Genomic DNA, 101,647 nt, shown 5'->3' on the forward strand with positions numbered 1-101,647 from the left:
AAGTAGTTGCAAAAAAAAGGGTACATAAAAATAAAGTTTGGGGGTTAAACATTCAAAAGATTGTAAAATGGGTTTTGGGTGCAAAAAGGGCATGGGTCCCTAATTAGTGGAGGTAATCATTTGATCAACCTATGAAATCATTGAACTAAGCTTGATGATCATAGTTCAGCTGAACTACGGTAATCTGGGGTGCGATCTTTAACTCCACACACACACTGAAGGGCAACCTTATTAGTAAATTTCTGACATCTGAGTGTTATTGGCAAGAAGTGTTAGACCTGAAAATCAAAGGAAAATTAAGAGGCAACTTCTGTATAACTTCTATCCAACTGCATGACAAATCTAGGTTATTGTCTTTTCTTTTCTTTTAATCTCTTAGTGTTGTCTTTTGCTTTTTAGTTTCTTGATTTTCCTTTTATCACTCAAGGTCGAGCAATATCTTAAGTTTGAAGGTGTGATAACCTCTACAAAATAGAGTTAATTATAGTGCTTTTATGCTTGTATATGCTTTATCTAAGAGTGATTCTCTTATTTTTAGTAAAAGTTCTTAGTTAATTGTAGTTTAAAGAGTCTCAATGTTTGTCTAGTAAAGTTCTTTTATGTTGTTTTTGTATATTTTCTTTAAATTAATGGATGAAGTTGATCAACCATAATTTTCTTGGCACTGTAGGAGAAGAGTTATATTGGATAAAGAAATGGCATAAGTTGTGGAAGAGGAACAGAAAACAAATCTTCTCAGTTTGCTGCAGAGATGCTGCAGCAATGCGACAACATAATCTTTCCAGATTGGGTGATCCAAAGCACACGTGGCATTATCAAATGAAATCCCCCCAAAAAAAAGGCCAGCTGATTGGACATTCCCTTTATCATCAGCTGAAAGACCTCAATAGGCTTATAATTGTAATTTCACCTTGTGTACTTTGATCATTGAACTTAATTTGTAGGATGACAAAGGGATGTCTTGAATTCATGTGAGATACATAATACAGGGTTTTGGCAGGAAATATGAGCAGCAACTATTTAACCGACTCCTAGTTGGCATCATGGAGAGTCCGAACTTGGCTGGTCCTAGACTGCAGTTTGGTATGAAGAATCATGGCTTTAACAGCTTCCACATGACCCCAAACCAAATTTGCAATTTGCATGGACATGCTTATATGGCTTCAGACCAATATCCACACCATGTGGCATTCATTTATTGAAGAGATTTGCCCAAAAGGATATTCATTGAAGGGATGATCTCACATGTATCATCCCCCATCAGACAAGCAATAATTTCCATACACTTTCCAGTATTCAAATCCAAACTAAAGTAAATAAGGACCTCCCAAAGAAATAGCATGAAAAATTTATATGCCAAATGCCAATTATGTAATTACTGATTGCAATTCCAAGTGATGTGCAAACTGGATCAAAATACCCAATTGAACTTGTATAGACCTAAGCAGGTCTACCCCTTTCAAAGCATCTCAATGTGTGAACCAGAAAAACAACTTCATCTCCTTCCGTAGCACATGCCCACAATACATGACAGCAAGGTTAATGGTAAATTTGTACTAAACCAGAACACAGAAGACCGTATTTGGTAGGTAACAAGGCACAATCTGGTAAAAAATTACTAAGTTTTACTTGTTTAAATACATTAAAAGTATTAAGGGACTCTAGCAATCAGGTAATCAACCAGAATTTTCAATGGGTCACTTGGTAGTTAAATAAGAAAATGGACAAGTGAAGAATTAGTATTTATTTAAGTAAAACTAATTATAGGATATACATGACATGGTGTAATCATGGAAAGTAGACATAATTGGGTTGAAACGTACCTATGCATGAAGTTGTCTTCAACCTCACAACAACCAAAAAACCAGTGGGAAACCTGGACTGGTTCAAGGTGAGAAACCTCACCCAGATCAGGTTGGACAGGCATCAAGAACCCAGCACTGGGAGCAAAGAACCATTGAAGCAGTATAAGATGAGATTACCATTGTGAGAAAACCAAGCAGCCAGTTGGAAAACCATGATGCAACAAAAGGCACCGGCTCAAGATCTACCCAGAAGCAAGACGACCAGGAGCAGATAAAAGGTGCATTGTCTGTGTACCCTTCAGTCTTCAACAAGAAAACGCCAGGAGCATCAATGAGATGGTATTAGAACATAAAACACCAGATGAAGTGCTAAATGTATCACTGTCAAAACCTGGTAAAGAAGGCAGTGGTCTAGACTTTCATAGAGGTGGAAAACCACAACAGAAAAGGCAAAAACTTCAGAAATAACCAATAACAACATCAAACCAAATGATTAAATAGAAGTCAGCTGCAGAACTTCTGCCCGGCATCAACGGTAGGACATTTAGAAACCAGTAGATTACTAACTTATGGTTTGAATCAAAATAGATTCTTTACATGATATTGTGTGAAACGACGCAGACACAAACCCAGATATGAATTTCAGGAGCAGAAAAAGCAAATGAAACTAACAGCTGGTCTAATCGTTATAGCAGACCTTTCTTTTTCTAAGACAAGCAGAGACCATCTCTGCACAGATTTGCATTTTTTCCTCATTTTGCAGCCTTCATCGCTCTGGTACCATCTGCCAACACCAAAGAAACAAAACAAACCAGAATCTAGTGATGAAGAAGAGGAGAAGACAAGAAAGCATAGTTGTCAAAGCATATTCTATTTTTTAGTTTCTCATCTAATGGTATATATGCAGTTCATACGTCTGGCAACATGGGATCAAATGTAAACACCATAAAGTGCTTTTGCAAAATCTAAAGGCCACAGCTCAAAAGCATCTATGCTCAAAACTAGACCTGTAAACGGATCTTCAGCTCGGATACACCAGTATCCGAATCCAAATTCGATTAGCGAAACCGCTATCTGAATCTGGCAGAAATTTAGACAAGGCATCCAAATTTGAATCCGGAACTTTATCGGATATCCGATAATAATCCGATCCGATAAACTATTTGATTATTAATCGGTGATTGTCATTTTTTTATTTCCAATTACCGGTTTCTGAATCCAATTATCAGCCCTTTTTTAGAGAAAAGTGTTTAATACTTTATTCTAACCGGATAATTTTCAATTTTCAATTATCCGGTTACCGACAACCGGTTTCCAAATCCGATTATCATCCCTTTTTAGATAAAAAAATGTTGAATACTTTACTCTATCCAGATATTATCTGATCTGATAAGCAAGTATCCAAATCCGAATCTGGTTGCTTAGCAGACGGATACGGATATTTTCCGGTAAGAAAATTCCGGATACGCCGGATACGGATACAAATGCAAATTTGGAGGCGGCAGATTTCGGCTATCCATTTACAGGTTTACTCAAAACCTCCTCGACGCTCTATGCCTCAGCAAGGAAACAAGAACACCATCTTCCATGAGCAAAATCTAACCACTTCTGTCTTCAGGAACTATACTCTGACTGCTAAGCTGTGGCAAAGCTTCCTCTGACTGTTCTAGCTCTGGATGGTAATTAGTCCTTGGCCACCGCCTTCTCTGTTCTTTTTTCTTTCTTTTTTTTTTGGTTTGGGGGGGGGGATCAACAATGCCACCATTGCTGCTGCTGCTTTTTCTACCTTTTCTTTGTCCCATTCAAAATGCTCCCATGCTCCTGCAGCCCCTGCTGCTTCAGCATCCTTTTCTTACTATTCTCTATCTCTCTAAAGCATGTTGACAAACCAGAGAGCTGCGATTTCTCTTCCCTATTTTGTCATTTTGCTTCTTCTTCTTCTCCCCCCCCCCCCAACAACAATGCTGCTGCTACACGTCCCTGACAACGTCTTGTTGTGATGTAATCCAAGATTGAAAGTCATCAACTAGGAGCCAATAGGAAAAAATTTTAATGAACGAGCAGGTCTGGACAAGCCTAAATAGGGTTTTGGGCCAAATGAGGGTTAGGGTTTGATGATTGGGATACCTCAAGTGAAGGATGGTGAAGATCAGAGAAGATCTGAATGCTGAACTTGAAGTTTCAGCAAAACTAGGGTTTGGTTTCTGAATATTGAAAAAAGGTACAATGTGAAGAATTAGGGTTTTGAATTGAAGTTATAGCCTAGTGTTCGAGTCCATTACTAGTTGGGCCGGGCAAAATTTATCCAAAAATTTTACAGAAAGTGACGGTTTATGAGATTAGAACATTGGGGATTTATGGGAAGACCTGAACTGAAGGGACGCTGCGGTTTTGATGATGGACTAGGGCACCAATGTGCATCGAATTTTGGCAGTGATGTGTGGATGCTTGAATCAAGTATGGAAGATATCTTATTTCTAAATGTGAAGCAATTGAGGATTTATAGAATTAAAATATTCATGATGGAATTGGAAAGAGATCTGTGGAGGGTTAAAAGAAGAATGGAGGCTGGAGACTGTCTAATACTTACAGGAAAAACATGAATTCATTTGCAGCAGCTTGTTGCTTGAACAATTTGAAGAAAGCTCAATGTAGACAAAAACTTGAAAATGGGAACTTCAATTGAACCTCCTGGGGTTCCCACTGTCAGGGAACTGATTATACACACTGATCCCAATGGAAGTTTGATCACACTAAACCAACTCTCACAGTGGAGAACATAGGCAGCAGAAGCAGCTTGCAGTGTAAAATTTGAAAATCTAAAGGAACACCACTGTACGTCTGTACCCCCCCCCCCCCCAAAAAAAAAAAAAAAAAGAAGGGTAATCTACTACTTCCAAAATAGGGCATCCAGTCTTGGAGTTGGGTTCCTAGGCTGAATCTAAGAAGAAAGAACAAAACACACATGCTTCAAAAATCATTCAGGTGGGATTGCATAAAGCAAGTCATGTTTCTCACTGATCAGTCACATGACCACTTAAACTAATTAAAAGACAACTTAAATTGAATCACATTCAATTAAAACATGAGATAAAATTAAGTACGGGAATACTAACACCACCACCACTACTACTGGCAAGACACTTGGGCTATTTCTTGTCTTGTGGATATAAGTCTTCAAATCGGCATATCACCCTTTCCCTAACTCCTTGCTCACGTCTCCATATTTCCGACTTCCTGCTCATGACGTGACTACCGTCCTCTTATTCTCTGATTTATTCCCATCTCACCCCCTTTTCCATGCCTGCCCACTTATTCATCTTGACTACTCTACTTGTTTCTTTTATCCTTTGTGAGTTTAGTCCCTTGCAGTTGCTTATCCTTGTATTTTTCTTTTTTCATTGGGTAACGAACTTCATATGCACACTCATAACTCATGTTGCCGATGCTTCTTCTACTTTTTGTTATATGTATATATATTTTTTTAATTTTTGTATAACACTAGAATGTTGCTTCTTGGATTATGATGGCTGATGATGGCATGATGCCTACACCCTGCCACCTTTTCTTACATAGGACCAAGAGAACTACCAAATAGGAGAATGCTGAATTAATTATTTATGCTAATTGGATGGCATAACGTCTTCTTTTTTCTGTTCTCCCTTAACATTTTAATTCATATAGGTAATTCAGTATTCAATTATTTGATTTATTTATGATGGTTCTGAATTTTGATGTATACTGTATGTATTTGTCTATTTGATGACTTAATAGTCCATTTATCTGTTTTAGTACTTTAATTACGTTAATGAATTTTTATGGATCATGTATGCATTTTTATTCCGGATGACTTGAGGTGGCTTAATGTTAGTTTTGATGATACAAGGTATGATATGTTTATATTAGAAAAGAAGAGTGGGGGTATCGATACTTGACTACCTCGATGCAAGGCGGGTGCCTCACTGCCTAAGCACCTTTGACAACCCTCCACCACATTGGATCGACTTGCCACCTTAACAACTATGGGATAAGAGAGATGGACAATGGATAGATTGTTCTATCATACCAGCAGTATATATTCATTCCAAAGCCAAAAATAGACACGATAAGAATAAAATCGTACCTAGCAGATCCTTGAGTGTGATTACCTTTAACAACTAGTTCCTAATACTGAATGGTAAATAGTATCTCACAGAATCTAATCATTTGATCACCTTGGGATATATAGAAATTGTCTCCCCATCCAGATCATATTCAACCAGGTTTGGAGTACATACAAGTTGTGGATTTTCACTTCAGCAATTTTAAAATGTAGTGCATCTTCCTCTCCATCTTTCTTATCTTTGAGCTCATTCTTAACTTTCTACTTTACCATCGGTTGTGACCCTTCATCTTCTTCACCATTGATCCTCTTCTAAGTGTTATTTTAGGTCTTGAAGGAACAAACCCTCTCCCCCCTGAACGTAAGCAAGCATTGGAGACTTGGAGTACCAACAGCTAGGAGAAGGCTACATAGATGATTATTCAACTAGGAAAGATTTTAGATGACACGGTAGCTATTAAAATCACAAGTCAAAAAAGTAAATTAATTTGACTAGGAAAATCAGTATTCAGTTGGAAACAACACCACAGTAACTTGCACAGGTATAATGATCAGAAACCAACATCAGAACAATAGCAAGTAGTCAATTAAATACTAATAACAGAACAGAAATAGGTAATGAACAAATTTAGGTATCAATCCACTATCCAAATCAAGTTTCGAGAGTGACATCAAAGAATATCTAGTCAGGAAATAGTATTAGATTCCACATGGAGCAGAGCAGAGCTGGAACAACTATATAATTTGAAACCAACAAGTTTGAATACACCGAAATTTCAAATTGAGTTTATCAATTCAAGAGAGGGAAGTATGCTGAAATTTAAAAAGAAGTTTGTCAATTGAGAGGGGAATGTATGCTGAAAATCTGAGCATAAACTTACTTGCTGTAACAGTGGAGAAAAGCTAATGTGGCACTGACATTAGGAGTACCTCCGCTATCAACTGTTTCTGTGATGTTGGCAGTGGATATGGCTCCAATTTTGAATCTTGAAGAAAAGAAAAATGGTAACATATATTAGTGATGTTTCTGTGATGTGGGTTATCCCTGCCAGGACGTGTGGCACCTGCACCAGGCCAGGCATATGAAAGTAAGGGCAGAAAAATCAACAGGGGTGGCGTTTTCTTGTATTTCACTGATGGTTATCGTCCCAAACCCCCCCCCCCAACCCCAAAAAAAAAAGTTTACAGGGCAAGCTCCGTGCAATCTGCCAGGATCTTGTTCCCTATATGTTAACTCTAACTTCTTCTACATCCTCATCTATCAACAGAACAGACTCATGTGAACAGCTTCAAGACCAGGCCCAGCCTTGGTCAGGGCCAGTCCTGCCCAAACAAATTAAAAGGTTTCCACTCCTTTGCTAAAAACAAGGGACTACAGTCCAGTGTCTGGGTTTCTCCAGTTGAAACTTTGCTAGTCTTATACTAACAATAAACAAGGAAAAGGATGCAGCAGTCTATTGTTAAGACAGATAAGGCATTTCTGGCACTCTTATCTTTCACAATCAGGAATCCCAATCTTTTTTTTTTTTTTTTTTTTTTTTGTTGGGGGGGGGGGGCAGTATAGCATGAATTAGTCATTTACTTCTCTAGCATTCTTGCTAACCTGGCTTTGACAGGTGGCAAACTGCTGGACTCAGACTTGGCACTTGAACATTAAAGAGTGGTCCTAGCAAACCTATGAGTGAATTTGGGCCCACTAGGTCCCACGTGGAAGATATGGCATACTTAATGTTCAGATGGAAGGTACTTCTGGTATCTTACCTCTTTGCACACAATAATCAAATTTAGGTCTACAATATTCTGATCTAATACATTTTCATACAATACCTAATGATCAACAGTCACTGATTACAGTTAGCATAATAATCAATTTGAACCGCAGGCAGTTTTCTGTGAGGACCAGCAACACTCCATCATAACCCATATAGTGATATACAGCTCTAACAGTTTTCTCCCCAATTACGTGTGAGAGAATTACCCAATTGTATTTTATCAATTACCAAGAAAATAAGAAAATGACAGAACAGTGTTTGTAGAGGGACTAAGTATATTACATTGTAACCCCTGTAATTAATCAGAAAATACTATATGAAAAGGATGGGTGAGAGATAAGAGTACAGTAAAAAAGAACAAATGGAAGTCTTCAAGAATATAGTAAAAAAGAACGAATGGAAGTCTTCAAGAACAATAAATAAGCCAAATTTAGAAGGAGGCTCAAAACATCCAAAAAATGCCCCTGAAACAGTAAGAAGCTATTCCACAATACAATAACAAGTGAAGAATACATGAAATAAATGATGTATTAACTTCAGGAGAGTCAAATTTGAAAAGGCCATGCTAATAATAAATTTCGCGCAAACTAACCAGAGCCAGACTGCAAGAAGGAATATAATATAAAATTAACAGAAGAAAAGCATTTGTAGAATTAACAATGAATTATTTATGGAAATATGGAAAATATGTGTAAATACCTGAGGCTTTTCAATTGAAACACGAGGATGGTGTTTTATGCAATGAATTTGCAAGCGAGATCAACTGCAAAAACTAATTCAGAAAAATTTACAGGACAAAATGCATATCTTTCCCAAGAAAAGATAAAAATAAAGGCTACTTCATCAGTAGTTGAACTTCGCTTTCAATATTGTCATTCATGTACCAACTACATCAAGTCACAAATGCATTGCAACCATCATAATGAAACAGACAGTTCAGGCACAGATATATACTTGTTTGCCATAAATTTTACTCTGTAATGTTGTTTTTTGCTGCAAGTCTCCATGCAGCCAAAGAATAACTATCCCAGCATAAAAATATATGCGGTGAGAAATTTTGCCGGTGCCACTATTTGTGACCTAGTGAGTAAGCTTGTCTTTGCCACCACTATCCACCATCTTTAGTGGGAGCGCAACATGAGAAGATGGACTTCCAAATCCCGATCCCGTGATATGATTTGGAATGCCATCTATTTTGATGTTTCTTCGAGGCTTGGTTCTCTTTCCCACTCCCCTATTGTTGACTCTCCAAGAAATAGGCTGATTTTTAGTTCTTGGAGTCTCTCATCTCCCCTCCAGTCCCCGCCTTGACTGGACTCCCCATCCCCCTCTTTCCTCTTTGTATATGTTCTCTTGTTTGCCTTTAGTAATTTGATTTTTTAGTCACCCAAAAAAAAATATTTGCAGAGGTTAAATAATTTTAGGAACATGTTAACATATATCAAGATCAATACTAAATTTTTGGACAAGCCAAGATCATCTCCGGTAAATGATCCAAAACTTCAGCTAAAAAGAGAGAAGACACAAAGGAGGAAGAGAGAGAGAGAGAGAGAGAGAATGAACAAGTTGATAATGCAACATTAGGAGAAAGGCTAGTTAAGGTTACCATTACCCATGAATATCTTCCTCTTACCAAGCTGGAAAGTAAAACCATCTTGTACGACTAAGAATTCACTACCTCATATTTAAATAGTGCATTCACCCATTAACCCATTTGTCATCGTATCTACAGGAAGTAGGAGATCATTAAAGGATGCTAAAACTTCGAGTTCTTTGATCACATGAAGCATACAAGAACCACTGGACCCATTCATAATTCAAATGTGTACTTTCTCCCACAAAGACAACCATCAATTCTTGATCTTGAAATGGATAATCAGCTGCCTTTCTTTTTTAGGCTTTATGGGTGTAAGTTTCTCAGACCCCATGGTGTGAATTGTGAAAGTCAATTGCTTGTACAGAAAAAGTTTACCTTACTAATAGTTACCCAAATTTATGCATGCTGCAAGGAACTTGAATCAAGTCCGGGCTTCTTCTACTCATACATATAGTTTTCAATGACTAAAAAAAAACTAAATGCTTGAGGATACAAAGAAAATGGTGTCAGGGCGAACCAGAACACATCATAAACAATACATGATAACAGTTGAACCAAGTGTTACATTATACAGATCCTAACCTATGAAAATGAAAATGAAAATGAAGATGAAATCAAAGGAAAATTTAGCAGATAATGTTCCTAACATGATTAAAAGAGAAGAACAAAGCAGAAAGAAATCGACATGTGAGCATTTGAAAAGCCCATAGCTGAGAAATTAGTAGGACAGCAGATTTTCTACAGAACAGACACTTAAACATCCAGAGCCGTGAATTCTCTTTTATTTATGACTTAGTGAGTGCACAGCAAAGTCCTGCTCTAAAATTGCAAGGTATCAAGAAAAGAAGAAAAAAAATCATTAAAAAAAAAGTCAGTAAACCATACTGGACAATGCACAAACAATTCTTAGTTTTAATATGTTCCCGATAAAAAATATCACCAGAGCAACGCATAAACATGAATCATCGTAAGGTAGAAAAATGGTCTGTAAACCATACTGGACAATGTGTGTACAATTCTTAGTTTTCATATGTTCCCAGTAAAAATATCACCAGAGCAACGCATAAACATGAATCATCGTAAGGCAGATAGAGTGCACTTTCCCTTTTTCCTTTTTTTCCCCTACTTTTCCTTTCTTTCTTAGTTTTTTTTTTTTTTTCCTTTTATTTTAGTCAGGTAGAATACATCTGTGTCAAATAATTGTTGGGGAAACTGAATCCCAGACACCTTTTCATATTCCTTTCTATAACAAAAGCTAGGTTCATTGTTAAGGTTTTACAAATATTCATGACCCAGATCTTTTTTGCCTGAGTAACAACAAAAACGAGTTCTTCCAGAGCATACGTAATAACTCAGCACAGTTCTTTCCATGTGATTGAATATTCAGGTATGGTATTTTCATATCATACATCCAACAGAACAGAGTAAAAAAAACTTCATGGAATTCAAGACCCATAACATAGAACAGTACAGACATGTTTACATTACAGTTGGTAAATAACACATGAACATAAAAGCAACTAATTCAAAACATTTGGGTTCTCAGTATAATCACATCGGGATACTCATATTAAAAAAAATTAGATCACCTAAAACATTTCGGGATTATAAGGTCTAGTTAAAATTGAGACTTCCAATCAATTCTCAGTTTTGATAATACATACACCGCATAACTGCCATCCTTACATGATCCGATTTTACCTTTACCATTCTACATAACAATATTCCTGCAAAACTGGTTTTAATTTTCTCTTCATTTGCTGTAAATTACAGAAAGCTCAAGATCTGCAGCGATGGCAGAAGATAACCAACACAAATGCCAAAGATACAACATTGCAACCAAGCAGGGATAAATTCTTTTGAGATACCCTTCTGAGTGGCTGCTGTCAAATGTATTCCCCATTGAGCATGGCCCTGCAGCAGGAGAACAAGGACTCCTCCAGTACCCAGTTCATTTTGGAAGGGTCAGAACTTTATCACAGGGAGCAAATCTGGTTCAACATCATAACAGCGCAGACAATGTATTGAAGGTGTCTGTCAAATTGTTAAACCCTTTGAACCAGTAAGGCTAACCCAGCCACAGCTTTAGAGAAACCAAAGTTTTCCTTGGATGTTTTATTCTTCAACAGAATGCATACAAATTTTCTCCAGGAGCAATGGCCAATCTTCTCCAAGTTGCTGTGGTTTTAGCTCCATTGCAACTTTGAAATCAAGTAAAGATATTGGATAACAGCTTCTCTGTTCCTGGGTGCCTTCCAGAGGCCCACTGCTACTTTGCATCTGTGACTGATTACCAGGCCAGATGCCATTGATGACTTTACCAACAGGTTGTTTCTTGTGAAAAGACTGCACTGATGGCTCATGTCCAGATCGTGCTCCGGCTAGATCAATGCAAGACCTGATCAATCGCTTCAGATATGCATCCAACCCATTACTTAGCAAATTAGCTGAGTCTGTTGAAATGCCTTCAAGGCCCTGTGTTCCTGCAATCAGCTCCATACGTTTCCTCAATGTATCTGTATCAGATAATCCACCACTGTCATAACAACTAGCAAAACTACTGCTTGGCATTGGCAAAGCCCTGCGGGCCCCGCCTACACTAGCAGGGCAAAATGGAATCCCAAGCGGAGCCGTAAGTGGAAATCTAGCAGAGCTGGATATGTTAGCTGGCTCCACCTCTTCCCCATCTTCAACAGCAACTACTTCAAGCTGGCTTTTGCTATGTACAGAAAACAGATCATCCTGTGATCTCTTTATTCTTGGTTTTTTAGTAGGACGCTGAAGCAAAACCTCCCGCTCATTGTCAGGCTGCTCTGCAAGGCCTTGGTGATGATGGAAAGGCCTCTGGAAATCACATGGATACGAATCCCCATTTTCCATGATAACCTTGATACTTTCCTCTGTACTAGTAGGTTGTTGTGAAGGAAACTCCACCTTCCCATTTGGTCCAAGAAGGCCTGACCGATCTTTAAGCTTCCGTTCGCGGATGCCAGGTGTGCCCTTTCGGAGCAAATTTGCTGGAACATCCCCATTTGACCAAATAACCGGAGTTGGAGACTGAGTTGGAGTTGGTGGGGGCCCACTTTGCTTATAACCGTCTTCTCTTGTAGGAGATCTCTTGCCAGATGTTACAGCAGACTTCCGGACTTCCTTCTCGTTAACTGAAGGTGGGACCTTCGAATGACAAGCATTCTTCAGCAACGAACGTATCAACTGGTTGTGGAGAGGGAGATTTTCCCTCCCAAGAGTTCGAGAACATAGTTTATCAAACTCGGCCTTGCTTAACTTAAGACTAAATAGACCATCCAAATAATGGAAGTAAAGCTTTGACCTCTCTGGGCCAAGCTTCTTCACTATCTGTGCCTTCAAGTCAGCAAGATTGATCCGTGAGTGCTGCTGTGAAGGTGGCATTCTCAAAACATAGAGTCCATATAAAACTTCCAAAATCACCAATTGTCCTTATTGAATCACAAAAACGTCAAACCCCAATTATTACCAGTTGAATTAGGGTTTGCTCCCCTTCCAAGAGCAACTTCTGTATACACTTGAACCTGGATTTAATTCCACCACGTGCAGAACAGACAATGCAGCCACGAATCTCATCTTCAATGCCAGTAACCCTAGAAAACAGAAAACAAAGCCTTCAAGTAGAGATCTCAGTGACTTTCGAACTTAACTCAATCCGACCACACCGCTGAAAACTGGAAATTTTCAAATTCCGATCCGTTAAAATAAAAACCCTAACTTGCAATCACCAAAAACCCCGCTTAAAAAAATTACACGTTAAAAACTCCCTCCCATTTTCAACCGCGACTTGCAGCAAAAATAAACCACGGAAGAACACCTCCCTGTAAGTCGAGAAAACCCTCATTCCATCGTAATTCAAAAAGTAAACAGTACCCAAATTTTCTCTCTACTCTGAGATCACGAAGCTCAACAGAACGTAATACTTGAAGAATTTGAGTTGGAAGTAAGTTCGAGCATCAGACCGTAAGTTCAATTTTTTTGCAGAAAAAAAAATAATAATAAACAATACAGAGGACCAAAGGAAAGATTTTTAAGCTTCGAAGAGATGGAAGTAATTGAGATTATAAGAAATCATATCCGACCTTTTCGAGCTTCTTCTGTAAGTGAAATAGATTGAGATTCAGGGTTCGCATCTACATAGACTTCCTTTGATTCCTCGTATGTTCCTTCGATTGCTCTTTATTCGATTTCGCTCCCGAGCTTCCTTTTCTCTGTCTCTCTCTCTCTCTTCTTCCTGCTTTAAATTTTTCCTTTTATTTTTTTCTCTCCCTCTCAAGCTGTAGATATATTTCTCGCGCTCTTCTCAGAATTAGATTGCACCCTCGATCGCTGCAAGTATTCTCTCTCTCTCTTTCGTTTTTCTTCCCTTTCTCTCTCTTCGCTCTACGAGTCTTTCTTTTCTTTTATTTTTTTCAAATATTTTATTCGTTTCTTCGACACTCTATATGTAATTCCTTTTGGGTCGACCATGTGGTCGAACAGAACAGGTCAGACCGGAGGAGCAATCATATACAATAACTTGATTGGCTAACACCGTCTTGTTTTTGTGTGCTCTCTTCTGTTCTATACTTCTATTGCATGCTTCCATCAAACATTGAATCGTTAGTGTTCGGTCCAGCCGGTCAGGAGCGACGGTCCGGTTCATAGCTGGTTTTGAACCATTATTTAGACAATATATTAGTTGTGGATAAATTGCAATATTATTTTCGCCTTCTGGTAAAATATTACTTGTTCATATGCTTGTTTTTTTGAACACTCTCTCTTGTGTACACAAGCTTCTATTTTTGGAGGCCAAAGGAAAACAGAAGACATAAATCTCTGGGGCTGGGTTTGGACTCTGTAGAACTAAAAGAAGACGAACTCCATTAATTTAGAGTTTTGGATATTTTGAAATTCAAAGCTATCTCTGCTAAAATGTGAACATTTCCATTATGCCTGACATGATAACATTGCCCATTGAAGTAGGGGGATTATTATTGAACCAATTGAAGAAGTGGCATCAACAATGGCAGTCATTAACGTTGTCCATGGATTGAATCGATTATCTTTCCTTCTTGAGTTTGACGGTCACACAATATTTCAACGTGGGTTAATTAAGGGCATGTTTGGTAATGGGCCATTGGCATTAGAACGCCAATTTTGATAAAATTGATCATTCTTTCCTTTTTAGAAAGATAACCGGTCCAATTTTTTGTCTAAAATGGCTTTTCGCAAAATAGCTTGGACTTGTTTTCTCGTTTTCAAAGACAAAAAACATGTCAAAATTACATCAAAAAAGACATTCAACTTCATTCAAATACAACTTTTAATTATTTTCTACCTTTCAATTTTTTATATATTTTTTCCATCACCTCAAGGCTCATGTGTTCTCAGATATTTTACTAAACTAAACCATCAAAATTGTGCTGAGACAAGATGCACCTTACTAAACTTTTTAAAACAGGAATGTGAAAATATTTCAAATTATTCTAATTAGCATTATTTCCATATAGACCAACAATAAAGAGAAAAAGTCAAACTCAAGTAAATTAGTAAAATAATTGGATAAGATTGCAAAGTTTCATCTAATCATATGGTATAAAACGTAAGGAAACTTTACGTCTAGATTAAATAAAATATCTCATCCAAAATTTGTCAAGGTAAGGTCCATATACAGCAAAATTCATTATGTGTATAACCCTTCACTTTAAGCATTTGCTTTCTATCATGGAAATTTTAACTGGGCTGAAACTTTGCATATGGAAATGGATCTAAACATTTACCCATCCATTTTAAGCTTCTAAAATGGTGAGATTTTTCTTCTTTCTTTCTTAATTTGTATTATATTAATTTATGTAATGAAATACTAATCCCCAATGATCAATTTTGTTGAGACTCGATTCATGACAAAATAACCCATACCTTTAGATTATAAGTACTGAATGCTCGTAAAAAACCTACTATTAAATTTGGTAGAATTAAATCTAAATCGTCAATCATAAGCAGTTAATATTTAAATGTCAATACTTGGCCCTTTTTTTTTTTTTTAATATAATTTTTAAAGTTAAAGATAATGGGTCAAAAGGTCATTGTAGCCCCTTTTAATGTTGAACCATAGCTCTACCCCTGATTGCATACTTGAATATCTTCCACAGGAAAGAAAATTATTCGAATTTTAAACATGGCATTGGCCACCTCTGGGTCAAAGTTGGTCTCAATCAACTCTTTCTTTCAACACTTAGCCTCCCCATTGATTAGCTCATCTGAATCAACTGAAAAAAGAGGGAGTGATCTACTGAATGCCCTTAGTAACTTTGTGCTTGCACCCCTTGAGGCATTTGATAGACAAGTAGCAACTTTATTGTTTTAATTGATCTAACTAAGACAATTGTGATTACCATTGCTTCTCTTGAGTGAAAGATCCAATTGAAGTTGTTCTTAGACAAACAATTAATTTTAGATTATATACTATAAGCCCTCTAGTTTTCATTTTTAGAACAGCTAAGAACTGGAGATTGGTGGCTCTCTTCCAGAGTTTCAGTTAAGAACTCTATGTCGCTTCTAAACCATACACAGTGAGTGAAGGGGCATTCAAAAAAGACATGATTTGCTGTCTCCAGAGGGCAATCACACCTTCTACATCACTAATCCTTCCCAAGTAGCTGCCCCCTCTACAAGTACTTTCTACATGAAGTTTTTAATTGTTGGGAGTGTCCTACAACTCAAGATATTCCTCCACACCCTCTTAGGTATATCATGCCAAGCATGTCTTTTTGAAGAAGTTGCATCACTTGCTGCCATGGCCTCTATTTGATTCTCCAACAAATGATAGATAGACTTAGTCGTAAATTTGCCATTTGCAGCTCCATCCCATTCTAGGTTACCCTCTCTAGGATACAAGGCCAACTTTGTCTTCTTGATTGTAACAGCATCGGAGGGCAGAAATACCATTCAGCAAATTGCTCATTCTTGTTTCTATAAAGTCCAAGTTTGGTTAGTAGATTGCTATCATAAATTAGGCCCAAAAGGACTATGATTCAGCCCACACTCTATCCTAATAAGGCCCTATTATGTGGTATGAGTTTTTAAATCCCAAACCTCCATCTTCCTTAGACTCACATACCTATAAGATTCTATAAGGGGTTGTTTGTTTACATGAGTCTGGAGATTTCAAATATTTGGAGTCATAATTTATAAAATTAAATGTTTGGTTGTGGAATGAAATCAATGAATTCATTCTAAAAAACTATTTGATTGACGTGATTTTTGTGAATGTGCAAATGTATAGCTTATTTCAGGATTTCACCCCTTACCCATAAATCTACAGATTCACATTTTTAGTGCAAAAAGGTGAATCTCTAGATTTCATGAATCTAGAAATTCTTATAACCAAATGGGTATAATTCTCAGATTCATGAATCAAATCTCTGGATTCATGTAATCAAACAGCCCTAAGATAACTAAAGCAAATAACTTCTTATATAGTAAGCACGCGTTACGTTGCATGTTTTTGCATGCATGAATTACATGAAGTCACAAAGTTGGGAAGTAGAACATCAATTAAGTCCAAGACCGCCTTAATGAATTGGGCCTTAACTTTTGACCAAAAAAAGAAAAAATGATGGCCTTGACAAAGGATCGATCCTTCAACTGCTATAGTTTTCGAAATAATCTCTCATTTCACGAGATTGCGGCTGTACTTTTCAATACATTGACTACATTGAGTTGGTGCGGACTCCCTCATAAATGTGTGATGGATGAGTGTGAAGCGAGCACAATCTTGAAATTGTAGCCTAATTTTAAACCTAACTCTACAGGGTAGATAGGCCTAGATTAATAATTTAACATTAACCTTAGTCCATGACCTTGACTCCAACACTAACCAGTGACCACAAAACAATGAAACAATGATTTCGGTACATTGATGGCCTAAATTTACCAAAATATCCTTAAGATGGTAGTTTCAAGCGACTCAAGCTGGACTGGCCCAAATCAAGCACTCGACTCCTGGCTAAGAAATCGGATTTCTGATATCAGGACCGATACGTACCGTCATGATCAGCGACCGATCCGTTACGAGATTATAAACCTCGCCACGTAAAAGCGCTCACTTTTCGATCATGGTCCATCCGTACGTAGAGCATTCGCCCGATTAAAAATTTTGAGGGTTGATGGATTTAAACTCCCTCTGCGGCCATCGTTCTGCGCGGGGAGCCGGGGACTAGTGATTCTCAGTCAGGGTTTGAGTTAGTGCTAGGGTTTCACCTGAAAATATTGTCTTTCCCGGCACAGAGATATGGAGAGCGACATGGACGAATCTTCGATGAAGAAGATATCCAGGAAAAGACCAGTTCCAGGGGAATCTGTCCGCAAGGTTCGTTGATCCTTTCTCGTGTAAAAGCTTATGAATTCAAACAAAAACCTAATTTCTGACGGATTGAAACATTAATTTTGTTTGTAAGCAATTATACTGGAATTCACGTGGCCGCTCGTTCATTGATGTACATAAATCACATAATTTCTGACGGAGTGAAGTCAAATTTACCTTAGGAGTGGTTTTCAATTCAGAAACCTCACTTAGTAAGAGCTTATGTTAAACCCTAAATATATGAATTTTCTCTCTTTGCCCGGCCTACTAAAGGGTAATTTCAACGAATGGCTCTCTCATTGTTCTGTAAGCAACGCATAATTGGCCTGTTTCCCCTCAATTGTCATTTTCGTGGATGATTTTACGGTAACAATCGAAGGTGGCATCAAACTTTACTATGTACAAAAGCACCTGGGGATTTCATAGCAGTTTAGAACTTTCATCCGGTGGCCTTTAAGTCTTCCAAGTGTTTTGCTAATGGTTGGCTCTCACTTAATGTCTGTTATATATTTGGAGTTTTGGATGACAACAAAAAGCGGCAGCACACCCAAGGGATTCACCTTGGCTAGAATCTTGATTTGGGTTCAATGCGTTTGACATTAGTCATTTTGTGTACCTGCTTTTAGATTAGAACTCAATACTAAAGCAGAAAGCTATTCAGGTTTTTAAAATTTATCTATTGTTTGTTAAATTTTTGAGTTTATCTTTTATTCATAGATGTGCTGCTTGATCAGTAATGCCTGTTACTTGCTAATTTTGGCTTCCATATTTAACTAGTGGGCAAGCCTTGGCACAATGGTTTAAGTTGTGCTATTGAAAACTATTGGTTGCAGGTTCCAAACTTGGAAACAGCCTCTCCTGCTAAGTAGAAGGCTGCATAGGTTTGCTCCTTCAGACACTGTACTATCAGGATCCTTGTGCACTGGGATACTCTTTTTTATTTATCGAGGAACTAGACTTCTTACTAGACCAAGCACTTCTCTTGTACTGTTTTGTTTTCCAGCGTATGATTAAGATTTTGAATCAATTTGCTTATAGTCAGTAACATGTTTCTGCGTTTGAGTGTTCTTAAGTGTTGACACTTTGTTGCTTGGATTAATCTGGTCATCTTTATCTGTTGCTATTCTTATCTTCTGTTTTCAGTTCTCTTTTTCTCTACAATGTCATATCCTCTTTTCTGAAACTGTGATGTATGTCCTACAGCATGTGGAACTATTCAAGGGACGCCCCTTTTCAGCAAAAGGAGGAGAAGTTGTAAGGATTCATTTCCTCTTGTATGGATAAACTTGACGTAGTTTGTCTTTTTTTTTTCTTTTTCGGGGGGGGGAAGTGGTTATAAATCACGCAAAAATTTTCTTTTACCTTCAATGTACCATATACAGGGTCAAATGGAACCTTTGTATTAATTCTTCTCTTCCTGATCTAGTGGGGCCCATGTTGATGGTACCATTTGTTGCTCTGCCATTGGTGTGGCGTGGGTGGTTAACCCTCATGCTGATGGGACAGGAACCCTCTCTCATAAATTAATGATTCTATTTACCTTATCAGTTGTTTCATCTAACATTACCAATTTCATAGTTGGAGGGTTGGAACCGTTGAATAGGAATCCTTTTATAATAGGTGAAATGTACTGGGCCTAATACATCTTTTCATTAGAGGTTTTACCCAGGATTTTTTTTTGTTTTGAAAGAAGTCTTTTTCTCCACTTGTTTGATGTGGCAACATTTGCCCCCTTTTTGTGGTTGTCTTGTACCGTCTAGTCTGGCTGAATTTTCCATGACAGAAAGGATGGAGTTCCAGAAAGAACCAAAATCTCAAATAGTTTCTTTTTATACATTGAGCTGTCAAAGATTTTGCTCAGTTTTATTATCATGAAATGGAAAGGCTTCAATTCTATTATTCTTGTTAGACGTGATACAGTTAATGGTTTGTAGATTTCTAGTATTTGAAAGTAGCAAAGTCAGTGAACTTCTCTTATTTTTTTTCTCCCACCTGGTTTTTACCTTGGTTTCATTATCATGCTATAATCTCTAGGAAGTAAAGTAAGTTTCAATTTTATCTTTCATGGTTATCTCCCTTCCCATCGATGATTGTAATTTTGCTTCTTGTTTTGTAGAACTTTATGCAAGAGGAAGATACGCGGTTGGAGAGTACACGAGCTAGATGTACATTCTCTCAGATTATTCTTTAGTCTCTACTTTATAAAATCATTTCAATTTTGGTTCTTTTTGATACTTAAAATTAGCTTATTTTTCCTACCAGTGACAAATGTCCTCAAAAGACATGAAGAGCTGAAGGAGCGTCTCTCTAGGTATGCTTTTCCCTGTGATATTTTCTAAAACTCATCTTTGACTTTGTGGCTTTGCAACAAAATATTTCTTTTTGAAAATTGTTGATACTTTGTTGGGGAATTCTGGTTACCCTAAGAGTGGTCTATTTTACTTCAATATCAACTATTGGCCATAATGTTCCAATTAGATAATAGATTTATTATGTGCTTCTGTGCAAGATGAATAAAGGTTAGTTTACATCTTACATTGTGATGTGTCTGCAGTGGGTTTATAGTCACCTTTTTCACCATTTTTCTGTAGCCAAATCCTAGACATTCTTTTGGTTCTCTGTTTTCATGGCCATTGATTTCTTTGGTGTTGGCGGATATTACAAGATCTCTTCCCTGGTCTGTGGGGCTCTTTGGAAGGAGTTGTCAAAGAACTTGATAACAATTCCCATGAGGTACATTGTTTATATTGGATGTAGGCCTTTGATGGTGGACTGTCCTCAATACTTGAAGAATTTAGAGTTCTGCTGTAGAGAAATGAGGATTTTAAAGTGAATGAGTGGCAAAACTAGGAAGGTTAACATAAAGAATGATCATCTTAGAGCTGTTTTGGAATAACTTTAATAAATGATAAGCTACGAGAAAGTCGTTTGAGGTGGTACGATTTTGTTCAGCTGAGGCCTTTCGATGCCCCCGTATGGAGGAGCGATCCAATTCAGATTGAAGGAACTAAAAGAGGCAGGGGCAGACTAATGTAACCCTAGTTTTTGGGTTAAATATTCAGGAACTAGAATGGAACTAACGCACAATGGCACAATTAGGGTTTCTAGGGTGTTTTGGCTAGGGCAGAACAGGGGTTTAAGCTTGCTGGTTTGTTTTGCAGAACAGACTGTCTTCTATTGTGGTTCCTTCAACTAGAAGAGTGTCTAATTGATAAAACTCAATAAAATTCAGGTTTCTGGAAAATTCTGAAATTTTTGCAATTTCAAGGAAGAAGATGAAGTGCAGTTTTTTCAGAAGTTAGGGAAATTGGGCTTTATTTTCAGAATTAAGGGTAGGGATGGGTTCCTTATGCTTATGTGATCCTAGAGGGGCTGAAAAGGGGCTGAAAGGGGCTGGGGTTGAGGGTTTCCTAAATGGGTAGGATAAGGTATCGTTGGGAAGGGGAAGAGAGAGGGAGAGGCTACGGTGGTTAGGGTTTGGGTGGGGAATGGCTGGAGATGCAGGGGAAGGGTGGAAAGGTTACTAAATTTACTTGTGAGTGGGGAAACTTGCTGGAGTTTTAAAGTGGAGGCTTGAAGAAGATAATGGAATCTCAGAACTGAAAACAAGATCACTCTAACCAGCCACTGGGTACCCAAGGGGGATCGCATGACTATAGCAAGTCAATTCTTCAACTCAGTTTAATTCAATGCTCAAAATTGAAGAATTACATGAAAGACTAGGCTATTTATAGCCTTCACAAACCTTCCTAGACTCAACTAATGAATCCCTACGAAATTGGAATCCAAATACTTACTAAAATAGGACTTGATTAAAAATAGAACTACTTTAAGATAAGGTTCCTTAAATTAGGGAGCCCTTATCCTAACCAACTAACTACTCCTACTAACAAGCAAATACCCAAATTAACTCGACAACTAAGACTCCAAAATTGAAAATAAAACAAAGTTAATTTTCTTAACTAAAGTGGACTCGGTTGACCTAATATGGGCTCGATCCAGGGGTAGGAAAATGACCATTCTACCTCTGGACAGATTCGGCTCCCCCTGGATGGGCTTGGGCCTTCTTTGGGGGCTGATTAGGCCTGGTTACATCACAGACCTAAAATAACCTTACAAGAAGTGAAAAAAATACTATGGTCTTGAGTAGATCTGATCAGAAGGCAAGGACCTATATAGCTGACCCAATTTAGTTGTGATAAAACTTGTCTTTTTGCTGTGACTTCTCACCTCAAAATAAATGCTTGACAATTATCGAGAACCTAAAATTGTACTGACGCGATTGGGGGAAGGAGTGTCCACTGCCTACAAATAGGGAAGGATGCTTACCCACACAAATGTTCATCTTATGTGTATCTGCCAGAAAAAAATTAAAAAAGAAGTATGTATTAGTAACCAATTACAAATTTCACCAAAAATCAATCTCTTAACCATCCAGAGTTTGATTTTGCATTTGAGTTTATTTTAATATGTGCTAAAACCATAACCATGCAAGTGTCAGTTTTCATCTGTGTTGGTTATACAGTAGAACAATAGATGTTTTCTGTTCGAATGAAGAGGTTTTACAAGGCTTCCAATGGGAAATTTATAATAATTTCTGCAGGGATTCTGACAAGATGATTTTTGACCGGTTACACAAAGAATTTGAAGCTGCGCGAGCTGCCCAAACTGAAGGTAACTTCAATGTTTATATTGGTGCTTGGAATTTGTTGACTGTAGATGTGGTGCTTCAAATATATATGTTTTTGCACTTTCTCTTTCTTATTGTTTCAATATCTGTTTTGGATTTTTTCTTCCTAACTGAGCTCCCTTCCCTCTCACCCTCCTCTCTCTGTTCATTGTCTTCCTAATTCCATGAAGATCTTACCTTATCTAATTGGCCTTGTTTAGTTCTTCCTAAAATCTAAAGTCTCTCTCTCTCTCTCTCTCTCTCTCTCTCTTTTGGGTTAATTCTTCCGCCGGGGTGTGTGTGTGTGTGTGGGTGGGTGGGTCGGTGGGATGGCATTTATAGTCTTTCTTTCTAGTGGATCCTGTTTTTGTAACTTTGTTTCATGGTGCCTGCTGCCCAAGTCATGGTAGGTTTAACTAGTAACTCTTTAACCATGATAGATCACAGTTGACAAATATTCGAACGCTGCTTGGGTGTCATCTAGACATCGATTGTACGACTATCTGAATGTATTGTAGGGAAGGCTCATGAGTTTTCTTGTTCTCCCTAACCTGTTTCCCCAACTATAATAAATATATAATAATTTAAAAATCATCGTACAGTTCTGCAAAATGCTTAGACCTTGAACTGTATGAGGAGAATGGAAACAACAAAACACAGAGTAGGAATGAGGAGGATATAAAGACCCTTGAAGGATAAAATAACTATAAATTCAATTGGCTAAGATTAAATGTTGGTTTTTGGAAAGAGTTGATGTAACAAAATGGTTGATTGAAGGGTGGGGGACCATATGTCAACTTTATGGTGAGTTGGCTGTTTTTTGGCCTGTTTAATGGGTTTATTACTAGATAAAGATAGTTTTATTTAGTTTGCTTGAATTTATAAAATTAGAGATTGGAGAATATTCGTGTTATTTTGTTAATCTTGGAATTAGGCTTCCGGCTAACTTGAGGGTTGAAATGAGAAGCAAAAGTCTAATGTTAAGTTACTTGCCCAAAAAAAATAATAAAAGAGGAGAAAGATTTACAATTGTGAAGTTTATTTTCCTTGTATATTTTTCTTTTTACGGAAAATTAAAAAAAAGAAGAAAATGTTAAGATTCCATCATTGCACTGCTCCAGCTATGTTTTATTCAATGGCAGATTTATGTCTTTTCTGTTTTCTTAGATGTTTTTTTTGTGGTTGGTGTCTTTATTTGTTTTTTATGTAGCTTTTACTAAATCATTGCGTTGCTAAATAAGAACTTATTTCGCAGAGGTATGTTTGGATGGTGAACAATGGAATGATGGGTTACTAGCTACAATTAGAGAGCGGGTATAACACTCTACATTAACTTATAATTAATTTCTTCAATTTTTTAGCTAAACATAGAGGAGTATGATAGTTGATATAACATGTTTTGGGTGATTCTATTTTTAGTTTGAATTATAGCAATTAGTACCTAAGCTTGATGGTTTTGTTTCTTCATAAAATTAGGATTCATATAATTAATTATCTTTTATTGCATAATCATGTTATCTGGTAGTAAATCTGGTGTGTATCAGGTTCATATGGAGGCAGACAGAAAGGCAATGCCAGGGGAAACTAGCATGTTATTAGATCCTCACTTTCATGGGAAAACTACGTATAGAGTTGGAACTAAGGTATTGACTTGTCTTAAGTGTGAACTTCTATTTATTTTGGGTTGATGACTTTTTGTATTATTTAAAAGCTGTAGTCAATAAAAGTTAAACCTTATAATCTGCCTTTAAAGATTTAAATGGTGAAAATGTATGGGGATGGTTTATGCTCTTGGAGTTTGACTTATCATTTTCCTTGCTTCTTGACTAGTTTCTCGGGTTTAGCAAAATGACATGGCCAATAATCTAGCAAAGCAAGGGTTATGGACTTGAATCAACCTCAATTGTGATTCAGACTCATGACTTCTTACTAGTAGGTTAATGAAAGACCCTTTGATCCATGGCGTTCCCAGTTCATCTATCGGGTCTGATTAGAAGGGCTTAATGACTGGAGGAATGTGAAGGTGAGGAATGATAGCTGGAAGGAGTAGATGAAGGAAGGCTAGAAGTGAAGAATGCCATGCTGGAAGAATGAATGCGAATGCTTTGATATGTTCTATTGAAATGATTTCAGAAGTCCAGGCTTAGGCAGCTTCTGGGAGCTAGCTTGTTTCCACCTCTAAAGGTATTTCATACTATCAAGAACGTTGTCATTGAGAGAGGCCAGGGGGCATTAGATTCCTGGACTGATACCATGGACAAAGTATTATTCAAGTACTTTATATTGTACTTCAGTGAGGGGTGAGATCCTAGTCTGCCTGCCTTCCTTGCCCCAGCTCTGTTTTCATAACGATGTTGGTTCAGACTATTAGGAGTCAATACGCCTAGCTTCAAACTTGAGAATGTCTCTCCTGACATGTTTCTGAAAATCAAACATCATCTGGACTCGTATCTTTAGACCAGTTTTTCAGATATTGTGACCTATCATGTTTTGGTTAGAGTTAAGGTTGTGATAAACAAAACAGTGAAAGTTTTAACATGGACCTGGTTCTGCCATTTTGGATCCATAATATCTGATTTGGAGAATGGTGCAAGTTTCCTTTTTTTTTTTTCATCTTTTATTAAATTTTTTGGAGCTGGTTCTTGTATGTGTGGGAAGACATGGTTGGATCAGAGGACCATAGTTGTCATGGCACCTTAACCAACCAAGGTGTTAAGGAGGGTTCAAATAGAAGGTGAGATCAAGTAGGTGAGCAAGGCACCCATGTCGACCAAAGCACCTGGGCGCCAAGGTGCCACCTTAACAACTGTCAGTGACTATCATTTTAATGTAAATTAAGTATGCCAACCAGGGTGCTGAAACCTTAATATGGTCTCTATGTGCCCTCCAAAGTAATGAATAACTCAATAAATAAAGATGAGGGGCAGTTTCATCTATGTTCTGTTTGGAAGGGAAAATTTATATGGGAGTGAAGCGACTGGATGCTTTCAACCCCCCCCTCCTGCCCACCCACAAAAAAAAAAAAAAAAAAAAAAAAAAGAAAAAAAAAAAAAAAGAAAAAGAAAAAAAGAGAAAAGAAAAAGAAAGAAGGAAAAGAAAAGAAAAGCAATTGGATGCTTGAGAGCTGGGACAAATCTATATAGTAGGTGGTTGAGGACTCATGTTGGGCTGTTAAATTGAGAATATATGGTGGAATTTCTGCTGTTATGGTTCTTGTTGATTTGTAAAGTGATCTTAATCTGATGCAGCATTCATGAAGGCTTCATAGCTGAATGTGATTTGTAGCTCCATATGAGACTGGGTCCAGCCAGTTTAGGGAGTGCATCTGGGATTCATGAGGGGAATGTTTTATAGTTCTATAGTTTTATTGCAATGATACTGGCCCCAGTCATGTAGGGCAAGAAGTCTCTGTTATAGTTGCAAGTTTTTCATTCCTATAAATTCAAGTCGGCCAACTTTGGCCACCTTCTATTGTTTTTGTTGTTGATAGTATTTCATTGTATGGCTACCTTCTTGTTTAGTAACGTCGTCTTATTTCAATATAGGTACTTATGGCTGTTGCACCTTGTTTGGGCAGGTAATCTGTTGTTTGGAAGGTGCAAGGATTGGCATACAGTATGAGACATTTTTTGCTGGTAAGGTTTCAAAGGTGGTTAAGGGATCCTTTAGTTGGTGCTGCATTTGGCCACACAAAAAAAAGAAAAAAAAAAAAAAGGGGGAAAGAAAGAAGTATAAGAAGTTGGTGCTGAATCAGAATTTTCAGAAAATATTTTTTATATTCTTTTGATGATGAAAGTGATTAGTTTTGCATTAGCTATCTGTAGATTCTAATTTTAGATTGATATTAGCTGTCAAGAATCCAACCCGTATTGGTACTCTCTTTTTTCCCCCCCAATATATATCATACTATCATACTACTTTATAAAAGGAAAACTTGAAACAGTTGTGGTATGTATTTTGGTTGACCATAATACCCCCTTGAATAGACATGTCACTTGTTCACAAAACCCAATTATTATTATTATCATACTACTTTATCAAAGTCAAAATACAATCTAGTGATGGCAAATCTTTTAGAAGACCAAAATACCCTCCCACTAAAACAACTTATCCCTTCAAATGAAATACACCTGTTCACAACAATGCACACCGAAGAGCCTTACCAAAGTGCCCTTCAAAACCTAAGGAGACACAACTACTGCCTACGAATATTTGCACCCTTACCTGACGAACCCAAAACCCAAATGGCACCCTCAATAGAGTACCCAGGTAGATTTGAACGGAGGGAAACGAGTCAAGGGAATCTCCATCTTTCCAGAATGCATCAGATTACGGTTTGAATTTTGATGCCTTCTTCAAATGGATATTGCCGTTGTCCAAACTTAGTGACCCATCAGTTCGAGCGGAGGCCATTAGAACATCATTGTTTGAACAGCGTAAAGAGAAGACAATACGGATGGAGGGTTTGTGAGTGGATGCAGTGAAGTGTTTTAACTGGGAAATTGAACCTGTTACAAGGGCTGACAGTCTTTCAGTTTTTCCCCTCGAATATTCTTTCTAATAAGTACTTTCTCTCCTTTCTCACTTATCTTCTCCTCTCCTTTGTAATTCTGTTTTCTGAAAAGTTGGAAACAACGACCAGATCTCATTAAATAGCTTCCTGGTTTCCGTGAACTAACAGTTATCAGTTCTACCAAAAAACAATAGTCGTCTGAGTTCAGCAAGAGGTACAAGTCTTTTAGTTGCAGAGCTGTCCAGACCCTTCAGTGATGTATATGATGATCTGATTAGCAGTGTTAATGGTTCCTGTTCCTTTTGTTCGCGTCCGTCTAACCACAAGCAGTACAGTCGTACCAGGAAAGGTTTGCGGGAATATGTGGCAGGGTTGAAGTTGACCTTGGTTGAATTGAAGGCAAAAGTTGGATTCATCATCTTTGCATTATGAAGGTATTAGTTATTGAGTCAGACAAATGCTATAGGGAAGAGGGGGCTGATGTCATATTGGAATACTCTGCTTCAAACGAGTGGTCAATTGCCATTAGGAGACATGGTTCCTTGACACACTGCCATAAAGCACAAAATATGATGCCGCCCAAAACAACAAATTGTTTTAGCCATGCCATCATATGGGGAGGAGGTAATGGTTGGAAGGTAGAGTTTTTAAGAGAGCAAAAAGTGGTTATCTTTAAGCAGCTTCAGAAGGCATGCTGTGGTACATAAAATGAGATATCCTCAAAACAAATAATCCATGAGCTTGAATTACATGTAAGTACCAGAAAATGGGGAGAACAACTCTTGTGCGCGGCCTGAGAGATGCATCACAATGAAAGAGGATGAAGTAGCAAGAGTATGGTGGGGGGACAACAGCCAATTATGACATCCAGATACCAGCTTGATGATGAGGAACTCTTAAAGCGATCTTAATGATGAGTTTAGTGGTGAAGACTAAGGATGAATTTGAATGTATCTCAATAGATAATTTGAGAAAATTATAGATGTGTTTGTGAAAATGGTGTATTGCAGTCCCAATGATATTGCTGATGAACATAAAGATGCCAGTACTTGCTTAAGTCTGGAAAGAAAGAAATGGTGGTAGCTATTTATAAATGCTAGGCAAAAGCTGAAACAGAAACAGTCAGCACTTTATAAGGTTTTCCAGGTAAAGTCAGCATTCAATGGTCTACCTGATCTTACTTGGTGATGTTTACTTGTGGCACAAAAGTTTTTGTTGATCTTCAATGTTTGTTGATTTCCATGTTTTACAGTTTTTATGCAATATACTTTGGTTCCATGGTGTAAAGAATTAATATAAAAAAAAAAAAAAAAAAAAAAAAAAAAAAGAAAGAAGAAGAAGAAGAAGAAGAAATTGTAGCCCATTTAGCCTTGATTTCATAAATACTTTTTTCCCCTTCTTGTCACTTGGGAACCCTTTGGTTGCTAACACTTACAAAAAGGGTTATGGCCGAGTAAGATGCAGATATATTCTTACCTGAATTCACATCTCATTCTAGAGGTCAACATGATCTGTCTAATTCATGATTGTGATTTATCATGTGATTCTGGAAGAGATCTTATTCTCACCATAGTAGTTTATTAGGATTGTGTCAAGATTATATCAAGGGAAATAGAGGGATACGGGATCAGTTCCATAGATTGTGTCAATATTATATTGTATTAAGGGAAAGACGGCAATATGAGATCAATTCTGTACAAGGAAAGATATCTCATTCTCACCTACATGAAAAGTAGTTTGCTAGGATCATTGTCCATTTGAAAGTGCAACAGATGGGTAGGCGTGTGTGTGCGGTAGGAGTTGGGTTTGATGCAGTATCACCTGATTAGTTTGACCAACATGCTAGACTTTGGAAGCCCAAACCCTACAAGAACCAGTCCGATGGTTTCTGGTCCAACAAGATGAAGTTATAAAGCAGAAGAGAGTGAAAAATGGGACGGTAGGGCATGTTGGATTTTGTTTATGTATGGAGGAACTACTTTCTAGATTTTGAAGCTGTTGTGTGACCATGGTTGATCTTATCAACTATTTCTGGCTTTCTTTAGGGCCTGTTTGGTTACATTAATCCAGGGATTTCAAATCTTTGGATTCATGAATGTGAGATTTATACTCATTTGGTTGTGAAAATCCCTGGATTCATGTAATCTAGAGATTCATCTTTTTACACTAAAAACGTGAATCTGTAGATTTTTGGGTATGAGGTGATCACCTCTACTATAAAAGTGCTAAACATTTGCGCATTCACAAAATCTCGTTGAACTAGATTTGAAATCTCTAGATATTTTATGAATTATGACTCCATAGATTTGAAATCTCTAGATATTTGAAATCTTTAGACTCATGTAACCAAACAAGCCCTTAACTGATTTTAGCAAAAAATTTATTATTATTATTATTTTAATTTAAGGGAGAAGTTTGTTTCGAGGTTCATGCCTATTATAGCTTTGGACATTTGAGTGCCGATTTATCAATATATTACTTGGATTGTACATCTTATTTATTATCATATCATACTACTATTATAAAAGCATGAACCCAAAGGATGTGGTTACATTGTCGTTTATTTAAATAGCCTTATTTATTTAATCAAATAGACCTTTAAATCAATAATAAATGATGTCCAAAATTGAGATTTTCATGCATAAGTCACTAATAATGGTTATATTTTTCCCTAAAAAAATACCCTTTGACTTATGTTATTTGATAATTAACTAATATTAAGTATAATTCACATATTTATTATTTAAATATGTAGAATTCAAACGGCATCTAAAACTGTAATCAAATCACACTACGTGATTGTTCACCTTCCCAAATAAAACCATCCTGACTTCCTCTAAAGAGACTGCATACAATATAACTGTAAATAAAGAATTTAGATTTAAGTCCAAATAATTTGATAGATTTTTTATTGATAAGCCTCTTCCTCTTCTTTGTTTTTCTGGGAGATTGTAACTTTTTTCCTTTGTACCATGGAAGTAGTTTTTCTGGGAGATTGTAACTTTTTTTCCTTTTTACCATTGGACTTCCTTCCCAGTCAAAGGATTTTGCAGTTGTCTTCAAAATTTTCATAGAGTTTCGCATAAATTGTCGATAAAGTTTGGCATGTCCCCTAAAATTCTGGTGAATCAAACCCAAATTAGACCATCTCCAACACTTGCCAAGACCTTGTTTTTGGATTTCAGAACTCTTGAAATTCTTGAATCTTACTTCAAATCAGTTAATCTTATATTGAAGAACCATCTCCAACGGTTGCTGAGACCTTGGTTTTGGATGTCAGAACTCTTGAAATTCTTGAATCTTACTTCAAATCAGTTAATCCAAGATTCCTTTACTAACTGGCCTTTTTTCGGGGGAAGAAATGTGGTGTGTTTCGAATTTTGCAAAAGGTGTAGAATGCATGGCAGCTCAGTGTTTCTGAAATGGTGTTTGGTTCCAGGCCTTGAAAACTGTGCTCCGCAGTGACACCATTACGTGCATTTGCACATGCATTTTTACTAGTACATATATAAATGTATAACCAACACCCCCCAATATCGAAAAAGCTTCCCATAAAAAACTGCTAGGTTAAGGTTGCGTAGGGAAATTGCCCCTCCAGACTTTGAGTGGAAGCCTTTGGTGCTGTTTTGGCCTTGTAATGGAGTGTGCAAGTATATTAATTCCCCCTTCTCTTTCTTATTGATCTTTTCTCCCTTTCTTGTAATTTGTCCTACTGTCTCTCTTGTCCTCTTCATTTTCCTTCAGTCCTTTGTCTTACTGCTATGTTCTCTCCTATTATTTCTTTGTCATCTGTACCCATTGCAGGCGCCTGGTCAGCAACATTCCAGCAAGCATCAAAATATGAAGTTCAGTCTTAAACTTGTCCTGTCTTGCGGCTTAGTTATCCATATAGATAATCCTTATTGGAATTTGAGCTTTTGGCCGGTAAGAAAATTATTTTGAATGGTCAACCTGGACAAATGATGTCTTGTGAGGCATGTTCCCGAATGTGATGCTTCATCTATCTGTGCTTCCCATGAATTATCCACATATAAACTGCTTTACAGATAAACTTGTCTGGCTTGCTTGGTAATTGAATGAATTTTGGTCAGAAGCCGATAATTATCCAATTGAAATTCTAGATTTTCTGCCTTGCAACCATACATTTCCTTTTGAACAACTTTCCTTGTTTTCATAATTCTATTTTCCTTAATTCCTGGACCCTATAGCCTTCAATATTCATTTTTAAAACCTTCCTCACCAAACAACCTTGTTGATGGAGTTAATAAGTAGGCACTTGGGTTGGGCTTAGAAGAAAGTGTTTTATATTTCTTCAAAATAATTGTCATAGTTTTGCACAGTGAAATACTTATTGTTATTAATGATGCTCTTCTCTATGATAAACTTTTTTTTTTAACTAACAATTAATGAACAGAAGTTTTATTAAATAGAGGGAGGAGTGCAATGCCAAAATTATCATATCCACCCGAGTCTTCCCACGCTTCATCTAGCAAGATGATATATCATGTCACTTGTGGATCTTGGCTTCCATTGGAATGATCCATTGAATTGAGATGCAAGTACTTCTTCTGTTTTCATGATATTGAAAACACCTCATGATGTATCCTCAGATGAACTGATCCAAGATATAACAGTTCCAAGATATAACAGTTGTCAAGTCATCTCCACCCAAACATTAGTAAAACGTTCTCATTGCAAAAAGTCCAAAATCATGGTAAGAGATAGCAGTTACTACTCTTGTAGAATGTCTTCTTGCTTGGCCCAATTGTATTCTTTATATTGGTCCCAAAGTAGACCTTTTTAAGTCCTCCAAAAGACCAGGGTCTCACAAGGAACTACCATCAATGTTAAGCTTTTCAGCTACAATGGTTTGGAGCATCCTTCTTACTGCTTGCTCATTTTTACCAGATTTCTTTGTCAAGCAAAAGAAGTTTCATATTGAAAATAATAGGAGCTTGCAATTACTAGTTCCGTATTTTTCTAACATGTTCTCTCTGCTGTGCTTCTGCTTGTTTCTCAGGTGATATTGTTTAGGTTCCTAAGATTGCAGTTAATTGTCCACTGTGCCATAAAGTGGTCAATCCTAACACAGTGGAAGACTCTATAAATTGTCCTATCGTTTATCCTTCATAAGATGGGTCAAGGGATGATCTATCTGTGCAAAAACTGGATAACTTTCCAATTACTTATTTATTTATTTTTTTTTTGCAGGAGAACCGTGTGAGTTATACCATTGTGTGCTTGAAAGCAAGTCTTTTCTTGAAAAAATGACTGTCATTGAACACACAGTTCCTTTCTTCTTACCAATACGAGAAGCAGAAAATGATCTTCTTTCTTCGAATGCAATGGTAGGGTTGGTTGCTCAGATTTATCGTAGTGCTACTTCCCCATCCCCGGCAAAATTTTCTGTTTCCAAAAGATTTTTCATATGGATCTTGGTGACGTTCCTTAAAACCTTATTCAGCTGATCCTAAATGAGTTGCTTTCAGAAATTCATTGATTACGTTGGAGACCTTTTGCAGGCTTATGTGGACAGACGTCAACAGGTATACTGGTATTCTTTCTTTAACTAGCTTTCAGCAAGATTTCTGTTCTTTGTGATTGTTGATCTGAATGTCAGTGAATAGAATTTCTAGGGCATGTAAAGTCCTGGGGGGTTTTGTGGGGGTGGGGGTGGGTGGGAGGGGGATTTTGCTTGGCATCCTTATCTAGGATATCATTTATATAAACTCAATGTGTTTAAATTATGTCTGATATATGATGATAATTTAGATATGTATCAAGCTAGGTCATGTGTTGCAAATTGCTTGCTTGTGGGAAAATCCTGCAGTCACTGTTTAGAATTCCTCATTGCATCTTTGTTGATTGTCTTGTTGTATCTTTGCCTAGACAAGTCCTCTATTATATCATGCTTCTATGGACTTTTGTCTTTGGAAGCTCATGTAACAGATTTTTATCTTTTTGCATTCTTTTTTAATATATATTGAGGTTGGGTTTTTTTTTTTTGGTGGGGGGAGGGAGGAGCTGGTTGTGGTCTCTTTACAGCAAGGTTTGAGAGTTTGGTTTCAATCTTGGGATTTATGTCAGGTTTTAACCAAAATTCAACCAAAACTTGCATGTTTCAATTGTGTTTAGTTTGTTCATTTGACGTCCAATTTTGGCTTGAAACTTCAAGGAAACCCTGATTATGCATCTCAAGATATGCTAAAACCTTTACATAAAAACACAAAATGAAATTGGTAGTTTGATTTGGTATACTAGATGTCACTGTTAGCTTGCACAAAGTTTCTTTTTGTGTGCGAGTGGAACAGCTGGTCCTTTTAGCTTATTATGAAAAAAGCTCTACAAGAACTTAAAGATAGCCCAGTGAGTCCTAATTTAACTGGTTCCAATTGGGACGAAATTAACTTGTTTGACTACTTAGACAGTAAGGGAAGAATACGTTTTGTGTCTTTGTGATTAGATTGCATAATAGAACACCTATGATTAGAATTATTTTCTTAGACTAGTTATATGGTCTCAAGGAGGTCTTAAGCATGATTCAGATTAGGGGTCGCAATCTCAACTTGACCTCCCAATCCGACAATGTAATCTGTAACAACCGAGTCCGAATTTTTTTTGCCTTTTCTGTGCTGGTTGATTTCATGTGTATACCAAGGAGTTCACTAAAAAACCAAGCACGGAGTTCTACTATTACTGCTGCACAGCAACCTCTTGGGCTGTATTTGGGATTTCTTTTGCAGATGTAGGTCTTCAAACTGGCATTATTATATGTGTGACCTATGTACATATTACGCCCCTGGCACGGGGTAAATCCCTGTTTGGGTGATTTCCCTGCCTTTTCCTAACGCAGTTTATTATTTCAATGATTTTACTTAGGTGTTACTTGTGCTTATATCCCAGTTTTGTATGTTCTTTCGGCTGGCTAAAATTGCTGTAACATGTTCATAATTGTTGTTTAATGTCATGTAGGTTTGCCTTATCAAGGAGTTGTATGGAAATCAGATTAAGGACCTATACCATAGCCTTTCTTATCACATAATTGAATTTTTACTGGATCATAATGATTGGTAAGTGCTGTCCCTGTCACTTAATTTTCTTGTATCTGGAGTTTCATTTAGTTTTGTTAATTTGATTATGCTTGGTGTTGTACAAAGATGAAAATGATGGTCTTGTCATATTTAGCCATACTATAGATGGGATGCCAGTATTGAGGATGCTTATTCGAAGTGCATGGGTGACCTTCAGATATGTGTTTTATATGCTTTTTAATCTATAATGTCTTGCCTACATTTGAGATAAAAGAATTTTTAAGTGAAAGGAGTGGTTGATGCAGTTTTGCATAGACATTGGATGTTTTTTAGAGCTTAAGTTTGTAGTTTTCTTTTTGCTATTGTTTAATTCTGTTCAGAGTCGTAGTATGGTTCTAGATGTAGTGTTAGTTGTAGAGTCCCAAAAAGAGTTGAACTCTATTCAGTTTCAGATTAGGAATATTATCCCTCCCTCCCCTCTCTTTTTTAAAATGGCGTCTACTCCTGTGATCCTATTGTTGGAGATAGATTTGAATTTAGAAATTTAATGGGAGTTTGTCTAATGCCGTCTGGAGTTCTGTATATATCTTTCTCCTCTGATTTCCCTAATTCTTCTTCTGTTCTTACTTCAACCCCATCCAGAGCTTTGTGTATATCTTTCTTCTCTGATTCCCTTAATTTTTCTTCTGTTCTTACTTCATCCCCGTCTGCTGCTTCCCTTGTTCATGTTTTTATAATTTTTGGATGGGTTTTCTTAAATCCTAGACCTTAAATTAGCTCAAGTTGGGCTGGTGCTATTTGAGATGTTATAATTAGCCTTGATCTCATGTAAGACTACATCAAAGTGGTATCACAGTAATGGTAGAACCTACCCTAGCAGAGTTCCAGTAGATATTCTAGCTCAAGTTGCCACTAAGCAGACGTTTGCTAAAATTCATACTGATACTTGAGAGGGTAGAGGTATAAGCTAGAACCCAAGGTATTACGGATTAGTTGATTACAAACCCTGGATCAATCTAATGCTACTAGGGACAGTAACTTCCCCCTTGACCAGTGTTGATATTGGGTTGCTCGCAGATTCATGTTCCTCCCAAGAATGGGAAGTGGGAGGGCAGGAATGGATATAACAGACATAAGGATGCCCTGGATGAGAGGGATAACAGAGTCAAAAAAAGAGCTTGTAACAGATCTACAACTACATAGTTTTTGGAGTACATGAGACTACTTCACTGGAGGTCCTAGCACCCGCAGCACGAAGTAGGAGACATCTAACACTAGATTTCAAAATTTTGGATGGTATACATGAACCCCAGGTATTTTTTTGTTTGATTTCTGCTTTAGATGATTGCTTTGACTGGTATGGTTTACCTGATCATAGAAAGATGAGACTGTTTTGTATGAAGCTGGTTGGGACAGCCATAGAATGGTAGAGAACAATTGAGAGAGATGAGTTACCATGGTAACGCACCAAATATGTGGAGTGAGATGAAATAGGACCCAAGTAAAAAAAATGCTTACCCAAGCATTTTAGAGCTCAATTGAATGAGAAATACTTACCTAGGCAGTTTAAAATCCATAATGATCAAAGGCCCAACATGTATAATACCTGACTCTAGGCTTATTGCTAATAAAAGCAGCGCAGTCTGGTGACATATCTGCATAACTATACCTTGGAATAGTACAGGTAGTGGTCCCCCTCTGGGTCGACGCACAGCATAGGGGTCCTTACTCTTGTCTTTGCAACTTGACTGTTGCTTGCTGTAAGACCTGCGGCAGTGCCCATGTGCCCACATCTTGCTGTGAACTGGAGTCTACTATGTGAAGATTCATATTTTGTTATCCTCGCTATCGGTACTTGATACTCAATCCCCTAATGTTTTGTCCGTCATGAATTTGGCACCTGTATTAAGGAACATCTCATCTGTATTAAGGATTCTTGATGCCTATGTGGGCCTTCCTACTGGGCACAGTAGTTCTTGGGGATTGTGCCCTTATCTACCTTTCTTCTTGTAAAACAAACTCATGGGCCCAATTTGAGTTGGGACCTGTCTCTCGAAAATCAATAGAATAGCTTCAAGTTTCTTTTTCACTGTTTTTTCTGTTGTACCCACAAGTGTTTACATGAGAAAGATCAGGTCATTCTGCATGGATCCAACCTGATTTGTTGATCCAAGGATAACAATTAATTAGAAATTTTAAAAAGGGGGAATAAGTCTATTGGTTCAATACCTTGGTAGTTGGGAACTTATGCTTTATAGAAGTAGAAAGTATCAGATATTTTATTTTCCTGGTATACATTTTGCTTTTTATATAATAGAGTGAATGAAAATTTTTTGCTACACTTAAATGTATTGTACTGCAAATCATAATTTCCTTGAACATGGACCTAAGTGAGTTATTTCCTCCTCTCAACCTATTTTTTTTCTCCAAATACAATCTTCTGGTTGGTGGATTCCTAAGTGAATATCTTCTTCCTCTTCTGTTTTTGCTTTCACATTTCCTATTTCTTTTATGGAAGTTCTTTAAGCTGTGGTGAACAGCCTTTTTACCGTTTTTTTGTTCCACTTCATTCTCGCCCAAACACTGTTCTAACCGTCCTCTGTCAATTATTATGTTTGTCATTTCATTAACAACCAAATCTGTAAAGGTTAATCTTCCATATGCTGTTTTTTAATCTTCCACGGCTGAAATGAGTTCTTTCTTTCATCAGTCCCCAGTATCAGATGGTACTTGAATCTTAATTCCTCGTTTGTTGATATAAAATTAGTGGCCTCAGAAAATATACTTTATGAATGTGAAAGTACATCAAAGGTCTTTGGCTTAGTGATAGTTGCTTTACTTGAGCAGATTCTTGTAAGCAACTTTTGTATCTGCCAGCCATTCATGCCACAAGCTGAAAGTCGACATGTTGCCATACTTTGTATGTGTGTACTTGTTATGAGACCCTCAATTCTTTTGCAGAAAAAGGATAGGCATCTCTACTATTAGTGTTGATATCCTTGTAACACTCACTACTTGTTATATCTTAAAAGCATTTGTTTCCTTGTGCAGTAGGGTGACAGTCAGTGTTAGATATGCAGACCTTGTCGCTGTACTCCCAACTCGAGTCAGAGTCTTAGCATGGCCTGTTCATTCATCTAAAAAGATTTCGACAGTAGAAACGATGACATCAATACCAGCACAACAATCACCACCAACGCAAACACCGATGAACAGAAAAGGAATTGGAATGCCTGGATCTCAGTCTGGCCCAGCTCGGTTATCTTATGCCGAGGATGCATTGCGAACTATGAGCTTACCAGAAGGTTCTAATTTTATTTATTTTTTTAATTTATTTTGAATCTGAAAATTTCAGGCTAGAGGAGTGTGAATGACACCTTTGTAGGTGTATTGAACTTGCCACCTTTTTTGTTGCCCTTTTTTCTTATACCTAAAAGTTCTTTTAGGGGTACAAAAGGATTTTCAAAAATAATTTGCAAGTGACATGTCATTTTATCACTAGCAAAAGGTGTCATTTCTATGCACATTTGTGAGTATGCATGTGAAATGACACTAGTATTTTTGCTTGGAAAATTGTGTGTGATTACATGCTTAAAAGGGGGAGGGGGGGGGAAGTAAAAGGTTTTAAATCATACGACACTTCATGGGGTATCTAAGAAATTTCATTTAAGATATTATGTCTAGAGTAGAATGTCAACAGCATTTTGGTGGACTAACAATCAGGTTGGGGGACACTATATACTGTATCTGTACCATTTTAAATCATCATGAGCATTCAACCATCAGAATCTTATTCGACTGTCAGAATGGCTTTCTAAAAAGATTTGCTCATGTGATCTGTGTGACTTGTACATTCCACATTGTATTGAATTCATTGCATGTTTGGTTCTTCTAGTTGAAATGTGTATATTACAAATAACTTTCATTATCTTTTTATAGATGTTCTGGTAACACATCTTTGGGTTGCTTGCTCCCTATCCCAACTTGCAGCATATGCTGAGATTGTGTTGAACCTTCCCCAAGCTGTTCAACAAATATTTCCAAATACTGGATCCACGTAGAGTGGTGTTTGTGGAAGATTTGAATCCTATACATGTCACCAATGAAAGGAGCGCTGGAGTTTTCAGGTTTTAATTGGAAGAATCTTACATGGTAACCACCTTTGAAAACCTGAGCTTTCAATGGGAATATACATCCTGAAAGTTCTGTTGGATATCTCGCTTTCCTCTCCATTTTTCTCCCCCTACTTTTATTTTGTTAGTGTGCTTGGAATGTTGCCTTTACCTTCATCCCTGCAGATTAGCTGTAGAAGTTTGTAGAGCACTTAAAAGAATAGGAGAGCAGGGGCAGTTGAAGAAGATTTTTCAGGGTTATTTTCCGTAGCCCTATTGTTAGTTAACAATATATGTGATGTGATTCAATGGGCATACAAGTGAAGTATCTCGGTTAAAGTTTCTGATTTCTCAGATCTTGCAGTATAATGTAGTGTTGTAATTTCTTTTTGTTATTATTCCCCCCCCCCATTTTGAGGGGAGTGGGCTGTGGGTGGTTTAGAGTTCGCACTATCACTTGACTCATTCCTCTGAACTTTTTAGGAATCGAAATTTTTAATATGCAGAGTATAGGTGCTTGCAGTCGATCCTGTTGCCTAACACGTTAGGCCACTGCAAGTGAGACTAACTTATACGAGCAAAATTGGGTGAGATGACTGAAATGGTTGGATGATTTTAGTTTGGGTGCATGTGATGATGTGTGAGTCAATGGTATTCTTAATCTTCCCTTTTTGTTTTGGAGTTGATAGCTTTATATTAAGGGTGGAGACTATTACATATGTTACAGGAAGTGTTGAAACGGTGACCTCTTCACTAAGAGGTGCCGGTTATTATTATCTGAGCAACGGCCCATAGGCTCGAGGGATAAGGTTTAAACAGATCTCGTTGGTCTTATTACCTTTACATAAGAGGCTGATATTACTGTGTCAGCAGTACATAAAATTTAAGATCCTCTTAAATACAGGCTGAGACAATTATCAAAAGAGCCTTCCAAACTAAGGGAGGAGGGGAAGTCCTTGCACCGATTGCATAGTATTTGTGAACCCAACCACAGCAAATGAGTTTCAGGGTCGCAAACAACCAATCCTGTATTGTCTTTCCCAATGAGTACAGAGATAAGGAAAAGATAAATGAAAAAAGATATTTATGATCACCATGATCAGCGCATACAAGAATTCATTTCAGACAACAATCCTTATCGCCCGCTGCAAAGTTGTAATGATTAGGGTTTATGATTGGAATTGAGGTTTTGTGATGATAATGTTTAGAGTAATTGTAGTTGTCAGAATTTCTTTGAATCAGTCATTTTATAGAGCCCATGTAGTGTATTGTGATGCGGCTTTCCCTTGCCCTTGTATTGGTTTCATGAGGTGTTAACAGCTTTTCCTGGCTTTGTCCTCATGTCGAATGAAAATCCAAAGTTTCTTCCAATGGGGGGGGGGGGGAGAAAAAAGAAAGAAAAGAGGAAAAAGGGGGGGGGGGAAAAAAAAAAAAAAAAAAAAAAAGGGAAAAAAAGGGGATGGGGGGGGTTGTTTTTATAGAATTTAAAATTATTCTAAAATAAACTTGTAGTTGTCCAAGAAATATGCTTTGATTAACTCGTTCATACTTCATATTACAGTGTTTGGTGGAGAGAGATACGTGGGCCTTATTTTACCTAATCAATGGAGGTATCTGCACGCCCACCGATTTCTAACGAATTTGAATATAAGAATGATTCAGTTGCCATCATCCATTGCACTCGCTCATCCATCTTTCTATCTTTCTGACTTCTTAAAGAAACATTGCTAGACAACTTGGCCCGATGTGCAAATCTTATGCTTGTTCATTTTCATTTTCATTTTCTAACCCAAATGGGTTTTATGTGCAAAGTCAGTTTCTTATTATTGGGTTAAGACCCCCAAAGTTGAAAAAGAAAGAGGAATTGGGAAGAGAAAGACATTCAAGCCCTTGTCTACTGATTTGGTCTATCATGATCGCTTTTTTACATTGGGCATGGTTTTCAGATCTTCTTTCATATCTAAGGGTGTAAATGGATAATCGAAATTTGCTCTCGAATTAGCGTTGGTATCCGTTTTGCAGTATTTGAATCCGTTCAATTTACTAATAGGATGCAGATATGGTAATGCTCATTTCCTACGATTATTATCCGTCTAATTAAATTATCTAATTAACCTGATCCTTAAAAATAAAATGGTAAAGCTGTCAACAGGTAGTCAAAAACTCGTATTCATGTTTATTTATAAGAATTTACTTAAGAAATAACTATTCGATTATCATCTGACCGATAGCATCCGTTCGAAAACCGATAGGATATTATCCGAATTAACCCGTCGAATATAATAGAATACGAATATGATATTATTATTATTCGATGTGAATCCAATCCTTTTACACCCCTATAATCATACTTTCCCAAATAACGCGATAACATTAAAAAAAAAAAAAGGGGTTTATAATTAATGATCTCAACACATCTTCATCAATTCAGTAAACAGCTCAGTTTTCACAAATTGTTTGATTAAATTGTTCTTCACCTAACACGTTTGTACGCAATATAATAACATAGATCAAATACTATAAAATTCCACATTTCCGCCTCTCGCTACCTTAACCCATTTCTTTGAACATTTTTCTTATCTGTCATAGACAGTTGACCGTATTATCAAACATTCTTTATGACATGCAGGCAAAACCAATCTCCCATGTCTTCAATTTTTACAGGTATATATAAACAGAAAAACGAAGGCATACATAAGCAGCAACAGCATTAACAAAAGTCATGGGTCATAGAAATTCCTTTCTTCTATCATTGCTGCTTGTCTCTCTGCTATTAAACTCAGCTTCTGCTGAGCTTCAGCGTAATTTCTACCAAAACATCTGCCCCAATGTAGAAAAATATGTTCGTAGTGCTGTCGAAAAGAAGTTCAATGAAACCTTTGTGACAGCCCCTGGCACTCTCAGACTCTTCTTCCATGATTGTTTTGTTCGGGTTTGTGGTTTCTTTCCAACTTTTTTCCAATTTTTACTTTCTAGTGGTGACAAAAGAAACTGATGATACAGACATTGGTGCACGGCAGGGGTGTGATGCTTCTGTGCTTCTGGCCTCGTCGAGTAACAATGCAGAGAAGGATAGCTCCCTTGGTCAAACTCTTGCTGGAGATGGTTTTGACACCGTAATCAAAGCCAAAGCTGCAGTTGATAATGATTCTACCTGCAAGAATAAGGTCTCCTGTGCTGATATTTTGGCCTTGGCCACTAGAGATGTGATAGTGCTGGTATAACAATCTCTCTCTCTCTCACCCCAACAAAGACCAACTTAACAAACATATTTATCATTTCATAAAATAATTTTGATCCTCTCAAGGTCATAGGAAGAGAAAATTCTTTATGTTCAGTGCTTCAGAATTTGTATCCAACATAACTGAATTAATGGTTTTCTGTTTTTGATATAGACAGGTGGGCCTTCATTCCCAGTTGAGTTGGGTAGACGTGATGGCACAGTGTCCACCAAAAGCAGTGTGCACAAGAATATTCCTTTGCCAACTTTCAATTTAGATAATCTCACTTCCATATTCACTGCAAAAGGTCTATCACCGACAGATCTGGTAGCTTTATCAGGTGAAACACTAAACTGGGCATCTATTCTTTTTCTTTTCTATCTTTATGTGACAACTGCAATATTTTCATAGGGAAATAATTTATTCTTTCGAAAATCAACTAATCTCTTAATCTTTATATTGAAACAGTCAGAATCAATCAGACATGACTTGTTGAGCTAGGATTATATCATTTTATCCTCCCACTCGTATAGGTGGTGACTGATTCTCAAGGGCCGGCCATAAAGAATTTTAGGCTAGGTGGGTTCATGGCTGGCAGCCTTGAGACTTTTTCATAGGGGTTTATATGGGTAGTTTGATGAAGACTGAAGAGCAAGGACCATGACCCTGCATGTGTGTGAGGCCATGTATTCAGATGAATTTTGAGGGTTATGGGTGAGTTTGAATAATCTCCATTAGGGGAAACATAGGTGCTCCCCTGACACGTCTCTACCATATAATAGAGGTGGAGCTAATCTCTGAGTACTAACAAAATAAATCAGAGGTAAGACTTCATGTGGTCCGACCATTATTGTGTAATGGAGAAGTATTAAAGGAACACATATCTCTCCAGAGGTGATCCAAACTCCTCGTGGATGGCTGCTTCACTTTGCTTACAAAGAACTTTATTTTTGATAAACAACTTGAACATGGTTTTGGTTTAATTTTATAGTAAGTGTTCTTTCTTGACAAATCATTGAGAGGTGGCTGCATGTATCCTTGTTCTCGTTATGGTTGTAGTCAATCTTGCCAATCCACAGTCATTTTTACATAACTTTAGGTTAAGTTCCACACCCCTGACAAAGAAGCACATCTGCTTCACCATTTCACTCTATTTAAGGCAATGGTCTGAGCCTTTCTACTGCATGTAATGTTACAGGAGCACACACAATTGGGTTCTCTCACTGTGCCAGGTTTTCTAAACGGCTCTATGGATTCAGCAAAACAAGCTCGGTCGACCCAACTCTGAATTCTACATATGCAAAACAACTCCAGCAGGAATGCCCAAAAAATGGTAGACTCAAGGGTTGCTGTCAACATGGACCCAAACACACCTCGAGTTTTTGACAACACTTACTTCAAGAACCTCCAGCAAGGAATGGGGTTGTTCACCTCTGATGAGGTCTTGTTCACTGATTCAAGAACAAAAAAATTTGTGAATCTATTCGCATCGAATGCTACTGCTTTCCAGCAGGCTTTCATTGCTGCCATCACAAATCTTGGAAGGGTTGGGGTGAAGACAGGATCAAAAGGTGAAATTCGACATGATTGCACTGCTGTGAACTAGAGGAGAGGCTATTAGTGTAGTTTTAATCTCTTTTATCAGTTCATCTTTAGGAAGAGTTCCTTTGGTCACATATAGATGTAATTGTACATCAGAAAATAGTATAATGCATTGATTATCTTTTCTGATAATACGAATAAAAACAGCCTATTTCTCCCTCCCTTTCCACTTTAATATTGAAGATTTTATTTCCTACTTTCTGTTTTTGCGAAAATATAATAAAAGAGTCAACGAATGGAGAGGGAGAGTTGTCGCTTTTGTAGGCTGTTAAAGGTCACATTTGTGAATCATGTTTTCATCGCCATCTTATTAATGGGAGGAAAAAAAAAAAAAAACATTTCTCTCCCTTGCAATTTTAATGAACAAAATCAATATTACAGATAATCAAATAAAATAAATTATAAAAACACAAACCAAATTTCAATTTGCAAAACCAAAAAATTCATTTACAAAATTATTATTGCTTAATTACTAATTGAACTTTCCTCCTTAAGAAATTACTATTGTTCCCTCACATTTGATGGTGTTAAGAGGCTGTTAAAAATTGATGGGTAATGTCAATTTTGCCCTTCATCAAAATTACTGATGGTCATTTATACTTCACTTAGTTACTTTTTTTAAAATTACTAAGCAGGGTTAGGAAATGTCAGTCCTACTTCATTTAGAAAACTTTAATTTCTTTGATACCATTGTTTTCTTGCTTGCAAAAGGACCCTCAAACGTAAGTTTCTTTATAACTCTAGACTCCCATGTGATCAACTCTTTATCACTCTTTCAATCGAGAGAAGAATAGCTTCTTTAAGTTCAATCAAAGGGGCTCCTAAGAGTGTCTAGATCACGTGTTTTTATTTTCAATGAGAAAAAAGATGCATTTAACAATGAAATTAATGATGAGTCAACATGTCTAGTAGGTGTCTAAGCACCAATAACACATTAAACCTTACTTGTGTCTAATATAAATATATGTCGACATTCGTCCGAATATAATGGGATGCGGATATGGGATTACCACTATCCAATCCGAATCCAGTCCGTTTACACCCCTAGTCTATAGTGGTAGCAGTGAAACCAAACCTATTATTTTGGAATCTCGGTAGGTGTAGAAAATGGGTGTTGTCTGGGCCGAACTAGAAGGAGGTGAGAGCGGAGAGAGAATATGTTTCACAAAAATCCGATATTTTAAAGGATACAAATATATATAGAAAATAAAAGTACATTAGAATACAATGGTCTTTTTAACTACATCACTAACTATTCTAATTGAATTGGACCTACATGCTTTTAAAAAAATAAAGTGAGCTATTAGTGTTTAAAGGCCATATAAATTGAATGAAGAAGAAAAACGAAATTCCAATCATCCTCCTCTTCTAAATCAACAATGCCCAGCATTCTCTTCTGTATCTCCACATTAGAAATTTCAACCACACTCTGCCGTTTCACTACACTCTATCAAGCCTTATGACCAAACCCAAATATGATCCATTTCTCTGTTGGCAGATCTGAGCATAGTGCATCGTGAACCTGGAAATGTCTATTCCTAGTCTCTGAGTGTTGCATGGATGGATATACAGCTCTGCAAGCATGTTGCATATATGACCCACAAAAAATTGAGAGTCAAGCAAGATACTAAAGTCGATACTGTATACTCTTTCTGCTGGTGTAACACTGATACGATTGTAATATAATGCAGAAGCCTCTCCATTAATACTCCTAAGCATTCATTCTCAAATACTTTTATATGTAACTATGAAATCCCTTTTCTAGGTTGTGAAAGGTCACAAGATTTATGAATATTTTTTCATAACCATCTTGTCAATGGGAGTTAAATTTAATGAATAAAATCAATATTGCAAACAATTAAACAAAATAAATTATAAAAGAAGCACAACAAATTTCAATTTCAAAAACCCTCTGGAGGTCATAGAATAAGTAAAATTTTCCACAACGGGATACAAAGAATCTTTCGTCTATTTAGCAATAGAGGGTGGATGTAGCGCATAGTGAGGGTAGCTTTTTATTTGCTGAGGCACTAAATCTAATAAAGTATTGAATTTGAGCCTCCATCCTCTGCACCTTACACTCTCCCTCTCATCCCTTGGGCTTATGGACCCCCAATCCATGTGACTCGTTTGACAATAACATAGTGCCGTGCCTTATATAGTTAAACCTCTACCAACTTTTGGACCACCCTTTGCTAGTTGTTTTGTTCTTTTTCTTTTCTTTTTTTGTTTTTTTTTGTTTTTGGGTGTTTTTATAATTTTCACACACGTTTTATTGAATATAAAAATGAATCACCCAAAAAGAAAGATTATCCACCCATCTTGGCTCTCAAAGTTAGCAGTTGAACATAATTGACCTAATAATGTTAATAATAAATTAGGGTTTAAAAAGGGAAAGAAGACATTTTGGGATATCTTAGTTCTGGCAGCTTCTCTAAGGTTCATTGTTTTCTTCATACGCTAATAAAAATTTCTGGGTGAAATGAAGTTCTTGACTCTACTAAAAGCACAATCACATCTTCATGACTAGTTTGGTTTTGCATATGTTGAGCAGTCTCATTCGCTGCCCACAGAGAATACTGACCCTATAATTGTTGTTCCTCTGACTTCATTGCGTCTGAGATTATTTCTCCACTAGCATCTCCTCCTCACTAAGTCCAATGATTTTATTAGTGTTAGTGCGGCTATAATTTATTGGTACGCAATGTAGTAACATGTAGTTGGTAATAGAAAAATATGAATAATAAACAATCAACCAAACAAGATATTAAAAAAATTCAAATTCCAACATCTTCAATCATCCCCAGCATATATCCTTCTGTGCTCTGACTACTGGATATGTTTTTCTCATTTGTCCCTTATCATTCAAGATTCTTGACAGATACGTAAGATAACTACTACCCAACTTCCATTTCATCATCTTTATTTAATGTATAAATCACTTCAAACTTCACTACTGCAGAAGCAGAAGAAGTAGATTGTAACGGTAGCTAGCTAGAAAACCTTCATGGAGCATAAGAGTTTGTTTCTTCTAGCCTTTCTTCTGCTGGCTCTACTACTGAACCCAGCAACTGCTCAGCTTCAGAGAAATTTCTACAGGAATACCTGCCCCAATGTTGAACAGTATGTTCGTAGTGCAGTCCAGCAGAAGTTACAGCAGACCTTTGTGACAGCACCTGGCACTCTCAGACTCTTCTTCCATGATTGTTTCGTCCAGGTTAGTGGGCTTTAAGATATACCCAATCTTAAGATGTTTATATAACTATTGTTTTAGTTTTGATGGTGATGATTGTAAAGAACTGATGTCCTTGCATTTGTGGTGAGTTTTAGGGTTGTGATGCTTCTGTACTTCTTTCTTCACCTAATAACAATGCCGAGAAAGATCACCCAGATGATATCTCACTTGCTGGCGACGGTTTTGACACAGTGATCAAAGCCAAGGCTGCTGTTGATAGGGATCCAAGATGCAGGAATAAGGTCTCTTGTGCTGACATACTGGCCTTGGCCACCAGAGACGTGATAGCTTTGGTATGGAAAATGCCTCATTTTCATTATTAAAAGTTCTTTATAGCTTTTGATGTGTCAAATAATTTCTAATTACTTTTAGCTTTTCCTAATTGTGTCATGCATGATACATAAGTCAATTTTAAATCATTTTTACAAGTGACAATTTAAAAAAAAATTGAATACAGACAGGAGGCCCATCTTACCCAGTTGAATTGGGTAGACGTGATGGAAGAGTCTCCACCATGAGCAATGTTCAGAACCATCTTCCTCATCCAACTTTCAATCTAAACCAATTGAATTCCATGTTTGCCTCCAATGGTCTCACAATGACAGACATGATTGCGCTATCAGGTACATTTCTTTTGAGAAAATTTTCACCCCACATTCTTAGATTCATGACACGTATTTAATCTAAAATCAAAATTCGGTTTTAACAGGAACACATACCATTGGATTCTCTCACTGCGGCAAATTTTCTAACCGGATCTACGGATTCAGTAATACCCGTCAAGTAGACCCAACACTGAATCCAAATTATGCTCAACAACTAAAACAGATGTGCCCAAGAAATGTAGACCCACGAATCGCCATTAACATGGATCCTACAACCCCTCGGACCTTTGACAATGCCTACTTCAAGAACCTCCAGCGAGGAATGGGGTTGTTTACCTCTGATCAAGTGTTGTTCTCAGATCCAAGGTCAAGAAACATTGTGAATTTCTTTGCTTCCAACAACACAGTTTTCCAACAATTTTTTGTTAATGCCATCACCAAGCTCGGAAGGGTTGGTGTCAAGACTGGAAGACAGGGCGAAATAAGGCGTGTTTGCAGTGCTGTGAATTAGGTCCAGACAGGTTTGTTAACCATGGCAAGCTACTGTATATTTTATAACTCTAAAAGAGTTTCTTTCTGGGCTCTATTCTTTAATTGAAGGGTTTGTTTCCAAAATTCAGTAATAAAATATTCTGGGCATGGTTCCTTTATTCATTTATTCTAATGTTTTCTGATTTTCTGGTGGCAAGCCTAGTGCCCATTTCATATAGAATAATGAGCATGGGCCTGAATGACATGCATATGGGCTTCTTAAGAGTATTTTGGTCCATGGGTATGGCCCAGGAATATTAATCTCAAACTCAACTGATGACACAATTCTGATCATGGTATTTTTACCGAAAGAAATTCTGATCATGGTATTTACAGAAACAGTAGAAATAAAGCTAAAATTTTTGAATAAACTAAGATTTTCTGATGAGCAGCAATTTGTATGACTAGGTTAAAGTTGAAACTAACTACTGCAGATATTAATGGCCAATTCTGTCAAAAACCCAACGAGGGAAACACGGGTTTGCATCCTCTATAGATGCGTAGAGGTTTGTGTTCCTTTTATATCTCTTTACTATAAAATTGAGGTGGGATCTACATACAGTACATTAAGAATCTCACATCTGATTCATTTTGTCAGTACTCAGAAGTGAATCATACTCTTATTATATTGTTAAAAAGTATCAAGAGAGCACGCACCTTTACTATATAGATACAGAATCTAGAATCGAAAAACATTGCAGTGTAGGCAGGGCTGGACCCACTTTTCACTAGCTCCCCCAAAAAAAACCAAGAAAAAGCTTGATTGGATAATGCGATTTTGATGACTCTGACTTGCCCCAATCCACGAATTCCCTGTTTCTGTCGGATACACTTTCTGATGCTCTTTTCAACTCTCTCCAACAGAAAACTCCACATACAAAGTGTTCTTGATTACCACTTCAGCAGAATCATCCACTTTAGACCCAAAAGTCTGCTTGGTGCATCCACTAGAGTCATCAAAAAAATTTCCATGGTGGGTTTCTGTTTTTGAATAGTAAAATCTAACTCCTAACATGTATTGAGATGATCTGATTAGATATTGTTTAAGAATTAATGATATATTAATTATTACACTAGCTAACTAATCAAACTATTTTATTAAGCTGATAATAATGTTCTTTCCAGATCAAGCATTCCCAATTCACCTCGATCAAACTTAGTATTTTCATAATATGAAGAAATATATTTATTTGACTTGCTCAAGTCTTCTAGGAAGAGAGAGAATCTATTATAAGTAAGTTATTGACTGATTAAAAGCTTCTTTTTCTCATACAGATAGATTAGATGCAGAAAGCAATGTGGGAAAGAAGATATCATTGTAAAATAGAAACTCGAAGTACTAAAAGCTTTACTTGGATCAATAAGATAAGCTATTAGGTCTTTGATGGTGAAGGGGGGCCCCGGCCTTCCCTGTTCATATATATGGAGATTCCTTTGGTCTTTCTAATCCCAACCTTGTCACCTTTTCTTTTCTTTTCTTTTCTTTTCTTTAAGGGTTCTCCAAGTCTCACCGAATCTGATGCATTGAATGTGGAAACTGAACTGGAAGCAACACCAACACCAGAAGATTATATATCTTTTTCTTCTTTAATTAAAAATCAAGAAAAAGGATATTCTCTTCTCCTCTTCTTCTTCTTCTTCTTCTTCTTCTTCTTCTAGTGTTGTTCTTTATAATCAATTCTCTCTTATCAAGATAAAACCCAGATCGATCAAAACTCATCTCAACAAACCCACCAACATCACTTCATGGAAAGACAGTATAGTTGGGTACCAGTCATTAATCAATCCTTGTATGTTATGTGTTTAATGAAGCCCGGTTTTGAATGGGCACTAGCTAGATTGAACTCGTCCCATCAATTTTGAAGTTTTAGCACACTGATCAAGTAAGTACTTGACATTATAATTCTTCTTTTGAACAGAAGATCATTGTTGTATCACCATTCTATCCTTTTCCAATCAAAAAGCAACTCAATCTATCTCTTCCACCTGGGGGATGTGCTGACCACACATTTTGCTTTCATAATTAGAAAAGTGTTTGGTAAGGGACAATCTAAGATATTTGAGAATGGAGAAAATGACAAACTTATATACACTAATAAGGTTTTGGCACCTGGGATTTGGGGTCACCACACATGAACAGGTTAGACTATGGACTATGGTGCTGTAGATAAGAGACCCCAATGTAGCAGACAAGTCCAAAGATATATTTTGGCAGATGATGATGACCTCAATTCAGAGAGGTTTCGTAATCCTCTGAATTTAAAACTTTGAATTATGTCTGCTAAGCTATGGTTTTGGTTTGTTATTTCTAGATTATATAAGTTAAATGAAAGTGACTACTGACTAGTATCTCGTTCTAATTGTTAGTTAGAACATCAAACTCAGAAACCACTAGAGCTTATCTAAGCTAAGCCCAGAGAGGAATTTCAGAGTGAATCTGTCACAAAAGATAAAAACAATAAAGAAAGAATTTTAATGGTTTTCCAAAATATGCCCATGGGTCCCACACCTACACTTTTATCAGCAAAGGTTGGATTTTTTTTTTTTTTTTTTTAAAATTTTTTGATATGCTACAAACCACCAAGCATGAAGCATGTGTAAAGGGGGTGTGCAGGGAATAGTTTCTATTTGGGATATACACCAGAAAGAAGCCCCTAAAAGGGGGCATTGTGGTCACGCCTTGAGCATTTGTGGTTAGGTTTGACGAGGAAAGAGGAGATCGATGGTGATGATGATGATGAGGATGTTGACGGTGACGGCGACAATGTGGGACCTACCTATATTTACGGCTGTGTCTTATTAGGCTACAACGCGTGCCTTATATTGCAATTCAATCGAGACTTAAATGGAATAGATTTGTTAAAAAAAAAAAAAAAAAAAAAAGAGAATGGAATAGATAGATAAAGAAAGATGCTACCCCACAGGACAACTGGAGAAGGACAGGGTCTTCCTTTCTAGTCTAGTCTTTCCTCTGTATTCTGCATTCGACAAAATGCTCCTATTCCAAAAATACCCCTGATATTAATCTTTTGAGGTGTATATGGTTTTTATTTTAGAAATTCAAATTAAATAATATGTTTAATTTAATGGGTATAGTAGTAATTTCGTGTTAGAAAATAGAGAGTTAGAGACCAAGGTATATTATATTGTGACATTTCGGGGAAAAATCAAAATGTCACTCGGGGGTGACACGAATCCAAGCATCGAAACGACAACAACTAAAAGTAGTTGGGAAATTGCCGAAAAATCGCCTAACTAACGAAATATCAGAAAAAAAAAAATCAAAGTTTTTGTTGTTGGTTATATGAGTTCTATTGCTCCAGGTGTTGTTGGATGCCAAAAGAGAATCATGGTTTGAAGCTTTCTCCTTCACGTTCTCCAACTCCGACAATGGAAACTCCTCACAGCCCTCATTGCAGCAACCAACCCTTCTCAAACACCGCAGGTCCACAAGTACATTTGCGACATATTTTCTCCGGTATCTCTCTCTCTCTCTCTCTCTCTCTCTCTCTCTCTCTCTCTTCAGGTGAAGTATTAGTGAGATTCGAGTAACTCCGGAAACTCGATTTATGGAGGTTCCAAAGCCAAAAATCACAAAAATGTCAACAAAATGTCACTGGGAACCCTCATAGAGACTTACTCAAGTAAACCAAATCTAAGCTTACAATTTGTCAATCATACTCATGCATTTATTTATATATTTATATGGATAAGAAAGTAGATATGGGAATCACTCCTTTCTACTTTACAATTCTTATTTTCGAAGTATAAGGAATTTTAAGTTTGTGCACATCTTCCTAGTGATGAATTTTTCATGGATTGCTCATGATTATATGTAGGGTAGAGTCAGGATTGGACATTGGAGAGTCGAATAATGAGTACGTATCACTTTCCCATTGGTGCAAGCACTAACGTCTTTGTAGTGTGTTTCCGTCCTTGTGGCGTGTTTTGTCTCTGCCCTTGTGGTGTGTCTGTCTCTGCCTTTGTAGTGTATTTCCGTGGGTGTTGGTGGTGGATATGTATATCATATCCATTGTCCTTAATTGGTATTGTGGTTGTTACAACCATTATTCTAAAGGTTGTTCTTGACCCATTCCTTAGCTTGGATGATCCTCTCTATTACATATACGACAGGTTGGTCAATTTTCACTCCTTGGTTCGAACCGAACCTTGTGATTTCATGCATCTATCTTTTGTTTGGTGTGTATGTCTGTATTTTTTGTCGAGTTTATGAATGAAATGTTTTAACTTTTTACTAAAAAAAAACTACTAACGTCTTTTTACCACACATGTCGTGTGGGCCCATATGAAATCTACTATGGATCCCACCTTTGAATGTAGACCCATAATAAAAATATGGATAAATTAATATGATTAAATTAAAGTAACTTATTAAGATGTCATTTTCATGAATTATCACGGTCTTGCAAGTTTTTTTTGCGAGAAAACATGCAAAAATGATAAGAGTTTTATTTTCATTGAGAACAAAATGAAACATTAACTTACAACTTAAGTTCTCCAGTAATTTCACAAGTACAAACAACTTTTTCGTTAAAAGTTTATAGATTTCTAGATAAAGGTAGTACTTTACTTTATTAATTTATAGAAATCATCAAACCCTAATAATTTAACTTTAAGTGCACCTAATCAAGTCTATATATAGAAATCAATGCAACAATACAATAATAGAATGCTTAACATACGGTTAACACATGCAAATTGAATGAAATAATATATATTGTCTTAAACATGATGTGAAAAACTTTGAATGCTAATTTTTATTCCCAATATATACAATTTGCATTATGTGTTTCCCACTCAATCAATAATGGGATTTCGATTTCTTTTCTAAGATGCCTTCTTACCTCTAAGTGTAATAATAAATATTTGAATTCAAGAACTGATCTATCTAGAAAGATGTGATGGGTGGCATGAAGTCAAAAAAAAATTTGAGTGCTTGAGCCCACCAATATAAAATTCTCATTGAAATTTTGCTTAATCCATTGTAAAGGAGAATCTTGTCATTACAGAGTTTTGATAGTAAGAAGATAAGAATGATCAACTTTATACAAAACAAGAAACTAAAATGTCACAGGATTTAAAAAAAATAGAAATCATAAACTAACAATCATAGTCATATGATTCAATAATAGTATCTAAATCATATATGTAACCGATGATTAGATATTTGATTTCCCTTCACTAAGAAGCATAGATGAAAACTTTTCTCTTAAAACTATTAATTAAATATAATTATATTAGGATTTTTCATAAAAGCTTTTTTTTATTACTTGGGAATTAACGTTGGACTTCATTTAATATTTTCTTTGATGTACTTACCAATAAAAGTTATTCCTTTGATGTAACGGATTAACCTCATCACTGGTTTTATTATATATTCAAAAGATTAAGCAAGATTATTAGCTTAATTAAATGGATTAATTAATGGGGTCGGTCGAATAAGAACAGTTCAATGGCAGTTGTTCTTAAACTATCTGTTTTAAGATAGTGTTGGAACCAATAATAGAGAGAAATCAGATTCACACATATAAGGAAATAGATACTGAGGCAACTCACTGACTCGGTTTGAATTGCTAAAATGTGAAGCTGTGGAAAGAGATGGAAGTGGAACTGAGTTTGAATGCATATGGAATGTGAATCAATCAATCCATGACATCTGAAAGATAAGGCATTTTGCATAGTACAAAACAAATGAGAAAAGAGGGATTTGAAAGAGACTAGATTCTCAAGAAAAACTTTTAAAACAATCACCTGTCAAAAGCTTGAGAAATGACAGCCTTGCTTCCAAGAGAAAAGGAACTTATAAAGAAGAATCAAAGATAAAAATAAATTAGTAATAATTATTATAATTCTTTCTTAATGTGAAATGAAATTAAAAAATTGAATTTTTATTTATTTAATTCTGCTTTTACACCCCCCTCCCCCAGCAGGGAGGTTGAGATTCTGCACTACTCCATGTTACCCTAGCAAATGTGATAGGATTTGTGGGCAGAACACAAACAGGTATAAGACAAAGAAAGGCATGCCAACAGATAAACTAGTATTAAGTCTTTAAAATAAGACCTTGAGGCATGTGGGTTTGTGTGGTTTGGATTTCCCTGGATGAGAACTGGGGCCTCAGGCCTCAGGAGACTGAAACTTAGGGTTTTTTTAATGCTCTGAGACAGGTAATGCTATGGTCTGGTAGCTTTTTGGAGGAAAGCGATTTCTATGAACTGGGAAGTTTCCTTTTCATCTTTTCTCTTTCTCTCTCTCTTCTTAACTTTTGAAATACTACATTTAGATATGTGGATCTTGATATTGCTTGCTTTTTAGTACTCTACATGATGTGGGTTTTCATTGACAACCTGGTTTTGTTTTTCTTCTTTAATGGATAAATCAATAAACTAATGAGAGCTGATTTGATTCTTTTCTTAAGGTTTTAATGTTTAATAACCAAATCTGGATTATGGGTCAGGCTGGACAGGTAGGATACTTAAATACTCAAATTGGTTGGTTTTTCTTGTTTTCCCAGAAAGTAAAATCTGAGTGGTAAGTTTCAAGCTTGAATCAAATGGGTATCTTTCAATATTATGCCAAGAGGATCTCACCAAAGTAAGTTTTTTAGCTTTTGTCAACTCCAATCTGGGTGGGTTTTTCTAAAGGTAATTTTCTTTTTTTCTGAAGAAATGTCTACTTTTGCACCTACTTCTGAGTTCTGAGTTCTGAGGTCAGCATTTAAACGGGGGAAGAAAAATCTGAAATTCATTTGCTTATTTAATATTGTAGCACAGAGCTGGATATGGGTTATGAAGGACAGTCAGAATAATAGAATAATGTAAATGGGTATCTTTGAATTTCCAGTAATAAGCAAGAAGAAAACACAGAGAAAGACAGGTTGATTTTGTTTTGTTGGAGAAGCCTCAGCTTAGAACCTTTCGTATCAAGGAGTTCTGAAAGAGCTGTCTGGAATATCTTGTTCACAGTCTTATATAGGCTTACGTAGAGGAGTGAGAAATGAGTTATTTTTTGTTTGCTTTTCTTTTGGGTCCCCTCTTTGATCCTCCTCCCCAAGTACAATACAACACTATACTAATAACAAATACACCCACACACAAACAGACAACCTCATACTATTGGGCTTTCTCCACCTCTTCTTGCCCCCTTCACAGCCTGTTAAGCTTCAATTATTATTACTTCCTTTGGGGGAGAAGAGAATCCTTTGTTGTTCCTGTAAGAATAGTAAGAGTGGTTCTTTTCTGGCAGCTATTGGTTGATATATTTCTAAATTCTCCAAATCTGTCACCATCCCCTGCTTTGGATGAGGCCATAATGGGTGGAATTATCCATGGGAGCTGATGAGGGAGAAACTGATTGTGTTAACAGCTCTGGGTTGTTGGGGAGCTTGGCTCATGGATGTTAGGAACTGTGAAAAGGACGAAGATGCTGCATGAGCAACCAAAGAAACTTCCTGGATCCCACCTTAGTGTCTTGCAGGTGAAAGAAATCTTCCTCTGTTAAATGCCATCAGTATCAGCTCTGTTTGATTGTATGTTGAATAACCCTCAATTTGATTTGTTGGCTTTTTTTGGCTTGCTAGCGAGTCAGGAAACCTGTAGCTTATATGTGTTAACTAGGCACTAAAATTCTTAAGGTGGAAGAGATACCAAATCATGAATTGTTCTCTTGAAACTTGTAAACAAGAGAAACCAGCCTCATTCTTGTGTTTCTTCTTTGATCTTTCAACTAGCTTCCGCTTTGGTCTAATTTCCTCCATCTCTGTCTCTGAATTTTATGCCTCTGTTTGAGTGAAACTTCAATGATGCATCATATCTTTGTGTTAATAGTACTGTTGTCCTATTTTGGAGGAGAGTGAATAGGGGCAGAGCACAAGGGAATTATCTTTCATGATAATTTTTGCTATGACCTGTGACTGACTTCATATCTGCGGAAAATAATTGCCACTGAGAAGAGAAACGTAATGAATTCTTCCAGCACAAGGTCCTCAACTTGCAACTAAAATTAGTTGCTGCTCTGTATGGGATCATCTGTGATGACCTGAACACTGTTATTTACATTTCCCAAACTCCCCAGTGAAAAGCGTGATTTTCTCATGAGCCAAAGAGCAGGTAGGCTCTCTAAGCCTTCGGCCCTTTTCCTTAAATTTCGTCTGGATTAATTCCGTAGCCCTTAAGGTGATACATTATTCTTGTTTCTGTGAACTCCCAAGCTTTCTTGGTCAAATGATATTGTACAGTTCCCAGTTTCTTTTCTTCTAATTCAGTTTGTTTCCTTGATTTCTGTCTTTGGGATAATTATCCTGTTTGTTGTTATCTTTGAAGTTTTCGATACTGTTATGAATTTTCTTGCTTGTTTGATTCAAGTGGAGTTACTGGAGAATACAGGAGCGTTGGCCCAGTTTTTTCATAACTAAATCATCCATTTCAAGACATTGAGAAATGTAGGACACAAGTGTAGGAAGAGTGAGGTGAATTTCTGGGCTTGTCTAGATGTATTCCCTCTTCCTGGAGGCCTCTGGCTTTGTTCCCTGGAGAATGTGACACAATCTTTTTCTGATTTTCCTTGTTTGATGCAAGGATGCAGCATTCAGTTCATGACTTATTATCCAGCTAGTAGCTCAACACTTCTCTGGCATAAGATGCTCTTTTTTTTTCTTCAATATATTTTATCTTGAATATCTTAATGTGCCAATCAACACCATTTCTGATTTTATTTTATTTAAGCTTCTGTTGTGATCCAGATCATATTTGATTTGTTAATTAAGAAATAGTCAACATGTTAGCTATTGGAACCTGTAATAAGAATGTCATTAACATCTTTGCTTGGCACCTGTTATACTTTAGAATCCTATAAAAGTTCTAGTTGAGGTACTTAACCTTTTTACCATTTCAGGCATGGGAACACGACTCCAGTACACAGTTAATCCCTTAGCCATCATATCAAAGAGTACCAACCAAAATGCTGTAAATAATAAAGATTCTTGGGAGTTTTTCCAGAAGAGACTGTTGAAGGAAAACATAGAAAATACTAGTTTTGACGAGTTTCAAGACTCCATGGATAGATTATTTGAAGAATTTAACAGGGAATCCGTGAAGAAGACAATTCTGATGCATGAAGAGATCTTTAAAGAGCAGGTGCGCTACAATTCTTAGTTTTTTTTCTTCTTCTTCTTCTATAGAAATTCTGATTTACCTCGGTCAGACTCTTAAGCGAGAAACTCTATGACTCAACTTGTTGACCCTAGATGATCTGCCTGCACAAGCCACCACTTGGCTCTGTGATTTCCTCTTCCTCAGTGACAATCTTTGCTTTTGATCTCTAATTCCAAAATTGAAGCTCATAGTAATTAAGTAACTTGACAAGTGCAGGTAAGGGAACTCCACCGGCTATACAAAGTCCAAAAGATGCTTATGACTGAGCATAGAAATAAGAATCAGCATCACCAAGCAACCCAAGGTGGTCCTAACCTTACAGAGATGGATAACCAAACTGGGTTTTGGAGCCCAGGCACCAGCTCTCAAAATAACAATTCACCTTTTGGAAACTGGCAACATTGTGTCAGGGATGATTCAAGTTCACAGGAGCCTAGTGGTAGCTTTTCTGGCAATGCCCTCAGAATTCCTAGGGGCTTTGATCTTGAAAGACCTGCTGATGAAAACCTCTCAACTGATGCTGCCAGTGCCATTGAAGACCAGGGAGGACTTAACTTCCTGAGGCATCCTAAAGACAAGATGACCATTAACAATCCTCATGATCCAAGATTCTACCCAGATGAGGAGAGTGATGTAGAGCTAACATTAAGCATTGGATGTGGATCTAGCAGTAGGAAATCAAGAACCCACCACCCAAATCCATCTTTGCCAATCAGTTCAGATCAAGATCCAGATCTCAGTGATCAGACAAGAAGCAATGCACCATCGACGTTCAATCATGAAAGCTTGCAGCAACAACCATGGCTTTTTCAGTATCTTAGTTTGAACAGAACATGAACTTTGAATTGTATTTTACTTTGGTGTTTCTTTCCGGTGTTAATGAAGATCTAACCAACACTGGTCCCACGGTAACCTATTTATGGGTGTGGGAGTGGTTGGTTTGCAGGACAAGTAATGGGGGCAAACTCTTCTATGCTTTGGATTTGTTAAACCTGATTACTCAAACACAGATCAGCCAGACAAGCCAATAGCCCAATTCCCAACTGTTATTGAAGGAAAGATGAATCTTGATGCCCAAACTGCACCATTTCTATGCTTTCATTATCTCCTTCACTGGTGCTTGTTTGATTTCCTTCAGATGTAAGTACTAGTTTTTCCATGAATTCTTCCCATCGGACTATATGCTATTATTTAGTTCACCATGTGAGCCTATAGAATATATGGAGTCCAGAAAATGCACACCCAGGAGTCCCAGGACCAAGTGAAATAGATTGAGTTAGATTCAATCTGTCACCTCTTTTTTGAATTAAAAGGTGTATCAAATTGAGCTGGTATCAAATTGAGCTGAGACTATCTGTAAATAAGAAATTAAAGTAGATCCATCTGGTTTATTGCTTTTTAACTCCTGGATGATTAAATTAATGTCAGAAGAATCCAACCTACTGCATTCTTCCAGGTGTGTTCAGCAAGCAAAAGATTTAAAGAAAGGAAAAGTAGAAGTCACATCATGTTAACAAACCAGTTGTTTTCAGTCTGATTTTAGGTCCAGATTGATAATAAGAAGTAAGAACACATCAGTTACACTTATAATTTAAACAAATCTTCAACTGGGTTTAGTTTGTCCCTGACTTTAGCAAACCAAGTGGGTCATTCCAGTTCTGAATGGCTACAGAGCATATCCTCATAGCCTCTCTATGGTCAACCAGCCCACCAGGCTGGCCTGTACCTCTTTCTAGATCAAACTACCAGGTTCTTTGGGATTTAAACTTTGGAAGTACTTGTCAGAAAGTGGTGCCCAAGCCAATCTGTGTTTATCAGAGGACATGGACCACTTCTCAGAATCCACATTTCATGGATAAGCATGTAGACATAACTGGTTACCAAAACATAATTGTATTCTTATACTAGAAGTACCCAATACAAAAGGGAAGATATCATGTGGGATATTCTGGATCTTCAAGCTTTGTGTGTGTCAGCTACTTTGGCACAGTGCTACTGATTCAGGGACCACTTACAAATGCAGATAATAAAACAAGAATTACAGACTCAGGCTTTTTCAGAAGGACCTTCGTTTGCACAACAGATTAAAAGTGGTAAAGTTTATCTTACAGATGGATGACAGGAAGGTGTTAGACTGGATTGAAGGCCCTGGCGAAAACCAAAAAATATACATATAATTGTCCTGGTTATGTTTTTGTGGGTCATGATCGAGGAACAAGCTTATGGGCTAATTTATAGTTTCTTGAAGCTCCGAGTTGGATGATAAAAAAAAATCTGGAAGAGGTTACTGAAGACATCGAAATATTCCAAGTAGCTGCCGGTGTTATGCTTTCTGTTTACCCAAGATATTCACTATTTTCTCAAAACCTCCACTTTCAACCTTACAAAGTCTTATCTTTGCTTGTCTTATATTCTAAGTTATCTACATAGACTATTTATGATGAAACTAAAACCCTAATTCCTTTTACCTTTGCACAAATGATAATTAATCCATAATCTGATCCAATTACAAATACAATCAAATCCTAAATATATGGACAGTAGAATACACGATATCCCAAAACCAACACTAGTGGCAGAACCATAATCTTTTGGGGTTCTTAACTAAGAAAAAAAAGGCTGATCTAGACTATTACTCTTTAAAATTAAATTGTCTATTAATTCATATAATTGTTGAACATAAAGAAACCCTAATTTTCAAAAGTGAATTTTGAAGGTGACCTAAGTTGCCTGAGCCATAGAAAATATCCACGAATCGTCAATGGAGATATAGTAATTAAGATATGTTTAAGAGAAAATCCTAGCAAATACCTTGCTGTGGCGATCATTTGTCTCTCTTTTAACCATCTGCGAGACGGATGGTTGGCCGTAGATGTTGTGCATTTAATGCGCATCATTCAAGTCTGTCAAATAATTAGTAGGCTTTCATAAGATCACATTTCTTTCCCACACGCAAGCTCACATAATAGGCCAGAATAGATTATGATTCTCCACTTCCCCTGAGTTCTCTGTGCCTACAGTTAAGCTTGTCTCCTCATCCCACTAACTCAGCTTAACCTGCACTAAATCCTCTATAAATTCCATCTTTAAAACCTATTTCGGTGTGGCTTTTGGCTTTTAATTTCCAAAGAAGGAGACAGGTATGCATGCACTCCACCTGTTCGATGATAATCAACATATGCATAGCGTGAGTTGAGCTAATTGAATTCTGATTATATTCATTTGCAGGTTGGACCTTATGAAGAACTTACTCGTACTCGTAACTGCTGGGCTGATCTTGGCGTCTCTGCAAGCTGATGTTGCCATAGCTGAGGATCATGAAACCAAGTACGAGTATCAAGTTGCACGCAAAGTATACATGGGTAAAGAGTTAGGAGGGGAAATTGGAGCAAGTGATGCCTCTGGGCTCCGTCCCTGGAAAACCAGTAAAGCTAGTGCATTAGTTGGTTCTCAGGTAGCAGGAACAGCAGAAACCAAAGAGGCTAACAGTGATGAAGACACAAACCCAAATTATGGCAGTTATGGTCATTCTACAGGATCTGGGACTGATTCTCACCATGTTTATCCTGATGATCGTTCTCCTCAGTATCACCATTAAGATCATAAAGTGAAGTCTTAAATGTAATTTAGAGTTTGCTTATATGCATAAATATATAGAATAAGGTGGAGCTAATGAACATGTTTGTTGCCTATTAACACTACTGGGCGCATGTTTGATTCCCCAGATCTCATTCATAGTTTCAACCCATATATGTATATGATCAGGTGGTTCTTCTATATCTATTGTGCGTGCTCTAATCAGTTATGCATGCACTTGGCTCACAGGCTCATCAGGGATTTTCTTATGGCCAACTATATATTTTTGTATATCTTGTGTACGTTTTCAATCTATCAGAACTGAGATCTTCTCAGCTAACTTATTCTCCATGTAATGGAGGCACAGAGATCATAGAATGATATAGAGGTAATAATCTGATATAAATGAATCAAACCCAAGTTCCTAACTAGCTAGATTCATCATGCTCGTAAGTGCTGTAACACTAGCTATATAGCTTTTCAGAATGGAAGTGTAAAGGCAGACAGTGCATGAGAAGCAACCACGCAATGCATATCACACAAACGTAGGGACTGAACGTAGTTTCCATGAAGAAGACAAATGGGTATTTCATACATCGCTATTGTCTATGTTTTAATTGAGGATCAGAAAAGGATGGGTTCAGTTCAGATTCTAATCTTCACCTACGCCAGCGATGATTACTCTCCAGATACGATTCTCATCTCTGTACTTATTCTGCCCGACAGAACAGAAAATACAGAAATGATAGGCTCTTTTTTTAGTAACAATTTTCACTCTCAGTTTTGCTCAATTAGAAGAAATCAACCCTTAAAGCCATTTTTCTACCAAAAATGAAGATTGACTTGGTAACTATTGCTCTAAACCCCTAAAATTAAGCCTGAAGGAGAGATGAAATTGGGGGAAATATTAGGGGTTTATTATTGTTTGTGTTTTCATTTTTTTTTGGTTTGTCACCCGCGAGTTTATATTAGGAGGGGGAATATTACTAATATAGGTGCTGTCAAGATGGGTGAGGTGCGAACTCAAGACCTCCCTGTGGGAGTTTGGACTTTTAACCACTAATTAACCCACCATTGACATTTTATGGGTTTATTAGATTCAGTTCCTAATTGAGTTCTAATTCTGACCCTTGGATAATTAGTTACCACGTGTCACAATCTTAACTAAGAATTAAAGAAAATTGTAGGGAGTGAGAATTGTAGAGGATGTGAACCGACATGTTGAAAGTAAATGACATTCTTACCTTTGTTTTTCAGGTAATATGAGCACACACTCATTAAAGCTAGTACAAAAATAATAAAAATAAACTTTTTGTAGACGGATTATGGGATTTTTTTTTCTTTTGCCAATGCAGGGTTGTTCAATGGGTAAGACCAATACTAGGTTGTGCATTCAACTCTTGCTGATGACGTTTGTAATATCTCCACCCCCTGTATAAAATAATCTCTCTTGTACAAAAAAAAAAAGGATAATAAGACTTAGAATAGATACCAACCACACAAAAACAAATGAAAATTTATCAAAAAAAATGAGGAAAAAAAAACTCCTAAACTGAACTAATGAACACCACCTCCAAACTTATGTGATTTAGTCTAAAAAAAAGCCACCATGATAGAAGGAAATCTATAGTAATTTTTTCTGGATAAAATTTTTAGTGAAGGAATCTAGTGAAATAGAAAATTCTCAATTCCTAGGATCACTTCTGCTACTAACAATTGCATAAAGAACTTCCAAAAAATAAAAAAGAAAAGATGTATTTTCTCTAGTTTTTTGCTTCTTTATTAATTTACTATTACAGTATTCCTATATAAATGTGTAACTATTTGAATGATAAGTCACTCAACTGATTCTGAAAAAAACTTTTTATATCCTTACTTTGAAAGGGACGAGAAATAGTATTTTGAGCTGAACCCAGTGAAATATCATATGCTCATCTACAGTACCTCTTGTTGGCAATCCATTTAATTACCCAAAATAAATGGATTCCATCCATACTTTTCTTAGCATACAGTTATCCCATCCATATAATTTCTTATAAACTATTCATTCCATTTGACAGCATTAGCGCTTGACAATTATTATTAACAAAGAATGGTTCTCAGATTAGTAACCACTACTAGCACCACCACCATAGCTACGACAATTTCAATTCAGATGAATCAAGATATTACGTTTTTGGTGATGTGTTAATTATGATGAATCACATCCATGATTAGTCTTGTATTATTTAAATTTGAAAACTTATTATAATTCTTCAACACATATCCAATATACATGGGATCTGTTCTGTTGTTCTTTCAGTTTTTTTAAGTAGCTATGTTTTATACTAAAACAATCTGATGCTTTGCCTCAGGAGGTAACTCTGATAGCTGTGTATGCCAACTGGGGTTTTGCATGCATTCACTTTAATCACTTCCATATACTTTTCTTCTCAAACGATGCTAAAATTAGTCGAGAAGGGTTTACTTCAAGATTTATTTCTGTTCATTGGATTAAAACCACACATAACTTGTACTAATAAAAGCCTTTATACAGTTTATAATAATATACAAGTGAATGAAAATAATAGTATGCCCTTACTACCAAAAAGGAGAGAATGATAACTGTGGCTTTAGTTCAACGAAAAATGCAGCTAATTTGATTATACATTATATGCATGCACAGGGTGTGCCACTAGTATTCGTCATCTTCATCCGTTGGTCCAGTGAATCTCCGGATAACAGCAGCAACAGCACCAAGCAACATAAAAACCACCAGAACATCAAACCCTCCTCCAACTCCAACTGCAACGCTAGGACCTGGTACAAAGAACGAAAATGGAGACCAGCCCCATCCACCAAAGAACGGTGCTCCGTATCCGTATCCATACCCGCCAACAAGAGGTGGAGCCACTGGTGGATTGATATATATATTTGTCCTGTGCAGTTAACAACATTGATTCAAATTAGATACATTTGTAAGAACTATGTTAGTTCTTCCAGAGTTGACCCTCATTTTTGATTAATGAGTGCCACCCAGAGGACTGACTAATTAAGGATTATTCAAATCTTCAAGAGCCATGCCAAGATTCAGACCATGGTAAGTCGAAACATAAAGGGTCAAGTCTGATGCTTAGTCAATAGAGGGAAAAAGAAAATATCTGGTCTGCAGTTGGATATACTATATCAAATGACATTATGAAATAAATCCAGTCAGGTGTTTAGCACTGAACTTGTTTTTTGATAGAAACTAGGGCTATCCCTTGGGATCCCATCATGAAGTAGGAACAAACACCTAAGTATGATCCACATAATTTCACATGTGTGCGTTGGTGTGCGGGCTTAGTCCCACAATAGGGGTAAGTGTGTGTATATCCATGATCCCGCCGCTGTCGGGAGTGTGCGTTGTTTGTTTCATTACACAGTCATCAAGAACATAGTTTCATATGTAGGCAGCAAATCCATATATACTTCCAATTAATCTGAATCCAGCTTAATCACACATGGTTGGGGGATGGCACATTTAAATCTTCGATAGTAAATGAAGTTCAGATTTACTACTCCTGCAGTGATTGCTCAAGCCAGCATTGTGCAGCAGACCAAAATAATGCCGACATCAAATTAAAACAATGCCTAGGTTCGCAAACAATACACAGCTTAATCATTTCAAGGGCAATATAAAGAACCATGAAGAGAACATTCCCAAAAACTATGATCCTCTAAGATCCGCTGCAAAGATATCAACTCCATGATAGGCAAAATGAAAAGAATAAAAGAAGGGATAAAGGGAATTAGAACAGATTTCGACCCAACCGATAAAACTCTAAGCAATATTTGGTCAGAGATGCAAAAATTGGAAGGATAAAGTCGGAGACAAGGTGAAGCTTAGAACAAAACACCATTGGAACAATAGCAGTCTAAGGAGTATTTGGTAAGAGATGCAGAAAAATGAAAAGAATAACATTAGGAACAAAGGCAAGAGCAGAACAAAATTCCAACTGAAGCATAGAGCTCTAAAGCACGTTTGAGAGATTAAGTCCATCTCCAGCGACCCTAGATATCCCAATGAAAACTAGAGTGCCTCACCCACCGGGAACTTTAATGACATGTCACCAAATAATTCTGCTTCAGGTGTTCCAATTTCTAATAGTCATTGTTACCTGAAGTTCAGTAAAGAGGATAAGGGCAATCAACCATACATTACAGAAATTTCAACCTAAGTAGAAATCACGAAATAAGTATAAAGTATTAGCATAACAGGGATGATCTTTAATTCAACCAAACCTCATAGACCTGTATTAGATTATAGAGCTCTAATACTTGTATATGTATAAGAAAAAGTTCTCCCATCAGGTGCATCCTTCTAATATTGAAATTGAGGAAAAGCTCTGTATATCTTTTTGAACACGGCAAGCCTTGAGATAAATTAAACTTATAATTAGGCAATTTTACCCGTATTTGAGTTCCTCTCAAAAGTATGGTTTAGATGGATTTTGACTGGTATGGTGTATATATTGTACTTTCTTCCAACCAAAAATCCAAATTAGAAGTTTTGAATTTAACAAACATACTTGACGCTAGTGGATGCCTTCTTACCATCATCTGACTTCGCTTAAAACCTCAACTCCAGCCTAATTTTGGAACTTCAGCAAACATATTAGAATAACATAAACTCAAAGAAGGTCTTCATCTATTTCAATTCCTACTGTTCTGATAATCCCTTATTTTTTCTAATAGAAAAAGCTCAGCTAGGATACCTTGAATTGTTGTTCCCCCTTGGTGCCGAAGATCGAGGAGCTGACCGGAATGCCTGACCACCGACTCTACCGCCTGATTTAGCCGCCGATGCATCATCAACTGCTCCAAGTGTCAACATACCCGCTGCAAGTGCAACCACTGCTAGCTTCGCCAACCTAATCTCATGTTTCCTGTAAATGAGGATAAAATCAGAATTCTAAACTAACAAAACGAATTCCTAATGGGTTTTCTGGTATTCATACCTTGAGGGGTCATGGTGGTCATCAGTGGAAGATCGACATGAGATCACTGCTACTGAATTGAACTTGTTGTTTCGGGGTTGAAGGGTTGAAGAGGTTAGGGCATTTGTGACGAAACTCTGTTGAGAGAAAGCAGCAACCGCCATGAGTATTTGCTTTTCACTGGCAACAACGGATTTCAGTTTCTATGAGTTCCAGTTTTCCATGAAGAACCAAAAACCGAAAGTGGAAGATTCAACACTGTGCCATAATCCTTCATTCCTATTCCTGATGATGAGCTTGCCACGTGTCGATAAACCAATGGGTTAGAGAAAATTCTGGAACGCAATACCTTGTCCCTCTTGTTTTCAAGCCCAACTACGCAGAAGCCCAGTTAACTACAGTGAGGGACAAGCCCAGATACAGCCCATGGAAGTTATATGGATCTTTCTGAAGAGGAACAAGAACTACAATAGGGGACGTGTGAATTCGAATATTCCATTTTTTTTAGGGCAAAATATGAAAATTTTGTATCTCGTAGTGTCAGTGGTTGAAGGAAGTCTCGGCGAGATTTTGCCTTTCACTGATTGCCGAAACAACGAATTGGCGATGTGAGATTTTGCCGACATATTTGCACAATTTCATCCAAGAGTTAAAAAAATTGATAAGATAATTAGGTAAAGGCATAAAACGTTTTTCAACAAAGGCTTAACACATTTTCTACAGTTCTACCACGTGTGTGGCTAGAAATAACAAATATCAATCCATTTTCTTCACGTTGATGATGGAAGACAGACAAGAAGGGATTTTTATTGAATGGCACTCGTCTTGTTCTTCAAAGTCTAATCCACGGTTGATTGTGTCTTCCATGTCTGAGAGCTCCTTGCCTATACTAGAAATGCACTTATAAGTTATGAAAATCTTCATCTCTATCTTGAAGATGGAGGTCGTTGGACTTCCATAATAGAGCCTGATGATCATAGTTCACATTAAAAGACTTGAAGAACTCCAAAGACCAAGCGAGGTGAAGCATCCATGCAAGAACCAGACATTGAAGTACCATTTAAGAACTCGACATACTTGCCGGTGATCTACAACTTTGCAACTTAAGAACGGAAGTCGAGATATTCAGAAAAGTTTTGGCGATGTTTTGCCAAAGTTTCGACGATTTTCCAGCAATTTTGATAAAATTGGTTTTTGGACCAATCTTTGGTATCGCCATATAACGAAACGGGCGAAATGTTACAGAAAAGCGACCAGGTGGGGGGGAGGATAGATGATTATTTATTAGTATTTTGAAAGTTGAAAAGTCTAAGGGGAAGGGAAGGGTTGGTCATCCATCTACTTCTTCCTGCAGCTGCAAAGCTGAGAAAGCGAAAAGACTTTGGTACGTACGTTTCAGTTTCTGCCGACTACGACAAAACTGGACATTATATAAAGACTCGGGGTCAGGCTCAGGGTCAGGCTCACCCATTATTGTTTCTCTCCCTCTCTCTCTCTCTATCTCTCTCTCTCCATTTATTTCCACGCAACCATGGGAAACGCTTTGTTTTTTTCTTAAGGATCATTGAGCAGGATTACCCACAAAAAAAAAAAAAATCATTAAATAGAAAAAAAATATCATACAAAGGATTTTGCTTGGCTTCTCTTTTGCGCTGAACCATGGAACTTATTTATCGGTGGTATCTCGGCGATTTCTGCCAGTTCGGCGATAGTTATCAAAAAATCGCCAATAATTGTTGATTATATTCTCAAACACGTTAACAAGATTTTTCTCAAACCCCACTGCATGCTCTTTCATCTTCACTTTAGTTTTTTCCTACATGACTTTGATGGGCTCAGTTTCGGAAGAATATTTAGGCTCATTCTCCCTTATTAGTGTGGAAATCGGGGCTCTCGTTTTTGTAATCATCTGCTTTACAATCCATTGGTGGGTTTAGAAGAAACCCAGGGGTATCGAGCATCTTGCTTATAGCAGCATCTGCTATGTTTCCATAAAGTGAAAATGCTCGGAGGATCTCCTCCTATTCTTGCACTTCCGCTCCAAGAACCGAGCGGATCATCTTGACCTTCTCTTCGTCGTCTTGGATAATCGTCATCAGACGGTAGAAATGGATCGGCAGCGAAGAAGGGGATCGGAGACAAAAGTAATTGAAGTTTGATGAATACGGCAATATTTAGCCATTTTGCCCGGTTCGCTGTCTAGCAAATTATTGCCATTTCGCCCGGTTCACTGCCTAGCAAATTGGGTGAAATGAATGAACTGTCATTCTATGCGCTGAACTATTCAAAGAGATATCGTTGGTCATCGAATCAAATTTTTGCCCATATCAAAATCTCGATGTTTAAGAAAATAAATGTGCAATTCAATTACCGAAAATTTCACTAAATGGTGGTCAAACGCTGAACGAACCTAAGCAAAATCCAACTTGCAAACCTCAAAACTAACAAGAATTAAAAAAAAATTGTTTGTTGAATATCTTGATAACAATCTCACTAGAATGATTAGAGATGGAATTCAAGTGGTTAACTAATTCCAAGCAATCTAACTCCACATCAGCACCGATCAGAATCAAGTCACCTGACATTCCACAAGAAAAAGCCAACATCAATCAAACAACATCATCTACCTTTTTTTTAAGGGTCAATCACCCATGATCACTACATTTTTATTTTTTTTTATAAAATGATCACTACATTGAATTTATAGAAATCCTTGTGGGAAGAAACCAAGATTGTTCACAAATCCATGGTACCTTATCCAACACATATTCATATCAATCAGAGTCCCAACCTGACTTACCCTAAGGTTTTTTTTTTTTTTTTTTTTTGGTTGCAGAACTTACCCTCAAGGTTAGGATAATTTTCTACTCAGACCTCATCGGCTTCTAAAAGCCGTTAGTCCAACAAAACCGACAACCAATAGATGGGCTAAGACCACATGTTTACGAGTTGAAATCCTCTCCACCTAAGTAGATCCACCCATCATCGAACTCTCACAGTGGATCTGACATACGTACCATGAACGGACCCATGTCTGAAGTAGGGGGATGGACAATTGGGTGGTGAGAATCTAATCTACTTCCCATTCCCACATCTAATATAATGCGTGTGCATCAACCATTCTATGTGGGTAACATATATGCATGAAATGTATATAGCTAATACATATCGATTTGTATTATTTCTCCAATAAACCTTTGGATGTTGAATGGTATGCTGCTATGGAAACATGTTGGTTGATTAATCCACAATTATCACTGAGTCAAAACAGATAAAAATGGTTCAAGAGGATTATGAGTAATGGAAACCTTCTGGCCGTAAATAGGGAATCTTCCTGTTCTGACAACCCACCCAAGCATTACAAATGGGTCCCATTTTCCAGGACTTATTAATCAAATAAAGACAAAGATCTCTAAGCTTGATTGATTGAAGTTTAATTCCAACCAACCCCTCACTGTCTCGAAAGTTTCTCCAACTCTTTTGGTTTTTCCTTTTGAGTTACTAACTTACAAACTTGAAAAGATCAGAGCAAATCAACTTCAAACATGGCCTGACCTAAGTGTAGTAGATTCTGCATATCTTCTGGATGCTGGGTCTGCTCCGACACACCTCCTGTGGAATGTGAAGCTTCATTGGAGCTTGACATGAAGAGATTATTATAAGAAGAAAGGCTGTTCTCTCTCTGAAATAAAGCTGTAGAAGAAGAGGAATAGGAGTTGGAATTATTATTGAAGATGAAAGATCTTTGCTGACTAGCCGCTGCAGCAGCAGCAGCAGCAGCAGCAGCAGCAACGCTGTAGGAGATCTGGTGATGCTGTTCTCCTCCAAGAGACAAGGCAGGACCAGTGGTTACCGTTTCTATCACACTTGAACTTGAATCACCAGTAAAGGTTCTTGCTTTGTTGCTGTTGATGTTTCCTGAAATGGTGGAGGTTTTTTCCTTCATTTCTGATATTGAAACTGGTGAACTCACTTGTGGAACTGCTGTTTGTTTGAAAAGAACAAACATTAAACACAATGTAAGAATAAATCAGTAAATAAAAATCAATGAAGGTTGAGTTCATTACTAGTCGGATCCAAGATTTGATGGTCTTTGCACCAATGGAAGTGAAAAATCAGAGAGGAGAAAGACAAAAATAAGGGAGAAAAGGAACGACATGGAAGAGAGCAAAGATCAGAATAGTACCATTTTCAGCAGGTTTAGCAGGTACTGACGATGAATCTGACGAACCCACTTGAGGCTTTCTTCTACGCCGATTGTGATCTGCCAAGCGTTTCCTACAGCTCCGTTTAGCTTCATCAAACTCTGACAACACATGGAATCTGTCCAACCCAGGAGAGAATAATTAATGAAGACCCATTTCAAGTTCAAGTCCTTCAAGGCTTCAACAGCAAAAATCTTCCAGATACCAACAAGAAAAAAAAAGAGAATTTTATGGAAGGAGCTGGCTGCAATTGTTTTTGAGAGAGGGAGAGTGAAAATCTGTGATGCCTGTGTTTCTACGAGTTTGTAAATGATAAAGAGATTATCTTCTAATTATTTAGAAAAAAAAATCTTAGAAAAATAATAGAAAGCTCCCATTTTAAGTTACAAGTAGATCAATTTCAGAAGAATGAAAGTGTGGTTCTACCTTACTGTTTCTGTCTAAGAAATTCAATATTCTGAAGCTTGTAGTAAAATGTTTAGAACAAAATAAACATGGTTAAAGATAGAAATGGATAAAAGAAAGAGAATAAAGTCATAACCAATTTCCATTCTGAACCCTTCCCTGTCAAATCCCTCGGAGAATCAAATAAAGGGAAAAAGCTAGGGTTTTGTAATTTTGGGTGCTCCAATTTCTCTTTGTGGTTCACTATCAGCATCACCCAGAAACTAGATATCTACTTCTGTGCAGATTTTGTTCAAAAACCCGCACTTTTAAGGCCAATTGGAAGAATCATATGCTACACAGCTTTTTTCTGCTAACCAAAGACAAGCATTTAGACTTGAACAACCAAACTCCAAAGTAAATTGGAAAACTCATTTACTACACACGACTTTTCTGCTACCCATTTCTATACAAGAACTAAAAACTCAACAAACTAACTTTCAAAGTAAGTTTGAACAATCATGCAATATTATCAACACTTCTGTACCAAATTTGTGAAAGATGAGAACCCAAGATGTACTACGAAGTAGCAGAAACTAGAAAGTATCTCAATCTAGAGACAAATTTATACGAGCTAATCGACCAAAATCAAGAAAACCCAGAACATATCTCAATCTAGAGACAACCCCATAAGGGTTTTTTGGTTGGAGAGAGAGAGAGAGAGAGAGAAAAATGTTTTTTTTTTATTTTATTTTTGGGGGGAGGGTTGGGGAGAGTGAATGAAATGAATTGAGTGTTTCTCAAGCCATTACCTGCTGCATTGCTGGCAGAAACGCTGCTCAAGTCCAGCAGCAACAACCTTGATGGCCTTGGAGTGAAATTCACAGACCTTATGCCTTCTATGATAGTGTTTAGCATTTGAAAGATCAGTTCTACAACCTTCGGCTTGGCATCTAGGGACCTGATGAGTCTGATAAAACCCTCTTGGTCTCCGAAAAAGCCGATCAATCACCGCAGTATCTCTAGATGAGAAGTAAGTCCTGTGACCAAGGTTTAGTCCAATTCGCCCACCAGAAACATAGCTACCTCCATCAACACCAAAGCTATCTTCTTCTCTTTTCAGTAGATCAGTGGAAGAGTAATGGGAAAACTGAGAGTAAGGGATGAGATTTGTAGCAAAAGGCGAAGCAGAAGAAGGGGAAGAGTATGAAGTTAAGGTATTGCAATTTCGATCAAAGATGTCGGTTGTTGGGTTGATGTAGGGGTTGTCATGGTTTCTGTTGTTGTGATTGGTCTCCCAATCCCAAAACTGCTTTTGAGGGTTACTTTCATGCCCTACAAAGGAAACCATAGAAGGGTTGCCACTATTCCAGCTCTCACGGACAAAGCTCTCAGCACCACTGGAGTGAATATTCATCTTCTCTCCATCCAAGGCACTGTCAAACTCTGAACCCTACTCAGTACCCAACAAGAACAACAACACACACACAGAGAAACACAGGTTGAGAGAAAGAGAGAGAAAGGGAAATTGGGTTTTCTTTCTTAACCTTTTCTGTGAGCTTGCCTTTTGTTCTTCCTGAGTGCAATAATAATGCAAACCTCATTTGAAACAACTCACAATCATTATCAGAGAATAAAAGGAAACTGGCAATTTCTTTCTTCTCTCTCTCTCTTCCCTAAAAAATTCAATTCTGTTGCCCTCTTGAGTTGGGTTGTGTTGTGAACTGAAATTCTAGCTACACTACACAATGATGCAGACACTAGATAGATACTGAAAATGGGAGGACGGTGAAATCAATGAAGAGCCGGAATTTCTATTTCCGGCAAGAGATGCTTTACTGTCTTGGTGGAAAGCAGGTTGAAGAACATCAGAATTCTGAGAGTGTGAACACTGAACACTGAAGAGGATACCTGCTTTAACCTTTGAACAATAACGAGTCCATAGGGGTAGTAGGGAAAGCATGAGGTAGGTGTCCATAGGGCTTTCTCTGTTGGGCGAAGTAGATAATAAGCGGCTTCTCTCTGTGTCAATTCCCTGGGCTCAGTCCTTCACATGGGTGAAGGGATTTCTTCCTTTACTCGTATTCGTTGAATCACTCTTTGAAGGTAACACCGCCAAACAAAACCCACCAGAAACGAGAAAAAAAAAAAGAAAAAAAAAGCACACGCACATTAATAAAATTTGGGGTTTTACAAATATGACGATGCCCATTGTAAGATGTAGCTAGTCATATTTGACTATTGATTTCCTTCACTATGGATGAAGAACAATTGTCACTGCTCAGTTGCTTTGATCAATAATAAATTACTAAATTTTATTTTCATGCATTTCTTTTAAAAAAGGCAAAAAACTTTGGGCACTTGATTGTATTGAGGTAGATGAAAAAATAATAAATGGAGAAGGGGGATTTTATAAATATCAACAATAAAATTGGATACATAAATTAAGAAAAGTATAACCTAAGTAGAGAAGAGAGTGAAAAACACATAATGAGCGACTCACAATTCAATTTGATGCAACAACAATTCTCATTTAATTTGATTTGGTTTTGTTTTGTTTCAATTTCTTGATTGAATTTAAACTCTCTATGTTAGTGGTCTTCTAGTCTTTTAATGCTATGATAGGTTTAAAAGAATTCACATAATTTGCAAAAATAAATAACAACCCAGAAGAGATGTTGCTTGGAACTTTGAAGTGTTCTCATCCAGCCCATCTCAAAAATTTCCATTTCCATTAAACTTTGTCTCCGTGACAATATTTTTCTATTTGTTATCATAACTATGTGGAAGTCTAAAAAATGAGAGTGAAATGATATATTTAAAAAAAAAATACTCACATTTTCCTTTTAAAAAATAAAACAAAGAAAAGTAAAAAATGTGGGGAAATAATGGGATGCCATTTTATTATTGGGTCCGTGACTCATTGGCTGTGGGCCCCACAGTTACTTAAAAAAAAGAAGCAAAGAAAGAAAAACACAATACTCAAAAAGAGGGTTTTAAATTTTTGAAAACCCTGTTGCAGCAGACGAGAAAAAGAAAACGCAGAAAAAGAGCAAAAAACAGAGAAAGGAGAAAGAGGGGGAGGGGGGTTTTCTTGGTTTTTTCCAGCGAATTCAAAAATAACGTCAGAAAGATATGGAATTTCAAAATTTACGCATACTTTGTGTTTTATAAGTAATGCTAAGAATTTCATTCTATCACATTTTTTAAAGAGTCGTTTTAATCAAATTTGATTTTACAATTTATGAAATACCAAGAAGAAAAGAAAGGAAAAACTAGACGTAAGGCTGTGTGGAAATAGTGGACTTGTGAGAGAGAGATAGAGAGAGAGAGACACGGCTCTGCGTCAGATGAAAGTAGTAACAAACAGAAAAGAAGTGGTGAGCTAAGTGTGTCCGTACAGTGACTGAGCTCCCACCATGCCCCAATTCCCAACCACTGAACCACCCATTCCATTCCATTCCATTCTATTCCATTGTTCTCAAAATTACTTTGAGGAGAAGCTTCAAACTTGAAGCAGCAAATCCACTGGAGTGGGATCCATCCATTTCAAACACTCAAAAGCGTAGGGTTGAAGCACCCAGTGCTTTCTGCTTTCACTTGTCAGCATTCAGCAGGAGGGGCAGGAGTAGCAGCAGCAGCAGCAGCAGCCCAGAAGTCAGTGAGTCCTCCCCAATTGGGGCTCACGTTTGGTTCCTAACTAGCTTTCTTCTAATCACTCCACTCCAACCCAATTCATCAGTGACTCATCACCTTGCTTTTTCTCTGTCAGTTTGTGCCAAAAAAGACCAACGCCTCTCTCAGTGTGAGTGTGAGTGTCCACTGTCCAGTCTTAGGGAAAGAAAGTTGAATTTGACAGAAATGGTGGAGATAACAACAGTAAAAACACTAAATAATAACAACAATAAAAATTCTTATAATCTTTGTTTTTCTGGGTATGGTTGGGTTTGTGTTTTTTTTTTCATATGTAAGACTCATGTGTTACATCCAAGTAACTAGTATATCAAGATTATACCCCAAAAAAAATGATCTCAATTGGATGGTTTACTGTTCATCAGTTCTACATAATGAAAAGAAGATCTTAACAATATAAGTAATGAAAAGGATGACGCATAAAAAATGTTAGGTGGTCGAAACATCATATAGAAAAATGCTATAAGAGGAAGACAATGATATGTATTAAAACAACACTAAAAAGATGACAAGAGCGACTAAAATTCATACGAGAATCGTACTCGTACTAGAACCTATTTGAAGTTAAAGAAGACAAAAACACAAATTAGTGCGAATGATCATAGGTATGAAATAAAAGCAAATTGTATATACATATTAACATATATTTTCTTTTCAAATTAAAAAAAGAAATAAGTAATCAAAAGGTCCCAATACAAGATCTCTGGGTATGTTTAAGCTTAGCCCAACATAAGATGACCAGGACAACTTATTTTTTGGTTCATGATTTTGTAACAAAGTGTAGTACTTAAGGTTAGGCTTTCAAGTTTTGCAAGGACTTGTCTTTATTAAGTCGGTCAAACTTCCAACCTTAATTTTCTTTACAATGCCGACATCAACATGTGAGAAAAGACAGTTTGTGATGGTCACGGAACATTTTGGTAGTGATTGCTTCAAATGATTTTGTGCGTTTTCATGTCTAGTGAATACTTTCTTTTTCTTTGCCCAAGGAAAAAAGTAGGGAAAAAAAAATTACAAGTTAGTATGGAACATGGAATTGTTAAGGTATGGAACATTAAACTTTACAGGGAATATGAAAAACAACCTCCATCACTATAATTTTGTATCACATGATACAATGAGAAAGCTTGTCCCATCATTTTCTAACTTTTCATTTCCTAGTACATTTAATTTTTTTTTTTTGGTAAGAAGATTTTTGTAGAAATTAATGGCATCATTAAATCCAACCTTATTGGATATTAAAGCATATTTTAGAAAGTGATATTACACCCAGAATATTCCTCAGTCAAAAGGTTAGAAAGTATCACCTTTTTACTAATGACATATGGTCCTTGATTACTTGGTTTAGTTTGTTCTTAGTTTGTGTTTAATATAAGGATAATTTGATTTTTTATAGTAAAATTGTTATTCACAAATCACATTAAATTCAAAGGGTATTCAAATTTTAAGATTGTAGAATGATGAAGATACATAATATACATTAGACGAGCACATCATTGGCATATAAGCATATGAGTAACACAAGAAATGGATTCGAATATAATGAAATTCCCAATGCAAACTTCCATACATGTGATAGAAAACTGTCCATGGCCCGTGAAGGATACTTTCTCCCTAAAGTGGTACTTTAGAAGAGAGTAAGCTTTTGCAGATTTATGCCCTTCATAGCATTTGAAGGGACTCATTCACTATGATTGAAGAATTTATGAAGGTTCGTACTCATGCTACAGTAATACCATAGTAAGGATAAATGATACGAAAAAACAAACACAAAGGCATTGTGTTTAAACACTCTAAATATATGTCGCGTCTAGATCCTCTACCATCAATTGACCGTGCCCCCATGCCTTCACACTTGTTAGGTTGGGGATGGAAAATCTCAATCCATATATGCTATAGAAGCTATTTCACCTCTCATTCTAGGGTTCAAAAACCCTAGAGTTAATGGTATTTTCCCAGAACACCCTTTTCAAGTCCTTTCCCAAGCTCCAAGCAATCCATGCACAAATTTTTTTTCCACCCATAATGGCTAAAAAGCCAACCTGAATCCAACTGGTTTAAGTAAATTGGTTGGCATATATGTACCAACCACCACCTAGTAATAGAAATCAGTAAGGTCTGGTTCATCTGCCAACTCAGCCAACTGGACCAGATTTCATGTCTGGTTTAAAATAGGTGTGAGATTTGGTTAAAACATCTCTCTGGTTGGACCACCATTCATTCAAGTTAGTTGGTAGTTCACATATTTATGCCATTGGAAATAAGTGAAAATTGTCAATTATGAATATCCATGGATGTTTTGTATTGATTTAATTTTTCAGAGATAGATAGATAGATAGATATGAGGATTGCCAGCATATATTTCCACCATGGATGGATCACATCAACTTTTTGTTAATCAAGAAAAACATAATTGTACAAATAAACTTGAAGGGTTGCTGTCTATGCAAAACAGAGCCAAAACTATCTGACTCTTATGAAACATGTTGTAGTTATTGTGTGAAAGACATACACCTAACCCTTTAAAATTTCCTGACGTTTGGTAGTTGGGATGCAATCAAGGACCCATATATATAGCTCCAGAAGGTCCACAGAAGTACTTCAAGGTAGGGTCACTTCCCTCATGATGCCTTCATGTAAACATCAAAGGGAGTCATTTTGATAGTTGCAGGTTTGTCTTATTGCTTAATTATGAATAAAGCATTCTCTTCCACTCATTTCAATTCAAAATCTTCACAGGGGTCTTATATGTTGATGACAATAAATTGACTCATCTTATGGATGATGAATCTAAACTTCTCAAGTGGGATTTATTCCCTCTGAAGAAATTAAAGAACAGCTACATACATGTACCATTCTTGCGACATGTACATACCAAATTAATTGGTTTCTTGATCTATGAGAGACCAATCGTTCGATTTTCTGATGCCATACCAAGCTTACGTAGTGAATGTAAATGAAGTAATTAATCACATTGAACACCCACTAATTGGATAGGGTCAATAAACAAAACCCTCCAAGGATTAAAGGTGATGAGACTGTCAGCCCCAACTATTCACAAGGTACAGTATTGCAGAGCAACAATACAATGGAGCAACAATACAATGAAAATTTATGAAAACTTAGTAGCTCTGGGACCCGGCCAACATGATTGAAGAAGAAAAGCATGTGAAATCCTGACAAAGAGGAAGAGAGAAAGAAAGAAAGAAAGAAAAAAGAATCCTTATGGTGTACGAGGACTAAGGATTAAGGATTCCAGAAAGAAGCTGAGTTGAACCTTTAAAAATCATGTAGCTCTTCAAAGTGAATGAGAAGAAAAATGGAGAAAGGGAAAAGAGCTCTAATGATAATGATGTAGTTTAATGTCCTTCGGAAGGCTTCTTTCTCACTTGCGTTCACACAATTAACTGTCTCTTTCGTCCAGATATCGTGTCCATCATCTTTGATCTTGTGGGTTCTCCCTATTGATAAAAACCAATTCCTACGTAGTACAAAGGGCACTTGCCCTTGTTCTGTCTTTGATACCTTTGTAGAATAACAAGATCATTCGTCAAAGAAAAAGTCTTCCTGGCCCTCTCATCCAAGGGAATTCTTGGTTCTTGCCCCCATCTTTAATAAAGGCATTCTTCATTTGGGGCCATCAGCCATGGTTGGCCTATGCAGTATCAACTTACCTTTTGCTCCTTAGAGAAAATTGCAAAGGTTGGTTTTGGCACGTGTTGAGTTTTGGGATGTGGCAGACTTCTTTTGAAGATCAGGGGCCAAATGCATTTGTTAAGAAAATTGCAAAAGTTTGTTTGGCATGTACATGAGCACTTTAGAGAAATGTGAGGAGAGCACAAACGAATAGCGGATACAGATTCCAATGTCTGTGGTAAACTTGCTAACGATGCTCTTGGCGATCGTGGATAGCAAATGCTTACCAAAGTGGCCCAAGTTACAATTTCTGGTCATGCAGGGTAGGGTCACGCCCAGTGGGATGAGTATAGAACCATTGGGTAAGACAGAACTACATTTTAGAAGTCTTCCAATCTATAAAAGATTCTACTTTTCAAGGACAAGATAGAAGTATCCACATCACTGCAATAGTGATGTGGAACACCAGAAAAACTGGTGGAAGAGAATTGATCAGTATGAACCCTATGGTAACCCTCAATTCAGGAAGCAAAAAATGGATCAAATGGACCAAGATACAATCACCTCATCTTGACTTTGCCATAACTGGTCCCCTCCACTTCACCGTTCAAGTGGGTTACAACTGAATAAATTACAGACCTCGAGAACTCGTAAAATTTCAGGAGGTCAAAGTTAATCAGAACTCCATCTTAATAATGTTCCAGGCATATTAAGATCATCGCCAGAGAACGACCAGTACTTGCAAGTATGAAGGGATCAATTCAATTGCAGGTGAGACGCTATGCATTCCCAATAAATAAAGAGTCTAAAGCTCATCGTGGTTCTGGACTTTTTCCAAGTTCAATAGATCTAGCTTGTGCTGAAGTTCCTGAAAATTTCATCATTTTTCCATTTCAGTTAGAACAGAGAAGATTCAGTATATACAAGTACAGGGAAACTGCAGATATTGAGTACCTTTAACTTCTCCTCCAAGCACACAGCAGGTGTTGACAATACTGCTACATACCTGTCAATTTTAATGGAAAATGAGATGACTCTGAATCTGCATACGGAAATTTAGTTTAAGAGAGGAAAAGGTTGGTCCTTACTCGCAACGGCTTGGTTCATCTACATCTGTTACTTCATTTGTCAAGCCACACCTAAGTTTTACCTGTAATAAAGCATCAATGCTCAGTATTGTGCATCACTAACTAGAAGTCCAGTAACCAATTAACATCCATTTTTGTTCATCAGTATTTCCAAGACCTCTATTTGGAACAATGAGACCAGTTATGCACCCTGTTTACCATAATCAAGGAATACAAATTAATCTATGTTTGTTTATACTCATTTTTTTGTGGTGAGGATCCACAGCTATTTGGTTCACCTGATCAGTGTCATTCATGGATAATCAATGCGGTACCCAATCATTGAAGGGAATGCAGTAGATGGATCAGTGTCATTCACTTTTTTGTATGAGTAATAGGTTTGCAATTCTTTGGACTGCTACTAATCCAAGAAAATTTATTGAATAATTTGAGTGACATATAGCTTCACTACCTTTAAACTTCTATCAGGCCCATTCCAGCATTTATCACCTTTGGAAAATATCATGAGCTTGTATGAGTTCTCAAATTTATCCCAGCTCCTGTTTACAAAAATGATAAAAATGTTTAGCCGCTGTTGCCCAAACATGAGAGCATTGAAAATAACTAAAAAGGGAGGTATCCAAAACCAAAAGTTTAGAAAGCCATTCCCACAGCAATGGCTCTTTTGGCCACGTGTGTGCTTAACGGTAGGTTACTTTCATACAGATGACCTTGAATACGGTTGTCTGGGTCCTCCATGTGGTAGACCCCATTTAGTTGGGATAAGGCTGCCGAGTTGTATAACTACGTATAAAGTACCTTTCCACATTTACGAAATATAAGATACAAGTCTCAAAAACAATCATAGACAAGTGAATCATCCATGAACTTACCATGGAATGCAGAAGCATCTCAATGGCTCAATCAAACTCTCTTTGGGACCATTCCAACCATCACTAGTCTAGGAATGCCAAAATTAATACATTGTAAATGACTTTGATGCACAGCTAAAAAGCTTACATGGATATCTTTCTGATGAGGCCAAGATCATGTGATTCCAAGTTATAATAGAAGAACCATTACCTAACATTTCATGGACATGGTATTAGATGTGAGATTTGGGAACTTTAGTGAGACTAGGAGTTTCATTTTCAGAATCATAAGTTTGCAGTCTCATTAGTAGACCTATTTGCTTGGGAAAAGGGGTTTGATTACTCAAAGGGGTAAAAATAAGATCTATGGTAAAAGACCTTACTGATTTTATTTTAAATTCCCAAAAAAGGGGAAAAAACCAGTCAAAAAGCGCCTAGCGTCCTGGTGGGCTTTAAGGAGTTGAGGCGACAAGCGCCTCATGTGAAAGTTCATAAGTAACAACATGGGATCATTAGATTCCAATTGGGAATCATCTAATGGCTGAGTGCATATATAAGTTTTACATGAGATACATGGGATCATTCTAACATTAAATCATTAACCAAAAAAAAAAAAAAACAAACAAAAAGAAGAAAACCCGAGAATCACTCAATCCCAATTGCAGTTTGCGAGCCCTAACTCTCTGCTCTCGTCGTCTCTGCCTCTCGGCCCTCTCCCTCTGCTACTCTCTTCACCTTCCACTTCATCGACGATGAAATCATCAACTCCGGCGACAGCCAGAACTCTCTTTTAGCTTTTCATTTCTTCTCTGGTACTTTCTTCCTCTGCTACTATCTTCAGTTCCACTCGATCGACGACAGCAGCTAGCGACATCCAGCGACAGCCAGAAACATCACCGGCAACACCACTGTACTGTCTTTTTCAGTTTTGAAGGTCCAAAATTGATCGACTTTTGCTGCTAGCCTGCTACTCTCTTACTTTTGCTTCTTTTTTTATTTTTCCCTCATAGGTTCATACGAAAGCCACCATAGTTGCAGCGGCTCCGGTCACCATCTCAGGCGACGGTATGTCGCCGAAATTTTTTTTTTCTGCGTTGTAACAATGTTATAAGTTGCTTCTTCTTCTTCTTCTTCTTCTTCTTCTTCTTTTTTGGTTTGGTTTGGTTTGGTTTGCATTCTTGAGATATACTACTTAGTGTATGCACTATGTACATGAGATAACTTTGAATTGCAATTCTTTTGATATTATCTGCTTTTATTTATTTATCCCTTGCATTTGATTTATGTGCTTGTACTTCTATGTGTTTACTATTTAGTTACATTTTTTATCGTATCTTGATTCTTGTTAATGATAGGATGATACTTGGAATTTATTTAGGACCTACTATGTGTGATTTGTAGTATGTTGGATGACTTGAGGTAGGCTAAATGGCTAATAATATTAGTTTTTTTATTATATATAAGATAGGTTTAATAATGAATTAGTGTATGAGATGTACACTAAAAAGTAAAAATTTCACTTAAAACGCCTCGACCGCCTCAAAAGCGCCTTAGAGGATGCCTCGTCGACTCATCGCCCCAACTAGCTAAAACCGCCTCACATCGCCTAGCATCGCCTTGTCGCCGTCACAACTATGCTACCCCCTTAAGTGCAATATATTTCACGGCACCCCCCTCGCTTAAAGTGAAATATTCCAAATTACCCCTTTAACCGTTGAGCGTTTTGACCGTTAAGTTTGGCGTGTGAAATGTCCAATGTACCCTAGTACTGTGTAAAGACAAAATTACCCTTTCACTAGTGACCCAACCCTAGGTGGGTGAAGGGATTCTCCCTTTACCCATCAGCTTTCCATACCCAGCCAGAAACCCCACATCGCCGGCAACCACCACCCCTCCCCTGCCAGCGACAACCACCCTTATGATTCAAGAATGGCAAAATCATTAACCTTCAACCAATATTCCCATGAGAAGAGCTTCAGTCCCAATGGTGAGATACTTAAGATTCCTGGCTTCTAATTCTCCCATGGCAAAAGATTTAATGGCCCTTCTTGACCATCTTCACCAGCATACAACAAAAAATAAAATATTGAACATATCCAAACACCGATTCTAACCTTTTTGACTCGATTTTGCTATTCAAACAAGTAAAGATACATAGTGGGGATAAATCAAGATTCCATGGTTCTTCTGGGAGCAATCCTTCCACCAAAGAAAAGCAAGAGTTAAAGCGCTCAACCACCTGAAACCCCAAACCCTGTTTGTCACTCCTGCTTCTCTATAGCAAAGAATAAATTCTCTCTTCTTATTTTAGTCAAAAATCTAATGAAGCTGCCTTGCCTTCGGTTGGTTTTTCTATTACTTTCTAGAGGTAAAACTCCTCATGGTATGTAGAATTGATGGCTGAAATTTCTGTTGGAGAGAAACATTGGTGGATTCAAGTTTGTCGGAAGTTGCAGGCACTTCCTCTTCCCTGAAACAAAGAACAAATTCTTCCCTTCTTATTTTAGTCGAAACCCTAAAGAAGCTGCCTTGCCTTGCTGATTTTAGCTGAAATCCTAGTCTACTAGGAAAACCAAAACGAGGAATAGATGGAGTCATGAAGAGTAGTTTGAAAGGAAGATGGAGGTTGAAGAAGATGAGGAGTCAGTTTTCTTGGCTATCGGTTCAAATTATAAGGGTGGTTGTCGCCGGCGGGGGAGGTGTGGCGGTTGCCAGCGACGTGAGGTTTCTAGCGGGATATGGAAAAATAGGGGTGAATCACCCACCTAGGGTTGGGGTCACTTAAGTGAATGAACGTGATAATTTTGTCTTTTTACACAGTACCAGGGGTATATTGGACATTTCACACCCCAAACTTAATGGTCAAAGCACTTGACCATTACGCGGAGTGGGGGAGGTAACTTGGAATATTTCCCTTTAAGCAAGGGGGGCAGTCACTACTAATTTGGGCCCCACTTAAGGGGGCACCATAGAAAAAACTCAAAAAAAATTCCAACCAATATTGGGATATTGTTTTAGTAACCTCAATAATGGAGAGTCGGCTTTGGATTGCATAAGTCAAGGGTGATTTTTCTTGGCTGAGTGCTTTTTATGAGATAGTTTGGACTTTAATCTTGACATTCTGGTGTTCAGTTATTTTTCTTCGTTCTTGGAGTTGTTACTCTACTCTTCTTTTACTTATCTTGCAGTGGGTCTGCTTGTACTTTATCCTCTCCTTGCTATTAATCTAAAATTCTGTTTTGGGAGTTTATGCTATCATATCCTTGGGTGCATTAACTGGAGGCTTATTTTAGGATTTCTGATCACTGCCTGCAGCATTATGGTTTAACCTTCTTACAAGGAAACCACTTGTCGACTAGGGAGTTTCCTTGGCATTCATGTACCTTCTTGAGTCCAAAGCAACAGCATGCCTCTTTTATGCAAGAAAGGGGAACGCCTTGGACACATACGAGTAGCCATGTAGCCTAGAGACAAAATGTTTAATATCATACCAGTTTCTCAACACTTAATGAGTTTATGGCTTTATGCTGATTTATGTTTATTGCTTTGTTTTTGAAGAATAACATTATATCATACACGATGCTCTATTCATTGTACGTCAGTTTTCTCATATTAGATCATTATTAGCATAAATTATATCATATTGCATTGACATGGCTTCTATGTTGGATATGAACATAACTATTGACAATCATCGATTCACCAATGCTACATTAAATGTATTGCAATGCCTAGGCAAGCACTTGGCAAATGCCCAGGTGGGTGCCTTGCAACCTAGTCACCCTCCCAACATTTAGTCGGAAAAAATGGTCCACATACAAACCAGAGAGAACTGATGACTTCAATGATTCCTACAGTCAAACTGGTCAAACAATATGCAGCCCTTCTGCTGGTCAACCTGTTTGTTTAGCAGAAATACAGTTGGTCTACCAAGTGGGTAGAGCCATGGTACATGTGGCATATGCATGTCCAGAGGATGATCTGTTCACTGATCATGTGTATGGTATCTGAGCCAAAAATTTACTTGACTGGGTGATTTAACTATTCAAGTGCTCAATAATTGACATGGTTTTGGGTACACGAAGAAACGCAGAGGAGAATCTACTGATTGGATCAGCATATTCTCTCCTCAGGCCAAATCCTAGGCTCAGAATCCTTGGTCAAAAAAATTCAATGACAACTCTTGTCCGTACATGAACAGTTGAGCATTATTGATAATGTCCTCACCTCCTTCCCCACACCACCAAATAAACAAAGCACCATGGCAAATGTTATTTCCATGTGAATTCAAGCATCAACCCTAGGAGCAAAAATGAAAGTTCTAAGACTTACCCCAGTCTAGTTGTACTGTGGCCTTCCACTTGGGAAGCTTGTTTAAATGGACAGACTTTGTAGACATACCTGACAGCAAGTATTTCCAAATGTCAAAAGCCATCAACAAAGAATATAACAAGTGTAACAAAAATGCATGGTTGAATTAAGCATAAGATAAACAACAGCTGGGAAATAGAAAAAATTATGTACTTTCTCTCTTTGTTCTCAAAGCAGCGGTCATAGAATGAATAAAATTCCTTCTCTGGACCTAAAAATTAGAAATCACAGATCAGAAAGTGAGCATAAGCAAAATCCAACTGAAAGGAATACAAGCAGTTCATTCCATGTGAAATAACACCACAGTATAGATAAAGGCAACAAAATATGGAGCATGCTTACCAAAATCATGTTTTAGCTTTTCAGTCAACTTTGATATCCTTGACTTGAGTTGCGACAACTTTGAACTGGATTCTTGATATTCCTTCCGGATACGAGCAGCGTCTGTAGAAGTCAATGTGCAGAAAATAACTCATGAATATGTTCTTATTCCAATGATAGGTGGTGTAAAATTAAGCCTTTGATCTATACCTGATTTATCCACCGGAGTCTGGAAAAAGTTAACTGCCTGCAAAATCTTCCGAACAGCTTGCTGTATCTTATCCAACCAAGAGGGATTACTTGCAGTTATATCTAAAAGTGAAGAGCATGATCAGTAGAAGTAATTTAGATGCTATTTTAAACAATGATAAACAGCCAAAGTTGCAGAAGTGAACATCAAAAAACAGCAAAAAGGGAACCAATGACATGGCAGCTGAAGACCTGAAAAGTCTGTCTGGTCTTCTATATCAGATGTGTAAGAGGAACTAGAATCATCATGATCATCATAACCAGACTCGTCATCATCTAGGTCTTTATTTCTGACATCATCATCATCATCATCTTCATCTTTATCTTTTTGGTCTTCTTCATCAGCTTCAGCATCATAGCCATCATAGTCCTCACCCTGAGAAGTTTCAGCACCTTCATGATCTTCTTCCTTTGCATCCTTAGGTTCTTGGTTATCATCTGCAGTTTTTTCTCCTGTCCAGCGAGAAGCAACAAGGCGACCCAACTCCTCCTTGGATAAGCCCTTGGAACTCTCCTGAAAATACAGTAGCACCAAATTTAAGGAACATAAGAAATAAGATAAACTGGAAACTCATGATACTAATAAATAAGTAAAAAAATAAAAATCCTGACCAGAAAATAATAAGAATAAGAATAAGAAATTTCTGAGAAAGAAAGAACTCCACATAACATGCCTACACAGTTGACAGGGCTAATAATTAACAACAGTCTTATCCCAAATTAATGGGGTTGGCTCCATGGATCTTTAAAAAAAATAAAAGATTTAACAAGAACTAATGGTAGTCGGCTACACAGATCCTTGCCCTCCAAAATCAGTTTTGGTCGACAGAAAACTAGAAACAAGATCTAACTTATTTATGTCTTTCCTTACCACTAATTCTAAGGTCATTCTAGGCCTATGCACAGCTCTTTTAGTGCCATCAATACAACTTAGATAAATATCAATACACAAAACAACTGTCTGAATAAAACCACTATAGGTGTGTTTAGAACTTGTAACCTTCTGTTGATTTCCTCCTGTCTTATTCCCAAAAGTTCTTTAAAGTAGAGGGTAACAGATGGTTTTCAAGATAACCTGAAAATGTACTTACCATGATGTCATCGTTCCACATTTTTTGAGACACGTGAAACAAAAGTAATTTACCCTCACTATAATATTATATGACTTATATCAAGATGGCACAAAATAAGGTTATAAATTACTTGACACCTTGGGGGGCATCAATACGAAATCCCTCTAGATACATGTTAAATTAAGATTACGGACATCTAAACCAATCATGTTGGTGGTACTAGAACTTCACAGAAAGAAAACAAACGCTACCTGTTCTGCTGCTGTATCAGGATTAGTAGCATCATGACCAGCTTCATGTATATCCAATTTTGCATCATTATCCTCTGCTGTGTGCTAAATCAATATAGAAATTACAAGAATTCAATAAAAAGATGCTGTGTTCAATCCCAAGCTATAAAAGGGAGAAGCATTAACAAGTCACTTGTCAACCAAAAGGTAAGAAACACCATTTTAATTTTTCATAGAACAGCTACTGGAAAAGAAATAGTAACTTTACATTCTTACCTGTTCTATTCCATGACTTGGAGACTCATTCATAGTATTATCAGTGTTTTCAATGTCACTCACAGAATCATCACGATCCTCCACGCCCTATTAAGATATCCAAATTAAGAAGAAAGTAAAAAAGTGTGCCATTAACAGAAACAATTAAATGAAAAGTGGGAAGGGGAGGAATGGACATGTAATAGGGTGCAGAAATAAGATTTCATGTTGTAGCCATTGCAAGCACATTCATCTAGATGGAAAAGAAATAAAGGATTAAGTGTGAGGATTACACATAGAACTTCCTTTGCTAATGATTGCATTTTCTTTTTAACAAAAGGCATCAGAATTGGGAAAATATTTCATTTTCAAAGTGGAATATTCACGAGTTATAAAAAAAGTACAGTATTTTTCCAAAAATAAGAGAAACAACGATGATGAAATGACCAAAAAATTACAATACAGTATAGTTAGTTCCATATTTCAAGCCAAAAAGTCTTGAGTACTTTTCCGACCACTTCAATTATAACGAGGGGAAATTTGGCGTAGATGACTGAAATTTGTCATCATGCTCTGTTTTCTTCCACAACCACGTAGGCTATTCTCCAACAGACTTCTCCAAAGGTAATTTAAGTTGCCACAGAAAGATCTTCAGGAGTTACAAGCAGACTTGTAAACTTGGTCTGAAGAGGTGAGTCTATATGCTACTACTCCGTTGGACTTTCTTCATGCTATGGTTTGGATTAAAAAAAATCCAGAATGAGGTATTCAACATAAGGGATGATCAGACCAACAAAACTCTGTTACAAACAAGACCTGGCTGCATCAAAACATGATGTCACTAATCTGGCTAATATTGGATATTGTAAAATGGTCAACCACTGAAACATGACATTATTCAGGAATGAATGTTAAATGCTGAGATCATGCATTAAATTTCTGGTAGTTATGTCATGATTAAAAAAGTGCTGGTGATTGGTAAAGGAGAAATGAAACAAATCTCACTTACAAGAGGAAAAGTAGTAATTTCTCACTGTTTTACACAGTGTTTATAGCATATAGGGGAAAGGGAGTCGATCAATGAAATCATGCTATTCTCTCTCCACTTTGGGACTTCAATCTTCTCTGCTTCTTCCGTTGACCTCTCTGTCTTCCCATTTCCCCATCTCTAGTCTCCACTGCACATCTAGTCCTAGCAGTTTGAAGTTGGTATCAAAATATGTTCCCAGTTTTGAAGGTTAAAGAGCTTTCACAGCTCTCAATCTCTCAGTAAGAAGAGAGGGTACCCATGAGCATTTAAGTGTTGACATCTCAAATCACAGTTGAAGGACTCTGTCTGGAAGGCCAACTTGGTCGTCCCAAAAACCAAGTCAGGCCAACATCTCCCAAACTTGCATTATTTTTTTTTCTTCTTTGTCTTCTTCTTCTTCTTCTTTTATTTATTACTATTATTATTATTTTTTGTGGGGGGGGGGGGCTTTGAGGGTATTAAATCAAAGCCAAAGTTGGGTGGGAAGCATGAAAGTACAGTAAAATTCTGAGATATAACATGATCTCACTGAGATACGAACTTGAAAACAATCTCCTCTAGGTCAGTCAAAAAAAAAAAAAAAAAGATATTATCAAGATCTCAGCGAGTGCTCATACTATGACTCAGATCCTTGGAACTGTGGATGGAAAGCTGTTGAGACTACTAAGGACCATCCAACATGAACCCAGACTGTTCTTAAGATCAGTTGCAGGTTTTCTCTCTGAACAGTATAGGTATACATTTCAGGTCAGCTAGAGTACCATTTAGTGGCTTGGGAATCACATCCAGACGCCATAAATACTGAGAGCAGTAACTCTGACCATTAGAACCTATGCTTGCGAGGACAACCCAGAACCTTAGGGACAACAATGTCAGCTTACTAGAAGTGATTTTATCTCGAAAGTTTACTGCTAGTCTTTTTTTGTGATGTTCTGTGGAAATATAAAAGAACAATCTTGGTTGTGGATTGATCAATGGATCAGTGGACTTCAATTATGAAGTCCACTTTTAACAATGATACTAGCAATGTTGGCCCATTGCTCATTACAGCTATGATGTCGTTGACCAACATCCATTACTGAAAAGAACATAGTCATATGTTCAATGTTTGTATTTTCATAATGTAATAGAGTTCAACCACCTTACCTTCTCAGAAACACAAATATGCTCCCCCACAAATTAGGCAGCCACTTAAGGCACTCCTACCCACGCTTAAATCTATATTGAAGGTAACCATTCCACATGGGGGTGTATTTGTTTCATAGACAATCATTTGTTTTACCTCCTCAGTCCTTATACAGTGGATTCCCAGATGAATGCCCAACGTGTTTTCCAGATTACATTAAGGCCATCAAAATGCAAAGATACAATAGAAGAACAAGCATAGTTCACACTGGATGAATCAACTAAACAAGCAAATATATTATCATGGCTAATCTGATCTAAAGAGTGGAAGAGTAAAATGAAATCTCTGAATGTATTAACAATCATGAAGATCTAGGCTAAAGCTTCAAACTCAGTAAGTATCATTATAACCTGATCCAATGGAGGAGTCTCTGAAGCTCCATCTATATCAGCTTGTTGAGATTCCACAGTTTGATTCCTCTCCTCTGCTTTCTTTTTTCCTTGCTCTTCCTTTTCTCTCTCCAACCGCTCTTTCTCCTCCGCCTTATCTATTTGTTCCACATGCTCTATAGAGGATTTAAAACAAAATATTAGATAGGAATTGCAACCGCCAACATATCTGCTGAGAAATTGCTAGTTCTAGGTATCCTGGATAAATCAATCCACAAGTTCATTGATGGCTGAGAAATAAGCAGAAGGGCAAATATCTTCCCCTGTATACTATAATTTCATAAGCATCAGAAATAAACATCAAGAAGATACCAAAGGATGTGGCACCCGACCATACTGCTCCCCCCCCCCGCCGGGCATGTTTTCCCTCTATCATGTGAAACTATATGAACCTCATGAAATGGGTCAAATTTTAAAGCCATTTCGATCAGAACAGTATTTTCAGATGCACTCTTCCATCATTTCACCATTCTGGTCAAAAACTACCGAAAACAAGTCAGACCAAAAATTGATAAATTTTGGCCAAAATTCTGAATACCTAGTAAGTCAACCTGCACATTCTTTCAACCTTTCTTGGAACTGAAATCTTTACCAAAGTATCAAAACCATGGTTGAGATCTTTAAGTGAAATCATGAGTCTATATGCACATCAGATCACTCAATCGTATGATGACATACATATTTGGACATTCTTTGGGGGAATTAGCTTCAAAATGAGAGAAACAATTATTTTCTTGTAAGCGTGATACCCTAGAAACCCAAAGTCTGATTACCTTGGCCTCAACCACTTCTGATATCTGCATAGTAATTTCTTACTCTTCCAACACTAGCTTCTGGAACCTTAATACAATGCACCATCCAGTTATCAACACCTTATCATTTTTCTCTTGAACATGATTCGGACCTTCCCTACAGTCTCAACAAAAACTCTCTCGAATTTCTTCAAAACCATAGTTTCCAAGATTCTATATCAATTAATCGGGTTTCAAGTCTACTACCATATCCGATCCTTTGTTGGCATAAAATGATAGATTGTCAGACAATAAGGATGACCAATCCATGCCAACAAATAATCTGGATTTACACATTTTCTCAAATTGTTGATGGTGATGTTTTGCTTACATTTTTAAAGTCATGTAAAAGAGAATGCTTCCTCAACTTGCCCCAGTCCTTACTAATAAGTTTCTATATTAAAATAAGTATCTAATTGAAGACGTAATTGATAAACCACCCGATTTAACCAAAAAATTAACAAACCATGCAAGATTTGGGACAGGGATTTAAAGATTCAGAATATTAAGTTATGACAAATTGACAATAATGATTTGAAGATATAAGATAGCACCAAGTCACCTATACCTTTGAGCTTTTGAACAAGACCTTGAAGTATATTCTCCTCCGTTTTCAGTTTTGACAATTCTAGTTCATCTTTAGCTATGCCTTGTTTTGCTTTCTCCACTTCTCCCTTTCGTATTATAACACCCTCTTGATAAGTTGCAATCTTCTTTGTTAATTTGTCCCTAGCCACTTGGCCAGCCTTCCAGCATGTATTTTGACATTTGACAGTTCCATTGTACTCATCACTTCCGTCACAGCAATCTGCTCATGGGTGATAAAATAGAAGAAAATAGACAGTTGTTAAAGTTTAAGAAATTGAAGTGGTGAAGAAAATGGCCAACATAAACAATTAGGAAAACAAGGTTGCCCAACGCTTCTATGTGCTTCTGTAGGAAATGATTAATAATGAGAACAATTAAAACCCCATACGAGAAATGACTAATAAAACAACACAATTTACTTGACTACTCTTACCATATGAGGGAACTTATTGATGGATACATATACTAGATCAGTCAAGAGAAATGCACGAAGCTGTAATTCATACCACATATGCCATCATTAACTCTGGAAGAGTATAATGTCAGAGGAACATGTCCCGCATTTCGACAAAAGAATTTTCCTCCAGGGCACGCAGATGTTCCTGCAACTCATGAGAGAAACAACTTCAGATACATTAAAATTTTAAATAAAATTACAAATTTATATTATCTAATTTGTCCAAATTTTAACTAAAATTACCAACACTATGGCCAACCCAAACCCTAGGAGAGAACCAGCATATATAAAATAAATACAATTAAAATGCAGACCTGGTTCATCAGATCCATCTGGGCAATCGCAGAAGTCATCGTTCAATTGCGCTCTGGTGAACTTTTTGCTTCCATCCATGCATCTAATAACATCGGAGTCGAAGTACTTCTCATCTGAATAAATGAGATTTCCTCGTAGATAAGAGAATATAGAGATAAAATAGAAAGATTCAAAAACCTAAAAAATTATGTATATATAAGCTAATAATTACCACTGGGAGGGACTCCAAGTAAATGTTTGGACAGAGAAGCAGACGATCCGACCACCAAAATCAGGCAACAGAGATACAGCAGAGGACAGAGTCGATGGCTTCTCATTTTCTGATGAAACCCAACCAAATAAAATCGAGAGAACGAATTACGTGAGAAATAATATCCAAAGGATGTAAAGTGTGTTACCACGTCCCAACTAATTCATCTTCGTTCAAAACTCACAACTCACAACTCACAACTCAAGATCTTACTGTTTAAGTTCTTGCATACCCAAAAACAGGGAAGAGAGAGGAACTCTTTTTTTTCTTTTTTCTTTTTTCTTTGGTGGGTGTAAGAGGAACTCGTATTTCAGTGTTGGATAGTCCGAGACGAGAACCCGAGAAGAGAAGTGTAAACAATTTTTTTCCCTTGAAGGGCAAGAGACATTTTTACCCAGAAAAGTTAAAAAGAAAAAAATAATAATAATAAGACACATTTATTTTTATTTATATATACTTTTTTGAATATAGTTTACCCAACAAATCTCAGAAATTTTACCCAAAAAAAAAAAAAAAAAAAAAAAACAAATCTCAGCAATCTGCTCCTTTGATGCTAGCCAACAGAAAACTATCGTTTGTATCTTCATTGGTCTAGTTCATTGGCCGTTCTGTTTCTATGATGTCAAGATCAAAATCGGAGTAAAAAGTTTATCAATTCCAAATCTAAGATTTGAAATCATTAACGACAACCCAGTTCATAGGAATTTCAATTTATTCAAACCATTTAAAGGTTGTACGATCGACTGGAAATGACTAGCACCTCTTAGTGAAGAGGTCATGAGTTTAATACTCTTTATGGTATATGTAATAGTCTTCATCTCTTAATATAACGCTGTCAACTCCAAAAGAAAATTTTCCAAATTATTTAAAAATATATGCTTTCAAAGTTTTTCAAATAATTTTTTTAAATGTTCCAATTAAAATAGATCTTTTGGGTCTTAGGTCTTACTTGAAGACAAATGAAACCCATAATTTTGCACTTTGGGGCCTAAATGCATGATTATGCGAATGATGAATTTGAAGATTTCTCCAATCATTAATGGTTTACTATACTCTATTTGATTCATCTCCTTGGAAGGGAGACTCCAATTAAATGCATAATAATTATAAGATTTAATCATATATAATATTTTAATTAAAAAATTTTCATTAAATTTTAAATTAGCCTTTGAATTAAAATATTTTACTTGACTAAATTCTATAATTTATTGGACATTTATTAGAAGACCTCTTCCAAGGAAAGAATCCACAGCCATACTATGCCATCACTTTCAGTCTCCCACGGATTAGCTTCAATTGAAGAACTTCAAATTTATGATTTTTGTGGTTCTACCACCATTAACTTAGTAGTTGTCCCTTGGTAGCTGGAAGTAATGAAGCCCAGTGGACATAATGTGGAAACCTGTATACTAAATAATGCAATTAAATGAGGGAATTAATGGTGTGCTCATTGGCATTGAAGAATGGATGGTCAAAGTATTTTAGTGGACAAAAAATCTTTACGAAAATGATTAAGGGTTTCTATAAGTAGACATTGACACAAAATAGGGAACAAACTAGGAAGGAATTCGAATCCTCTATCCGTTAAGGTAGAATCGTATTTTCTTTATACCTCTTCATCATACATTAGGAGGAGCTACAGAGAGTATCTTTCTCTTATTTTTTTTACAAGCTGGAAATGAAGATGGAGTTCTTGAATTCAACTCTTTCTGTGATGAATAATACTCTTGTTCCATGATATAGATGATGGACGGAAGAATAGTTGGAGAATAAGGGTTTACTCATTCCAAACCAATAATGTACTACTTGAGTTCTATTCTTGCACAAGTTTGTGAATTATTTGTTAACAGCTGCACCAGCAAAAATCTGTAGCAAGAGAGAAATCTTCAGATGTGAACGAAGCAAAACAACCTGAGAAGGTTGTTATGTTCAGAGTAGATTTGGCTCTTCCACTCTCTGCAGAAAGCTTTGGTTGGAGTACTCGTGCCCTAAAACACAGGCTCTATTGAGATATACAAAGTCTTCTCACTCAACTCTTCCAAAATCCCTGGGCTGCTTCCCACAAACTTACAAGGACGATTGCTCTCTTGTTACAATGTCTTCAACTCCAAACGATAAGGGTAATTCCAAAAGGTTGAAGAAGTCGAGAAGAGTAGAAGGGAGGAAGAGAGCAAAGAGATCAGTAAAAGGAGTTGATGAAGATGATGATGAGTACTTGACTCTTCGGTTAAAAGCACTTGGAAAGCTTTTGCCTGGTGGGAATGAGATGGAAGTATGTGAAATGCTTTCAGAGGTTAAGAGATACATTGTCTGCCTTCAGTTGCAGGTGAGTGTGCTTCAATCACTTGTCGATACGTAGTGACATTTATTTCTTCTTGTAGGACTACCAAGGGTAGCTGCACAAGTATCTCTGATCAGGCAATAAGAATTCATTGTGGTTCTGTAAACTAATCTAGAAATTCTCAACCTGGTCTTTTGAGCTGCAGCAATTGCTGATGTCACATATCTTGATTAGCCTTTATTCTCTTTTTGGTGGAAGATGGTTAGCCACCCCCATAGATTCTTGAAGTTTGTTTTTATTTAGAAACTCATCTATAGATATAGCCAAATCCATATTCTCTCATGGTTTTCTTATAAGCTACAAGGATGGAATGCTCAACTGTGATCAGGAGATATCATCTAGCATCTGAATGAATTGATGATACATCTTCCAATTTCCTCGTCAATAAAGAAAATTCATGAAATATCCAATCACAGACAAGTTAATTTATTATAGAGATTACACAAAATAAATTCTCTTCATTCATCAAACCTTCATCAATTACAAATATCCACACGTACCATTACATGTTTGCCATTTAAATGATGGAGGATACCCTTTGGCTTATGGCAGAACAGAGGACATAACATTAAGACAAAAATAGACAAAAGGAAAAAGTTGAAAAACGGGGAAAATGTGGCTCTGTGGTTATTTTGCTCTCAACATGAGAAAGAAATAAGGCATCCCTTTCCTCTGCACTCAAGTAGATGCAAATGAAAAACAGAGACTAAGATGAATTAAGGGCACGCATTTTTTCTATATCTAGGGGAAGGAGGTAATAGGATAGCAGTAGGCTTCAATCACTCCTCTGGCAGTAATCTAACTGCTTCTCTCTTTCATTCTTCATTACTCAAACTGTATAATTCTGTTGAATTGTGTCAATGTCAATTCCCTTCAGCTTCACCACAGACTCAACGTGACCCTTGAGTGTGCGGAGTTCACGAAGCCTTGCAACCTCAGCTCGTCTCTTGGCTTGCTCAGCAATCTCAGAGAGCTCACTGTAGGTGGTCTTGTTAGCAAAGAGATCGGTGGTCTCAGGAGGTTGGAGCCCGTGAAGTGTCCTTTGTGCAACAGCCCATTGTGCTTCTCTTTCCTCTTTGCCAAAATCTTTCTTGGTGGTGAAAGCAGTCTATGGTTCAAGAAGAAACCAAAGTAGTTAAATAAGTAGAAGGAATGAATCATAAAAATTAGGGAAAACATTCCCATGAATGCAGCTTGAAGAGGAATTTCCAAGTGGAACCAAAATATTTGCCCACACAGAGGACCCTCCCCAAATAGATGAAAATAAGTACCTTGTTGTCCAAAGTTTGCCAGGCCTTTCCACTTAGGATGTAGCGGATTGCAAACTTGATGAAATCGAGTGGGATATAGAAGATGACACTGTAAAGCCAGACAACTCCAGCCCAACCCCAACCACAACCTTCAATGAATGCAAAAGGCCAACTGGCGTACACAGCTATCAGAGTTGCCACCTGAGGAAGGATATCAGGTTGATTTGATTCAGCAACAGTTTCCATTGATATTGGACATGGAAATTAAAGCTTAGGACAACAACTCTTACCAATTGAGCAATCACAAATGCGATCATCAAGAGCATTCCAGGGCGTTCAACATAGGACCAGCTACGAGACCGGGTGACAAAAATGAGAGCCTGGCTAATAATACTGACTTGTAGGTACAAGGCCGACATCATTTGGTACGTGTTGCCACTTATATGCCTAACACCGAAACTTTGCTGTGAAATATTGAGATCAGAAAGAAATATTAGCATTAAAAATAAATATATTAAAAAAAAATGATTCAACTTCTTACCTCAAAGAAGTTTGTTCTGTACATCAGCCAGAAGAATAACACAGTCATCAATGCCAAGTAGGTTCCAAACACAATTCCAGTTGCAAAGATTTCCTTCAATTTCCAACTGTCGGGCAGTGGAGATGGAACCACCCGATCCTTTGATATTGTCATGATTGTACCTATAGATTATATTGCAAAATGGATCAACCACACAATTACAATGATGAAAATCGGTTGGGAGACCAAAGAAACCTGTGAACTGACTCCAAAAATCTGTCTGACAAAAGCTCACCGTCATTTAGAATGGCAATGATCAAAACCATGAAGGGAGAGAAGTCAAATTGCCAGATCAAAGCAATAAGCAAGAAACCCAACTACACAATCACCAGAAAGACAAGCAGTTCAATTAGTAACCATCTGTGGAAGTACTTAGAAACCATTAGTCTGCATTTAAGAAACTTACCACAATACGGATTGTGATTGAAACTGCATAAATCTGAGAAGGTTGAAAAAAGGAACAAATTAATAATCTTCATGAGGTAAAAGAAATTGATGCTTGTTAACAGGTAAAGAAGATGACAGAAACTAACTGTGTAGTTCTTCATCCTTTGGAAAATTGTTCTGCTGGTCAGCACAGCACTGATAATAACACTCAACCCAGGTTCAGTTAGGACAATATCAGAAGCACTTCTAGCAGCATCAGTAGCATCAGCAACAGCGATACCAATATCAGCCTTCTTCAAAGCAGGGGCATCATTAACACCATCTCCAGTCATACCACAGATATGCTTCATCTCCTGCAACCTCTTCACAATTTCATACTTGTGCTCTGCAACGAAACATTGAAGAGGCATTAATGTCAATCCTTATGCTCATTAAGGGGAAGGAAAAGACCAATGGTCCAAGATAAAAGGTGTTAATTGAAGGACCAACCTGGAAATACTCCTGCAAAACCATCAGCTTTCTCAATCAACTCATCTACGGGAATGGTGGAGAGATCATCCTTCTTGTCACCAAGCAATGAAGAGGAAGGGTACATGTTACTTCCCATTCCCAGCCTTCGTCCAGTCTCCTTTGCAATGGCAAGTTGATCACCTAAAGAAAGAAATAGAAATGCAATAAAAAACCAACACTGGATAAAGGGGTCAACTGATAATTACAGGAAAACTAAGGAAGATCAATCTAACATACCGGTAATCATCTTAACATTCACACCGAGGTGAAGAGCCTTGCGGATAGTTTCAGCACTGTCATGCCTGGGAGGATCAAAGAGAGCCAGCAAACCAAGAAACTGCCATGGGCTCCCGGGACTCTCCTTGGTTTTCTCTGGCACTTCCTGGGAACAAAAAAATGATATAACAACAATGAGGGACATACTTCAAAATTCGCTTGTAGAACTCACATTAATTTAAGTCAACACCACATACCTATCTTCATCACCAAAAAGAGAGAAGAAAAACTACATACCTGTCTTGCAACAGCCAAGGATCGGAGTCCACGTTCAGCGAATTTATCAATCACAGAGTGAACCTTCTTCCTCGTGTCGGAGGAGGCGTTGCAGAGGTCCAAGATCTGTTTTCGGATTCAAATCCATTAGTGAACTACTTACAATTCAACTATATTATGACTTCTCGTCAGTAACCAACAGATGACGACGCAGGAACGAGGTTACCTGCTCAGGGGCACCTTTGCTAGCCCTGTGCCACTTGCCATTAGAGTCAATGTAAGTCAAAGCAGTCCTCTTGTCAACAGGGTTGAATGGGAAGAAGTGAATCTCCTTAATGCCTGCTCGAGCCTGCACCAAAATGGAAAATATACCAACATAAGAGAAATCGTCAAAGGACATTTCAATTGTGAACAATTAGCAAGAGTTAAAACAGGGGGAAGAGCAAAGCATACCTCCTTTGGGTCTGGAAGGGTATTGACAATAGCACCATCAATTGCATCTTGATTTTCAGTCCTTGACGCCCTAGCAGCGTACAAGATAACATCATCCTTCTCCACACCCTTTATGAAAACTTCAACGAGATTTTTGTCAACAGTCAACTTGTTGAGGGTGAGGGTTCCAGTTTTGTCACTGCAAAGGACATCCATACCAGCCATCTCTTCAATGGCTGTCATTCTCTTGGTAATGGCCCCTTGCTGAGAAAGCTTGTGTGACCCAATAGCCATGGTCACAGACAACACAGTGGGCATAGCAATGGGGATACCGCCAATCAACAGAACTAGGAGGTTGTTAATTCCAGTCCGGTATGGCCTGCGCTGAATTGGGTACATGACAATGATCTCGATGACTATACCAACCGCGATGGAGACTATGCAGAAGTTACCAATGGCAGTGAGAACCTTCTGGAAGTGACCAACTTGGTTGGTGCTGTCGACCAGATGGGCTGCCTTTCCGAAGAAGGTATGGATACCGGTTGCAATGACAACCGCTTCAAGCTCTCCCTGTTTGCAAGTCGAACCGGAGAACACCCCATCATATGGGTTCTTTGTGACAGGGAGGGATTCTCCAGTTAAAGCAGATTGATCAATCTTCAAAGGATCACCTTCCAGGAGACGGGCATCAGCAGGGACGATGTCTCCCAATTTAATGCTGATAATGTCTCCTGGAACTAGAAGGGCGGCTTCTTCCTCATTCCATTTTCCATCTCTAAGCAGCTATCAAATGCGAAAGCATAAAATCAGTTTAATTAATTTTAATTTGAAGAAAGTAAAAACAGAATATTGTGATTGAAAGAGAGAGACCATTCAGTTTTTTACCTTAGTTTTGGGGGCAAGGTTAGCCATCAAAGCTGCAGCAGCGTTACCGGCATTGTTTTCTTCGATGAAACTAATGGTAGAGTTGATGACAAGAAGGACAATAATACCCACGAAATCCTGCCAATCTGGGGGTGCTCCTCCACCGTTTGCTAAAGCAATAGCCATGATAGCAGCTGCTTCCATGACCCATGATAGAGGGTTCCACATAAACCCCAGAAATTTGAGGAACTTGCTCTCTTTTTTCTCTTCTAGCTTGTTGGCGCCGAATATCTGAATCCGGCTTGTTCCTTCTTCCGACGAGAGACCCTCCCTCGAACATTTCAATGCCGCAAACACTTCCTCTATCGGACATTTTTCCTAAAAATTTCGAGTGAACGAATTTTCAGAATCAGTACCTGTTTAGACGTCTTTCGAAGAGCTCTAACGACAAAAGAACTGGAAGTTTTTTTTTCTTTTTCCCACACAGAAGTAAAATAGTAAATCGCATAAATGAATGTAAAATAAAAGGAGTAATTTGTAATTTCCCCAAAACAGGGAAATGTAACGGGTACTTTTGACCTAACGAAAAAACAAAAATGAGTTTGACTGTTTTGAGTAGAGGAATTGCCATGTACTCGCACAGAAAACGGTTAAGAAATCGTAAATCTTAAAATCTTAAAATCTTAAAACAGAGAAGAAAAGAGAAAGGGAGGACTACAGAATCTAAATGCCAAACCGATGAGAAATCCCGGAGAACGTTGCTGACGCACTGTAACTACGAAGTTTCTACAACGGCAAGACGTTGAGAATAAGAAAAACAGAAACAAACAGAAATCAACGCCTGTTTGAAAACTCTCCTTTTGATCTCTGTATTGCCGGATCGAAGGAACCAATAGATTTCACAAACATATTTTTTGTATCGAAATCTCTGATCATCGATAGATAGAACAAGAATAAGAAGAAAAAAGTCTAGTTTGTTGGAGAAAACCAGACGAAGATTAATGATCTGTTGAATTACTACGTGCGATACGAAGAATAAAATACATACCAGATCGACGTTCTCTTTACTGATTTCCTCCAAGCTGATACCACTCATCTTTGCCGATGAATGTAAAGGAATTCACTCAATCACTCGCTCTCCGGCGAACAAACAAAATTCAAAGTGGCGAGATGTTAGAGATGAGACGTTAAGGCCATGCCGATGAGAAGCGAACTTTCGTCTGGCTTAAGAGCAAAGCTAATGAGCTTCCAAGAATATAGAATGAATGACTCCAGACGAATCAAAACTCAGCCGGCCAACACCTTCTTATAGGTCCACTCCATCCATCACCATTCACCATTCACCACTCACCACTAGCTGCTGGAAAAGCCGTTGCTGCCGGGGCCCACCCAATGAATCCCACTCTCCATCCATCCATCCATCCATTCACTGCATTGCTCTTGCTTTCTTTCTTTCTGGCTGACGTGGCATTTTATTTCATGACGTGTCCGTGAAACATGCCTCGCCTTGTGTCATAACAAAAACTAAACTTTCACTCTTCCCACGCCGTGCCAAATGCGGGTATATTTTGTGGGGCCCGCAATTAGTCAACCTTGCACGGTTGTTGGTTCTGTAACCCTAAGCTAGTTCCATTTCTCTCCATATGCTGGTATCACCCAAACAACCCGGTTCAATTCTCTAATATAGTGGTGCCAGCCGTTGGATGAATATAATCAACTTAAGTGAAAAAACTGATTTTTCTTCAAAACAAATCATAATGTTTTCAGCGATTAATATTTAATCCACATGGCATGCATCCCTCGGTGGATCCCTATCTACAGGGATTGGGTTCGGTTCACACTTTTACGTCATATACTTAAAAGGGACCAACGAATCAGAGGTGAACTCCCTCCTTAATATGTGATGGAAAGAGAGTGACGAGAGCACAATCTTCTACCCTTGGAGATAGACAATGCCAACACGTCGATGCTTTTCATATTCCCAAATTCAACCACAAATGATTGTTGATGATCCTTAAGATTTGTCAACGGGACATAAACCATTTTCTCTCTAGTGATTACCTCCCAACATGATCTCTAATAATAATGAAGATACTTCATTCTTCATTTCATTTGACCATTCATATATAATTTTTTTTATCCTTCAAACATATACTTTATTGTTTTATTTATTTATTTATTTATTTTATCATTTCCTATTTTTGGGAAGATTTTAGGAGGTAATAAAAAAATAAAAGGAAGAGTCAAGAATGGAAATTGAGTAGGTGCTTCTATAGACCTAGCTTAAAATAAATGAATAAAGAAAGAAAGAAAAAAGAGTTTAGGACATATTTATGCTTAGATATATATATATATATATTAGAGGAATTCTCACTAAAACTTTGGTGGAAGCCAACTAAGAGCGTGGTCTAATCAAGGCTAAAGGAAATGGCTCTTAAAAAAGGAAGGGGGCAAAAATGTTGGAGATATTTGGCTCTAATAGACCAATCTTGAATAGTTTACTCAATGGATTTTAGTCATCTATGATTGGTAAGTTTTTCTGCAGTTGGTAGAGTGGTAAGATCATTACTTCTCAGTGGAGAGAGGTTATGGGTTCAACCCTTGTGACCACAAAGCTCCTTTTGAGGATGTAATCGACATAAAAAAAAATAAATTTGGATTTCATTTTTTGAGGAGACAATATTGAGATAATCAAGATAAGCGATAAAATATAGAATTTTCTATATTCCTAATTGGAGAAAATTTACATGAAACAGTTTAGATGATATGTCGATAAATACAGTAGATGGGCTCTCTTTTTTTCTTCATGTGAAAAAGTGATTACACTTGTTGTGTGGGAACATTTTAATTACATAATTAAAATGTGAAAAGATGAACAGTACGTAAGGTTACCAAATATGATAGCCAATGAAAATTCGTAAATGTATGCCTTAAAATTTTAATAATTGTTAACTATTTTTTTTTTTGGTAAATAGATTTTTTATTAGAAAACAGAAGAACCACCGAGAAAATCACCCAGTTGGCAACACACTACACAACTAGGGATCGGATAACGGTCAAACTGTCTTACTCGGAATAGACGAGGCCTTTCTAGCTAGGGAATCTGTCAAACCATTAGCATCCTGACATACATGAAAGAAATTACAAATTGCACAAGTGGATGAAAGAAGTAATGTATCCTCCAAAATACCCTCAACCTCAAAAGGAATATTTCCACTCTGAGAAATTAAAAAATAAGCCACAGATTGGTTATCAGTAAATACACAGGGTCGATGAAAACCTCAATCAATTACATCCATCAAGGCTTGATGTATTGCTAATCTTCCCCAGAAATCACATCATGGAAATGTAGAGGTTGAGAGACTGCTAGAAGGACCTCCTTTGTTGAAGAGATTAGAGCATAACCAATGCCTCATGTATTACCATCCCGAGATAAACTTGCATCACAAACCAACAAACAAACTTGATCCCCAACAATAGTGAAACAATTGGACAACATAGTAGACGATGGATGCAAATTAGCTTGAGATCCAGGATGGTTCCGCAAAGGAGAATACGCTCCTTGCTGAATGGAAGATGATAAAAATGTATGCTGCTGAAATTCTGAGAATGCTCTGTTAATATTAGTAATGAGAACTAAAGGAGGTACATTTCCATGAGCATGTACCAAATGACATCGAACCAACCAAAGATGCCAAAGAATAAACGATGCAAAAGAACAGAAAATTCGAAATTGCTCCTTAGTTCTCCATCCAAGATCATTCCATCTTATAATGAAATCCTTCAAATTAGGTGGTGTACCAGGAGGTGGGGGAAACTAAAATTTGATCCATGCCAAACTGCACATGCAAAAGGACACCCAAGAAGAATATGATTTATAGTTTCCAAATCTCTACAACAAGGACAATGTGGGTCTATGACAATAGTGAAGTGAGTAACCCGTCGTCAAAGCTCCAACACTTCCACGCCACAAGAATCTAGAGATCTTGGGTATGGTCTTACACCGCCAAATTATTTTCCACAATATAAGAGAAGTGGTATTCAAGGAACTTACTCTTGCTGTAGTAGGATGTTAAGAGATGGAGGAATTGATTCTATATAAAATAATCAGGCTAACAATGCAAGTAGGGTGTTTTATCTTTTTCCTTAGAGTTACTAAGAGAAAGACGAACACTTCACTAGCTTTCAAGAAAAGAACTTCAAACAGTAAAAGCATTCTTAGTAAAGTTAACATATATGAAAAAGAGGCAATTCCTACACAAAGGTTTGTGTTTTCAGAATTAAGACGACATGACAAGGTGAATGAGTTGGAACAAAAAAGAAGAGATCTCACATCCTCTATGATTCTCATCCCCTACCATTTCAGTTCCTAATTGGGTTTTAATTCTAATCCTTGGATAATTAATTGTCACGTGTCACAATTTTTTATAGGAATTACAGGAAATTGCAAGGGGTGGGAAATATGGAGGATGTGAATCCAAAAAAGGCCTAAAATAGGATTGTTTGTGCATCAAATATCCTTCACCAGAACCCCAAACTTATAGAATTTTGAA

At 37.2% G+C, this 101,647-nt stretch overlaps 8 protein-coding genes and 2 pseudogenes across 14 annotated transcripts; 5 read left to right on the forward strand and 5 right to left on the reverse strand.

Annotated features, from left to right (window-relative positions):
* Positions 1–9,022: 9,022 nt before the first annotated feature.
* LOC149009606 (uncharacterized) lies at positions 9,023–13,698 on the reverse strand. The gene is made up of 2 exons (XM_089160424.1): positions 13,386–13,698; positions 9,023–12,896 (listed from the first exon to the last, which is right to left on the reverse strand). The coding sequence occupies exon 2, from the start codon at positions 12,685–12,687 to the stop codon at positions 11,392–11,394; it is 1,296 nt and encodes a 431-aa protein (XP_089016550.1). The 5' UTR covers positions 12,688–12,896; positions 13,386–13,698; the 3' UTR covers positions 9,023–11,391.
* Positions 13,699–17,418: 3,720 nt separating this feature from the next.
* Positions 17,419–39,197, forward strand: LOC149009607 (centromere protein O). Of its 5 annotated transcripts, XM_089160390.1 has the most exons (14): positions 17,580–17,656; positions 18,484–18,531; positions 18,854–18,904; positions 19,767–19,815; positions 19,913–19,961; positions 22,254–22,324; positions 23,575–23,633; positions 23,864–23,962; positions 25,897–25,954; positions 32,044–32,180; positions 32,322–32,378; positions 33,805–33,902; positions 36,915–37,168; positions 37,854–39,196. In XM_089160390.1, the coding sequence occupies exons 4-14, from the start codon at positions 19,773–19,775 to the stop codon at positions 37,922–37,924; spliced, it is 996 nt and encodes a 331-aa protein (XP_089016516.1). In that variant the 5' UTR covers positions 17,580–17,656; positions 18,484–18,531; positions 18,854–18,904; positions 19,767–19,772; the 3' UTR covers positions 37,925–39,196. The 5 variants fall into 5 exon arrangements, with proteins under 5 accessions (XP_089016513.1, XP_089016514.1, XP_089016512.1 ...); XM_089160387.1 differs by lacking the exon at positions 18,484–18,531 and having other exon boundaries at positions 17,419–17,656; positions 36,918–37,168; positions 37,854–39,197; XM_089160388.1 differs by lacking the exon at positions 18,484–18,531 and having other exon boundaries at positions 17,419–17,656; positions 32,355–32,378.
* Positions 39,198–40,660: 1,463 nt separating this feature from the next.
* Positions 40,661–43,004, forward strand: LOC149009608 (peroxidase 16-like; annotated as a pseudogene). The gene is made up of 4 exons (XR_016174279.1): positions 40,661–40,907; positions 40,996–41,193; positions 41,371–41,536; positions 42,395–43,004. The product of XR_016174279.1 is annotated as a peroxidase 16-like (transcript).
* A 2,748-nt stretch (positions 43,005–45,752) lies between these two features.
* LOC149009609 (peroxidase 16-like) lies at positions 45,753–47,287 on the forward strand. Its single transcript, XM_089161874.1, has 4 exons — positions 45,753–46,015; positions 46,129–46,326; positions 46,491–46,656; positions 46,743–47,287. The coding sequence occupies exons 1-4, from the start codon at positions 45,806–45,808 to the stop codon at positions 47,147–47,149; spliced, it is 981 nt and encodes a 326-aa protein (XP_089018000.1). The 5' UTR covers positions 45,753–45,805; the 3' UTR covers positions 47,150–47,287.
* A 7,033-nt stretch (positions 47,288–54,320) lies between these two features.
* LOC149009610 (uncharacterized) lies at positions 54,321–57,308 on the forward strand. The gene is made up of 3 exons (XM_089164446.1): positions 54,321–54,666; positions 56,083–56,324; positions 56,559–57,308. Exons 2-3 carry the CDS (start codon positions 56,085–56,087, stop codon positions 57,177–57,179), a joined length of 861 nt encoding a protein of 286 aa, XP_089020572.1. The 5' UTR covers positions 54,321–54,666; positions 56,083–56,084; the 3' UTR covers positions 57,180–57,308.
* Positions 57,309–62,376: 5,068 nt separating this feature from the next.
* LOC149009611 (uncharacterized) lies at positions 62,377–65,138 on the reverse strand. The gene is made up of 3 exons (XM_089164329.1): positions 64,898–65,138; positions 64,655–64,825; positions 62,377–62,836 (listed from the first exon to the last, which is right to left on the reverse strand). Exons 1-3 carry the CDS (start codon positions 65,038–65,040, stop codon positions 62,593–62,595), a joined length of 558 nt encoding a protein of 185 aa, XP_089020455.1. The 5' UTR covers positions 65,041–65,138; the 3' UTR covers positions 62,377–62,592.
* A 2,653-nt stretch (positions 65,139–67,791) lies between these two features.
* LOC149009612 (uncharacterized) lies at positions 67,792–71,589 on the reverse strand. Its single transcript, XM_089164356.1, has 3 exons — positions 70,278–71,589; positions 69,063–69,199; positions 67,792–68,860 (listed from the first exon to the last, which is right to left on the reverse strand). The coding sequence occupies exons 1-3, from the start codon at positions 70,880–70,882 to the stop codon at positions 68,400–68,402; spliced, it is 1,203 nt and encodes a 400-aa protein (XP_089020482.1). The 5' UTR covers positions 70,883–71,589; the 3' UTR covers positions 67,792–68,399.
* Positions 71,590–76,603: 5,014 nt separating this feature from the next.
* On the reverse strand, positions 76,604–90,540 carry LOC149009613 (glucosidase 2 subunit beta-like). 2 transcript variants are annotated; one of them, XM_089161195.1, is made up of 16 exons: positions 90,200–90,539; positions 89,988–90,101; positions 89,723–89,818; positions 89,197–89,436; positions 87,799–87,953; positions 85,254–85,340; positions 84,999–85,082; positions 83,867–84,188; positions 83,636–83,737; positions 83,447–83,548; positions 83,258–83,315; positions 83,066–83,134; positions 78,334–78,421; positions 77,883–77,944; positions 77,749–77,800; positions 76,609–77,662 (listed from the first exon to the last, which is right to left on the reverse strand). In XM_089161195.1, the coding sequence occupies exons 1-16, from the start codon at positions 90,303–90,305 to the stop codon at positions 77,600–77,602; spliced, it is 1,800 nt and encodes a 599-aa protein (XP_089017321.1). In that variant the 5' UTR covers positions 90,306–90,539; the 3' UTR covers positions 76,609–77,599. The 2 variants fall into 2 exon arrangements, with proteins under 2 accessions (XP_089017322.1, XP_089017321.1); XM_089161196.1 differs by lacking the exon at positions 84,999–85,082 and having other exon boundaries at positions 76,604–77,662; positions 90,200–90,540.
* A 1,071-nt stretch (positions 90,541–91,611) lies between these two features.
* LOC149009614 (transcription factor bHLH146-like) lies at positions 91,612–92,597 on the forward strand (annotated as a pseudogene).
* A 622-nt stretch (positions 92,598–93,219) lies between these two features.
* On the reverse strand, positions 93,220–98,359 carry LOC149009615 (plasma membrane ATPase-like). Its single transcript, XM_089163999.1, has 14 exons — positions 98,143–98,359; positions 97,116–97,472; positions 96,252–97,013; positions 96,025–96,147; positions 95,820–95,924; positions 95,544–95,688; positions 95,286–95,447; positions 94,943–95,181; positions 94,816–94,848; positions 94,645–94,726; positions 94,371–94,531; positions 94,120–94,293; positions 93,851–94,030; positions 93,220–93,687 (listed from the first exon to the last, which is right to left on the reverse strand). The coding sequence occupies exons 1-14, from the start codon at positions 98,188–98,190 to the stop codon at positions 93,409–93,411; spliced, it is 2,850 nt and encodes a 949-aa protein (XP_089020125.1). The 5' UTR covers positions 98,191–98,359; the 3' UTR covers positions 93,220–93,408.
* Between the last annotated feature and the right edge of the window lie 3,288 nt (positions 98,360–101,647).

This window comes from Hakea prostrata, chromosome 7 (assembly GCF_041222555.1).
Source record: "Hakea prostrata isolate BN-2017 chromosome 7, UWA_Hpros_2, whole genome shotgun sequence".
NCBI classification, from domain to species: Eukaryota; Viridiplantae; Streptophyta; class Magnoliopsida; order Proteales; family Proteaceae; genus Hakea; species Hakea prostrata.

Bases quoted from the DNA above. Each gene is read 5' to 3' on its own strand.
- LOC149009606 (XM_089160424.1), bottom strand. From the start codon at position 12,687: ATGCCACCTTCACAGCAGCACTCACGGATCAATCTTGCTGACTTGAAG.
- LOC149009607 (XM_089160386.1), top strand. From the start codon at position 17,579: ATGGAGAGCGACATGGACGAATCTTCGATGAAGAAGATATCCAGGAAA. The intron at 19,962-22,253 runs GTATGCTTTTCC...TAATTTCTGCAG, and splicing joins CTGAAGGAGCGTCTCTCTAG to GGATTCTGACAAGATGATTT. The intron at 23,963-25,896 runs GTATTGACTTGT...TTGTTTGGGCAG, and splicing joins CGTATAGAGTTGGAACTAAG to GTAATCTGTTGTTTGGAAGG.
- LOC149009609 (XM_089161874.1), top strand. From the start codon at position 45,806: ATGGAGCATAAGAGTTTGTTTCTTCTAGCCTTTCTTCTGCTGGCTCTA. The intron at 46,016-46,128 runs GTTAGTGGGCTT...GGTGAGTTTTAG, and splicing joins TCCATGATTGTTTCGTCCAG to GGTTGTGATGCTTCTGTACT. The intron at 46,657-46,742 runs GTACATTTCTTT...CGGTTTTAACAG, and splicing joins AGACATGATTGCGCTATCAG to GAACACATACCATTGGATTC.
- LOC149009610 (XM_089164446.1), top strand. From the start codon at position 56,085: ATGGGAACACGACTCCAGTACACAGTTAATCCCTTAGCCATCATATCA. The intron at 56,325-56,558 runs GTGCGCTACAAT...TGACAAGTGCAG, and splicing joins AAGAGATCTTTAAAGAGCAG to GTAAGGGAACTCCACCGGCT.
- LOC149009611 (XM_089164329.1), bottom strand. From the start codon at position 65,040: ATGGCGGTTGCTGCTTTCTCTCAACAGAGTTTCGTCACAAATGCCCTA. The intron at 64,826-64,897 runs GTATGAATACCA...CCTCATTTACAG, and splicing joins GACCACCATGACCCCTCAAG to GAAACATGAGATTAGGTTGG. The intron at 62,837-64,654 runs GTATCCTAGCTG...TTAACTGCACAG, and splicing joins AGGGGGAACAACAATTCAAG to GACAAATATATATATCAATC.
- LOC149009612 (XM_089164356.1), bottom strand. From the start codon at position 70,882: ATGAATATTCACTCCAGTGGTGCTGAGAGCTTTGTCCGTGAGAGCTGG. The intron at 69,200-70,277 runs GTAATGGCTTGA...TGGGTTGGACAG, and splicing joins TTCTGCCAGCAATGCAGCAG to ATTCCATGTGTTGTCAGAGT. The intron at 68,861-69,062 runs GTACTATTCTGA...TCAAACAAACAG, and splicing joins TGCTAAACCTGCTGAAAATG to CAGTTCCACAAGTGAGTTCA.
- LOC149009613 (XM_089161195.1), bottom strand. From the start codon at position 90,305: ATGAGAAGCCATCGACTCTGTCCTCTGCTGTATCTCTGTTGCCTGATT. The intron at 84,189-84,998 runs GTAGCGTTTGTT...CTGTATTTTCAG, and splicing joins CTGATACAGCAGCAGAACAG to GAGAGTTCCAAGGGCTTATC. The intron at 83,316-83,446 runs GTAAGCATGCTC...TCTAATTTTTAG, and splicing joins AAAGCTAAAACATGATTTTG to GTCCAGAGAAGGAATTTTAT.
- LOC149009615 (XM_089163999.1), bottom strand. From the start codon at position 98,190: ATGAGTGGTATCAGCTTGGAGGAAATCAGTAAAGAGAACGTCGATCTG. The intron at 96,148-96,251 runs GTATGCTTTGCT...ATTTTGGTGCAG, and splicing joins CCCTTCCAGACCCAAAGGAG to GCTCGAGCAGGCATTAAGGA. The intron at 94,727-94,815 runs GTAAGTTTCTTA...GTGATTGTGTAG, and splicing joins CAATCACAATCCGTATTGTG to TTGGGTTTCTTGCTTATTGC.